The sequence below is a fragment of the Channa argus genome, chromosome 15, assembly GCF_033026475.1.
Source record: "Channa argus isolate prfri chromosome 15, Channa argus male v1.0, whole genome shotgun sequence".
NCBI classification, from domain to species: Eukaryota; Metazoa; Chordata; class Actinopteri; order Anabantiformes; family Channidae; genus Channa; species Channa argus.
In genome coordinates this window covers 4,907,461-5,047,500 of record NC_090211.1, presented here as the reverse complement: position 1 = coordinate 5,047,500, position 140,040 = coordinate 4,907,461, and the positions used below count along the sequence as shown (strand labels likewise).

The 140,040-nt window shown below is 38.6% G+C and overlaps 4 protein-coding genes and 1 non-coding gene across 10 annotated transcripts in view; 2 read left to right on the top strand and 3 right to left on the bottom strand.

Annotated features, from left to right (window-relative positions):
- Nucleotides 1-27,171, top strand: part of grin2ca (glutamate receptor, ionotropic, N-methyl D-aspartate 2Ca) — a 49,137-nt gene extending 21,966 nt beyond the window's left edge. For 3 of the 4 annotated variants that reach the window (XM_067477949.1, XM_067477948.1, XM_067477951.1), the window contains 11 exons: nt 1-521; nt 3,240-3,354; nt 7,728-7,939; nt 14,759-14,927; nt 16,651-16,804; nt 17,897-18,022; nt 19,774-20,003; nt 20,837-20,997; nt 21,161-21,348; nt 22,657-22,889; nt 24,892-27,171. The exon at nt 1-521 is cut by the window's left edge and continues 81 nt beyond it. In XM_067477949.1, coding sequence (XP_067334050.1) covers nt 1-521; nt 3,240-3,354; nt 7,728-7,939; nt 14,759-14,927; nt 16,651-16,804; nt 17,897-18,022; nt 19,774-20,003; nt 20,837-20,997; nt 21,161-21,348; nt 22,657-22,889; nt 24,892-26,502 — 3,720 coding nt within the window. In that variant the 3' untranslated portion in view covers nt 26,503-27,171. The remainder of the gene's footprint in view (nt 522-3,239; nt 3,355-7,727; nt 7,940-14,758; nt 14,928-16,650; nt 16,805-17,896; nt 18,023-19,773; nt 20,004-20,836; nt 20,998-21,160; nt 21,349-22,656; nt 22,890-24,891) is intronic. The other variant, XM_067477950.1, reaches the window with a different exon arrangement.
- A 39,271-nt stretch (nt 27,172-66,442) lies between these two features.
- On the bottom strand, nt 66,443-117,830 carry tmem104 (transmembrane protein 104). Its single transcript, XM_067477260.1, has 10 exons — nt 117,558-117,830; nt 116,876-116,942; nt 115,757-115,878; nt 113,726-113,807; nt 110,649-110,742; nt 110,224-110,307; nt 104,266-104,365; nt 102,534-102,630; nt 82,161-82,254; nt 66,443-70,028 (listed from the first exon to the last, which is right to left on the bottom strand). The coding sequence occupies exons 2-10, from the start codon at nt 116,918-116,920 to the stop codon at nt 69,265-69,267; spliced, it is 1,482 nt and encodes a 493-aa protein (XP_067333361.1). The 5' UTR covers nt 116,921-116,942; nt 117,558-117,830; the 3' UTR covers nt 66,443-69,264.
- Nucleotides 117,831-121,086: 3,256 nt separating this feature from the next.
- tsen54 (TSEN54 tRNA splicing endonuclease subunit) lies at nt 121,087-130,041 on the bottom strand. Of its 3 annotated transcripts, XM_067478070.1 has the most exons (13): nt 129,883-130,036; nt 129,102-129,170; nt 128,513-128,671; nt 128,014-128,077; nt 127,789-127,872; nt 127,540-127,638; nt 127,404-127,456; nt 127,035-127,148; nt 125,440-125,914; nt 125,150-125,285; nt 125,015-125,075; nt 123,431-123,544; nt 121,087-123,209 (listed from the first exon to the last, which is right to left on the bottom strand). In XM_067478070.1, exons 1-13 carry the CDS (start codon nt 129,936-129,938, stop codon nt 123,059-123,061), a joined length of 1,635 nt encoding a protein of 544 aa, XP_067334171.1. In that variant the 5' UTR covers nt 129,939-130,036; the 3' UTR covers nt 121,087-123,058. The 3 variants fall into 3 exon arrangements, with proteins under 3 accessions (XP_067334171.1, XP_067334172.1, XP_067334173.1); XM_067478071.1 differs by lacking the exon at nt 129,102-129,170 and having other exon boundaries at nt 129,883-130,041; XM_067478072.1 differs by lacking the exon at nt 121,087-123,209 and having other exon boundaries at nt 123,455-123,593; nt 129,883-130,039.
- Nucleotides 130,042-134,512: 4,471 nt separating this feature from the next.
- On the top strand, nt 134,513-139,409 carry LOC137100210 (C-reactive protein-like). The gene is made up of 4 exons (XM_067477867.1): nt 134,513-134,591; nt 134,755-134,821; nt 135,330-135,537; nt 138,343-139,409. Exons 1-4 carry the CDS (start codon nt 134,589-134,591, stop codon nt 138,746-138,748), a joined length of 684 nt encoding a protein of 227 aa, XP_067333968.1. The 5' UTR covers nt 134,513-134,588; the 3' UTR covers nt 138,749-139,409.
- Nucleotides 139,410-139,654: 245 nt separating this feature from the next.
- On the bottom strand, nt 139,655-139,726 carry trnat-cgu (transfer RNA threonine (anticodon CGU)). Its single transcript has one exon. It is a non-coding gene; the product is annotated as a tRNA-Thr (tRNA).
- Nucleotides 139,727-140,040: the final 314 nt, after the last annotated feature.

The window sequence follows — 140,040 nt, the reverse complement described above, 5'->3', positions numbered from 1 at the left end:
AACTGGGACAGCTTTGTGGTTATTACCAGCCTTTACCCAGGCTATGAAACCTACGTGGATTACATCAAGTCCTTCACTGACACCAGCTACTTCATATGGGACCTGCAGGATGTGTTGACTTTTGATATGTCTCCTGACAGCATCAACGACATTCGAGCACAAAGGCTCTTACAGCAGATTGATGCACAAGTTCTGTTGGTCTACTGTTCCCATGAGGAGGCCCAGTACCTGTTTGCCATGGCAGCTGATGCTGGACTGGTGGGGCCAGGCTACATCTGGATTATCCCCAGCCTAGCTGTTGGAAATCCGGACATGCCCCCACCTGACAGCTTTCCCGTGGGACTCATCAGCATCATAACAGACCGGTGGAGGATGAGCTTGAGAAAAAGGGTGCGTGATGGTGTGGCCATTGTTGTGAAAGGCGTGCAGAGCTTTCATAAAGAAAGAGGCTTCATACCTGAGGGCCACAGCGATTGTAACAATCCTGTCAAGCCGTCAGCCACTAATGAGACTCTTTTTAGGTAAGCTAAGTGGCTGGGGGGCTCTTGGTTTAAATATTAAATCAACTGTTTTTTTATTTTGCTTTTAGTAATCAAGTTCTTGTTTTTAATGTTGGAGACTGAATGCAGAAGAATCTGGTGTCAAAATATCTCATTAGTGCCTTTTAGGTCTTCATATTTTTCCTATGTTAATTATCTTGATGCTGTTTCAAGTTACTGGGAACGCAAAACCTTCTCCAAGTCTAACAGTTAACAAATTAGTTTTGAATTTAAGATACTTTTATAAATACATAAACACCATTTTCTAAGTTTTACTGGAATCAAATTCATAACATAATTGTTCATATTTACATACGTTTATGCTTCGGTTATTTTCAAGTTCGATTTGAAGTTCACAGCAGAGAGTAGGACAAGAATACCAAACTCCATTTAGTTCAGCAGATTTACATTTTTAAGTAAAAAATAATGACTTAAATTATATTAACAGATATTTAAATAATTGTCATGAGAATTGTGGGGTAAAGTTGTTCCCATGGCATCAAATAGCGGAGCTCCTGGGGGATCCAACAATAAAAAAAGGAAAAAGCCACAGCTTAAAAGAAAATATCAATTCATTTCTTAGTAAGCTTTAAGTACCATATAGTAAAGAAATAGGAAGTTTGGCCAACAGTAACAGAAAGTTATCAAGGAAACAGTAAATTAGAAACAGTAGGTCATGATTTAAATACTTTAAGGTTTTATCATACATTATTTCTCTCTTCTTGTGTTAAAATAGGAAAATTACAGCTGTTCTCTGCACTCACATTTAAAGGTGGTCACAGCGGTTACTAGAAAGGGATGCTCATAAATGACAAGAATGAGTTACAATATAGAAGTTCTTTCCAGGAAAACTCTTGCTTGCTCTTACAATCTGCTTGTTGTTACTATGCCTAAACAAGAACATAGATACTTGGTCACCGAACTCCTAAAACAATACATCTTACAAAGTATTTTATTTCTGATCTTTCACCTTTTAGGTAACTCCAGGTAATTCAAAGCTTTATGATTAAGGAAAGTTCATAATCTGCCTAAAAATAAATGACTGCTGTAACTGTGGTCCTTACCTTCCTATTATGGAAACGTAGGGCTACTTCTGTCCTTGCTTAATTTTTTCCACAACTGAATATCAGTTGTTGAACCAACAACTAATACCGTTTCTTCCTTTATCATCTCAATTTTCACATGCAGTTTATTATTTGCATGACCTTGTTCAGCACTTGCAGAAGACTGTTGTCGAATGGTCAGCAATCAAATTGAATACCTAGTCTCTTTAATCTATGATAGATCATAAAAATACAACAGTAATGGCCCAGGCTCACATCTGTGGGACCTGGCAAAAAGAGGTCAACAGCTGTTTATTTATGCATGACTTTCCATCTGTTTGGTGTTGTGGAGCACATTTAATGGTCACTGTCACTCTTCCAAACTGTGTGCTTTGCACCACTGCCATCTATCTCTTCAACACCGAGGTCTCCCCAAGATATTTTGAAAATTGCAACGCAGTTTTGGGGTTAGAGGGGATAGGGGGGACTTGGCTTTGTCATTTTTAATTCATGCCCAATGGAGCAATCTATGCAAGAGGGCATTGAGTAAATCTTATTTTGTTAGAAAAATGTTTTGATCAGCAAAAAGAAGAGCGAGGGAAAAAACTACTCCACTTTCAGCTTTTGGCTCGTGTAAGACAAGGTCACAGAGTGATCAGGAAAGTCTTGTGTGTAAAAGTGTGCGTGTGTTGCTGTACAGTAGATGTCACCAAGGGGCTCCCAAAAGGACAAGCATCACCTGACACTCTTCTTGAATTATGAAACATCTCTCTCTCCCTTTGATGTCAGAAATAATTTTTCAGACAGTCTTAGAGCCGCGGGGGGAAACTTTTCTTTCTGTAAACCCAAACCATCCATGAAAAAATGGAAATGGTGAACATTATCTAATGCTTTAATACTGTACAAACTTCCTTTTAGACTTTCTAAACCCAGCAGGCATGATTTGAGTAGCAGCAGATTTCATCAGTAATGTGAAGGTCAGTGAGACAGAACAAAGCACTTTTTATTAGCTTTGTACTCTGTCAACTCTTCTGTTTCCACCCAGATCAAACATGAACATCCCGCTCAGTTCTCAGACTTCACTTTATTGGAGAGTTTTTTTTTTTAATTCAAGCAAGCTTTTGATAATGAATCGGCTCACCTGTTAATGGGATTATCCCAGATTATCAGATTAAATAGGCTTTTCACACAGACCAGCCTGAGGGCTATTCTCCTCCCAGCAGGTTTTCATCATCTCTGCTGGAGTGATGTGTGAGGTGAGAGAGCAGCACCGCAGATCTAACATAACGGGATGTGAGTGATGAAACAATGGAATCATAGGAGGCAGATAACGGTTTTCTGCAAAGTACACCAGGTGTCAAGACCCCAAATTGTAAAAACATTTCACAAAAATCACTGTTTTCTGTTAAGGAAATTAGGCCTTTGTGTCATGATCCTGGTCCTAAACTTTACTGGCTTGTCTTCACTTTTTGTCTAGGACTTTTACTTTTGTAGCCACTCTTCCCCACTTTCTGTTCCCATTCTGCATTCTGAAAAGCATCCCATATTTTGAACAACATATTACTTAATAAACAGTATGACTGTGGTTTCATTACAGGAAAGTGGAAATGGCCTTTTATTTACGTTTAGGTCACTTATTATCTTTGCTTCTCTGCAGGCACATGATGAATGTAACCTGGGAAAACAATGACTTCTCCTTCAACAGTAATGGTTACCTGGTGAATCCAGCTATGATAATTATCACTTTGGACAGAGAGAGGCAGTGGGATAAGGTGAGCTTTCTACAATATGGATAAAAGAGATTTCACTTTAAACTTTGTAAAACTGCATTTTGTGTACACATTTCACGTTTGTGTGAATTTTACTGTACCTCATTTAACCTCATTAAATGAAGATAGGCAAGAGTTGTTCTGCAGTTAAACAGTCATTCACTAACATCACACTATGCATGACAATAAGCAAAATGACTTCATACATCACTGGTCTCTCTGTAAAAAGTAGTTAGAGAAGCCAGAGCTCCACTGACACCAGTGAACCACCTAATGAAGGATCAGTGCTTAATCACACACTCTTACTAGATTTCTGTTTCACTTCCTTCTGTCCTCTATGTGTTCAAAATACACAACAATAATACACACACTTATGTCTGGTGAATTTGCTGCAGCGTGTTGCCTCATTGACTTGTTTGGACAATGAAACATTACTGTAATTTGACCAAGGGGTCTCACGGCCACTGGGCTGTGGCCGTGAGACTTGAGGGAGTTCACCTCCTCCACTGGTTGAATAGAAACTAGTTAAACAGCCACAGGCATTTCAAAGCTATTTATGTCATATTGATATTTTCTGGTGTTGTTTCCTATTCATTTCCAATATGTTGTCAAGGATCTGAGCTAATAGGAAGCAGTGATGGTAAAAAAAAAAAAAGCAAACAATTTAGACATAAAAGCAAACAGAAGTTTGTTTCTATGAATCAATACAGTAGTTGGGTCCATATGGTATTCAGCCCATGTTATCTAGAAATTTGAAATGTAGGTCTGTCAGTAAAATACAAATCTGTACTGGCATTTGTGTAAATAAAGAAGACATTGCTGTTAGGAAAACCCTAAAACAGAAAATGACATTATTATAACAATATTGTAGAGAATATGTAGGTGCCTGCCAGCTGATAGCTTATTACACCGACAGAGAGACAAATTAACTGAATACAACATGCTGCTGTTAAGTTGTTTGATGATGCACCCAACATAGCTCCTAAATAACAAGACATGCATGTAACTTTGTAACACAGAACCTTACATTACTCAATTAAATATGATAGGAGCTTAAAAAACACATTGTATGATAACCGGTTCCACACAGATTGATTTCACAAGACGGCTCTAAACAGTAAAGAAAGCGTGATAATCTTTTATCAAAGAGTGGGTTTGCAGTAATACATGACTACAGCACAGCTTTTAATGTGCCAACATATTGTGTCTCACGCGGCAAAGTCAGAAGATGAGGATGATCCTCTCCAGAACACAGCTGATCACTGTCTGTTAGTGTCTGCAACACACACCGTTCTCTCTCACACATTCACAAAACTACACACACGATCCCTTGTTCTCTCCCCAAATACAAGGCCTCCCTCCTCGTCTCCTTTGTTAGTTTTGTGAAACATCATACTTGTTATTTAGCCACTGCAGTTTTGTAGTAACATTTCATCAGCAAACCTGTAAACACCTGCTGCAGCAGTCACAGGTTTAAATAATCTGCTCTTGTCCTCCATCGTCATCATTTATCGCACATTAATTAAATAGACTGAGATGGTTTTGTCCATATTCAAACATTAACTAATAGCTATATGTTAAAATAAAATGAATTTGCTGAAAGCCTTGTCTTTAGCGTTGCATCATAGCTAAATGATTTATTTTTGTGAATCATGTCAGGAGAGGAGATGGGAGTCAGAAGAACTCAAAGTCAATAAGAAAACAACATAACTAAAAGAATATTAACGTTTATATTTTTATCATAACATTAAATCTTAAGGGTTCACGTAAATTCTTATTAGTCTTAAAAACTAAGGACGAGACTAAGACCTTTTATGGCCTTAAATTCTGAAAATCTTTTTCAAGGTTCTGCTGGCTCTCTGTAAAGCTTTTATTTCTCTTTTCTTTTGGTTACTTTTTTTACTCCCGATGAGCTGTGCATACAGATAAAAGCTGTATCTTTCACATTCTGTTGTATTGTTGTGGGATGTTGATGTTGCATTGTTTTCCCATGAAACAATCCCGTCTTAACAGCCTTGTCCTCTGTGCTATCAAAGACTAACGGAAAAATCCTTTCCAATTATTTGAGATGAGCACAGACGCAAAAAAAGGCTGAAATTAAATTTCACACTACCATGAATTGGATACATCACTGTCCTACGATGAGGTTTAATTATAGACAAAAAAGCTCACATAAAAGCTGAAACTGTGCTGATAGAGAAGACTTCTTGGTATGAGTCTTAAACCTAGATCAGAATGGGGGGGGAGGAGGCCCCTCACTCACCCCGACTCCATTTGACTATGCTGAATTTTACATACGTTTTTTTGTAGGTGCAAAAATATATTTTTCTCTCTCCTTCAGAGCACAACAATATTTTCATTTCACAAGATTCTGGCTAAGAAGTGTAAGATGATTCCTTTTCTGTGTTTAATGTCTTGTTGCCTCAGGCATTTTCTCTCTCAAAGTTGAAAATCAATTCCACCTTGTGATTGCCTTTTTTCCAGCGTTCTTATTGTACATGTGCCAGGCCAGCCGGTCTGTTACATTCAGACATCATCTACACTATGTAATACCAGCCTCAGTGTGACACTGTATGGGTAAATGCCTCACTTTTCTTTTCTTTTTTTTTTAACCCTAAATCATGACAATGCTCTTATCACTTGCAGTTTCAGTAATTTCCAACTTTCCAAAAATGATTGTTCAGCTGCTTTGCCGATATCTTCCCCTAAAATCAAGGTTACTTAAAAAGGTGGAGGGAGAGCATGACAAAAGAGAGTGGTGACAGAAAGAAGCAGCCCTTAAGGAGAATGGGGAAATGTTCACGTTACTGTTGTTATATGACAGGGTGATATGCAGAACGGAATTGCGGCCGTTCTCCGGTTCTATATCAGTGATGAGCCCAAGCCTTGAAATTACAATCTCGCTAAGAGTTTGTAAACTGGAAAAAAAATATTACAAAAGTACTTCCTCGATGAATTTCTTGTAATAAATGCCGCTAGACTGGCAGTTAGTGTATAATTTCCTTTTCAAAAGAGGTAATTACAGAATTGTATATTTCCTAACAGAAGTTGCATGAGCTCTACAATAATGTTTTTTCTCCTCCTGTCAATCAGATTTCACTGACAGCATGTTTAATGTGCTGTGTAAAGAATAACAAGGGCTTTTCTTAGATGAATGAACAATGAACATCTTCACACTGGGAAAAGCCACAGCGACTTTCATGTCAGTGTATTGTCCTGAAATTTGATATTCTGGTTGAATTGACTAAAAGCCCATGAGTGGAAAAAGGCAAACAGCAGAACTGATCGATATGACTGGCAGGAGAAAGGAATATAAAATTAGGATATTTTTCCAATTTTGCCAATTTAACATTGTGACAAGCTGTATTGATTGGTATGATCAGACAAGATTGTTTTTCTTCCTGCATAAACAGCAGAGATTATATGTGAGGAAAAACATTGTCAGATTGATGAAGTGAAATAGAAATAGATTACATTATCAGATCAGATAATGAACATCTTAATCACATTTTCACCATTTTCCTGATCTAATCATCACAAAGACCATGTTGCATGATCAAAATGGCCAAAAAAAAAGTAGCAGATTCTCAATATCATGTCTGATAAATGCTCACAAATGTAAAAATCTGTATTTATATATTATTTGGCAGCCAAACCAGAATTCACCATTCAAACCATTCAGATTCAGCATAAAGTTAATAAGAAGTGGTTAATTAACTGGGGTACAACTGCTCCACTGCAACCCTTATGTCTTCATTTAAACAGAGTCAGAGGGGCAAATTTGTGGAATGTGGTCTGAAACAGGTCACAGCTTTTTCAAATAAGTAAGCTCGCAATGTTTCATTTTAGATTGTGATTATGTATTCAGCTTGCTTGAACACTCATTTCCCCACAACATCCAATTAAAATTAGCTAATTGGTTATATAGTAGGGGTGGAATTGCGTTCATTGCATTAGATGTATAATTGCACTCTCGACATCCCCAGTGACCAAAAAATCAATTTCCTATAAAATGTTGACAAGCTAAAAATCTCCTTGCCGCACTGGGTCCAGGGGCATACATCGCAAAGATCTGGGATAATATGTACTGCTTGTGAATTGGGAACAACCGTATTTAGATTGGAGGTCTAGATAGGTTATGCTGTCATATCCTCACTCATTTCAGAGACGTATGGAGTTTCAAAGAGGCTTATTTTTCACCTGTATTGGTTTTTGTGACTTAGGTAAACAGGTTTCTAGCATCATATGCTGTTAATGTGCAATTGAAAAGAAATTGTGTGTTATGCTAAAAAACAGTGTGGCAACCATCTGGAATTTGGTGCAATGATTGTTCAATGACTGGTAATGAATAATCCCTCCTTTCTCAACTCACTTAGGTGGGGACCTATGAGATGGGAATCCTGCAGATGAGATACCCCGTATGGCCACGGTATGGCTCCTACCTGGAGCCGGTGTCAGATTATCGGCATTTGACAGTGGCCACTCTGGAGGAGCGGCCTTTTGTCATTGTGGAGGCAGTGGACCCCATGACTGGTACATGTGTCAGCAACACTGTACCTTGCCGACGACAGTCCAACAAGACTGAGGCGTAAGTGATACTGCCACTTAACTTTATTGAATAGTACAGTTTTGTTCAAAAGTTTGCATCCCCTTATTTTAAAATGGCAAAAAGAGTAAAGAAAAAAAATCTATTTTGTACTAGATGAATGTGTATTATGTTAGGGCTTTTATATAACAGCTCTGGGCTTGTCCCTTCAGGGGTCACCACAGCATGTTGATTTGGCATGAGTTTTTTTTTGTTTTTTACGCAGGATGCCCTTCCTGCCGCAACCCACACATTTTTTCTGGGCTCGGGACCAGCAACAAGGTCGCCCTTGATGGCTGGGCAGGGCCACACCTGGTGGGGTGAGATTCGAACCCGCCTTCTGCATCCCGACCCTATGCTCTACCCACTGACCCACCAGGCCCCCCTGTAGCCACAATTTGCCTCAAAATTACTAAATTAAGGGTATGCAAACTTTGCACATCACTGTGCCTTTCTATCGTGACCACTAAAGGAAGCAAATACACAATCAACACTTAAAGCATGTGCACTGAATCCACATTTTGAATTGTATGTTTTCCCATAAGAAGTATGGGAATATTTAGTGTACATTGTACAGTGATAATATTTTTGGCCATATCCCCCAGCCCTTGTGTAGAACATCTTAGAAGCCCTACACAAGCCCATTTTATCACTGTACAGTCCCACTCTTACATTTTAACATGCTAGGCTTAATGGATTTTGCATCTAACTTGAGTGCCATTAAGTATAAGAGTAGGAGGCCCTTCCCCTGCCATTAGCCCAGACATGGTTTCTTAGCACTCAGTGAGGTTAGATACTCATTAGGCTTCTTGGACAGAGTGCAATATTCCAGGAATCACCCTTTGACTCGATCAGGTAAATATATGGGCAAGGTGGGGTATCAATTAGATGGGGCAATTAGGCCATGTCATCAATTCCGAACACCTAGAGACTGATATTGCTGTTCATTAGTGAGGGATAGAAGTGCTGGCCATTATCTACTACTGACAATGGTGTTAATGAGATGAAGGGAACGTAAGATGAAGATCACGTCCTTTCAGCATTATGGAGCACTGTAGTGCTTTATCTCACATGCTGAACAAGTCATTCAGCCAAAATAAAATAAGTGCATACTTCTCCTTGTCAGGCAATAAACTATTTTTAAAGAGCAGCACAATAATTCAACACGCAAGCAGATAAAAAGAGCTTCAATGTCACAATTGGCACATTGGTCACCTTAAGGAGCAGCACCCACCACCAAGCACTACAATGAAAGGTGCTGATGTAGATGCTTCTTTTAGCTTCTGAGAGTAAAACTGCAGATGAATCACTCAGCACTGTGTGACTAGGGCTGCATCTTGAGTTTATTTTTAATTCAGTTTTTTGTTTTTTTAAGTGATATATTTAGTTTGTCAAATGTCCAAAGACTTCATAACTAAGCATAGAGAAAATTACCTAAAATGGCTTCTTTTGTCCAGCCAATACTGCAAAACGAAAATGAACAATTTACAATTACAGAAAATGGAACAGAGCAGCGAATATTCTCATTTGAACAGTTGTAGCCAGTGTCTGTGTGTAAGTGACCAAAATGAATAATGGAGTATTAAAACAATTGCCTGGCTTGTAGACCATCTACTATTTAGCTCCCTAACTTGTCCTCAATAAGGCCTAACAAATGGGCACCAGGGCACACCGACCATAATAATTATTACGACCTAACAATTCAGAAAATTATTTGTAAGAGCTATATTACAATATTCAACCACAAGGGGGCACAAGCCAAAGTCTTCTTGTGTCAGTCTGAAGTCTGGATAAATGCAGAGGGTTGTATCAGGAAGGGAATCCAAAGTAAAACACATGCCAAATTAAACATGAGAATCATGACTTCCTTGACAGATTGGTCGGGGCCCGGGTTAACAATAACTGCCACCGGTGCCGGTGGAAATTGGGCTATTTTAAGTCGTAGAAAGAGAGGAGGAGGATGTGTTCTTAGACAGAGAGAGAAAAGGAAAGCCAAAAGTGTAGGACTGAGAGTAGGGACTTTGAATGTTGGGACTATGACAGGAAAGTCTAGAGAGTTGGTTGACATGATGCAGAGAAGGCAGGTGGACATACTGTGTGTCCAGGAGACCAGTTGGAAAGGTAGCAAGGCTTGAAGCTTAGGAGCAGGGTTCAAGTTGTTCTACCATGGGTCAGATAGGAAGAGAAACAGAGTAGGAGTTATCCTGAAAGAGGAGTTTGTAAGGAATGTTCTAGAGGTGAAAAGAGTATGAGACAGGGTGATGAGTCTAAAGCTGGATATTCAAGGCGTGATATTCAGTGTTAGTGGTTATGTCCCACAGGTAGGATGTGAGATAGAAGAGAAGGAGAAATTCTGGAGTGAGTTAGATGAAGTGATGCAGAACATCCCCAGAGGTGAGAGAGTGGTGATTGGTGCAGTGATGGGCAGGTTTGGTCTTCAGGACAGGAACACAGAAGGACAGATGGTGGTAGACTTGCAGGATGGATTTCAGAGGATGAAAATGGCTGTAGTGAACACTTTCTTACAGAAGCAGCAGGGACAGAGGTAGAAGCACTGTCGACATTGCAATCTGAAAGAGATCAGTGACTGTAAAGTATTGGTAGGGGAAAGTGTAGCCAGACAACATGGATGGTGGTGTGTAAAATGATTCTAGTAGTGAGATGACTAAGGCAGAGCAGAGGACAAAGTGGTGGAAGGCAAAAAAGGAAGAATGTTTTCAGGGGAGGAGCTGAGACAGGCTCTGGGTGGTCAGCAGTTACTTCCAGATGACTGGACCAGAACAGCTAATGTGATCAGGGAGACTGGTAGCAGGGTACTCTGTGTCTCATCGGGGAAGAGGAAAGTGGACAAGGAGACTTGGTGGTGGAATGAGGCAGTTCAGGAATGTATACAGAGAAAGAGGTTAGCTAAGAAGAAGTGGGACAGTGAGAGGACTGAAGAGAGTGGACAGGAGTACAGGGAGATGCAGCATAAGGTGAAGGTAGAGGTGGCAAAGGTCAAACAAAGACCGTACGAGGACTTGTACGCTAGGTTGGACACCAAGGAGGGAGGGGTGGATTTGTACAGATTGATGAGTCAGAGAGAAAGAGATGAGAAGGATGTTCAGCAGGTCTGTGTGATTAAAGAAAAGGATGGAAATGTATTGATGGAGGTGATGGAAAGAGAAAATGATAGGGAATGGAGAGTAGAAGAGGTGACTGGTGTGGAGCAGGAAGTAGCAAAAGTTAGTAAGAGTGAAGTGAGGAGAACGTTGAAGAGGATGAAGAGTGGAAAGGCAATTGGTCCTGATACCTGTGGAGGTATGGAAGTGTCTAGGAGAGGTGGCAGTAGAGTTTCTGACTAGTTTGTTTAACAAGATCTTGGAGAGTGAGAGGAAGCTGAGGACTGGAGGAGAAGTGTACTGGTGCCCATTTCTAAGAACAAGGGAGATGTGCAGAGCTGTGGCAACTGCAGAGGAATAAAGCTGTTGAGCCATAAAATGAAGTTGTAGGAAAGAGTAGTGGAAGCTGTGCTAAGGGCAGAGGTGAACATTTGTGAGCAGCAATATGGTTTCATGCCTAGAAAGAGTCCAACAGATGCAGTTTTTGCTTTGAGGATGCTAATGGAGAAGTACAGAGAAGGTCATAGGAAGTTGCATTGTGTCTTCATAGATTTAGAGAAAGCGTATGACAGGGTGCCGAGAGAGGAGCTGTGGTATTTTATGAGGACGTCTGGAGTGGCAGAGAAGTATGTTAGAGTGGAGCAAGACATGTATGAGAGCTATAAGACCGTGGTGAGGTGCTGTAGGTGTGACAGAGGAGTTCAAGGTGGAGGTGGGTCTGCATCAAGGATCGGCTCTGAGCCCCTTCTTGTTTGCTCTGGTAATGGACGGGCTGACAGATGAGGTTAGACAGGAATCTCCATGGACTATGATGTTTGCAGATGACATTGTGATTTGTAGTGAGAGCAGGGAGCAGTTGGAGGAAAATCTAGAGAGGTGGAGGTCTGCTCTGGAAAACAGAAGAATGAAGCTTAGCCGCAGTAAGACAGAATACATGTGTGTGAATGAGAGGGACCCAGGTGGAACAGTGAGGTTACAGGGAGCAGAGGTGAAGAAGGTGCAGGACTTTAAGTACTTAGGATCAACGGTTCAGAGCAACGGAGAGTGTGGAAAAGAGGTGAAGAGGCGAGTGCAAGCAGGTTGGAACGGGTGGAGAAAAGTGTCAGGTGTGTTGTGTGACAAAAGAGTATCGTGAGAGTAGCGATAATGAAAGGAAAGGTGTTCAAGACTGTGGTGAGACCAGAGATGTTGTTCGGCTTAGAGACAGTGGCACTGAAGAAAAGACAGGAGGCAGAAGTGGAGGTGGCAGAGTAAGATGTTGAGGTTCTCTTTGGAAGTGACGAGGATGGACAGGATCAGGAATGAGGACATCAGAGGGACAGCTCATGTTAGATGTGTTGGAGATAAAGTCAGAGGCCAGATTGAGGTGGTTTGGACATGTTCAGAGAAGAAATTGTGAATATATTGGTAGAAGGATGTTGAGGTTGGAGCTGCCAGGCAGGAGATCTAGAGGAAAAGCAAAGAGGAGATTTATGGATGTACTGAGGGAGGACATGAAGTTAGTTTGAGTGGGTGAAGAGGATACAGAGGACAGGGTCCCATATTCCATATTCTGTGCTTGTTCTGTATCTGGCCTTGATTACTGTGTTGAGGAGCCCCATGCTATGTCAAAGTGATTTCTTTATATGGACACTTGGAAATACTATGGCAAGTGATGCCTGTTGGGTGGAAGGTGGCCTAGATGACCTACTAAAGTTTTTTTTTCCTTTTTTGTTTAATTTAAGTACTTATTTAACTGCATGTGTACTTTTATACTTAGAAAAAAAGGTACAGGTTATGGCTTGTTTAAGAGTTGGATTTTTAAGAGGTTTTGTTAGTAAATGTTTTTAAATTTTCCTAAGATGTGATATAGACATTCTCAGCTACACAAATGGGCACTGACAATGTATTGCACATTCTGCTGCCTGTTCTCAACCTTAGAGCAGCTTCAAAACATGAATCTAAGAATTTCTGCACTTTGAATAAATTAGCACATAGACACAAACATGTGCGCGCAATGATTCCCAAAGACCCATTTTAATGCAATTGGCAGTCGACTTAGATCCCAGCCCCGACCCTGGCAGCTGGTGAGATGGGGGATGTTGGGACCACTGTGTTTACCTCCAGTCTGTTGTGGCAGCCTTGTTTTCCTCCAAAGTGTTCGTTTGTTTCTGTTTGTTGTGGCTCAGCTCTACCTCCCCTAATGGTTTTACTGCCTCCTGGTCCTGATGTGTAGGTGCAAAGACAATTAGAATGAAGTACTGAGGTTAGGGGTGACGTGTCTTTAGTACTCTTTGAGTCATGTAAATGGCTCACTAGTATCTCGTCACATTACCAAGGGCAGCAGTAAGATAACAGGGACCCCCACGAGTCCGCACCTACTCTATTACTGAAGAGAAAGTGACAGGTCATCAGTATTACGACTAGAGGCACAAGAACAAACGCTTGGCAGAAGGGGTAATGGTATGGCACTCACGCATTGCCAGGAGACCCCAAGAAAACAGACACTTTTCAGCCATCCAAAAAAGCTGTGTTAAAGCAGACATCTAGTGTGGCATATCAACAATGTGAAGTCAACAATGTGAAAGTATATAGTTTCTGACCTTGATTTACAAAGTTTTCATAATATTATTTGCAGGTTTTGCAAATCGTGTGCACTTACAGCACAATGCACTAAAAAACTAAGCTTTTATTTGTTATGTTTTTGAGTTGAATGTATCTGCAGCACTGTGCACAAAATGACATGGTGAACCAGGAGTAGAAAAAAATCCATTCATTATACAGTATTTCTTTACATCAAGAGACTCAGTTGGCCTACCAATGGTACTATGAGGCTGTTTTTTGAACTATCATGGTTGTGATACTATAAATGATATAAATATTATACTGCACTTATACCATTTGTTTACAATTATAATTTGATTTGCCAAATTATTCTGTTGGCACTTTGTGCCAAACGTAGGGGATGTGAGAAATTAATCTTTTTTTATATGTGACACATTGTTTGTTAATGTTTAAAAAGGTATATGCCCTCTATAAAACTAATACTGGTCTCACTTGGACATAATAGCTCATGTATGTGCAATATGTATATGTGCTTAATGACAATTAAAGGTTGATCTTGTAGTTCTTCTCATTTTAGAGAAGTTTGAATCCTCAGTAGCACTTAGTTGGTAATAGCAGGCTAGTAAAGGGGTACTATTCTGGAAACAACAAGGTAATACAAGGTTAATATGTAGGTAATTGCACTTAAATATTCCACAACCTAAACTAAAACCATGGCAACACTTAGAGGTTAATTTTGAAATCACATGAGAGAAAACGCCAACAACATAAATGGCAGGTATGCAGATGCAGGTAGTTCTGGACAGGCTCAACTATTGTTATTGCGAATTGAAGATCCTGCTGAGATTGTTTGATCTCAATATCTCGCATACTGTACATCTAAAGGTTAGTCATCTGAATAGTTCATGTTTGGCTGTTTTTGGCAGCCTCGATTTTACGCTATGGATATTCAAAATAATATATTCACTTTCTGTAAAGCTAACTTTAGCATTAACAGCATGACAAAAGAAATAGTGTGGTCTAAATATACAGACACCTACAAACAAACACAAAAAAAGAAAAAAAAATAGTTACCAAAGACACATAGCAATAAGAAAAACAGTGCACTAATCTCCAACTATAAACAAAAAAAATTCAATTAACCAAAAATGTTTCTTTTCCTCTCCCTGCATTTTAGTATTGTGGGTCACACTGAGCCATACACAAAACTGTGTTGTAAGGGCTTCTGCATAGATATCCTGAAGAAGTTATCCCGCACTATAAAGTTCTCCTACGACCTCTACTTGGTCACTAATGGCAAGCATGGCAAGCTGGTTCGTGGCATATGGAATGGGATGATCGGAGAGGTAAGAGCAATTTGTTTTACAATGTTACCAGTCTGATCTCTATCTGCTGGACCAAAGTGATGTGGACAAGGTTATGCATGAGGTCAAATTACTATTGACTCTCACCATTGCAGTCAACAGCCAGACGTTAGAATTTTCACTGCCAACATAGGAAACTGACATTCACTCTTTCAGGAAAATCAAACTACAGGAAACATTTTTAAACTTTGAAGTTATAGACAGCTCAGGTTATGAAGAGTGTCTTTAAAATTCTTAAAGGGGTTACATGCATTTTGCAATGCACCTTTAAAAAGTTGGTGGGTTTACAAGAGATCTTTTTTTTTTTTTTTTTAAATGTTCAGTCTATGCAGCAGAAGATATTGTACAGTATACTCATTTTTATCCATAGAATGAGCCATGCTCCAAAACACTTGGGCGCTATGTTTCCTATAATGCACTTTAGCAGTCAAAGAGAATTAATGCACTTTAGCAGTCAAAGAGAATCAAAGGATATTGAACATGCACCACTTTCTAACCCATAATATAGTTTAAACCTGAGATCATTCATAAATTATGGTTCACGCCATATGGAAAAAACTGTGTTAACCTTTTCTCGATGTGGTGTGAGGTTTTCTTCCCTCGTCTAAGTGCATTCAATGTGCTTCCCATAATATAAAAAAAAAAAAGACTTATGTCAAATGAATGTGATGCTTAAAACTTAGGTCTGTGATGTATGCACTGCCTGCAAGTCTATAGTTTTACACTTGTAAGGCAATGTACTAATTTAAAAAAAAAATCATGAAGTAATTTGGATTTTCTCATTATGAGTGTGTGCAAATCATAGGTGGAGCGAAATCGGAATAAAAACCTCAGAGAATAGTCTTGTTTGCTTTGTTTATATAAGGAAAAACAACTTGAAGGCAAAATTTAGAAGTGCATCAGCAGATATCATGGTCACTATGGTGAGTAACGCAGGAACTGTTACAAAATAAACACAAAAGTGCCTATTCATCTATTGTCCACAGTTAGATTGCTCTGGCCAGCCTTCCTCTTAAAAAGAGTTAGAGGATACAACATCAGTTGGCCTTTCTTTCCTTTTTAAAAAAAAAACCAAAAAAAAAACAACACAAAGGCTATTGTGCTCAATGAGGCATCAACCTCCATAGGAAAACTAATGGCTTCTATGGGGTAGAGTGTCTGGACTGTAAATCTATCAGCTTTCCATCTGCATGATAAACAGCCATGTGGTACGGCAGAAAAGGCTGGGAAAGCTCTCACATGGAATTGTACAATTAGAATGGTACTGGTGGGACACTGGGAGGTTCAGACATTAGTGGGAACAGAATAACTTCTTCCTCTGCATGGGCACCATTGACCTTACATTGGGAGCAGCTAATTCCACCTAACCTACAGTATTTTGTCAACACACACCTTACACAGTGTATTATGGCATATCCTGCAATAGTTAATAACAGAAGAAATTAATCATAATTTACTAAGCAGTAGCGAAAAAGAAACAGAATACTGGTATAGGCCCTTTAGTTGTGTGTATTTGTGGGCAGGAAGAACCAGACAGTATAGTACCATAAGAGACAGAGACCAAGGCTTTTGACTTCACTTGGATCTATCTCAAAGGTCAGCAGTAGACATGGACGCAGCTACTCGGGTTCGATTTATGATGGTGCCAGGCAAACATCTGTTCCCTGTTCTCTCCGAAAAAAATACTGTATCTCAATTACCACAGGTGTTCTACAAACGGGCAGACATGGCCATCGGCTCACTGACCATAAATGAAGAGCGCTCAGAGATAATTGACTTCTCAGTGCCGTTTGTGGAGACAGGAATCAGTGTGATGGTGGCCAGAAGTAATGGGACCGTTTCCCCATCTGCCTTTTTAGGTAAGACACCCCTCTGTACTCAGTATTGGTATTTTTGTGGGGGGGTATTTCATTTAAATATATATTGTCTCTCTGTCCACTGTGTTGGATTTTGTATGTATGTATGATTTGAATTAATAAATGTCACTATTCATTTTTATTTTAATAACATGTCTAAATTTTTTTTTGTATTTTACCTAAAACAATTAATTAAATAATAAGCTCTTTTGTTTCATTTTACATTAATAGAATTGCTTGTATTTTATTTTAATCTGGCATTAATGATTTTGTCACTGATTACTCATTGTTTCTGACAAACAAATTTGAGAGATGAGATAAATTCATGGCAAGAGAAAAATCATTTGCCTTTGTAGTAATTTACTGAAACATGGATATCAATTAGGGCTTAGTGAATTGTTCAAAAATCTAAATCTATTTTTTTCAGTGTTCTGGAAGATAATTTTTCTGTCTACTCAAGCCAAAACATGATTCACAAACTGATTTATTAAAACTACACACTGTTCCCCAGTAACTAGTGCCATATGTGCAACTTCAACAAAAAAAAATACATCAATACCAAAGCTGTTCTCCTTTATATATTGTAAACATTGTAAAGAATAACATTAGAAGCAGCTGTGCAACATAAAAGAAAGAAAGTAATGCCTTCCCCTGGTAATATTGCAAAAACATGTGACCTACATTCTGGATTGTCCCTGAACGCCTCCTCACAGTGCAGCATAACACAGTGGAGGTTGGTAAAAGGCGACCAACACTATGCAAAGGTAGACACAATGTAACTTTCTAAATGCAAATCCTAAAGCAATTAAAAGAAAGAGGAGGTGCAATTACTGCCATTTCCCTATCACTGAGGTAAAATGACAATCACTACGGTTCTTTATTTTTTTTTTTCTTCACCTGCTGATCCCAACAATACTCCCGCTGGTTGAAATTTCACAACTAATTTTTACAGCATTCAAAAACAAAAACTAATTAAATACATTTTATGTATTGCCCTGCAATACTAGCAACAGATGAGGACTGACTCGAGTGTCCTATAATGCTGTCTTTTTTAACTGTATTTCGCCTGTTTGACTGTGCCCTTTGTCTCCGCAGAACCATACAGTCCAGCAGTCTGGGTGATGATGTTTGTCATGTGTCTGACTGTTGTGGCCATCACAGTGTTTGTCTTTGAATACTGTAGTCCAGTTGGGTATAACCGTAGCCTGGTCAGTGCAAAAGGTGAGTTTTCCATTCCCAATCCTTTCAATCACCTATCATATTAAAGCATGTGCAACCATAAATCTCTTATGCAGTTCTATGATCACAGAGATGCAGAATTTTTCTATTTCAGTTATTTATTGAAAAAAGTCTTTTGACTGTCTCAGTTGTAAAATGGCAGGCAACTTGGCAGGCACTTAACTTCAAAATGAAAATTATGTAAATTCTGTAATGAAGAATGAACATTGGCTGCACATTGTCTTATACTGGATAACAGCAACATTCACGCAGGCATGTTCTCTGAAATGTGTCATTCATCAAAACCAGAGAGCAGGCTGTATAGTGGCTTCTGTAATTTAGACTTTATATTTGTTGCCAAATCTGTTTCGACAAAGTAATCCATTAGGGGTCTGAATATTGGGGTAAATAACAGATTTTTGTTTTTGATTTTTAATACATTTGCAAAAAATTCTAAAGACATGTTTTTACTTTCTCATTATGAGTCACGGTGCGTATATGGGCAAAATCCCTAACCTGATTTCAAACTAAATCTAAAAAAGTTTTACATTGTAATGTAAAAAAACTGACCAAAAAATGAATGTTCGAAAATGCTTTCTGAAGCCACTATAACTGCTGATAAGATTAAAACGTCGCACAATAGCTGGTCATAAAAAACACCATATTTTACACAATTAGCCTTACATATATATGTAGCAGATGTGTTTAAAAACGGGCCAAAATGGGCCACTAACTGGCTCTTTTCTTTAATTCTGTTTATGTCAGGATATGTGGAAATTAACTCCAAAATGGTTTTCATTTTCATAGTTGGAGAAATGATTTATTTTAAGAATCAAATCTTCGTTTTATTGCAGATAAGAAGCAAATACAAATTGCAATGTAAATAAATCAATCAATGTTAACAATTGCACCCCTAAACGTCCACAAAGAGGTATGACATATCTTGAGGGTTTCTTGAGAACATGTGACATCCCACCGTATTTACATGGGGATCACTCCCTTGAAAACTGAGATACTGCAATTTCATCTCAAAGCAACTATATGGTCCTTAAATATCTTATAATAGGTAGAAAGAATGGGAGAGACACTTTCACTTTACAATTAGAAGTACCACAGTTCAGATCTTCTAACTTTGTTTCCTTCGGGTGCTCCAGTTAATTCCACAGTCCAAATGAGCTGGCTGTGAGCATGAGTGATTGCCTCTCTCCCTTTCAGCCCTCTAATAGGTCGGCAACCTGTCCAGTGTTTTGAATTAAAGTTGCATTCCGTCTACCACGACCCTTAAGGGCAAAAGGGTGATAGATAATGAGTGCTTGAATAAAAAAAGATCAAAAATATTAGGTTCATGTTGTTGGCTTAGATAGAAGATAGATTTCAATTCAGACAGTCCAGACTCATCCATCCATCCAGTTTCTGCAACTCCTTATCCTACTCAGGGTTGCCTGGGGCTGGAACCCATCCCTGGATGGGTCGGCAGTATATCTCAGGGCCAACACAGTGAGAGATACACAGACAGACAACCATTCACACTCACATTCACACCTACAGGCAATTTAGACTCACTACTTAACCTAACATGCATGTCTTTGGACTGTGGGGGGAAACCAGAGTGCCCGGAGAAAACCAAAGCAAACGTGAAAGGCAATGACGAAATAATTATTTTGGCTTTGCCATTGTGCTGGGATGTATATCTTCTAACATTGTCTACCATGTATAGACTAATCCCTCTCCACTCTTGACTACATACTCCTAAGACCCTGGAGGTCCCACCTTCACCATTGGGAAATCAGTGTGGCTGCTCTGGGGGATCGTCTTCAACAACTCAGTTCCTGTCGAGAACCCCAAGGGCACCACTAGCAAAATCATGGTCCTAGTCTGGGCTTTCTTTGCTGTCATCTTCCTCGCTTCCTACACAGCTAACCTGGCAGCCTTCATGATTCAGGAGCAATATATCGACACGGTCTCCGGACTGAGTGACAAAAAGGTACAGGGGTCTTTCATTGTCACTGACTGTCCAGCGTTTGTTATCACATGTATTGTATTGTTTGTGGTCTGTTTTAGGTGTGTGACTACTGTGCGCCATGAAAGGTAATTATCCAAAATAGGCTGTGAGTGTGTGCGCTGAAGCACAGATTCATAGTTACAGCTCTTTCATACGATGTAGCAAAACTTTGACATAAAACATGTCTTTATTAGGGGACACAAACTACCCCCAACTGTCCCTTTACTGATCTAATGTGAACATATTTGCATAAGGTTAATGAGAGTGGAATTCTGTCAACTATATTTTCACTTTGTCCCTCTGCTATTCCTTAGACCTAATTAAATGCATATACTACTGCCAAAAGCAAAAGAACAAAATGAGAAGTTCATTTCTTATTGCAGACGAAGAAAGAATAAAAAGGATCCCTCTGGACACAATGTCCTGGACACATATTCTGATTGTCCCGTCTTTAGTTTGAGTCACGTTTAAATTATCAGAGCAGGAGACCAGTAAGATAACTAATATAAAAAGGAACTTAGAAGAAAATCACAAATCACAAAAAGTCAACGTGGTGAATTTCACTGTATACATTTTTATGAGTTTTAGAGTGCTTTATATGACAAAAGCAGTTCTGCAAAAAAAAAAAAAAAAAAAAACCCATTAGGGTGGTCAGACAAACCATTCCATTATACTGTTCTATGCCAAAGGTCTGTACAATGATAACAACTTATATGATATTGTTTCTACTAAGTAATGTGCAATCAATCTGTGTCACAAATTAGCTCCCCATCAGTGTTTTTTGTCTTTATCAGTTCTTATTCTTCCTCTCTCAGTTTCAAAAGCCACAGGAGCAGTATCCTCCATTCCGCTTTGGTACAGTCCCAAATGGCAGCACAGAGCGAAACATAAGGAGTAACTACCCAGAGATGCACTCCCACATGGTCAAATACAACCAGAAGGGAGTGGAGGATGCCCTTAACAGCCTCAAATCAGGGTAGGTATCTGCCAAGGATCATAACAAATAAATAAATTTATACACACACACACACACACACACACACACACACACACACACACACACACACACACACACACACACGGAGCCAAACAGTTATATAATGGCCATTTAAGCGAAAATCCTTTCTATACCTTCCTAGAAAGCTGGATGCCTTTATTTATGATGCTGCTGTGCTGAATTACATGGCTGGCAAAGACGAGGGCTGTAAGCTGGTAACCATTGGCAGTGGGAAAGTATTTGCTACCACTGGCTATGGCATCGCCCTGCAGAAGGATTCACGCTGGAAAAGACCCATCGACCTGGCCCTTCTCCAGTTCCTAGCTGATGGTAATTTCTTCATAAATACACACATAAACACTAGATACTGGATTTTAGAGATCAATGATATAATATTTGTCTTTTACAATATTATGAATGAAACTAAATGAGTTAGAAGATAAAATAAAAACAATGATAAAATAAAAGCTGCAATACAAAAGTAAACAGAATGGCATTGCTATAAATATAGGATATAAAATATTATTGTAATTATATATCCAAATAAAAGACAAGTTTGAGTCATGTATCAAGAATGGCTTTAGGATATAGTCAAAAAGAAAAATACGTTTCCAGTAACTATAGATATATGTCTGTCCATATTAAGTATGGCCATGCAAAAAAAGACACCAATAGTAACTGCATATTGGGCTTTGACAGCTTCCAAGACACAGGTAGCCTACACTCTGTATATTCCCTGAATGCAACAGTGCAGTCTGCAAAGACAGCCTGTTTGTCATCTTCACCTGCTGCAACCACCATTACTTCAGCTTGTTCACTAGCAAAGCCAAGACATTTGCAAACTTCTCATAAGAAACAGACAGCTGACAGTGCTGTTGTAGCTCCAGAAAACTGCTTGTGCTGCCATTTCAATGACAGCCAAAGGTGTAATAATTCAGATTTTTCCAATCGAATATTTTCACATAAAACAAAAATAAGAATTAATCAAATAAATTTTATATATTACCCAGTCCTTAAAATGTGACACTGCTGACCCGAAGTCGAATATGCAAAAGACTGTAAAAGGGATTATGAAGACCATAGCATAATAGGTCAACTTGAGAGGCATTCAACAAAGTACTGCAAAGTACTGAGTAATACTTCTTGGAGAAAATATCAGGAGCACATAATGTGATTTAGTCCAAAGCATTTGATTTGTGCTTTATTTTTGCAAAACAACTGAACAGATAAAACTGACATGTTTGTCAGTGGAAAAGTAAAAGGATTTATATTGCCCATCTACGTTTGAGCAAAATACATTTTCTGATAAGTTATTTCCAAAGTGGTGGTATAAGAACACCCAAAAGGTTGCAAAAGATGCCAAAAATCATTGCTTTTTTTGCTTGGTGACAAGGAGTTACAAGTAGACATTTATTTTAAATTTAATCGTTGGCATAGTTTACATTTTTAAAATCTCAGCAGAGTAATGGAAAATGAGGGATTTTGGATCTGCTAATCACAAACAGAAATCACGTACTCTTTAACAACTGCATCTTGGGAACTGGTTGTTTTGATAAAGTGTTATGTATTTCACTCTCCAAATATAGTAGTATTCTGTAAACGGGGCATACGTCTTTATTCTGTGCTTATCGCTCACAGGTGACACACAAAAACTGCAGACTGTATGGCTCACAGGCATCTGCCGTAACGAAAAGAAAGAGGTGATGAGCAGCAAGCTGGATATTGACAATATGGCAGGAGTCTTCTACATGCTGCTAGTGGCCATGGGTCTGAGCCTGCTGGTTTTTGCTTGGGAACATCTGCTGTACTGGAAACTTCGACATTCAGTCCGCAAATCAGAATGTCTGGATTTCCTCTTAGCCATCAGCAGAGTAAGTAACTCTCACATATACAAACTCCATAAGGGGGTTTATATTACTATAAGACCATTTTAATTCTCTAATTTGGTGAATTTGAATTCTTTTTCGAAAAAAAGTTGCCTCAAAATCTTTGAATGAATGCAATTATAAATATAACCATTTGAACTCAGATCAGTCCAGTCTACGCTGTGTAACAGACTGTACTTAAAATATAACAAAGATTTTGCATTTATACTCAAAAAATGAAGCATTATACAAGTATGAAAAGCTTCACCTTGAATATTAAATATGCAAACAGTGTGCTGTACTTTTTTAAGAACAAACCTAGTGCAGGAAGCTGAATGTACTGTTTTAATTTTTTACTTATTTATTTATTTTTACTGTGGTAGCGTGCCTTCAGCTCCCAATCCCAATCACTAACCCTATCCATACTGTGAGTGCCCTGAAATGTGATTTGAATTTCTGATTCCAGATTGAACTTATAACAATCAGCTGCCTTGTTACTTTTAATCATTTAACAACGTCTGTATAGTTTAGCCTGTGGGCTCCAGCCTGCAAGCTTAACACACCTGGTCAACAAGAAAATAACTACGAGCAATCAAGACAGTAAAAACCTGTCCATTTCTCTGCATGTAGGTGTCGGACTTTAGCTAGATATCTCAAAAGATTGCTGATGTTTTCCCCCTTAGACTACATGCCAAAAACTAGTTGTACTTGCAGCAAAGAGCACTGTCAACTTGGATTATAGTGAAGAGTAACCAAACCTTTGAAAGTTAAGTTTTCTCCGCAATGTATTGCGCAATGTATATGCTCAGAGGGAGATCTTCTCTGGATTGGAAATAGTAAAAATGACCATAGGCAAATATCTTAATCAGAATTGAAGGTGGTGTATATATGTAGTCAATAGCCATACACCCCAAATATACATATATCAATTTTTGCCCAGTGTTAGAGTAAAGCAAGAAATTCCTATATTTTTGTTATTGTCAACAACCCCATAGACTAAAACTAACAATTAACAATACTCACTGCGGCACCTGATTATAGATTATTGGTCTGAGTGTCACTCAGTGCAACAATGATGCTAAAGGTTTTTAATAGTTTTTGAACAATGATGGAGCTTTTTGGCAACGAAGTTAGACAAAACCAGGCACAGGGTTCTCAGACTATAAGTGAGCACATTTAATTCACTCCTGGTTTTAAATTTACATTTCAACATGTGGACTTGAGGAGCTTGCAATCAAACCACAATCCCTGTGATCCACAGGTGAACTTTAGCCTGTTTTGAGATTTGTTTACAAAAATTTAAATGCAAAAGATCACCAGTTTAATACTTAAGTTTTAGTTTAGTTAAGTTTCAAAAGTAACATAACACTTTTGTGACAGAGGTTGCTGAGACTGTAATGCTTGCTTTTCCACAGCTCTGCTCCCCCTTTATTATTCAAAACGTGAAAATATTGACAATATAGTCAAATCCCTACAAAATAACAATTGTTCAGGGGGATTAACGATAAAATCAATAGTAAACTAAAATAGGTTTGAAGCATGTAAAGGAAATTTGATGAAATATTATGATGGTCATGATCCCTCAGAAAATGAATTTAGATTGCTCCACTAAAAACCCTTCACATGTTTGCCGCCATTAGAGGGGAGATAAAATTTTAAATGACAGGATTTTTAAGTAAATTGAAGCTGGAAGAATAGAACAGAAAATGTAACATGATCCTCAACTTACTCTTCTACACTGTAAGTAAACTGTTACCATCAAGCTGTGTGCAAATAAAATAACTAACTTACAGTAGCAACACAAACTCAAAGAAACAATAATAAATCTCTTCCTGCAATGACAGTTTCAATATAATAGTTTTTACCTCATTTACTCAATCAGTTAATAGAATTTGACCAAAATTAATTACAGTGACTAGCGAATTATGACTGAAACCCTTTGGTAATTCAGTAGAATTGGTCTGGTATCTCATAAATATTGTAATTTCATCCTCCCGTTTCTCTGCAGAGCATCTACAGCTGCTTCAATGGAGTAGAGCAAACTGACCACAACGGAAGCATCCAGAGTCCTGACATCACTACTAACTATACACAAGCCAATATGCTAAAGATGCTGAAGACAGCCAAGGACATGGTGTCCTCTGCCAGAGTGGAGAACTCTCTAGACAATGCCACTAAAACAATAGAAAACTGGAGCAGACGTGGGGCTGACAACGTGCGGGCTGGCCTGCCACCTAGAGTGACGACCACAGACATGACTCATGGCCATCTGCCCTATATCTCCAGCATTACAGACAACCATTTACCATACCATCAGAGAGCCCTCACACCCACCTTCCCAGTTCATTATACGGACACCACCACCCAGCCCCTCCTGGACAAGCCCCGTGTGGTGACCCGACCCACACCACTCCGCTACACGCTGCCAGCTCACAGCAATCAGCACTGCTTGGAGAGGACTCTGCCCATCTCCAGCCTCAGCAGCCCTCACATTGCCATAAGGGACCCTGCTCCCTCTGCTACTTCCAACCCCCACCACAGCAGCAGGCTGTATGTGGAGAACCAGGCCCGGCACCCCATGTCACCTTTTGTTCCTTACAGGGAATTCCAGGTGCCCGATATATATGTGGAGCACAAAGGTCCACTGAGGAGGAAGTTCAGCTACCCCCCTGACTTTGTGAGCAGAAAGAGGAGATCCCATAGCTATATCTTCGATGCTGCAGACCCCAGAGTGAGAGGGGACTATGATGAACCTCGATCATGCCTTGCTGAGCTGAGGGCTAATCGCCTCCTGAACAACAATGCTCCAGATGCTGCTGCCATGATCTGCACAGCAGGACATTACCCAGGTGGCAGCAACTCCTGTATGAAGTCCTACCTGGAGTCTGAAATGGATGACATTCCCCTCCTGGGTAAGGACAAACTTAATCGCCGCGCCTCATTCCTCAAAGCCACATGGAGCAATGATAGGATCCATCAGGTAGATGAAACAAAGCCCTCTACATCCACATCTCCATCCACCCGCGTAAATGTCCCTGACGTGTTTCCTCGGGTGATAGTAGCTAACCCAAAGCCCCATAAGCTATACGGCAGTCTAGGGCATAACCTGTCATGCTACCCCTTGGCTGCTGAGCCTGCCTATCTGGACCCAGCTCACATGGGGTCCTACCCATACACACAAAAGCTCAAGTACTCTGACTCCACCCGGCTGCCCTCTTACAGGGAAGCCATTCTTCAAAATGCCGCTGCCTTGCGCCGTTCCTCCTCCACAGTCGTGCACAGACACTACTCCACCTACCTGAATTCATACACAGACTTACCAATGTATGTGGGACGATTGACCCAAGGACCGTCCCATTTCTACAATAGTTCCAAGGACATGTGCCAGCTGTTTCCCTGTTCAAGTCACTGCCCAGATAATGCAGCAATGTTGCCTCGTACGGGTGACAGGCAGGCGTATTATCATAATATGTTTGGGGGCTACGATGGCCCAGGGAAAAGGGAAGACCCAGGCATTGGGAGCAGAGAAAGGAGGCAGGTGCTGGTGGCACGCAGAGTCAACAGTCCCTATGTGCCAAAGCCCTGGGGCAGGGTATCCAGCTTGGAGTCTGAGGTCTGAGTCCCCAACCTTACTGGACCTCCAGCAGGCTCTTAGACTGAGCCCCTCTAAGGAGAGGCATGCCTAGGGGTTCTCCCCTCAGTCTCCGGTTAAAGCAAAAATTTAACTCTACACCAATAGTGTATTGGAGAGTGGTGACTCTCGATTATCAGTGCAATAATATCTTGGGCATCGACATATGAACACTCAAGCAAATTACTGCTGGGACTTTGTAAGCCAAACTTAAAATACAAAAAAAAAGAAACGGTAACGTTACAAAATATTTAATACATAAGAAATTAACCTGTTGTTATTTAAAGGATTTTTAAATGCTGTGTTGCTATGTGAAAGATTTTTGGGAGACAATATACTGTAGCCTCTCAATCTGAATACAACTTGAGATATTTCTTTGTGTTACTTTTTCCCCTTAAAGTAATTTCAGTACTCTCCACCTCAACTGGGAATTAAATTAAGATCATTTTATGATGAAAACACTGACATGCCTTCCATGAATTTTCTAAAAGTCCATGTCTTTAGATGCAATGTCGCTCTAAAGCTTTTTGCTCCATTGGTCATTAATGTAATCTGATTGGGTTGTAAAGAAGAGAAACCCATAAAATGTACCATACACATTGTTACAATACCCTTTAATAAAGAAAACGCTTATCTCAAGGGCATTCTGGAATCATCTATCATCTCTCTTTTTGAAATATATGCTCTCACATCATGCCATGCATTGATGGAACAGTACTTACAAAACAGAGACAGAAAATAATACAATACTATATGTGTACTATGAACTTTAAAATGTCAATGCCTAATATGTCAGTGTATCTGGAGCAGTCTACATGGAAAGATTTTTATATTTACTTTTCATCTGTGAATAGCCTCTGCTTTCTTTTCTGCATAGCATTGAGGGGATTTCACATGGTTACCTTTTCAAAATGTGCTGAAGATCTCACATAAGCAGTATGGCAAGACTCTAAATTTAAATATATGAATGTTCAAACAGAAGGAAACACTTACTTTCTTGAGTAAAGTAGCCCCTGACAGTCAGTTTTGTGAAGAGCCACCATGGTTAGCCAGGCTACAATGGAGAGGGGGGTTCTCTTATCTACTTGACGTAGATTGTATCCCACAGCTAGAGGAATGTAGTCCGGTCTACAGTCCTGTCCGCAGTCCTGTCAGGCAGCAACAGTAAAGAGCTTGTCAAAACTAGTGTTACTCCTCAGAAAGCTGTAATGAAGCAACATAATAGAACTGTTGGCAAGCTTCTTCATCAGATGCTCCATGAACTACTGAAACTGTCTCATGCAGCCAATTATTGTTACACCCTCCAAACAAATGTACTACATGTTATGACAAATAAAAACAGTCAACTTAGTGTTTGCATGGACAACAAAATGTAGTTTAAGTCTGAAGGGGCCTGAAAGGGATCCTATGTTAAACACAACAGAACAATAACATAATATGACTTGTAAAAGTCATAGTAAAGCAAATAATTTCTGATAAATGTTTATTTGTCATAGATGCAAATGTATAATACGTCTATATGTTCTACAGTTTTCTGCTTCCAGTATACTTACTGTTAAATAGCATCTGGCATACAGCTGCTTGACTAAGCAAAGTGAGTAAATAACCATTTCTGCTGGAATCTTTTCTATCTTTTGGTGGCAAACATTGGGCAAAATTAAATATATAGCCTATAAAATGTTGAAAACTGAGCTGAATCACATTGCTCCTGCCCACCCAACCAGTCTAATTTTGGTTTGAGACATACGATATTTTCCGTCTATTTTGATGAAGAGCAGTATCATGTGCACAATATGAGAGGAACCTTCGAGTTGCAACGTAGATCTTTCAACTCCAGAGGTGGATGAAGTATTAAAAAGCTGTACTTCAGTAAAAGTACTAATACACAAACAAAATTGTACTTAAGTAGAGATGCCAGCATGGCACTTTTATTAAAGTAAAACTATGCACAATACTGTCAAGGCTCTATTTACCAGTGTTCATCTTAGCAGAAAATACTCCGCTACTTTATCTTCACTCTTCACTCTTCACTAGTTTAAACAGGGAAACTGCACCTGTCTCACACAGCTGCACGTGGCCAATTAGGGAAAAAAAAGAAAGATATAACACGTGGCTAATTTACATTCAGATCACCATTCATCAGACACAAATGTAGCATATTTAACGCTAATGAGCACAATGTAACTGACTCAACAACCCCAACACACACGCTGCCCAAGCTACAGTAACACATTTAAACTAAAGTTATGCTAACAGACCTGTAACCTCCCTGTGGTTAACTGGCCTTTACCTTAAAATAACCAGTCTCCGTTAGTTTTCCTCCTGTCGTCGTCTCCCATAATCTGACCTCTGTTCTCGCTTCTTGCCACAGACATTAAACGGGAGCTTTTAAAAGTGTTTTCCACCGCAGCCACTACTTGGTTGGACTACTGACTGTATGGACTCTTCAGGAATTAGCCACAGGAAGATTGTCGTTACCCAGAATCCTCGGATGTCATACTTTTACACTTCCTTCCTATTATTCTTATTATTTATCTCTCTCTTCTGATTTTTTTATTTCCCATTTCTACTAAAGGAAGCTATTTTGTATTAGGTAACACAATGTGACTTTTAGTCATAATTTTTAGTTTATAGTGACAGACACCACGACTGTGGCTGCAAGTAGCACAATTAAGGAAACCACTGGCAGGAAGGACCATATATATTACATTATATTTTAATCATTCTGATCCTGCATTTCCAAAGATCCAGGCACTTCATGCCAAAGGCTGTTAGAATGCATATTTTCAAGTGTTTATTAGCTTGCGTTGATAAAGTCACCGAAGTGCAGCAGGGTGACACCACTGCACAAACAGTTCCTTATGTTTTAAACACAGCAGCATAGACAACTCCCCATTTCCACTGCTTTATCTGAACATTTACAGAAAATACACCTGCCCCACCCTCTAGTTGAAATTAGTCATAAAATAAGTTGTGTCAGAGATACAACAATACGATGCACGTGCAGATGCACAGAATGTCCATCTCCAGGTGTGTGTGTGCTATGCCCAGAAACACGCTGATCACCGGGATGGTTTGTAGCACCACAGTTTAATGACACATCAAATACAGACCCTGATGAATTGTCTCACAGTATATTAGTGTATTTAAACCCATTGCTCTCAATCCTGCATCATATGTGAATTATTAATAACATTTTAGTATATTTTTGACTCATTTACCTAAATATTAGAGTTTAAAGTGTTGGTCTTTGGGTTTTAAGAATTTGAATGCTAAGCATCTTTGTACAGAGTGGCCCACCAGTAAGTACAATGCTTGATTTGCTGACAGAGACATGTGAGTTTAATTCGTAAAGGTTGTCTTCATCAATTTCTAACATGCTTCATATGTACATGTGTTTAAATGTTTTTTTTAACTTCTCTGTTTTAATATAGGGAAGTCATATACTTGTGCTCCCCAAAGTTCAACCATGGGAAACATGGTGGAAATCAGTGTTATATATATCAGTAGTATAAGTTATACCTTAATCCTTAAACTTATTCAGTAATGATAAAAATAAAAAGGCTCGTCACTAAACCAGAAAATTAAACCTTGAAATCTCCTGTATCCAACAATTCTTTTCAATTATGTAGTGTTTGTCATTTGAGATCTCATCGGGATTGATTTAAGACGACTCCCATCTTAACACATTTTATAGGGCAAAGTTAAGAAACCCCAAATAGTCAGATTCATTCTCAGAAATAGGAAAATTCAGACTTAGCCTAACTACTATTGAAGGATTGTCATCAATAATCCAAGTGCGAATTTTAGGCCAGTTTTTATTATGGCTCAGACAAACATGGATATAATGGTACAACAATGAGGCACTTATATATTCTGCTCTTCTCTCTGAGACATGCAGGACTGATGGGAGGACTGGTTGCAGTGCAGATGATAAATGACTCTACACATGCAGATTAATATACCACCAGCACTTTGCTGTGTCCAAAATACTGTATATCCACGGTGACGCACATGTTCTCACATGCTGGAGATAGGAGATAACCATAGTGGCATCTAGCTGGGACTCTTGGCGCCACTCTGGAAAATTATACTATTTTCATGAGAGAGCTTTCATGAGAGACATACAGTATACTCTTGCTGCTATTTCCATTATACTGTATATGCAGTGGATACTTCTTTTTGGTGAATATGCAGCACATTATTTTACATATTACTTTTTTAACATAGGAGATGTTGCTGGCCTCTTAAATCAATTGTTACTGCAGGTCTGCTGTCATACACAATTAGGAATGAGTTAGTAGGAATATATGGTTTGGATTTGAAAAATTACAGCTAGTCAGTTAAGTAAATTTTACTCACAGTATCAGAGGACTTTACAAAAACCTTAAACTTAAAGTAAAGTTATTTTAAAAAGAAACAAGGGGAAAAGTAGAAAGATCATATATTTACAGATGTTTATATGTTTGGATCTTCTAAAAGCCATTATAGTGATGTATATTTCATAAAATATAAGGTTGCACAATGCTCTCAACAAATTTTGATAGACAGCATTTTGAAAAAGAGACATTTTTGAGCCAGTGTCCAAAATCACTGCCTATTTACCTGTAGTCCATTGTGTAAGTTTATACGTTGAGTGATAACACAATTTCAGTCTTTTTTTGAAACAGTTGCATTGATTACTTGAAAGGGGAGAACATTTGATGGCTAGTCATGTATATATGGAAATAGTCGACCATTATTAGTTTTCGCTGCTTAGGATGCAACCATAAACTCTCATTTCCCCATATGCCAAATCCAACTACTGTTTCAGCTTTTGTGTCCCCATTCTTTCTCTGTTTCTTTACTTTCACAGTCTAATAAATGTAAATGTGAGAAAAAAATGTTTTTTCAAAAACACACTAGCAGCTTGGTGTAAAGCTTAACCCTGCCAACATGCAAAACCAATTCTAGATTAACAAATTAGATCAAAATTGACTGTGTTGTGTTGTGACTTATTTGCTTAGAAGGTTTAATGTTGGGATGAGCAAGCCGGTAATGACTGTGTTCCTCTTATCACTGCCATGAAATACACAGAGAATACACTTTTTCCAGGATGTCTTATGTTCCCTTCTGGTTGGGAAGTTGTACAAAGAAAACAAGGTGGTCTCATTATTTCTGTTATTTCTGCACATTGCTAACAACTGTGCTTGCAGTTTCTCTGCCGTTACTACAGTAACTGGACACTTTTATGCCAAATGGTATAATGTTATTTCATACGAAACTATACACCCATTATTTTGCAAGTAAGCGCTGACTTTTGATCTAATTTAAAGGTGTTTCTGGCTTAAATGCTGTGTGCAGCCCCATCTCACCAGGGTGCACTCACCAACTGGTGCAGTACACTCACACTAAAGTAGCACTGTTTTCTAAGTTTTAACTATGACTCTTAATTTTACAAGGAACAATTACTGACTTGAGAAGTTAATAAGTGTAAGAACCAACACTCAGCTGGATTTGCTCATTACCGTTACCCTAAAGTAAAAGAAAATTACAAACACATGAACTCGTCTTTGAGTTGACTCATTTCACACAGTTATTAATGACTAATGGAATTCTGTGATCTTTGTGTTGTGTAACATAACAGATTCATTCCCTTTCACTCTTATTTGTAATGTATCAATTCATGTGAAAAAAAGATGAGCCACGCATGAAAAATAATTTCCCAATTTTACCACAGAAATACTGGACATGATTGTGACTATTCTTGACTCCCCTCAGAATATTGAAAATATTTAAAGTTAGATAAAGTTATAAGGATGTCTGAACTGCTAATGTGCATTTGTAGGACTGTAGGAAATAAAGGGGACTACACGGCTTCCGATTCACTTTGGATGCTTTTTTAAAAGATGCCGTCTAACTTGAAATTAAATCATCAGGTCATTTTCACAGCTGTCATTTGGAAACTGGTGGAATTATTGGCGTCTTCGTCATTAGCTGAGATGAACTACAAAGAAAGCTTTGTTGTCTTAATGACTATACAGAGCACCACATTCTAGCTGAACCTGACAGGTAACACAGAACAATGTCAAGTCGGTTTATAAATGACATGCCTAATGGGGATTGGACCAGTGTTTTTCAGTTTGTTCACTGAGGGCTGGTTTTTACACGTGGAAAGAAATACCAGATTTCCCTCTGAGATCAAGCAGTGAGAGAAGATAATTGAGAGTTTCACTCTCGTTGACCATTGTCTACAGAGGCACAGCAACAATGAGTGTGAATCTGTACTATGATTTTAACATGATGTGGATTCTTTTAGAGTGTAAATTCTGAAAATAAAAAAACATTTTATTAATTCACTTTGGGATGTACAGTACTGTGCAATACTCTTAGGCCTCCATCCACTTTGCTGCTTTAGCAACTTTGCAACGCCCACCCAAAGCAGTTTCTTTAGGCAAAAGTTACCTCCCTTTGCACTTAGCACGTCTTGTATCTTTCTGGACCCTGTTAAAGTTTTCTGGTAAACTATACCAGGCTTCCTTCAGCACTTTAATTCAGTTCTTTAGACTTATGTTTTCTTTTATTTCTTTTTCTGTCTTGGTCACCCCCATTCTGCCTCCGTGATCTTAGTTCTGGAACCTGTGGAGCCCACTCCATGTCAGTGTCCATGACCATATTACTCCATATCACTCTTTTTCCACTGATCTCCACTCTAATCTTTGTAAACTTGTGCATAACTGCTATTTTGCCCCGTTCCCCAAAGATTAAATAAATATCTAAATGAAGCTGCTAGATGCTTGCTAGACTTCTGCTAGTCTCTTAAAACAGAAACGCTGAGAATCTTCCCATTATTCCCTAGTACTGGACCAAGAGAGTTCAAGACATTCTACATGCAAGTGAGGTCACACTAAATATTTTAGTCAATCGAAACAAAACAGCCTCTACTGCTTTTTTAGAATGGACTCTTCACTGTCCACAATAAAACATTTAGTCACACTATCACACATTAAGATACTGGTCACATATGAGCTAATAAATTAAAAAGACAGACAGTAATAAAAGACCCAAAGAGTCAACACACATGGAAAATTATGTCATATATAATATCAGCGTCAGGTGAAAAGTATTCTGTGATTCTCTTGGTTATTTTGTAAAATTTTATTTTAGAAAGTTTCTTTACCAAAAGATCAACTCTGCATCACAGCTTCTCTCTTTCTACTTTACCCTTCACGTCTTCTCCCAGACCCGTGTGCATTACCCACAGACAATGTGTTAGTGATGTGCTTAATCAAACCACCTCGATGAGTTTGGGTTGGCAGAGAGCCACACACACACACGCACACACTGACCTGTACAGGCCTTTCTCATTAACTCAGTCTTCATGTGTGGACCCGGGCAGAGCAGCTGAGCAGGTTTCTACAGAGACCGAAGCCTGCTGTTTGTTTGATGAATCCTTGAACTCCCCTTTCACTACAGGGATGACAGCACTGCAGCTGAAAACACGACACCACAGGAGCAAAAATAAGGGAAACAGCACATGAGAAATATTGTAACTTCTGTCAAACTAAATTACAAAGACACATACAGCATTGCAGAAAAGCTGAATGTGCTTTCAATAGATGTCTGCTGATCAGCACCTGTGTACTGTGAGTTTACAAAGCAACATGATGCCACAGACATCCAAAGAGGAAACAGTTGTTGCCGCACTGCAGGTGTAAAATTAAAAACCTGGTGTCCCACATGGAGGTGATGTGTACTAAGTCATGTTAGGTAAAAACTTAAAACTTGCTGAAAATTTTATAATTTCCTCAATCAATTGTGGACTTCCAGAGTGAGGGAAATTATCAACGTGGGAAAAGATATGTATAGCCTGATCCCATAACAGAAAAGTTACAAAAATATATTTTTAACTATCAATTTACTTAATTATTAATTTATATTTATTAACAATTTATTTTTATAATAGGGAGGAGGTGAGTAGGTGAAGTAGATTAGGCTAATGAAAGTATAAAATAATCTGCTAAATAGACTGCTGTAGTAAAGTAACAATGCTGAGTCATCAGTTTTGCCAGTTATAAAGTGAACACTTTGTGAAAGCTAAAAATTCTGATCTATATAAGACAATTTTTCAAAACTTTCTTGCAGAATATTTTTGACAGGTCAGGTGCAGTGTGCCTTGCTTTTCATTACACAGCTTCTCCCAAACCAAAATTACTGTTACAGCAACTAAAATGAATAATGCAAACTTTGTAAAGATGGAAGATTTTTTTTATTGGATTACAATAGATTGCACAGGTGTAACAAATAAAGTGGCCACTCAGTGATATGATACAGTGAAATATCTTTCACAGAATTAGGTGATTTAAAAAAAAAAGAAAGAAAGAAAAATTCCCAACTGCCGCGATGGCCCTGTTAGTGTAGATCTATTCCCTGCCGTGTTTTGTGAGTCAAGGCTGAATCAGTATCTGTCTCTGAAATCTCCTGAGTTTGTTTCCAAAGCCAGTTCTATCCAACAAGTGAGGCTGGATTACTTTTGTGCATATCTCCAAACAGGATTGTTTTTGGAAAATATAAATAAAATTGACTGAAAATTGTAAATTGACAATGTCTGAGGTTAACTTCACTATGTGCTGCTAAGTTAAGAGAGAAGCATGGAACATAGAAATTTGTCCACCCAACTGTCATGACCAGTCATCCTTTGGCTTAAAAAACTAAATCTAACAAATTTTTTCCTCCCAAAAGCATTAAACTCGCCAGAAAAGGTGCTGAATGTTCACTGAGCTCCTGTTGGTAATTACAAGTCAACTAGCAACAGCAAACACAACAACACACATTAACCTTTCTTAGTGTAATGCAACCACAGGTTGAAGATGTGGCAGGATGCTACAACAGCGCCTTTATTTAAACTGAAGTGTTGGGAGGAAATCCTGTGTGATTATGATATTAATGTTGTTCAATATTTGGCTCAAACAACCACAAGCTAAGGTCACTAACTAGTGAGGAAGGTTGGCAAGAGTCTACATTGCTTTCCATGAAATTAACTTTTAGATATATGTACTTTTAAAAGTTTTTTAAAGTAACTTTGTTGTGTGGGAGGGGCTGGTTAGTTGTTCCATACAATAACTCAGGTCCAGGTATTCCCCACCAGCGTCTAACTAAAGATTTCACTCTTGGCTATAGGTAAGTGAGTTCTGAGCAACATTCTGACAAAGCACAGGCAAACTATTTATTTATTTATTTATTTATTGGCAGTAAGCTCTACTGCATAAAATATAAAATTAAAAATATATAAAAATCCTAATGTTTGAACTGGCATTCAATTTAGTTTTCTCATCAACATAAATGCCCTTTCATGCCATTCACAAATGAGCACCCATCCTGACTGAGTGAATGAAATAAAGCCATTTTAATCTGCAGAGAATACACATAAGCCAGAGGGAGGGCTGGGGAGCAGCTCCTGGTGGTTCCAGACTGCCGGCATCCTGCCAGTCACCCCACTCTTCAGGACATCAGCATTATGTTGTATTTGTGGGCAGATGTCCTGGCATCTGGACCCAGAGTTAGTAAGCAACCATCGGTGTGTGCTGGTGCTGAGCAAACACCAGGCTAGTGGGCCTGCCAGTACACTGAGCCAGGAGACTTCAGTTGAGCAGATTGGTGGCCATGACGGAGTCTGATTTCCATCATCCATTATCCAAGGCCTGCAGATAAGTCAGGGTCCCATGGGGGCCTTCCTCTGAACTGCCCTCTCAGGAAAAGATGGCAGGCCACATGTGAGAGGTTGTCATGCCAGGAAAGCAGAATAAAAAATAGAGCTCAGTACTTATGGTGGAATTGTTCTGTTGGGCTGAGATTATGTCATGTTCTCTGACATAATGTAAATGTTTAATGTAAAATTTGTTTTTAAGACACCAGTTTTGACTGAAAGATTAAAAAAAACATCTGTCGCTTGGTTGTGGTTAATTGATTGTTAATTGGCTGTTACATTGTATGTATGTATGAGTATAATAAAACACGCAGACAAGGGAATGTACCTACATCACCAGCCATAAATCAAAACGTCGGGTAAAAAAAGAAAAAAACCCTGTATGTCAGGTGAGAGAAATATGTTAGCATGCCTGTACATTCTTAATGTTTTTTGATGTATAGTTTTAAGTATCTGAGAGTATAGATGTAATGTAGTGTAGCATAGTATTTAATTGCCTTGAATTCTGAACAGCTGTAATTTATTAGTGTTCTTTTATAACCTTCTTTCATCACTTCGATCCAAGACAACACCAGAAACCTTACCTTGGTCTTGTAACTGCGTTTTTTAAGTTAAACCACTCATCTATAGGCTTATTTGCTTGGATTTCATTTTGTTTTTACCCATCTGCATCTATTCACCAGCAGAAACTCATGTCTTTCTATTTTACAACTGGTGCATCATGTACAGGTTATGCTTTTAACAGGAATACATTTAAATAGTATAATATTTACTTTACAATTTTTTCTGGTCTGACCAATGGCATGTGTATCTTTTCCATTTTCATCACACTCCCATATGACCTTACCTCTAACATCCCAGCCCTGTTAAAATTCACCATTTACGTATTTTCTTTCTCAAACCACATTGTGCCATCTGGACAAGCCATTCAAACTGCTGTGTGACCTGCTGTTCACGTGCACATTTCACCACTCCGTCGTGGTGCCAACATGTTTACCATCAGCTCAATCATGCAAATTCAATGACTGTAGCTCCCTCAGATTTTTTTATGTGACAGCTGAAAGGAGCATGTGTGTGTGTGCGTGTGTGTGTGTGTGTGTGTGTGTGTGTGGTGGGGGGGGTTGCAATTTAAAATACATTATTCTAAATGTTTTACCTTTCAAGATAAGTGTGAGCTTTTATGTCTTGTCATGTTTCCCATCTTAGAAAATACAAAAAATCTTCTTGTATGCTTAAATTCTGACAGCCTTTGTTTCTGTTGTGGATTCAACTTTATGACCTTGTGACACACATGAGGATTTATTCTCCATTAAAGTGGAATGTCATCAATTAAGCCACAGCTCGATCCATTAACAGAACACGGACAAACTCAAGACAGTTTGGAAACACAATTGATTATATGACCACTGGTTCCCCTTGCTCCTCCTTTATTTATGTCACTAATGTCATGTCACTTATCCGCTCTGCAGCACACAAGCTTTTATTTCAATTTGAGTGGTGTCATACAAAAGCCTTGGAGCCTACAATCTTGCTGAGGATTACTGTCTATGGATAATGTTTGTCAGTGTTCAAATTTAAGAAGCAGGTAGTTTATTAATAACTAACTTTCAATAATAGGTATTACACCATGGTATTATAATGTCACAGTGCTCGAAAAAGGTTCTGTTAATGTAATTTGTAGAAAATAACACCTAATTAAGCTTTGAAAATATACAAATGGTAAAATGAGGTAAAGCTGTTTTTACATATATTTCTATGACAGCTACAGTAATATTTGCACAAGATGCCACCTTCAGATCTGTCACTGCCTATAAATAAAAGTGTTATCATATACAGCATACAAACTCATGCAGTAACTGTGTCATCGAGGCTGCTTAGCACATGGGCAAGCAGATGGTTTTATGTGAACACTGCTGAACCAATCAACCTGATGCTGCCTTTAAAGGAAATTCAGAAGGAATAGTACCAGACATACTATCAATGCTAAGGTTTTATCAGTGTGTGAACTGGCTGATCAGAAAGCTAGTACTGGCTTCTGGGGATCAGGTGATCTGTGTCATGGCTGATGTCTTTTCGTACTCACCTTCAAAATCATATTTCATGTATCTGTGTCACATGCCTCCTCAAGTGCTTTATCTTCTAGCTTTGCATGTCTTTGGTTATGGCTGGTACGAGGGCAATTGGAGTGCTTTAATGGGAGTTCTCGCTTCCTCCTCCATTTCATTTCCTATGTCAGCAAGAGAGACATGAAAAGAGGACCGCCCAGATCATTTTGACGAGCTATTGACTTTCTGGTAATGAGACAGTGCCGGAGCCAAGGTTAAGTAAAAAAAAAAAAAAAAAAAAAAAAAAAGACAAATAAATTTACGTTTTCACTTCGCACATTCACCTTTTAATTTGTAAGAACACTGTGTTTGTCATGTGGTTGGCTGCATGCTGGAAAGCCCATTAGTAATCAAAGTAAAATCAATGCAAGCTTAATTTTCCTCGAAAGAAACTCCAATATCATCATGTTTGTTTATTTAACCTCTCTTCCTTTTTTAAATGAATGGCTTAAGAGAATGATTTAAATGAATGAATGAGTTTACTTATTCAATTTAACAATGAATGAGTTCAAGAAACTGAATGATCTGAGGCTCTTCCTCTATCTGCAAAATGACAATAAGTCAAGCTTTGAGAGAAACGTTACGTTACCAAAAAGTGTGATGGGAATGATGACATTTAGCTAAGAAGTGAATGATGACTTTCTCTAACATCTTTCACAGCCACAAAGTTGCAAAAATGACCTTGTGGTACATCCAAGTGCCCTTTTTAACTTAGTAAAATAAATTGTCACTTTAACTCCTTAACTTGGCCAAAGTACTATACTGGTCAGTCCTGTGTACAAATTCTAGTCAGACCAAGTTGATCCAAATGTGCCATACAAGGAGCTACAAGTGCCGCTGTTGTTTATCAAAATGCAAAAGTGCAATTCATGCAGTATTGATCCTGTGGTAAACCCAAGTGCCTCCCTGTAGGTGTGTCCCTTCTTAATCCAACCTCTGATGTGTCAAAGAAGATTTTCTGCCCATACAAAGTAATTTAATATAGGGCCAAGGCACCTTATCGTTTCAGATCGGTGGTTTGTGCAACCACCAAGTATCCTTCATGATGTTTCTCATGGGCTTGCAGTTGGCCCAAGCAACTTTCTAGCTAGTTGGAATGTCCATCTGTGGACCCAGAAGCTCAAAATGCTTACGGAAATGTTCTTTTTCCCCCACTTGGATTCTGGGATTTTGGGGATTCAGGTGTTGTGTATCAACAACAAACTACTTATCAGAATTAACGGGACCCAGAAAATAAGGCAGGACAGATAAGGCAGTAATTTATTGTTTTGTTTATATTAAAATGAGGTAGTGAAGCAGGCGCTGTGCCAAGGAGAAGAGGCGTGTACTGCAGAGGGAACCAGAGGGAAAATAAAAAAATAAAAACAGGTGATGGCATGGAGGTGTAGGAGAGAAGGAAAAGGAGAGTAATATGTCTGCACATGGAAAGATAATATTGGGTAGCAAGGTGCTTACGGTGGTATGGAGGAACTAAGACAGACTGCAGAGGATTGGAGGAAGGGCCAGTTCAGGAGAGGAGGCAGGGGAAGAAGAAGAAGACCTGAAGCACTGAGATAATCGGGAACAAAGTAACAACAAAACAGAAAACAACTCAAAATGTCCAAAGGGGGAAAACAGGAAAACAACAGTCTTCAGTCCTGCGCAAAATCCAATGTTAATAAAAATACATAATAGCGTTAATCCACAACTTAACTGCATTCAATACAAAGTCACTTAATACTAGAGATCACCAGGGACACAGGAAGAAGGTTTTGTTAGAAAACTCAGATCCAAAAGCCGGGCAAAAGCAGAGCTTCCGTGAAACGCATTTGAGAAAACCAAGCAGCAGCTCACCAAAGACATTCTGGCAGAGAGGAGTAGGTGAGCGGGGCACGTAAAGGGGGAGGCAACAGGTGAAGTAGGTTATGACTGATTAGACAGAGGAGGGGGTGGGAGGGAGAGAGCAAGAACAGAGTCACAGACACAACAGAACCACAAAATGTAGGAGTGATAAGAAGTAATAAGAGTTGGGAGCATTAAACAACAATATTTTTGGCACTTTGGCACATAGTAGTATGCTACAGACGCAAAATGACCGCAAAGACAAACTCAGCAACCAAACAAGAAAGAAATAAACAAAATAAAAAGGGAAAAACAACTAGAAATCTTACTGATTTCAGTTTTGGAGTCTTCATCCTACATAAAGGATTTGTGGCTCATTATATAACACCAGAAATATTCTCATCATTCTCACTTCATACTGTCAAATTCCTACAGAGAATTCTGGTAAAACAAAAAGCAGATTGTCTCTTGTAAGAACTACTGTTGATCTCACCCTTCTATATGTGGAAGGCTCCATAGCAAGAAGAGCATTTATTCGTACTGCATAGCACCTTTCATTATAATAAAGTGTTTTATGTTAATCTTGTGAACAAAGACCAAATAATCAAGAACAGCAAAACAGGAAAAACAAAGGGTAAGACCCTCACGGAGCCCAGAGATTAGGACAGCAACAGTTTGTGTGGGAGAAAAGTAAGGAGTTGTGGCTTTATGGGCACTCTTCTCTGAAGTGGAAATTTCCCTGGAGGAAATCAGCGAGAAAGCAGAAACCATTTATGTGTTCAGTCCTCCGTATTGCAAAGAAATTATCCTGTACAAACCTCCGCATCTCCAGTAGCTGAGCCACCCTGACCTTCACCACATTCTGCCTATTGTAAAACCTCTCAATTTGGAACCCAGTTTGTGCTGGATATAAAAGTGGAGTGAGTTCAAGCATCAGAGAATAACTTGCAGCGACAGATCTATGAATTCCAATGAAAAACAAATGGACAAAAACAAAAAGAGCAGCATCCATTTTACTACACTGGTGTATCTGTAGATATAATGTTCAGAGGTAGTGTCTTTTAACCCGCATGACTTCAATACAAAACTGTCTTAATATGTCTGAATAAGAAAACTGTCTTCTAGTAATTTGCCATTGTAACAGATAAAACAAATCATGCAGATTAAGGATTTTAGATACAATATTAAACATGAATAATTCCATTTATTTGTGTATTCATGCGTTTGTCATTTTTGTTATTTTGGTTATGTAACTATTAAATTTTATCGTATAATGATTACAATGTATGTGTCGACCTTACAGTGCAAAGTGCCCTAAAATGACTCTGTTGTGACTTGGTGCTATCAAGTATTAGAAGCTTTTTTAGAGTCTAAAATGTCAGTCTGTGCCCGTCTCACAAGTCTGACTCTACAACCGAAGTGAGGTTTGGTTAACACAGAGTCGCTGTGATGATCTGATGGAAAAAGACACTGCAGACACTGTTCCTGTGTAGCTCACAGTGGTCGACAAACAGATAAGGCAAACAGACAGCTCAATGAGCCAAACAATGAGAGTTCAAACGATTCCCCTCAGAAGAACGAGGAGGGAGAGGCTGAGAGACACAGTGAATCAGAGAGAAAAAGGAGAAAGTCTTTTTATCGGGAAAGAGGAAAAAAATGGCTTTTAATCTCTATCTTGTAAGGCTGACACTTTTATAGATCCCTGTGTAAGTGTGTGTGTGTGTGTGTGTGTGCATGTGCTTTTGAAAACAGAAGCTCTGTGTACTGATACTTTGCCCTGTGCTGCACCTTCAGTCCCACAGATCTCTCTTTCTACACACATTTGTTCCCATTTATTTATTTTTCTTTTTTGCAGAGTGTGTTAACATTTTAAAGTCACTAGTGACAAGATGAAAAGTTAATTTACATCATTTTAATCTCTGAGAACTCTGAATTTACAGTATTACAGTAGACTAATTTAGACAGCGAAGACCTAAATGACAACATACAGTAGCTCACACACTTTCTCTTCTGTAAAACAAGGCAGCATTTCATGAATTAGCACAAATAGGCTTTACACAGGTTATTTTTCCTTTTTTTATGTAATCCCACTAATTTCATGCTTCTTACTGGGTCTATCTTGGTTAGCTTTTAGCTGATGGATAATTAGCTGTATTCACCACATATTTTTCAGCGCATCTACTGTAATTTCTTTTACCAGTATCTTACTATATATTTAATAACAGTACAGTGGAATAACTGTGGGTTTACCGTAATTTTACAGTATGTACCAGCGTGTTACTGTTCCTTTACAAAACACAATCAATTTAGCAACTTTTACATTTTTAACTCTTATAAATCATAATACATTGTAAAAAACTTAAAAATAAAAGAAGAAAATACACATTGGGTACAATATTGCTGTAGTTTATTATAAATTCTTAATAATTTATACAGCTGACAAAGCGTGAAATTAACATGATATTAGCATTGAAAAGTTTTAATACAAAACTAAGAGGTACTGCATTACCATATTTGGAAGAAACTGTCTCCAATAAAATGCTTACTGACAGAAAACAGTGTAACAGAAGAGGTTTAACTCGGCTGGAATAAGAACTTTCTATTAGTGACTGCAGCGTTTGGCTGGTATCCTCAGTCACTGATGACGATTGTAAAACAGCAAAAAAGGAGCAACACAAAATGAAACAAAGTAATAGAAAGTACACAGGTGTAAAATAAAATACTTCAGTTTTCCATCTGCTGAGAGACACCGGTGATCCCATGTCCCTGCTCTCTCATGAAAATCTTGGTCCCTTCCACTTGCAGTTTTGCAGCCAGCTCTACGAAAACACACGTAAACACAGGTTAGCTACATCTATAGAAAGTAATCAAACTAATGAGGCTATAAACAAACAAATAGGTTCATTTTGATAACATTTCCAGCAAGAACTGCACATTTTATTTTCATAATCTTTGTTCAGTTGATGTCTAGGATGTTTGGTTTGTTATTATGAGCAATTTGCCATAGAAATGTAGGAAGACTACATTGTGTTCCATTATTTTGTGCTTTGTTTCTACACCAACATGTGTGTTGAACATCTAGTGTGAAACATGTATATTTGTTAAATGATCTTTATTCAATGATTGTATAGCGTGTTTGACTTTTCATAAATGAGATCCGGGAACAATGTGAAACACAGGAATATGTAACATGTAAGGACAGATGGGCTTCTGTGTGTTAATGTTTCAGCACATTAAATCAGTCCTTTTACTCTGATGACTTGACTTCTTATTCCCTCTTTGACTCTTTGATGAAGCCCTGGATTCTTCATTTGCACATCCTTTTCTATTTGCTCTTCATCAGCGCCCAAGATTCAGGGATTTTTTTTTTTTTACTGAATGGCTGCCAGCATCGCACCATCTGTCCCCACCTGTCCCCACCTGTCCCCACCTGTCCAAAGTGGGATGTGTTGCCTGAGAAACTGAAAACCAGTGCCCTAGCTGCACCTGAAAGAGGTCAGAGAATGGAGAGAGATACAAATAGGGCAGCCTATTAACTATATTCTAACCAGGCTTTGGTACAAATAAGTTAGGCAGCCATCCATTTGACTAATCAATCATTAATATGTCATCTTGCGGGTCATTAGATGTGATTTAAAAATTGTCAAAAGTGTTATTAATCTGATGATCTGTCTCTGAGTTATGTGTAGAAATAATAAAAAAAACAATCAATAATAAAAATGATAGACCTTAAAGACAGAACACTCAATGCATATTTGAAACGGCTGTCGTAAACCACAGAACTCCTGCTGAGCATTTGTATTTGCAAGTTCATTTCCCAGGGGGAGTGGAGATTCTGCCGTCTCAGTCCACGTTTGAATATGTATAGAAAAGCCCAGGACGGAATCAGCTGCACATTCAATCTCAATAAAAAGTGGACTTGTACCCATAGTGAGACAGATTGCACATGAGCGCAGCTACATTTCAGAGGAAAGTTGAGAATGGTTTAACTTTACGCAGATCTTCTCTGAGGCCGTTTAGCTTAATCTGAACGGGAGTCGATCAGGAGCATCTGGAGCCGCAGAAAGTAAAAGCTGGTCAGTAAAGTCCTGCAATGTCCCAACTTTAACACCTCGAATTTTACTAGTTACAGGAGAAAAATAAATAAAGAGTTGCCAACATTGCTGCTACATCTTGAGGTAGTGGAAACATCAGACTGTCCATCTGAATCAGAGGACGTAAATCACACTTTCAGTAAAACCCCAGAACTAACTTTTCTAAGCGTCTGTCAACTGTTATAGAAGTCTTACCTGGCAACACACAGGACTTAAGATCCTGAGCTTTGTAAGTCCAACCATCCACCTGCTTTACATTGTACCAAATGCTGTACTGTACCGTACTATAAGGATGTTCCATCCAATCATTATCTGTAACCACATATCCTGTGTAGGGTCACAGGGCGTTGGAGTCTATCCCAGCAGTCACTGAGTGGGGGGTTCAACCTGGACAGGTCACCAGTCTCAGGGCCAACACAGAGACACACAGACAGACAATCATTCACAGCTACAGGCAATTTACAGTCACCAAGTAACCTAACATGCATGTTTGGACTGCACACAGAAAGGCTGCAGACGGCTGGGGATGCAAACCCTCGACCTTCTAGCTGTGAGGTGGCTGTGCTGACCACCACACCGCTGTGCTGCCCTATAAAGATTTGCTAAATTTAGAAAAGGAATTGAATTTAATCCAAGCAGCAAACATCTTGTGCACGTTTCAGAATACCCTGACCTGTATGAGAATCTCCACAGATCAAAAATGTGTTTTTAGCCCACTGTGAGATTATTAGCAACAGCTTTCTGGGAGTCTCTATTTTAATATGTCAGAGCGCTGTATGTGCACTGTTACAGTGTTACATAACTTCTAAACCAGTAACAATTATGACAGTTTACACTCTGGAGTTAGTTTTAGCAAAACTGTAGCATCAAAATGCCAATTCGTTTGATTTATGAAGGACATAAATAAATGTTAATTGTAGGTGTAAATAGAGTCCTTGAAGTTTGACTCTCTCAACAGGAATGTTATTAAAACTAATAATTCTAGTAACTCTAGTAATTTATTAATTCCCTCTGTAGCAAAAAGGTTCATTTTCTAAAAAAAATTATTATGCACTGTCCCAGCTTTAACATCCCTACAGATCGTGTCAAAACACCGTAGCTGGACACTCCTCGTGTTGTCTGTGCGACCTGTTACACTTTGGTGCACGGAGCCTGTTGAATATTTATGTCCGCTGTATAATTTGTGGTGTCTTCTGCTACCTGTGCCTTTTTGCCTTGCTCCATTAAACTAACGATTTACTTTGCAGATGTCACTTGATGGCAGGTGATTAGAAATACTGCTGTTCTTGCCATTAGCATACTTCTCCTCGGTGGCCCAAAGACCACTGTGTGAAGTTCTCAGTCCAGCTTCATTGCTGCCTTCCAGGTAACCTCCACTTGTTACTGTGACCATGCTGCAACAGTTCTCTGGATATCGTGCACCACAACAGCTTCTCTCCTACGTATCTAAACCAAAGCATGGTGGGAAGTGAAGCAGATTTTGGCATGATAGGAACAGGAAGGATAATATAATTGATCATTTGTGCAGCATGTAATGAAAAATGTCATGTGATTGCGTTTGTGTTTCGAGTGATATTTGAAATATTTGGAGCAAAGGTGCTAATGGGGGGAGTGGGAGGATGAGGTGGTAATGAAATAACATAGTAGAATGAGTGGTAAATAAGAAGCTAATGGCCAATAAATATGTGACTCTCACATTGTAAAATGCACTGAACAGGACATCTGAGAGGGGGACAGAATGAAGAAATGGCCATTTTATCAGCTGCAAATGAGTCTGTCTCTGTCATGGACATGACAACAGACTGGGAACTCACCCTTACCTTTTGTCCATCTCTGCACTCGTCTACCTGCTCACACACTGTGTCCTCTGCCAACTCTCACACCTGCACTTTCCCTCCCTGTCTCTCCTTCTATTCCTCACTCTCTCTTCCCATCAAGCTCTGCACGTCCCTCTCTCCCTGTCTCTAACTCTCACTCTCATTTCCTCTCTCACCCTATTTTTCCCAGCCCTGCTTCCTATTTGCCAGCTTTCCGTTTACAGCTTTTTCCGTCACGTTACTCACGCCATCAATCCTGATTGTTTTCACCTGTTCCCCGGCCTCCTCAACCCAGCTCACCCCACGGTTCTCTGCCAGATCCTTGCGGTTTTTCCCCGATGGAACATCCAGCCTTCTGGTTCTCCCAGACTCTTGCCTGTTCACATTTGATCTGAGGTTTGGTTCATTGTGTTTTCCCCTGTTCCTGATCTGCTCTGTTGGTGCAAACATTTTGGTTATTTGTATAAACCCTCTGTTTATGACCTCACTTAGTTTGATGAATTTGTAGCTTTTGATTTTTTGATTCCCTGTTTACACTCGTTCGTGACCCGGTCTGTTTTGGCGCATGCACATTTTGTCTCGTCGCTGCTGAGTTTGTTTGCACTTCTTTCATAGGTTTCACCACCGGTCACCCATGTTTAGCTTCCCTGGTTTTTATATATCTGCTTAATGCTTGTTCTTTTTCTTTTCGTTTGGTTTCATTAGATTTCTGTTTATAACCCCAGCTCTTGTTTGTTCCCCAACTCATGTACACCGTTTCTTAATGTATACACTTGTTTATGATTAGCTTCTTTAGTTACTCTCAGTTCCTCAGTTCTTCAGCTTAGCTTCCATTTAGATTTCCCCCCTTCTCCCAGCCATGCTCATGTTTAGTTGATCGGCCTCTGGTTATTTATTCACTTGGTTTTTGTTTCTATTCATATTAGTTTTGTCCTCCCTCCCTGTGTCTTTTTTTTTTTTTGAATAAACCACTTTAGGTACCAGACTCCATCCTGTCTTGTCTCACTTGTCACATCTTGTCCACCCTTAAACTAAACCTGCTAGTCACTCTCAGCCCCAAAGACTCGTATTATTTTTATTCTTGTTATGCTGCACTTCCCACAAGCCTCTTGCTACATTCACTACGTGCTCATTTAGATTTACACACTCAGTCTGCTTCCTCACGGCTGGAGGACTCACTGCTTGTTTATTTTATGTCTTTCCAACAGATGAAACCGTCACAGAGCCGTTACCAAAGGCCGATAGACTCACTTCTTTTCCTGCTTCAATTTGCAGTCAGGAAGGAAAATTTGGCTTCAAACCATTATCTGCCTATGCAACAATACGCAGTGATAAAAGACAACATAGTGCACTTTGAAATCCTAAGTAAGGAAAGGTCAAGGAAAGCAGAAAATGTGGCTTCAAACATATCTCAGGGTAGCTTAATCATTTTCTCTCACAAATTCACTTTTCACTGAAGCAAACGCTGTAGGCTTTTGCAAGGAACTATCATAAAACATGACACAAGCACAGTCTAAAAACTGCTTCTAAAGACCACTCTCTAATCAACTACACCGATTTAACTCCTCCTTTTTTCCTCCTTCAGGTGTTTTTTGTTTCAAAATCTAGAACTTTGTCATATTTATTTTGTTTCAAAACAAAGCAGATTTGTTTGTTTTATATACAGTATGTCTTTATATTGAATGTAATATTAATTTATTTATATCGTTTTTAATGTTTTAGTTTCACTCTTAGTTAATGATAACCCTGGTCCAGTAATATTAATCAGATCAGCAAGAAAAATTCAAACTTACCACAAAATGAAAATATGAAATTCTCTTGAGCCAGCATTCGGTTTGTCCGTATTGGGTTGGGCCACTTCCTGTGTAGATATTAAAGACTCATTCTAAGCTAAAGAAAATGCAACAGTTCCTATTTTTAGGTGTTGAAAACATCATTATTAATACTATTTTCCATATGTGCTAATAGAGGCCTGTATATCTTCTGCACAGCACCTACTGTAATAACCTTGAAACACACATCACACAGTCCCATACAGTATTTTTTTGTCCCCCTTCTTCAACCTTGTCACTGAACCTCAGCAACAACCTCAACAGACATCTGTATCATGATGTGACCCTACAAGGAGGAAGAGAGTGGGGAGGGGGGGTTGTGGGACCTTAAACTCGACAGCGACTGAGATTTCGACATCATAGATGGTCATCAATCTGAGATCCAATCTAAGAGGCAGTAATAAAAAGAACACACCAACAATGATAACTGCTTCAGCTACTTTCAGAAATATATCAGCCTGTTCACATGGATCCCACGAGTAACATTTACATTTTTTCAAGCCTATTTTGTTCACACTCAAAGCTGTAAAGCCTCAAATCACTTCAGCACAGTCAGCTGGTTCACATTTGGTAGACAAACTCCCAATCTACATCAAGGTCACAGGGTTAACAAACAGATCCTTTATTATAGCCAAAACAATCTCCTTCTCTCTCACAATTAGTGCCAAAGCTCCCAACGGAGCTCCGACAGCACATAGCTGCCATCTGTCTGCTCCGTCCACAGTGAGTCCTTCTCTGCGCTTTCTGCCGCTGTGCTGTCTAAAATACATCAAGCTGGCAGTGATCAAACCGAGCTGCAGCTGAGGGTGACAGGGCCACTACACAGTCCTCAGACACCGGTTTACCTTATCAGAAATGTAAACAGGTTTGACTCCTTTTCAGAATTTCATCAACTATTCTGGACCATTAACAGTCGTACATGCACTTATTGCATTACATAAGAAAGGACATAATGTAAGTATTGAGTAATATCACAGGTTTAATTTTTGCCTGTGCTTCCTTTACAAAAAAATTTGAATGAGCAGACAAACCCTTTGTTGGGGTGATGGTGTCAAAAGTGAAGCCCCATCCTCTGCTTTAAAAGTGTGAACCTTCAGCTCTGACTGGTGACTAAATCAACCTGAACAATTCTGATTCATGCACAGCAATAACTTTATGTATGTTGATGCAGAGTGTGCAGCTCCTTTTGTAGTTGACTAACTGACAGAGGCTTGGGATGTGTAGGTAAAGCAGGTTCACTGGAAAGACCCTCTGATCAGAGAAACACCTCCTCTGATCATTTTATACCCACCAGTCTCCTCAGCTCAGGACTAACAAATGCTTTAAACAGTCGAGTAAGTTTCACAGCTTGTGCTTAACGGTGTCGGTGTATGACAGCTGAAAGGCCGCTGATTAATTGTCAGGTTCAATTTGCTTGACTGGTCCGAGCCCAGTGGCTCGTTGGGAGGCGATGCTGCTTGACGGGCCAGGCTTGTCCTTCGAGGCTGAGCAATGCAAAAGGTGGTGTGGTCAGGGTGAACACACTAAGGCCTGCGTGGGAATGGATGAGGAACACCAGCAAGACAAGCAGTAATGTGCTCATCCATAACATGCTGAGAAAATATCCCATAATTACTGTGCACATTGGCATCCAAGCAAACATTACCATTGATCATTACAGCATAAAGCTACCTGGTTGAACCAACTGATGAAACTAATCATAACCTTAATGGATCCCACTTAGCACCACAGTATCCCAGAGTGAGGCGCACAGCTGTCACACGATGCCGCAAATGCCATGTGTAGATCAGCGTTACAGCCGGCCGAGGAACTACGGCGTTGAAAAAGAGGTTAGTTGTGTTTCATGGGAAATACAAACTTTTTTTTGTTTTGAAATACAAATTTTTTTTTGTATGCCCTTAAAAAGTAAATGGAAACACAGAATGCATTTTTTCCCGTATGACTTTGGTCACTTAGTGGAGCGATGAGCCGTTACAGCTTTAATGACTTTCCTCCACTGGCTATTAGCAGAACATTTTGGTGGATTTACAGCTTGTAGTGTATGTCTGTCAGAGTGTCAGTGAAGTGATGTGGATTATTATTCTCCTCAGAGAACAGAAGGACGGACAGGATCAGAAACAAATGGGTTTCTATATACAGAAGGAAAACAGTCTGGGGAAGAATGTATTGTATGGTGCACCATCATCACAGTAAGCTGAGCAAAAACACTTCTTGGTTAGTTATTGGATTTATGTAGAGAGATCATAATGATAGACAATGTTTAATATTGTAGCTTTCCAGCACTGAAAAATTCCCGTGCAGTCTTATGACCTGAAGGTGCAACTGATGGCGATAAGCCGATCATGTTTTGGAAAGCATCAAATGTCACTAAAGCACATTTACCCTAAACTAAAACCCTGGAGTGCAAGTTAAAAATGGGTGAAGTCGCCCTTTAATTTTTGTTTCGCAGAACTAGATTTTTACTGTAGCAGTACAACATGTGAACTTTCTGTAACACAGCTCATGTATTCAGTGTCTGGTCTATCACAATGTTTATTGTGTTTTCAAAAAATCTAACAAAAGAGGAAACATTTCATTAAAATTTCATGTTGTTGACCTGAACATCTGAACTAATCAGCTGTTTGATCAGGTGAGAGCCAGTGATTTCCCATCATGCCATGTCAGTGGAGTGCAACTGCAGCACCTTTTCACCTACATGTGCGTGACATTAGAGCAAGTTGGGTTCAAGTAAGACAGAAAACGAAGTATCTGCACAGAGCTTTCTCATCATCATCATCACTTTGGTTCTCTATAGGGCTCCCACATCTACAGCACCCACATCGTGAGTTACTCAACTTCACTCAACATGGCCGGAGTAGTCTGATGGCTTCTCTGCTCCCACTCGGCTAAATCTCTCTTGGCACTGTGTCTGGGCTCCTTTGTCCTCTGATGTGCTGCTCAACTTTTACAGTCTGCTGTTCACCTGCTGCCATAGTGTCTACGGCAATTCCGAAGATTCAAGAAGTTAGCACGCAATCAACACAAAAAAGCATAATACATGCAAACAAATAAAAATACATAGACATAAAAAAAGGAACCCTGAAACAACCTGACATTACTTTTAATTTATCATATAGAATTTACTCTCTAATCTTAAAAAATGTTCCCACACTTTTTTGCCAACCCGCCCACCTCCCCACTCCCCACTATCTCCCTGTTTGATTTGCCAGACCAAGATAGCATCAAACACCAGTTAGGATATGAATCTAAACAAGTGGAATTCATAAAACTAAGACTAAACCCAGATCGCGTCAAACACTGCAGCTGATCTGCACAGTTCGCCCACTGCCTCACACATGTGAAGTCACATCAGTCACACTTAAACATGCAGTTCCCAGCTTCCCTCGAGAGAGAAATGGTAGTTGCCTGTAACAGAAACAAAGCCAGATGAGAAGGACAAGTGTAAATCTCAGGAGAATTTTAGAGGCAGGAGCAACGTTTCAGACAGACAAATCTTGTGTCGTGTCTCCATAAATATAGGCTGTAAAAACAGACGTATCCTTTGGTCCTTGGAGAGCAACAGACAAACTGGCTCAGATTACTAAAACAGCAAGGGCAGTACTGTTTATCAAACAGACAAACATGTGGATTATGGCTGTTTGGATGGGATATGAAAGTGATATTTCACTCTCGTTTACCAGTTTTACTTTTTAGCCTGCTATCTACAGCACATCCCCCTGGATGATTGACTTCACACCTTCCAATCAGACAAATTAGGTAATTTGCACGATTTTTAAAAGTTGTGGGACAGGAAAAAGTCTTTTTTTTTTTTTTTTTACATTAACATAAAAATTAAAACCATTTCATTTAAAGTAATACTTTGTTCAGTTTCCATTCTCATTTTTTTAACCTGCAGCTTTACGTTATGCAGCAATGAAAAGCAAAGAATCGGCTCATAAATGTGACTTAGTGTCCCATGCAGTCTTTCATGTGGAGGCTTGAAGTGGCTGACAGAGCAGATAGACCAGTGAGAGACAGCAGTGCAGAGATGAGACACTGCATTGTGTGACCACTCAATTAATAGATTAAAAAAACACAACCGGCTGTTTTTTTAAAAGCTCTCAACGCTTGTCGAGTTGCAGATTAACTAGGCACTCGACTCCGTGTTGAAGCAGCTCACATGGAGCTAATGTGAGAGCAGACACAGGTCTCGGGAGATAATTGGAGCCTGTCCAAAATGAAAAACACAAATATGTAAATGTTTTTACAAGTAGTTATTACTTACAGTTAGAGAATAACAAAAAGCAAAGGCCTGTTCATGACCAGCCATTGCTGGTCCTGGATGTTATCAGTTTACACAGGTCTACATGATGTAAAGCATGAGGCCAACGTGTGAATGTTTACTTGCAGCAATTTGTAAGTATGTTGATCGTGTTTTGCAAAAGCTCCTGTTTCATCAACTGTAACTATTGGCAATTTTCTTAGTGTCATATTCTTAATACACTATGTTTTTTTCCAACTTGTTGTTCAGCCAAACACAGTAAACGCAGGAGACCTTTTTTCTGTTGCTGTGAGGTTGTCTTCTTGTTATTAGTGCACATGTGTGGACCATGTCTCCGTGCTCAGACCCATGGCTGTAGTTTACGTCTCGTGTGTGTATCCATGCTACAGTGTGATCAAAGTCTTTACTCTGCGACACTGTAAGCTGAGGAGTCAAATGTGATTCTTAAAACATGGAGGGATTGTAAGAACGTGGGGGCCCCCGCCCTTTTATTCTTTTTGGTATTTTTATGTTTGTGTGCTGTGTCTGTTTTTTTTTTATTTTTGAGTGTTTTGTATCTGGTTTTGGTGAATTTCTTATGTATTTAGGAAATATGTCTGTTGTTCTTTTTTTTTTGGATCTATATTTGGAAGTTCTGTGTACATTTTTGATCATGTTGCACCTGCATGCTGTGGTCATTTTCTTACTTTTACCTGAACTCTATTAAGCAATAAATAAGAACAGTAACTTCAGAGTCCCTTACCTCTTGGGCCCAAAGGCCTATAAGCCTGGTGTCAACAATGAATTCATGTGGTAAAACAAAGTTAGTTGTTGATTAGTCAGCTACCCTGCTTAACGTGTCTGTAGCAGTTGTAGTTTCAGCAGTTGATGGCCACCAAATGCAATGCCGATTTTCTGCCTATAATCATGGAAACATTGTCTCAAAATTAAACAAAAACTAAAACACTGCCAATTTTAGAATTAGAATTGTCCACTTGCTGTACGACAACAGAAAGTTTGACACATGTGGCAGCTGTATCTACAGTGGCCATTTGATGGACACAAAATGAAGATAATACAAATATTCTGTACATGTGGGGCATGATTAAACACACTTATTGACAAATTATTTGGATGAAAACAAATTAGGGGCCGGCGCTGGCGTTAATGGACCAAAGTCATGTAAGAGATGGTGCTCATGGGATGGGTGAGAGGAAAAAAGAGGCACCTGGAGTGTAATTAGATATGACATCCAAAGCCTGCTATCAATTTGACCCCACACACTAGAGCTTTGGCAGGACTGTCCTAGACCAAGGACGAGGCAGTGAGGTAAGAAAAAAAGAGGAAAAGCTACATTGAAGTGAAAATGATTACAGGCCTGTAGATGAACACTAAGTTAGACTCAGTCAGGGAAATTAAGATAGCACTGAAAGCATTGACTGACTAATCAATGAACAGAAGAACATCTGTTTTTCCCCTTCATTTAGTATGTTTAGGTTTTAGGACTGTTGGTCTGACAGAATAACTTTTATCACTTTGAGATCTGTTCTTTTTTTTGTCTATTTTTTCCGTTCAAGATGAGATTATTGCACCATTTTATGTCGCACCATTAGGTGCAATTCCAGTGTAGGTACCACATCAGCTCTTATGCTTAGAGTAAAAGCCGCATAAAGTGATTGGCTGAATGATGGAAAGTGTGTGACAACTGGCTGAACATACTTAAGAGTTGCCGTGATTTTATTTGAGTGATTGATCGTGTAGAGGATTGAAAGTTCACATTGTGGACCCTCCTTCATGCGTGGCCTTATGTTTAAGGGTGGTAATATTGTCATGTGAGTCAGAATGTATGCGTCATGTCGAACATGTTAACGGTTACCCTCACATGGAAAATAAAACTGCATTAATGTAATTACAATATACGATCTCTGTCTAAAGATGCTTATTTCATGTTTGCATTAAAAAACAAACATGAACAAATTTGCTTGGAATCGTGGTCTTTCTCCTTGTGATAATGAGTGAAATCATTACAGGTAGTGGCAGAGCTCTAATGCAGATGTTGTCACACACTCATGACTTTGAGCACTTTAATCCAGAGTAAGAAATCAGCTCAAAATACTGTGTTTTATTTATCCAGAAAAGATTCTCAGTTCAAGATAACAGCAACACATGAAATGTGTTAAACAGAAGTCACAAAATATATGATGCTGACTTCTAACACAATACAGAAAATAGGATAATAATAATAAGAGATTGGAATGATATTGTCACAAAGTAAGAAGTACAACTATGAGAATAGTTATGCTGTAAATATACTAAAACTAAAAGGGTACATAATACATGTGATGCAAGTTCTGCTGTCATGGCTACTGTATCACTGCTCAGACCAACCTAATCTAATTAAGCCAGTGTTTCGTCTGTTTAATCTAAACAAGCTACCACAGGAAAAAGCCCTACGGTAAATGCCAAGAAAAAATTGTACCCAGGAATTTACTAAGCATCAGATTTAGAAAAGCCAAATGTTAAACATCATATGAATTATGTATAGATTCACTTCAGCCTATTTACACCAAACGACATATATAGCAATGTGTTGAGTGATGTTGCACTAATCATCAGCAATGACAACCGCTTAAAGAGGAAACTGACCTTGAGCTATAGAATGGACTTCCTCCTGTGACTGAAGCCCTCAGAGGAGGTGATTTGTAACAACAAACAACGGTTCGGCTGCACATGTGAGCCTAAGAAGTGGAGGAAGAAGACAGGAGAGACAGATGGCTTCAGATGAAAGGGGGATGACGGGATCTGGGAGGGAGGGGGTGTCATCAATTCATTTGAGCTGCAGCCTGAATCCCAAATGATGGTCGTGTAAAATTTCAAAGATGCAGCAACAGATTGAGCATCAAGCCTGAGAAAATCCAAGCAACAAGAGTTTAATTGGGATCGCAGACATGCAAGTTCAGGGTGGCATCAAAGGCCACTCTCTTCTGTACGTGTGTGTTACTGAGAGTTGCTCTAAACTATGTGGAAACCGTTCAAACTATCGACTGTGCCCAAGATTACAGCGACAATTTGCACTATTTTCCAGACCTTTACAACTGCATATAACAAACACCCCTGAGTTCTTCCCACCTTTAACCTCACTGGGCTTTGTGAGGATTAACGTTAAGGTAATTTACAGAAAAGCAGAATAAGTTTGAACAACAATCTGCTTTCTGTAATAGCACTGCAACTGAAACTGTGAATCAATAGATGCTATGTCAGCAGCGGCGGACAGGACCCACGGCTACTGCGTGGATTTGCTCAGAGGAGACCTTTCACCAGGGAAGGTCTGGAAACGTATGTAGCTGGTACAGTAAGAATATCTCCACATAATGTGGTAAATGTATTTAGTGGTTGTCAGACCATAACTACACTCAGTTTCCTTTGTCATAACTTGCGTAACATACCGTAGTGTTGTATGGTTCACTGACATTCAGCAGTGACTACATTTGCCTCGTGTCCCACCTGAATGTCTTCCCACTTCAGCTGTTTGACCAGCGTCACTCTGCAGGATTTAAGCTGTTGTCAGTTTCACCGTTTTGCATTTCAAAGTTAGCTCCTAATGAAAAGCGTGGAGGTGACTCTACGACCCACATGCCCCACTGTCCAGCCACATCAGTCCTGACTTTGTCACTTAATCCTCAGTGGACGTGCCCATGCCAGGCTGATGCAAGCTCCAGGAAAAGGGGGTAGGTGATGAAAATGAACCATTGATTTTGAGTTTGCAGAGGAAAATACACAGATAAGCCACAACATTAATACCACTTGTTGGTTTTATTATTAAAAAAATTATTTGATTTTTAATATATAGATTATGTTTTAATAAATGACTTAATGCATTTAATGAATAAAATTATGAGCTAACCGTTTGTCAGCACATAAAGTTGTTAACATTAGCTCCACCTTTACCACGAATGACCTTTGAATCTTATTTCTTATTCATTACTGTACTTGTTTTGTCATAATTATAAACACATAATTTGTATGTGAAATCCTAACTATTGCTGTGAAAATGTTTAAGTATAGATACTTTAGAATTGCACTAAAGTACATTACTGTAATTGGGTAAATGTATTTAGTTACATTACAACAAAAAAACTAAACATCGTTAAAAATGTGGTGAAGAGTGAGACAACTTCATGGAGATTTGGATTTGTTCTCATTGTATAAATGAATGTATCATAACTACATTTGTTTCGGTAAAAGAAAAATGTTAGTAGAACAATACAATGTACATCGTCCATCACCTGTACCACAGAGACAGAAAACCATTCCCTCTCACATTCACACCCACAGGCTATTTCAAACCACACACAGAAAGGCCACATCCAGCAGGTGGATTTGAACCAAGAACCCGTGAGGCAGCAGCACTAACCGCTCCACTTCTGTGCTGCACCAATGTAGGTAGTTTAATGTAGTATAATGTAGTACTAGGTTATTTCCAGTTTTGAATATATTATTCATAAACAGTGTTGAGAACAGATAAGATTCAAATAGACAGAACTGAAAACTGAAAATCATTTCTGGCAGTACTGCCGTTCAATTATTTAAAAGCTTTCACATTTCACATTTCAGGATACCGACACAATTGTCTTCACAGCTTTATGGTCAGAATAGCTGATTTGTGTGATTTCACGCAGTCAGAGCTGGTCCTCGATCTGCCGTCCAGACGTAGGCATGACTCCAGGCTCGCAATGAGGGAATAAGACGTGGTGAATGATGATTAGTGGCCACCTTTGGTGCCCTTAGGAGGTCAGTTAAATAATAAATAATTAACATTGGTAACCTCCCAACAGCTTTCCCACGGGGGTGGCACTGATTTCACCCCAGTGAACAGACCAAGACGCGTGGATGAGAATTTTAACAAGTCGATTCATGATACGTCTAATGACAGAAACAGACCCGGACTCACAGCAGCACTTCATGTGCATGCAGATGTGCAGCAGAGGTTTGACAGTGTCATTTTATTGGGTGTTAAACAGAAACGACTTTTACTTTGGTTAAAGTAATTTATAACAAGACTTCATTAGTAACAGCCTCTTCCTGATTAATTCAGGATTTATGGGGAAACAGGAAAAATATTTTTGTGTCCACCATTAAGTATCACTAAAATGTCAACACGTGCAGGAATATATACATTTATATATTTTTGACCTGTTGACAGTGAGTTCTTTAGAGCAGGAGTATACATTTGTCTATAACATACAGTAAAAGGACTAAACCTGTCTCAAATCTGGATTTTAACACCTAGAGTAATGTACTGACTCCTGTAAATATCCTATAGCCCATATCATGAATTTGGAGTTGAGTTGCAAAGAGGAATCATATTGTCCATCACTTTGAATCATCAGGACTGTTGCAGCAGTAGCAGCAGAACTACACTAGGCAGAGATGAGATGAAGGAAAACAGTCAATCTCCATTGAATCCTGACTCCCCAAACTGTGATAAGGAGCCCGGTAAAAAAAAAGAAGAGGGACTGATGTAAAATAATGTGATACAAATAAAATTTCTTCATTTAAATTGTAGATTAAATTGGCTTTTGCTAGCTAGTTGATATATTGGTGGTTTGTTTTGTAGGGCTGGATGTCCTATATTCAATTTAAAAAACTAACAATTGGGTAGTAAACTATTAATTCACCACCTAAACACCAAAAACAGTGTCACTGAGAACTCATTATTGCAACGTAAGAAAACAAACTCAAACAGACCACAAACATGTTTGGTAATGTAGAGGACACTTGACCTTTCTGGACGTTTACAATCAAAACACACACAACCCTTTTCTTTAGACTATTATTCTTTACCTCTGACCTAAATTATTACATTTTGGCTTAATTTGACTGTTAGTGAGTTAATCAATCTTCGTAAGGTGAATATTGTCACAGCAGTAAAAACAGCTGCAACAGCCACATTGTTTGATATTAACTTGCATAATGGTTGGCAATGGAAACCAACATAGATGCATGTTATATTTTTTGTATTTTATCATGCATGTCATGTATGTTACTTTTTAAAATGATAATGAAGACAAAATAGAGAAAGATCAAGTCAAAATTACTATATTGTTGTATTGTGTTTCTTTTGGTGCTACTTACATCTTAAATATATACAATAAATATATATACATGTAAGTCTGTGATTTGTGAGTTTGACAGCATCCGCTGGTGCTGGATGAGGAAGCTTCAGATAGGACTAAGGGAAACATCCTGTCCCACAGGTCACGTTCACAGCCTGGCACCAGCAGCGCACCTCATTTCATTGATGCAGCTGTTTCATATTTTGATTTTTCATAAAGAGAAGATCAACTAAAACAAGAGATAAAACACAACCCACAGTCTCCATAAGCAGCAGTAGGGTTGTGGGATTTTTGGCTGTGACAGACTCGTCAATTCTGTGTCTCACTTAGAACAGGTCCAAGTCCTAAATTTAGTCAAGGACTTTTGACTAATTCACAATTCATGAGTCTTCACAAGAAAAATGCAAGTCATTTGGAACAAAACTCCCCTCCACTGCATTTATGAGATACTGCACATCAGCCCCACCCGGTACGAAAAAGGCAGGAAAATGCCTAAATCTTTCTGACACACTAATAGGTTTTTGAAGGTTGAAAGTGATCCAGATATTTGCCCCGAAGCTGCACATAAGCCAACACCTTGTGCCTTCTACTCTGACCTTTATCCTACCAAAGAATTCCATAAAATGATGTTGTTTACTGTTTTCCCCTGGAGATGTGTTTCTTCCAAGTGGAAAAATATGAAACATTATTTAGACCACAGTGAGCTGAAAGTCTACTATGAAACCAAACTGTACACAGTAGAGTAATAAACATGACAATAAACTGTAACAGTGATGTCCAGAACTGTGGGGTAAATGATTTAGCTGTGAAATTATACTGTTTGCGTAATTTAGCACTTGGGAACAGATAGTAAAAAGGCTTTATGTGTTTCACTGTTCCTGTTTAAATTTACAATGTCCAAACTCATGTGAGAAAGAAAAACTCCATTAAGGCCTGGTGTACAAAGCTCAGTGGTCACATTTATAGTATGTGGTGGACAATGGAATGAAGACAACAAGCACAGAGCTAAGATTAACATCCATTGGTCTGAAACACACTGACCAGCCAAACACTGTAGCTTGCAGGAAACAGTTGTTGAGGACTAATTTCACAGGCAGATTAATCCACATATGGTGTTTTAGTGTTTTGAGGGCAACTAGACAGTGTAAGTGTGATTGAGTCAGAATAAACTACACTGTGTGTCTGTGTTTGTGGTAATGAAAGACCATATCTCCCAGTGTGGCTCATTGATGTGGTTTTATTAGTTCATGAGCATCAGTGGAGCTTATGATATATATCACGCTTTGATACACGCACTACCTGTTAGCAGGATCAATTCACTCTCCGTGAACTTGTGACTGGAAGGTTGACTGTTAAATCCCAGGACCAGCAGGACAAAATCTGGGTGGGACAAGTGGAAAAAGCAGCACTTGTCTCCTCTCTCATCAACAGCACTGTGGTGCCTTTAAGCAAAGGCCCCGAACCCCCGACTGCTCCAGTGGAGCTGCTCAGCAGCCTCAGGTTAGACTGGGGTGGTCCTGGGCAGCTTGCAGGTGTCAATGTGAAACCGTGGGAGTGAGGCCAGAATAAATGCAGTCATGGAAATACAAAAAAGGTAAGGAGAACCTTGAGGAAACAGTATTTCGGTCACAAAGCAGAGTGTGCCGCTGACGATGTGACAGAAAGGGAAAGTACCAGCAGCATGTCCACTGACTGCAGCAGCAGCACCTCGGTGCCTGTGAAGCTCTGCAGTGAGGAGGTGAAGACTGCCGCACCTTGTTCCCACAGACATTCAGCTAGAAGCGTTAAAGCTACATTATGTAACTTCTTTGAATATTTTAAGTAAATATTTGCTCCATAGCTTAGCCTAACGTGGAAAGATGCTGTTGATCCAGCTCAGCCCTCACAGAGAAGATTTAGCCTCTTCCAACAGATAGCTTTATTCCCAACATTTGCAGATTGTAGCTTTATTAAGACATGTTTACTAAATATAACTTCTGTGCAGATCATGTTTCTGATTACCCTGACCCCTCCACCAACATCAACACCAACCATCAGGCTGAAATTTCACATAAACTCACAATACAATTCGATTTATTCCTAAGAAATGAACAGACTTGTTTTTGTTTTAATGACCCTGTGACTATGACATGTTTAAAGGTCAATGATCAATAATCAGTCAATAATCTAAATCTTCCTGCTGACAGAGAAACATCACTGCATTAATGTTTTCAGTTGATTTGCCTTCTCTTCTCTAGCTAAACTCTGAGACAGTGCTGTAGTCAAGTGTGAGTGAATGAAACAAACAAAACTCCATATAAATGCTAATCTTGTTCCATGTCTGCTGGATGTGTAAATAGGCGACGGTTTGCGAACATGTTCACATTATGAGTTTTTTTATAAGGTGTAAATATTTTCATTTCAAGGAAGTTCAAATGAAGTTATTTAAAGACAGAAGCTCCTGAGCTAAACCTAGTATGTGTTTACAAAAAAGAAAAAAGAAAGAAACTTAAAAAAAAGAGTTTGGTCGATATATTTTTCTTTGCTTAATGTCAGAACATTCCCTCTTCTTCTCTCCATTATTGTTTAAGAGGAGCAGTGACTTATTGATTATTTATTGGCAGAGCACCTCGACTAAGTTCACTGGGAGAAGCACAATTGGTTCTGGGCCCAATAACTTGACCTTAGTGTATTTAGTTCCTTAAAAAACAGGTTAAGGCAACGAACAGTAAATCCCACCTTGGAAATAAAGTGTGAAAATCCTCAAATTATCCTTGGAAAACAGTTAACTAGCCTAAGGTACCATAAATCCATCCTTTATCTGTAACCACTTATCCTGTTCAGGGTTGCAGGGATGTTATTAGATGAGAGGCAGGGTACATCCTGGACAGGTCTCAGGGCCAACACAGAAACACACACAGACAGACAACCATTCGTAATAACAACTATGGGAAATTTTCATCAGCGTATTTTTGGACTGTGGGAGGAAACTTGAGTACCCAAAGAAAACTAACCCAAGGACAGTTTACACAGAAAGGCCACAGCTGGCCGGGGTGCGAACCTGCAGCCTTACTAGCTCTAAGGCTGCAGTGGTACCCACTCCACCACCGTGCAGTTTGTTTTTAATGTATAACTGCATGTTTTGTACGATCCTCAACAGCAGAATGAGAAACCAAACCTTAACAGTGCATAGGGACTTTTTTGTACAACTGCTCAGTGCTAAGAACATAGTGCAGAGTCAGCCCTTGCTTAGAATCAGTTTGCAGTATGAATGTGGAAAAAGGCTTTAATATATTACCGCTGCCATCCAGTAACACAATAAATTCAGAAAGTATTCAGGAGATCAGTTGCTGAACTGAAGCTCCATGTTAGGGTTCAGCAGTGTACAAGACTGAGTCACGCAGTTATGAGTGGCAGAGAACCATGAAGCAGTGCTGTACATTGAGTCATGCGCCGAGCCTGTTAACCAGACAGGTGCCACAGTCTCCAGGTGCAGTGAAAGGTTTCTCAATGAAGTGGTGAGCTGACAGCAAACAGCAGCTTGTTGATCTAACAGGTCTAATAGAGAGCTGAGGTGCACAAGATGCCATCCTGAAGCCTGTCAGTAGTGCGGAGATAGAAAACCAAAGAGTTTGTTTTTTCATTTTTACCTGCTGCCAGCTGAGAAGTTAATTTCAACACCTTAGAAAAAGAATTAAGGAGCTGTTAACAGGCCGTGTGTATTTGGACATGTGCTCAACAGGGTTCAGTGGAAGGTGTAAAGACACAATACTGGGAGGATAAAAACATAAAATAATGAAGAGATGAGGCAGCATTTAGAGTATTACATGACGAAGAAAGTGTTGTAATAGTACATTAATGTACATTAATTACAATTAGTAAGAAAGTCAGGGAGTAAAATTAAAGATAAAACCCAGAATCTGCAAACTGACAATTTTCAAAGACGCAGCGGAAAATGCTGAGTGATGAACGACTGCTGTGTTAATGGGGTCAAAGATGGACGTGTATGTCTCCTGCATGTAAACAACACGTTAAGAGTAATGGTTACGAATCATGCACTGACACTTTTCTCAGACACAACGCAGGCAGAATATTCAACTACAGCTTCTGTCAATTTATCAGGGAGGAGGAGAAGAGAATAACGGGACAGAATACATAATCAGGATTTAAGATGTGCTGTAAGGAGATAAAACCACCATGCCCAAGGCCAAATCTTCAAGGTTTCTAAAGATGAAAGGAAATCATACAAAATGCTCATAGGTCATTTTCTAAAATACTCAATGTTAAAAAATACATATGAAATCTCATTTGTGAGATTGGTTCATTACACTCCAAAACGTGTTTGAGGGAAAAAAAAACATCTGGAGAACTTTGTCATCCCTACTAGGAATAGGTTTGCAAAGTTGGTCCTGAGAGTGTTTCAAGTGAGAATATCACGATATCAGCCATTCACTTATGGTTTTATTATATCAGTAGCACCAGGACTTTGCTGATGGGTTTTGAACTGTTGCAGTCAAAATTGCATAATTTTGTACCAACTTTTCAAAAGGAAAAATTGTGATGCATGTTGTGATGTTTTATTTCTGAAAATGCAGAAATAGCTGCTCTTTTTTGTGTAATTCATTACAAATCAACTCAGTAAGAATGTCTTCAAAGTTCCAGAAGGAAAGTAACACCACATAGTGTTAGTAAGCGCTCATCAGTGGCTCAAAGACAGTACAGACAGTAAATTGGACAAAATTGAAATTTTGTGCTGGATTTATAGGGAGTGGGTGAATTTGCGTTACTTCTTTCAATTGCAATATATTGAATTTCTAGAGGGACTAACGTGTGATGTGCTAATGAATGGAAAAAGTCAGGAACCACACTGAAAGGCTCCATTCAGTGACTTCAGTGGTGGCTGCAGAAGTCTGTCTCCCATCACCAAGGACAGACAAAGGCCTCCGTCCTGCTTGATGACCAGGCTGTCAGAGCAGCTCGGACAGGAGTGACTACAACCTGTGAAATACTGACCCTAATATGTCCCCAAGAATCCTACTAAGCCCCGTTTGTGCTAATGAACTTCACAGCGACGAGAAAGGATGGAGAAAAAGGAGAGGTCATTAGAAAAAGGGAAGCATCTGTCTGGAATTAAAAGAAAGCCATCTGTCATCACGAGATGAGACTCCACCTGGCTGGTAATGAGCTCCAAATGTGCTACAAACCTCAGGCAGGGAAATATTAAATGTGAACGATGTTGGAAGCTAACAAAGGCAGTTGGCAGCTGAGGAAGATTGCTACTTTGAATTCCTCATTTCGATCCCACTCTTTCCTTCGGTTACTTAGTGCCAAGATTCACTAAACGAGCCCCTACCATTGCTTTAATGCATTCCTGTTTCCGCTTGTAGTGACTGTTTACCGCCACTACCTGAATTACTCTCATTAGTCAGACAGTGCCAAGGTGAGCACAACCTCTCAGCCATGATGGTCGTACAGCAGACAGCAGAGGAAACATGCAAGCCGCTAATGACCAGCCTGAAATGAGACGCTGGGCTTGATTTCCCTCCGCTCCGTCTGTGACTCGGGCCTGCAGTGGCCTCAGTTTCCTGTCTACTGCTGCTGACATTTAATAAAGCCGGTTGATAGAGCCATAATCTCCTCCACCGCTGGGACTTACCTGTGGGGGTGAGCAGGTCTCACAGTAGCACCTGAAGCAGCCAGAATAAATAAATCTAGTAAAAAAAAAAACACAGCTGAGAGTGTGAAAAGACTGCAGATGGTACAGTGTGATAATGTCTCCTCCCAAGGACAGACTTGGGAGTTCTATGACCATCCTACCGGTCACACTATCTGGAACAAAGCTAAAATTAAACTTTCTGCCTTTTAGTAGGAAAATGAGGTTGTTGCATGAATAAAATGTCCCCACTTATAATACAGATACAAAGGCCCATAGCTTTTGTGACGGGACCCCCCCCCCGGAATTATACAACATGTCGTTTATTTTGGTGAATTACTGGGGGGTCACGTATAATATGACAAGCAAGGATTGAAAACAAGTCAAAATGAATACAACTGTATGTGTCAGAACTGTTTTTTTTTTCTTCTTTCCGCTCCTATTAATCATCTCCAAAGTACATAATACAACAGCTGCACATTCCTATAGATTGGTTCAACAGTATTAATGATGAACTTGGAAGCTGAAATGTCCAAGTTCCCTGTCAAAATCCCAACAGTGTGACAGCTGTAAAAATGTAGTGGTTATTTCTTAATATGAATAAATACATTTATATAAAAATGTACATTTCTTATATCTGTGTCTCATTAAAAAAAGTCATACACAGTCGTATCAAACTTCTGTTTATAGTACACAGTGCAGTGCACTGCTGGTCTACTGGAATGTAATTAAGTTGGGTGTCGCATAATTTCCAACTTAGTCTGAGGTTAATACAACACACCACAACAATCAAATCATGTACATGTAAGATCAGTCCCGGTGGACATTTGACTCATAAGGAATACTTTTATGTTTCACACATAAATGTAAAAGTTAACATGTCAACAACACATGAGTAGCATGAAATAACTCGAAAATGTTTAAGGTTCCTTGCTGCATTCTAAACTAACAGCTTGTTTTTCACATGAATTAAGCCTGAAAACTGTGGATCCCTGTAGAAATGTGAATAGTACAAACATACATAACTTTTGCCTATGTAGTCACATCATATAGTGAAACTATATGGAAATAGAAGAAAAGGAAACATCCAGAACATCCTTCATCGACGTCACTTAAACTCTGCCGATAATCTAACCCTGTATCACTAAAGCATTTCCGTGGTTGAAGCTTTTGATAGATGATCAGCAACTGAATCAGCAATTTATAAAAAACTTTCTCACATTTCACCATGGGAGATCAAATATTTGCAAAGCAGAAGCCTTTACTTGCTTGCTCTTCCAGCCTTGGTAACATGACTGCACAAATCATGCAGCAATTAAACTCGTGAATTAATTAAGCTATGCCAAGCTTGCATTTCCAATTAAAACTCTACCCTGAAACACTCAGACACACCCCACATACATAAAAGGGCAGAAGGTAAATTGAATTACACTGGAGCAACTTGGCTGAGATTGAAATTCAGCGGGGGAGGTTTGGTTTGATAATAAAAAGAGGGATCTGCTATGTCAATGAAAAACTTCATGCTTCAGGGATGATTGAGGTGAAAGGTGTAAAAAAAAAAAAAAAAGATGCCAATTACCTGGAGAGCAGATACAAATACTGCTTGCTGTGAGTCTGTGAAATCCTGGAGAAGTATGGCTGAGTGCAAGAATGTGTTATAACTAAAGTAACAGCCAGCAGCTCTGATTCATACATTCAATTCGCAGAAGTCAATCTTACATTTTTATTGCCTGGAGGGAAGAAGTGGATTTGAATAGGCCAAGTTGAGAAATCACACCATTTAAACACTTTTTATTTTTGCACCCGGTGTCATGTTTTTGTAGTTTTTGCCATCCTGCAAGCTGGTTATGCAAGTACTATTTAGTGGTTTCAGTGGAATCTGGGCATTGCTACATTGCTGATCATAGCAATTTGAATAACTTGATAAGAACTGGAGTAAATCTTGAAAATTACGCCAGTGAACAGGTTTCAGTGGTTTAAAGGTTTTCTAATATTCACTAACATTACAAACCACAGGCCCTACTTTCATGAAAAAGAAAATCTGATACAGCACATTAGTTAAGCTTAGGATAAGCTACTGGCCAAACTCAATATCCATAATACTGTATCTTTTTAGTCATTATTTGTATTGAGGCAGTATATTATGCAACAATAACCACATCTGAATTAAGTATTTAATCTACAAAATACACACTCTACAGCCTCCACTAGCTTTTGGAACCTGAGTGAAGAAATGTGCTCCTATTTAGCCACAGAATAATTAGGGCCAATACTGATGTTACAGTGCAGAGCAAGGCACCTAACTTTACTACTAGTCCAGTCAACTACAGTTTTCACACTACACTGGTAAAAACAGCATAATTGTGATACTGACTGAAAGACAAACATCTGTAACGCTGTAGCAATAGGATGTACTCTGTTCTGTCCCCATGCCTCTGGCCATATAGTGCAATGATGCCTTGCAATGCTATGGCCTGTTATGGGAAAATAAAAAACATTCATAACAAGCCTTTCAGATAACATATTACAAAAATAAAATTACAAAATAAAACAAAATAACCCGAATCGTCATAATATTTAAGGGACTGGGGTTTCAAATGAATGTCCAGATTTTATTTTCTTGTGAATAGTAAAAATCAAACAGAACATCCATTAAAGCAGTAAACATCCATTTTAAATGCTGAATCACAGGCTGGCAAAATGATTGTAAACAAATGCCAGAAGCATGAATAAAACATTGAGTCAAAAAAAAAATCTTTTTGATTGTAAACTGAAGGAAAATCGTTGTTGAAAAAGAAAAGCTGGTGAGTATAGGGGGGTGGGGGGATGCATGAAGATGCGTTGAGGGAAGCTGCTTCTCACAAGATGAATAGAGTCGATAAGGTTAAAACAAAAAATTAAATCACCTGTTTAAAAAGGCACACTTCACAACTCCAAACTTGAGTCATCAGAACCACATTTTCCATTCTCATCATCTAATGGTTCACTCACACATAGGCATACAGTCATATCAATGTCTCAAGATGAAATATAAATATGTCTCTAAGGTTAAAGTGTTTGTGCTTTTAAACAAAATGTTTCATTTTTGGGTAAAAAAAAAATATACATTAGGATTTGGGAGGATGAAAACCAAACAGCACAAAAGTGGGAACATGAGCATAAATGATGTGGGTGAATTGGATGTGTGTTTATTACTGCATACAGTGACTGCAGATTTCTGATTAATTTCCAGCCGACTGAGACAAATGCTGACAAGTACATATGGTATATACAGAGATGCTCAACAGCAGTCTTTGTTTAAATAATAAAGACTATTTATGCCAGAATTGTGAGAATCTGTGACTGTATTTATACCGGTTGAAAAGTCGGATGCAGATTCTCAATGAAGTTTGATGAGGACACAACTTCACTGGTAGATTTTAACCTTCAGCAGTACAGTGGTGCTACCACGCTACACTGCAAAGTGCAGTTCTTTAAAAACACCTGAGTCACAGCACATTACCTTTCAATTTAACCTGCATTAAAGCAGTTGATGAAAAGCTACGCAGCCTCTCTAAGTGCTGCACAACCCACTGGACCCCCTCACACCCTTAGATTAGTCTTGCATTCTTAGTTGCCCACAAAAATAATGACACTACAACAAAGTAGTTACGTTGAAAGTGACATGGCAGAGTTCTAAATGTTGAGTCTATTTTATAGTTTGGTAAGACCAAAACAAAAAATAAAAAGCACATCTGAAAACACATGTATAATGATTTAATATGTTTTGTGTGTATGTGTGTGTGTTTGTGTGTGTGTGTGTGTGTGTGTGTGGGGGGGGTAATTATCACTTTCTTGACAGTTTCAACTTAAAAACTGAGAAATTAGCTTGTAAATTTGTGGTGGAGCTGCTGAATGGGATGGCATTACATGGAACAGGTGTACCTAATGAAGTGGCCAGTGAGTGTTTAAAGAGTGAGCCTGACAGAAATCTTTGGGTTCGACCACCACACTCTCAGGCTTGAGTCATAGACATATGATGTTAATATGTAGAACTTTTGAAAATATTTTGGACCATAGACATTTTCTGGAAGCTTCTATATTCACTTATCCAGTGTTTTGTACGTAAAAAATACTCTATATTTTACTTTTATTGCGACACTTGCTGTAGAAATCCCACGTTTCTGCAATGAGTCACAGTTGCATTTGTGTAATTTCAAGAGCTATGAAAGGACCAGCATGCATGCATTGCAAACCTTTAGACTAGGCAAAGTAAGAAGTGGCAAATGGAATGATTCAGACACAGGATTCAATTAAATTGTTTAACTGAACTAGTATCAGTCAGCGAGAGTGCAACTTTAGGACAGTGGTTAATGTATGAAGACAGAGCTGGTTCAGAAAGACCCTTAGCTTTTGGCCACTGATGACTTCTTTGGCTGCTGGAGCAGAATCCCTATTATGCTGTCAGGTGTTGGGCTAAGTGATGGATATAGTATGAGGCTGACAGAATTGTAAATGGCCGTTGAGCGGTAAAAAATGAGAGACATGCACTGTATGTGAACTACAGACACAAGTGTCTGGTGATAAACAGAGATAGGTCTCTTCCTGAGGGCCTATCTGTCAGTGGATCTGTCATGGACGGAGCTTCATTGTTCATGAGGGGAACGAGGAGATTGGAGGCAGCTGTAGCTGAGGAATGGACACACATCAACCGTGATCGAACCTTTGTCCCTGATGTGTTCGTTTTTCTTCTTCTGTTTCTCTTCCAATTTCATTATTAAGCTGAGTAGATGCCAAGCAGTTTTGCTACAGGACACAAGTTTGGACGTGACAGGCTTTTTCTCTTGTCCCTGCTGCTGCTCCTTCGATGGCTTTAATATATTTTTATGGGCAACAGTGGGCCTTGTGGATCATATAGCACTGAAACAGTTTTTCCAAAGTTTGGGATTTGAATAAGACACACAAATAAAGAACAACGGAGCTGACAATCAACAAATCTCTTAAGGTGTCAGTATGTCTCAAACAAAGTGCGCATCAGTAGCACTGAATATACCTAATGTAATTTATACATGTTTGTGAAACGTATGTACTTATTTAAAGCACACTCAACTATTTAGATATCTTTGAAAACTAGTGAGTACAAAACCTTGTGAAACCCTCAGACTTTCAGGTTTGTTGACAAATAAATCACTTCAATAATTTCCCTTTTGTTATTGTCATGCACCTTTGCAGCTTTTTTGATAAAACATAAAGCACTTGACCTTTGGTCCCTTTCTTTATAAAAAAAAAAAAGATAATTTACTCTTTATTACATTTCATTTAATGCAATGAAAGTCCCATAAAAAGGCACACTGTCCAATCAGCAGCAGGTAAGGCCCCGTGTACAGGAACAAAGAAACCGGCCAAACAAGGCTTCTTAGAAAAAGTTCTCATTTCTTTGTGTCAGTTAGGATGATGTTAGCTGTGACAAACATGAGGCAGAAGGCAGCCCACAGTAAAACGAACCACACCCAGAAGGCGTGGCGGAAAGGAGACTGGTGCTTATTAACTGCATCTCTGCCCATCACGGGCTCCAGGTGGCGCCTGGCGTAATAAACAAGAAAGGCTGGGACAACATACTGGATCCCTGTGCCTGCGTATGCTCCTGTTATGCCCACCAAGGATTCCAAGTTGTGGGTGCAGAAGGCCACCAGGATTGGCGGCACTAGTGTAATCAAGGGAAACACAATACGATCCACCACCCAAGGGTAGGTACCTCCGTCCCGGTGAAACAGTGTCTTCCAGTTGTTGCGAAGTGTGACAGCAATGATGGGGAAGTTGGTGCTGATGGTGAAAACAGGAAACAGACCCAGAAAGTAGCGCAGTACTGGAATGTCCAACACGTTGCAGTTGTCCGTAAAGTTCAGGGTGTACATGTCATGCAGGAGTGAGCTGTCAAAGCAGAAGATGGCGGTGAACGAGAGGAGGACGTAGAAACCCAGGATCATGATATAGTCCGCAAACACCAGGGTGCCAACGCGCTTTTTGTCAGAGATGGGTGTAACCAGGGATGGCAGGGAGTGTTGGCACATGAAGGAGTAAACACACACTCCAAATAGGTTGGGGACCCCAGAGAAGGAGGCAATAGGTGGGTGGCCCTCACCTGTGCCTTTACCAATGCGAATCAGAGCCAAGATGATCATCATGGTGAATGCTGTAAAAAATACAACAGAAGAAATGGATTAAGAACACAAACGTGACCAGAAATGGGAAGAAGTCCTACTTCAATGCTTTGTGTGCAGTCTTTACCAGTATTTAACATAAAGGATATTATTTCACAACACCACAGCCAGCAAATTCTGCCGTGTTCATAACAAGGTTAAATAACATTTTCTCTCACTTTTTCTCAAACTGAGTTTTGGACCATTTGGCCTCCTGCTGGCCCAGGGATGGTGTAGTCAGCAGATTGAGTTATCTACTCACTGGTCGATGAGGAGTGTGACCGGAGCAGCATACTGTAATATACATGCAGGTTTATACTACCTCCTCATCATATTTTGCTGCTTTCCCTGAGTTGCATTATTATGATCTTGTCCAATAGCAAAATCTACCATTCATGAATACTAACCAGACAAAGCTTGGCTGCAGTATAACCATGAGGAGCTGATGCCTTGGGATAGTTCATCTAGGGCTGGGCGATATGTCCTAAAAATGTAATCTCTTTTTTCTGTGTTCTGGACAAATTACATTTTTTAAAATCTTTTTTATTTTCGAGTATAAACTCAAGACAAAGTATGAACAAGCCAAATTTCATTGTCTTATTATATTGACTTGCATGCATCTCTTGATTCTTCTTGATTCAAAACACATTTATTAAACTCCAGCGTTCCCCAGTAATCAGGGCCAAATGTAGAATATTAATAAAAAAACACTAGAAAAGCCGTTCTCTTTTTAATTATGTAAACATTGTAAAGAATAACACTTGCAGCAGCTATGTAACAATGAAAGCAACACCCCCCCATAACACCAGCATATGAGGCTATGAACACTTGCAGACAGAGCTGATCTACACTCTGTCATGTCCCTGATTACAACAGCACAGCAGTACATGCACAGTAATGGTTGCTAACAGAAGGCTAGTTCTTCTATGGAGAAACTGCGACTTTTTTTTAAACTTTTATTTCCTTCTTCACCTGCTGCGCCCATTACTCCAGCTTGTTGATTAGCGAAGCCAACACAAATGCATGTGTCTCCAAGGAAATGGAGAGAGAGCTGACATTACTGATGGTGCTGCTGTTTAGTGACAGCAGAGCAAGTAATAATCTTGATTTTCTGATTTAGATTCATGTTTTGTTTTGAGGGTTTTTTTCCTTTTTTCCACATTGTTCAAAAATTAAATATTCAAATTATCAAATTAATTCCATATATCGCCCAGCCCTAACTGACAGTTTGGGGTCTTGGATCAAACTCTTTTCATTCTACTATGCAAATGACAGCCACCAAACCATCTTTCACAAACATCAATTTCTAGAGAAAGAACAACTGTAACTTCATGCCTGGCTGATGTGTTCTTCTGTGCAAAATCAAGGTTTGTGTCACAGAAGAATAAGCAAAAGCAGGATGCACATGGACAGACACTGAATGTGAGTGGAAATGTTTGTTTCAATGTTTGAGTGTATTTACAGCACTAGTTGAAAATCTGATTCAATAGCTTTTGGCTCGTCTCTTCAGGGGTCGCCACAGCGGAACATGTTCCGCATGTTGATTTGGCACGTGTTTTATGCTGGATGCCCTTCCTGCCGCAAGCATCCCATTTGTTTTTTTGTTGTTTTTTTTTTTACCCGGGTTCGGGATCGGCACCAAGGTTGTCTGTGCTGGCTGGGTGGGGCCACACCTGGTGGGTTGGGATCCGCAGTTTTCTGCATCCCGACCCAATGCTTTACCACTGAGCCACCAGGCCCCCAGTTGAAAATCTGATTAATTTCTAAAATGACAGAAGTTAATAATTGCAAATTTCAATCCAGGTTAAAATCATGTTCTCTATTGGCTTTATTTGGACTCCCCTTTATTTGCATTCTTATCTTGTTAATTTAAGAAGTTTAAGCTTTGTTTTTTTTTTTGTTGTCGTTTAGTTTTTGATGTTATTAGCACAACACCATAGCTAACACAGGATTCTGAAAAAAAGTCTTTCAAATGGAGAAGTTTACTCTCCCACTGTGGAACTGCCTCCTACACACATCAGGTGTAAAATCTAAACAGCAACCATTTCATGGCCTGACAAATCACTGGAGTCAAGTGAGGCTGGAGAAGGACCCCGTGTGTCTCCTGCTGTTTACACTGCATCTCCAATTTAATTTTTGGAGGTGTCTCTCTGGCAACTAGCATGAGCATGTCTAAAGGTGTGACATGCAGTCATTTTGGGTGCTGACTGTCATATGGCCCAGTAAGCTGTCTCACCTGTGTCTCACACACACACACACACACACACACACACACACAAAATCAGCCTGTGACACCAGGAGTTAGTCATAGCCCTGCAGCGGCTAACGGCCAGCTCTTCAACTTTCATCATCAAGCTGTCCTTTTAACACAGGGTGACATTTAGGAAGTGCCAGCCAAAGCATAATTGGCCACACATATGCAGAAAATGATTCTGTTTAACGCTTTTACACGCACTGCAATACTGACTGTAATACATTAATGAAAGAATGAGTCCCCTGCTGCCTTTGGTGGAAATATTTAGGAGGGTAAATACTGTATATTGCAGATTAGTGTTGCTTGCTTCCACCACAGGTTGAAGTGTTTCACCAGAGTGGAGGGGAAAGTGTACTGTACAAGGTGGGAACTTAATTAATCAACTACTGTGTGCTCTTGCAGTGGCACTTTAATTCATGTCAGTAGGATAAAACTCATTACAGTTATCAGGGACAGACTAGGGAAGGTACAGAGGGAAGGAGAAACCCTGATCAACAACAAAGGCATTTAGAACACAGGTGTAAAAAATGACCAAGAATGGAAGTTTATGTAGAGGATTAAAAGACAGCAGTAGTACTAATTGCGTATTGTTTGTATTCTTTTCATAGAGAATAATTAAGAAAAAGAACGGGGCAATGCCTCTTCTCTGTGTTTCTCTGCATTTTTTGTAAACCCCGTACCTAATCTTTTGAAACCTCATCCCACAAAATAATGAAGTATGCCTGCTCAGAGACTTTGAGAATGTGGCCGTTTTAAAACTCAGTGAGAGCAGCTTCACTCACCACCCTTATGAATAATTATTTTCCGACCGTAAGACAACTTGAATGTGGAGGCAGATGTTTACAAAAATTTGAAAATACTGGGATCATTTTGACGTGTATAAACAAATGTTAACATAAAGACAAATCCTTTTTAATGGCAAATAGATCTGATGAAGGGCTCTAGGCAGCAAGAAAAAGGGCAACTACAACTGAGGGATATTTACCATGTGCTGATTTTGTGCTGAACAGCTACATTAACAAACTTTGTTTCACACTTTCCACACATCTACATGTGAGCATGTACATCAGTGGCCAAGGTCTGTAAACTTGCACAAGTGTTCAATGTTTAATGTATCTCTGGCCTCCATCCAATGTAATCTCACTCTGGGGAAAATTGCAATCCTCAACCTCCTTCAACCTCAACCCTCCCTATACATAGAGGTCAGATGATTGGGCAACAGACCAGCTTTAAAAAAAAAGGACACTATCCATTATTGATTTATTTAATTATCTAACAATTATTATCTTAATCGATCTATTAATTGTTACAGTCTATAAAATGTCTCAGCTCTTAAAGCTCCAGATCAGGTTTTTAATTTTCTTTTCTGCTCAATAGTCTTTCAATCCATTGCTATGAGAGGAAAGTTCCACAAGTTATCAATGTATGATGTCAGATAAGACATTTGAGGTCCTACAGTTAGTTAAAGTAAAATATAAAAAATTATATTCTGGATTGCATTATATTCAGAGGGGGTTCTAATGTTTTAGACCACTCATTTATTTTGAATAGGATGGCAAAACATTAAAACTACCTCTTAATATAATTCACTACAGTACAACGTCAACGATTGCAATAATAAACACACAGAATTATCACCTTTCTGACATCTTCAACTAAAAAGAAGGAATTATATCCTCATAAAAGAGAATAGAATTTATGGCAGACTTGCTGTACTGGATTGCATTATTTGTGTACTTAATCAAGTGGCCAGTGAACGTATAGGACTGCAAATGTTTTCATCTCTGCGGATAAATGTCTACGAAATTAACTTTAGTATGTAAAAGCAGCTGTCTGATCTTTAAAAAAAAAGTCTGTCAACAACTTACTGCTTGAGGAATGACACTAGTTGTGTTATACTGGGCTTGAACTTCACTGTTTGACAAAAAGCTTCATAAAGCTGAAGAGGGATATAAAACAATTTCAAAGCATTTCAGTATACCAGTACTAGTTGTGATAATAATAATAATGCAGAAATGTGGTCACCCCAAGACTATTCCCAGAAGTGGAAGAATATGAAAAGTAACTGAAATAGGCAATCGTGTTCAAGAGTTACATAAGAAATCCAAAACACTAAACTGGAATAAAATTCCTCATCCCCTCAGTTAGGTGTAGTCTACAAAGGTCTGCATCATGTGGAAGAAAACTATGAAGAAAGCCACTGCTTACTTCAAGACATAAGGTGGTATGCTTGGAGTATGCTAAGGAGCAGCTGAACAATCAACAAAAAAAAAAAAAAAAAAAAAATTTGACACATTTCCAACAGTCAAACCATGTTGATGGCTCGCTGGTGTTTTGGGGGGTGTATGTCTGCATCAGGGGCTGCTCAGACATACACCCAAAGGTACCCAAAGAGATTGGAGGAGGTTGTAAAGGAAAAGGGAAGACATAAAAAGTATAAGCGGGGTACACACTTTGGTTTTAAACACTTCTTGACCATTCTTTTACTTCTGAAGATGAAGGAGCATTTGTACTAGATGAACGGTGCATTAAATATTATGCTAATGGGAAAAAATGTTTGACCTTTTTTGCCATTTCAAAATAAGGGGATGCAAAGTTCTGTACTTGACTCTAAAGCAGTCTCCTGTAATCATATAAGATGGAGGCTGTAAGACACCACTCCCTTTCCTCAGCACTCCCAAGTCCAAATAGACACCTTTCCTGTATGAAAGAGCCACCACTACAACCTCTCTGTCTGGTCCCTTTGCCCCTTCTGTCCTTTTCCTCCTGTAAACTCTCATCTGCTCTCCACCTTTCTGTCTGTAAGAGCGAGGTTATGTGAGACATAGCAAACAGACACCTCACTACTGAACACAAGGGAGAAAAAAGGTGCAGGAGTCTTTTCTCCTTCTTGCCATCAGCCTTCACAGGAAGGAAACAAGCTTAGGGCTTTTAATTAAGAGTGCCTCAGGGTGGCTGGGAAATACTAAATTATCGAAGTCAGTTTTTTGCAAGGCCAGCCAAGATTAAGATGCTGCAAGAGAACCTGTAAAAAAGGACGGCGTGTACTAGGTGTACTATTTAACTGTAAGCTCCCAGTTAAACATAAAATGGGGTTAATAACCAAGTAAAATTCCAAATCACTCCAAATCTAAAGCTTTTTTTTTTTTTTTTCTTTGCCCACAATTCAAAAATTTTTTATGGTAACTTCAGGCAGGGGACTCATTTGTCTTACTTAAATTACAGGAACTAAGTCATTATTTCCAAAGAAATTGAAAGTCAATCGGATGGTAGAAAGGAGCTAGAACAAAGCCACTAAAATGAAGCTTTTCTTAATGTGCTCATTTGTCAACGATTCCCGGCTGCATCATGCAACTTAAAGTGAGCAAATCAACTATGTCTGTGACAATTATATTGCTCTCATTACACCTATGGCTATGAATCTCAATGCTGAAGCATTATGCGGCCATGGAATAGGGCCTTAATAGTTCTGATCACCTTTGCTGGATTAGAGGACCAAGGAGTCCAAAGCTTTATTTGCATAGTAAACTGAATAAGGTTGCCTTAAGAGAGTGGTGTAAATCACATTCACATGCAGACCATACAGACCATTTTGAAACCAGTAAGCACATGCTAATGTTGAAACGGATTTTAGGTCAACTTTTCTGCTTAGAGCCATTATTGCACCTGAATTATTTTATAGTCGTCTTTCTTTTAAAGTACTGCCCAAAAAAAGGGTGAGCAATACAGACTTTAAAGCTACGCTACAATATTTAACAGAATTTTTGTAACAGCAATAACAATGAGGATATTTTAAATAGTAATTTCCAACAAAGTGGGCCAGAAGACAGCAAAGTACAATATGGTCCCTTTTTATCAAATATTGTTTTAGTAGGTTTTAGTAGGCCCATAACGCAGACTCAGACAGGAGCACTGGCAGCAGAGTGTAGATGTTCTCATCTAAACATTTCTAAGGGAACAAATTTGATTCAGCTTTCTATTCTTTGCTGATCTGGATCTTTGATACTATTTGCCAATCACAAGTTTAATTTCCATCTGTTGCAGAATCATTCCCAAATGATAGATGAGGGTCTTCTTTTGGATTCAACTTTTCCAACATGCCAGCTCAACCACCATGTTGTGCGTTTGGAGGCCCATGTGAGGTGCCCACATTATGGACTACAGTATATGCAAACAAATCCATATATGAGTACACTGACACCATCACAATAGGATCATTCTTATCACTAGAAATTGTCATGATTCATTATAGAATATATGATATGGTACAGACTTATAAAAATTCTACTCATGAGTTCCTGCTGAATCCGTAATAAAATCCTCCACATTTCTGTGTCACCCTAACAGTGCAGCCCTACAATAAAGTGGCTAATCCTCCTACAGTATCTGTCCAAAGATCCTCTGCAGAACTCATTCATTTAGATGGGATGAGCTGTTTACCTCTGTAAAATATCTGTCAGGATGTGGTGATTACATGCACTTTCAATTTGATATGCTGGCACTGCCAATACTCTCCACAGCACTTGGCATACGACAACAGGAACAGAGTAAATTGAGCAGGTGTCAAACAGCCACATATCACACCCACATATCTAATACCTGTCCATCTCGCAGCCTATGATTTATTCACGTGGATGGGGATGGCAATAACCTTGTGAGGAATGCTTCAGCTTACCAAACCTCCAGAGGAGCCTCTTACACACGTATTCTGTGGGAGCAAACACGGCTGTTGCTGGTAAGCCAGGGCTGGCTGATACTCTCAGTGCTGCAAGGAGTCACTAAGTGCCAATTGAGAAGGACTCTTCAGGGGCTATCGCTTAAGAGACAGGTTCCCTGGGCTCAATTAATGAGTAGAAAATGGTAGAAGGTGAGAGGTGATCAATCTCATGTGCGACAAAGCAGGAGAAACCTGCAAGCTGGGGGTGGGGTCTTGCTCCTTGGAGAGAATGAGTCGGACATTTAAACCTGAGCAACTCCTTGATGACAGTAGGAAGGCCAAGGACTATGTCACTGTGCTTGTCTGGTTGAAAGACTGGAGCGTTTTAAACAGCAAGAACACACATACTGTACCCTAATGAGGCGTAAAGTTCTGGACCCGTTGCTCAACTGTTTTAATCATCTTGTTTGCCAATATAAAAATCTTCCCTTCCCTTCGCTCCCATTGTTAATTAAGAGAGACACTCCTCGAGAACTCTTGGATAATCTCTACAGTAATTAGTAGTGCTGGCTCTCTGCCCAGTCCACATCAAGGTTTCAGGATTTCTTATTTAGCTCTATCACTTGAAACCTTTTAAGTGAACTGTTTCCATTAGTGCACTCACTGATTGAAAATGTTGACAAAATCACCTAGTTACAAGGATTTTCTGAGTTTTCTATTATTTGACCTCATTCTAAGTATTGTGTCAAACAATGCATTTTAAAAAAAAATATGTCTAGACATATGTAGGTTTGGAAATTCATCATATATGTACAGGACTGGATGCAGGATTGTAAACAAGAAATATGAGCTAAGTGATACAAATATGAGCTAAGTGATACAAACCAACTCATTAAAAACTGGTTCTTTTAAAAGAAATATCTAAAGAAACAGATGTAATTCCTCCTTTCCATTTTTTTTCCTGAGGTGAATAAGGCAGTAAGGTTACCAACTATAATTAAATGCTTTTGTTACTGGGCATGGATCCAATTGATCATATTTTCAAGCAAAGCCAGCAGACATTCCCCTAATTACACAGGAAGTCTTTTCAGAAGGAAATCCGACCTCTCATTTCGGAAACAAACGTCAATACTAAGCAGGAACGAAGGACAGGATGACAATACAACAACAACAAAAAAAGACATCAACAACAGAATTCAGAACACAGAAAATGGCCGTGATCAAGTGCACATGGATGTTTAGTCACACTCAAAATAAGTCTGATGCTTTAGTCCTTGGCTGACAACAGGAATAATCTTTTCCAATCTTGTTCTTTTTACCCTTAAATGTAATTTTTCAGAACCTCTGAACTGTGGTTCTGCTGTATGGTTCATTAAGACTTGCTCATATTTTACCATTCCCTAGTGAGCTGCATGTTCTGGACAAAGGCCGCTGACCTTCAAAAACAATGTCTCCCTCCATCACCCGTTGAAAATGGCACTGGGCAGCTGCGTATATCCCTGTGGGTACTTTCTAAGCATCTTATACAAAGTTGTAGTAAATATGAACACTGTAAAGATGGTGAGAGCCATGGGACAATGAAGCAATGAGTCTTCTTTGATGTTATTCCTGGTGCACGCTACTGCATTTCACATAACTTAATTTAATCACAGCTAGAACATTATAGCTTATGAAGCTAAATAATATAGCCAGGGTGAGCCAACAGACACCACAAAGCCTGTAAAAGATGCTGTCTTAAAGGAGCAACAGGTTAGCAAATAGGACAGATACCAACCCCTCAAATATAAGTCAACAAGTGTGATTTATCTGAAAGCAAGCAAACTTTTTTCACCATCAGATTTTGGCAAGACAATTAAAAACAAAGGAAACTGTCTAATTAGGCTTTAGCTTTTTAGCAAACTTACCATCGAAATCTAAATGCAAACACAATATTCAAACCGGTAAAATTAACTTTACCATAAATTGCAAGTAGGTAAAATTAAAAGTTTTTCATAAGTATGAAGATCATCAACATAAGTTATAAATAATCAATTTTTACTCAATAAGTAAAGTAGCTACGTGTCAAGCAAATCACAGCACGTGCTCAACATTTTTGTATAACTATTTTGTGTAACTATTAGTACAAAATGCACAAAGTGGAGTGCAGGCATCCACTAGGTCAGGAGGTTTAATGTACACTGTTTAATAAGTGATAGAATTTACCTGCAAACAAAGTTAACTATCGAGGAAATTAGATAAAGCCAAGTATAAAGGAAATTAAATTACATCAGGGCATATAAAAGCTTTAATATGCTTTAAAAGCACACCTACTGTACATGCTCAGTCCTTTAGGCTGGTATTGGTACTGAATTCATAGTTTTTGTATCATGACAACACAAATGTTAAACTGCTAAGTATCAAATTCTTTTCCACTGCAGTAAATACAAATTTTTATAATTTCAGTAAGATAAATACTGCACTGTCACTGTCCAGGAAATACAAACAAAACCAGCCATAGTTGAACTTAACACCAGATAAAACTCTAGTGGCTTACGTAGCGAAACAAATGCAATGGTTACTCTTGAAAAGCAGAGGATGGTCAAACATGATTAACCCACTTTTGCTGATTGAGGAGGCCGTTTACTAATTTCTAGAAGCACTGATAAATTACAATATGATTTGCTCTGAACGGCAACACACTCATTGTCTCTGTATATACTTATTTATAATGCTGTGACAAACCAAAAAGTGTACAGATACACGTAGCCCAAACACAGCCTTTAGCGCTACTCTCCATTTTAATTTAGGAAGGGGAAAAAAAAGCAGTGGAAATTACTGCTGTCAGGGTGCTTGAAACAATTGTCACAATGAGCCACAGTAATGGGTATTTTACTGAAAATCCCAGCATGTTACAGGCAGCACAGCAGCAGGCAGTCACATCATCGCTTATGTTTGATGTAAAAAAACAGGACTCACAAGACATGAGCTGACTACATTTGAGCAAAAGTGACTGTGACAAGGCCAAAGCCAAGGGCAGAAGGCAGGGCCCCAACACACCAGACACCTGCTAACCCCGACATCCAGCACACCACGTCCCCCACACAGGGCAGCACAGGTGACAGCAGGTGTATCCAGAAAGCGGTGAATAATGGCCAGGAGTTAAAAACAATTCAAAGACACAAAAATAAGTAACTCCTTTCGGCTTGTCCCCCAAGCTCAGGGTCGCCACAGCGTATCATTAGTCTGTGTGTTGATTTGGCACTATTTTTATTCCTGATGCAACCCTCCCCAATTTTCTACCACCCTTGGGACTGGTACTTGGCACTGGCAGCTGGGGATGGGGATGGGCTGTTGGGGGTCGCCCAGGAACACTTCGACATGTGGTCAGGAAGGGCGGCACGCGAACCTCTGACCCCATGGTCAGTGGGTGGCCACTCTACCAACTTAGCCACTGCCTACCCTTACTTTCCTCTTTTAGAGTGATCAGCTTAAATTTACTAACAGCCTCACAAAAACATTATTTTTAAAACAAAGAAGCTTTAACAGCCATCTCCTGGAGAGATTCTCTTTGAGCCAATTAGTTGTAAAATGAATCAGATATTGACATTAAAGTCAAACTGTAAGATGCAAGTTGCTTCAATAAAACAGGAAATGTGCTTTAATCTCTGCACAGTTAGTATAACAACATAAAATAAGCTGTACATGTGTTTTCGTGGATTTGAAACATCATTAGTCAAAGGCTAAGTACTGTTCAAAGTTTGCATCAAACCAAGCCAGATTTAATATGCAAAAAGTGTTCTTGCTCAGTCCATTCTATTGAGGATGCTTTGGGAGCTGACTGGTTTTGACTTGCACTAGCAGGATCTCCCAGTATGTCTTGTGCATACATCAGAGGTTATGGTGGAGAGTTTAAATTAAGCTCAAAGCTAGTAAAAATGTCACCCTAGCACTGCTATTACACCAATTTATTAAGGATTTAAAAATTTCATGCAAGAAAGTAACCCTTTAAATTATATAATATGTGGTCCAGTTATCCAAATCAAGTCTGTTCATAAATGATTGATTGGATGTTTTCGGCACTTTGAGAAGCATTCTGCCAGACAAGAGAATGGTTACTTCAGCAGCTTCCTGCCCAGCTTCTGAGAGGATCTGACTGGATAACATCATCCCGGGGGAAAACTGTGTGGTAGTTTTACTGCAGTTTTTGTATGCATGTTATTCTTCACTTTTGAAGGCATCTTAGAGTTTAAATATATTGCTGCCAGATTCAAATCAATATATGAATACATACATGCATGTATAGGGCTTATGTAAATGAATATTAATAAAAGTATTGTGGATTAATTTATTTTGTACTTTTTTATATATCGTCCAACACGCAGCCAAAATATTTATGCTTTAACATAATCACAATCGGTTGGTTTTGGCTTTCCTAAAAGTTCGTTTTTGTTACCTGTGACCTGTGCACAGTAGAGTAGCATGTTATTAATTGATTAAATTAGCGGCAATTACTATATCACCAGCTAATAATTGAAATCTATGGTTGATTTTGGCAAAATTGTCTTACAGTTTTCCGCAGATGTTTTTTGCACAGAGCCTTCTCTGAAGCCCTCTAAATCATTAGCCTGTGTGCTGTACAGAGCTCTGCAAGCACGACATAACCAATCAATTAGAGAGAGAGCCAGGGGAGAGTGAAGACAGACCAGTAGGAGTAAAATTTGCAGCTGAAACCCTTGTGTTATTTAGAAAGACAGTGTGCACATGTTGCTGTGTTTGTGTGTTGTTTATGTGAGCTAACACACAATCGTGTGGGGGTGGTGGCATCACCATGACTCTGTGGTGGTGTGATTTTAACAGCGGGCCCAGGGCGGTCTGTCGCCCCGTGAGTGACGGTCCAATCAAGCTTAGGACAAACTGTCAAGCTTGTCAGGCTGAGGAATGAGGGGAGATGGGAATCAAAGACATAGAGCAGGACCAAACCATGATAGACGGACCTGAGCACAGCAGCCACACATATGAAGACGGGGGGAGCAAGGGCTCAATGAAATCGCAGGAGACACAGAGAAAATGAAAATGTGTCTGTAGAGAGAGAGGAGACGAAATGAGAAGGCTTGAAGAAAGCATGCAGAATTAAGGAACAAGGAGAAAAGGTTGAGAAAGAAAAAAGTAGTCAATATAATCAGTAATCTGAAACATTTGTCGGTGGGAAAATCTTCAGGATATATTTATTCTTACCAATCCAGCGCATGAGTGAAGTAAGAATTTGAAGATATTTGGTCTTCTGGGCACTGAAGAATGTAAAAGGTCCCAACAGAAGAGTGAACACGCTCTGTAGAAAGAGACAGAAAAAAGTGAATAGTGAATATTTTAAGTCCTTTATAAGACAATTTTAATGCTTCCTGTGGAACTGTAATTCTGTCCTGTTGTGTAAAATCCCATGAGTCCTCTCAAAGCTACAGTAGTTGAGTACATGAACAGGTGGACTAATCCATGGTCTAACTAAAATTTCAAATCCTTTCAAGCTAAAGCTCTGATTGCCTATGAGATACTTTCTTTGTCAAGAGCTTCAATCAGTGATGGTGGCTCAGTTACTGTAGCTTCAATTCAATCGGACTCCCTCTCTTCTCCTCCTCCATGGTGGCAAACATTCTTTTCATCCATTTCTTTCCTCTATCCCCTTTCACTGTCTCACATTCTCAGGTATGGCTGCGCAGTTTAAGTGGTATACGATCTCAGAGGCAGCCACTTGTGTGCTTTTTCATCTGAAGAGCAGCCTGCAGGGTTTCAAATAGGGCCTTCAACCTCTTATCAAACACATATGAGCAGGCACACAGTTACACAAAAACGCTTTGTGAGGACACAGAATAAGTGTTCAGTTCCATGATTGAAAGAGGTGTTTGTGAACCCTTTACAATTTTCTTTATTTTGGCATAAGCCTGATCTAAAATGTGTTCAGATTTTTATGCAAGTGACCCCAGTAGATAACCCCCCTCCTTAGAACAAGACACAAATCAGCACTTGGGTTGTGTGAAAATATGTTTTATTCCCACTTGTCTCAAAAGGCATCCAACATCTCACTACAGATGGTTCCCTCCCGTATGTTTGAACTATTGAATTAGTGAACAAAGGTGGTTCAGACAGCAAGAGTAAGCCGTTATTCCAGCTAAACAAATGGACAGCTGGGTTATCTGTGTGTGTGACAGAAGGAAAAGGAGAGAAAAAAAAAATGCTTTAGTTCTGCTGAATAATGATGATGCCTATGTGTCTACTGTATATATTAAAGTATTACCAGCTGTCTTGTTGGCAAAGTGAAGCCTAAGCTCAAGCCAAGACAAAGCATAAATCCACAACAGACATTGAAGGTAATGAATGAATCATTAGGAAGAGAAATGTGTCTGAAGAAGAAAAGTGAAATTATGGCAGCTGGTTGACAGAGAGCAGTATTTTACCCCTGAACAGTTGTGCACGGTCAGTCCTTCCTCAATACCTTTGCTTTCAGTGTAAAGATAACTTTTACTTATTACAAAATGACAATCTGGGCCTGGATATAAATGCATTAACGTTTGAAGCATATTTGTTCTTATTGTAAATGGCTTATGGAGTTCCTGACATTTTACTGAAACATGTGACTGGAACAACCAATGACTAGCGTAGCATTTTGAGAGTTTTTTAGACAAATTAGCTTTTCTCTGTACGTGTACCTTAACTGAAGCTGTACATTTGATGGTTTCTTGGTGCAACGAAGATGTCTGTGAAGCATTTAGACTACATACATGAAAATTTAGCAAATTATTCTTATTTAAATTTGGCAAATCATTCAGTGAGCTATAGACTGTGTTGGGGAGTAATGTATTTCTAGTAATATAGTAACATTATATTTTCAGGTGATGTAAGGGATTACAAATTAGATGTCAGTAAAAATATTACAATTAAAAAAGCAATATGGCCTTTAAATGATATTAATATATATTTAATATAATATTTTTACGTTATATCGCAATACACAATAAAGTATATACACTATGTCGATATTTTGCAATCCCCTGTATTTCAAAAATGCTCAATCGGAACTGTAATGGACTGTTGAGTCTACAAATATTGCCACTGCAAACACACCGTCAATAGCATAAAACAAATTATGTGATAGTTTTTAGTTTATAGCTGGTAAAAATATAGATGATGTAGATGATTTTTAAAATATGTTGCTCTGTTCACCTTCTTTAGGTCACATTCTCCATGTAGCACGATGACTTACTCTGAAATATAAAATAACTCTGTTTTTGAAATTCAGCATTTACATTTACATTTATTAGAATAGTATGAAAGGCACATTTGTTTGAATTATTGTGAAACCCAAGTGGAAGGAGGATTGATAGTGGTGCTTTGTTAAAAGCATAGGTGCTGATGTGGGGATGTAAACTTCCAAAAAATATAAACTCCCACAATTTGTCGTGCGGATTGAAAGCAACTGTATGCGGAGGGACAGAAGAGAAAGACCAAAGCAAGTCTCAGGCCTGCAGCCTAAAAAAATTGGAAATTTGTGCTCAATATTCACAATATAGTACTGTTGGGGCGGCTGTAGCTCAGTTGGTAAGGCCATGGACCACAGGGTCAGTGTTCGATCCTCAGTCAAAGTGTCAAAGTATCTCTGGGCAAGACACTGAACCCCCAACAGCCCATTCCCATCCCCAGCTGTGCAGCGCCGGTCCAAGCCCGATAGAAATTGGGGAGGGTTGCGTCAGGAAGGACATCCAGTGTAAAAACTGTACCAAATCAACATGTGGGCAATGATCCGCTGTGGTGACCCTGAACTCACTGGATAAGACAGAAGGACAAAAAAATTTCACAATATATAGTACTGTTCTAACACAGAGAACAAGCAACAAAGCAACAAGACCAACATTCAAGACACCACCCACATCTACTTTGTTGTGTACACCAATATGTTATGATCAAAATTCAAATTCCAGCCAGATGCAGCAGTGATTCAAGTAATATACCTGCAAGTAAATAGCTTACAGGCTGTTCATCTGTTGGTATACGGCTGATGAATTTCTTAATGTTAACACTCCTGCAGCTACAGTCCTCATGATGAATTTAGATTTTATGACTTGGTGCCGTTTTTCTGGTATTTTGCTGCTGTAGATTACTGCAGTAGCTGTGTTTTTTTTGTGTTTTTCCACGCTAACAGGAAATGTCCCTCTTACTCTTAAAGTACTGCTGCTGAAGTCAACGCACACAAGTAAATCCAAAAAGAAAACAGCTCCATCCTATTTTCATGCGACAGTCAAAATGCAAAGACATCGATGATTGCTGCTTAATGACGGTTACTGTCTTTACTGCAATTTTGTACAGTTTCTCCAGTTAATGTTAATCAAATACCCCTACTGACCACCATTTATAAAGCATACCTTCATTTTATGCTGGTTTTTGAAACCATGTTAATTTTTAGAAAATGCCTAGCTTGAAAATAATAGACTATATGATGTAAAGCCATCAAAATATCCCATTAACTAGACTATAAGGGCATAAACAACCTTAGGCTTTAGATCACAAAGCCATTAGACCACTATGGCTCTACAGGACAGGGGAGGCACAGAAAAATAACAGCATGGGAATGGAAAAGTAGAAGTGTGTGTGGGCGAGCATAAAGGCATCAGATGCCACGTGCTGGGGGATGACTCAGACCCAGAGAGAAGTGACATGTCCCTACCAAAGCAGAGAAAGAGACACTGTTAGGAACGTAGTAGGCACAGGTAGCAGGAGATCACACTTCACCACTGTACACTACCTTCATCGCATGTAGTGCTCCTATACGAAATGGATCAAGGGTCAACCAATCTAAATTAGACTACAGAAAGCTTAAGTAAGTCTCAGACATCACATGGTTACTCCATAATGTATGATATCATTCTTGTGCAGGTAGTAATCATGTTAGTCCAATCTGTGAGCTGGTGCTGCCGGAGTACAGAGGCTTTGCAGCTTTTTTTCTTTGAGGAGAAAGATTTACATTAAAGAAAAAGAAAGTTGAAGATCAAATCATCACTAAAGTGTATATTGTGCAACTGTGCAACAAAACACATGTAATAGTCATAGTTGTTTTAAAATTCAAGGTGGGATGATTAATTGAACTGATGCATTAAGTAGCATTTAATGAAACATTCGACCCTAAAAGTTGCTGGTAGCCTCTTAGCAGCTGTAGCTGTGTAGCTAACTAATGTTATCTAGTACAAAAAGAAATGAGTCTCCACAAAATTTTTATAGATGAGCATAACCTCTATAACTTAAACGCTAATCAGATGTTTCTTAACCTAGTTTATTTGCTCAACACAAGTAAGTAAATAAAATAAAATAAAACCCTTTGTTCTAAATTACCCCATTCTGCGTCACCCTCCTGCTATGCTGCTGCAACATGTGTAAAAAGGTTGTTTCACACTCCCAACAAAAAGTGGCAGTGAAAAAGTAACAATGATAAAAATGATTGAGCATATTTTGAAATAAACTGTATGCATAGAGCAATATGAAAGACATTTTCGCATGATATACATCTACATAACGCAAAGCCCTGGAAACTGGCATATTAATTTAGGTTATGGAGGATATTAATTTGCTGTTAATGCTGTTTGCTTATAAACCTAACTGAGCACTTCCTCCATGTCTAAATGATGTCTTGATAACTGGAGCATAAACATTTTTTTAAATATTACTTTCGATAGAGATACTTATATACTGTAAATAGTGCACTTAGGAGTTAAAATTGTTGTTTTTCTATTCTGAACATTCAGTAAATAAAATTCAACATTATACAGATTAAAAGAAGCAAATCCTAAAACATAATCTCTCCCTTTTTTTAGAACAGGCTTTTTACGTAATTAGAACAACAAGTAACTACAATATACTTATGTTGTTACATAACTGAGCAAGATGGAACATAATACATTTTTCACAACAGACAATATGTGAAATGACTTAAGGCATTTAAAGAGATTTTCAAGTATCCAATGAAACCTCAGAGAAAAATACATGCAAACCTACTGAAAAGCCAAACTGTTACGCTGTCAATGCAAAGATATCTTAATAATCAAACACTGTTCACAATTCGTGTAATTATATGCTTGATTTTTAAACAGAATTAACAATAATTAATAACAGTTTAGTAACAATTCGTTTTAATCTCTGATGGAAAACGCAGTTGTGTCAACTTGGAAAATAAAACCAGGGGCAGAAGACATAAGTAGAATTTCCTAACATGGACATAGTCAACGACACTTGGTTTCAATGCATTTATTCATTTAATACTTTACTTAGGCTGTTCTAGCAATTTCATCTTATTCTCGCTTGCAAGGGCAACATACAGATTTTTGTCTGCATTTTTGCTTTGTTGCCAAAGAAACTGCTTACGTTTCATGCTCCGTTTAATAAATGTCTCAATAAACAAAAACAAATTCTGTCAAGAGAAAAGTGGCACAAATCAATTCTGGATAGATGCTTCCTCTGCATTCCCTCCTCTTCAGCTAGCGGATACATTTTGCTCCTCTAGAGCAGCACCCTCATCAACTATGAGCAATTCACTTTTGACAACAAAGACCTTCTTAAAAATCGCCCATTTCTCCTTCTCAGTATGAGACATCAATTTCAGCAACAGCTACCATGCTGGCTGCAATCACACACTTCAGTGAAATGCAATAAACAGTAAGTCTAAGATGAGAAACTGCAAAGGTCACCAAGGCTATGACCAATACAAAGACTGACATCTGTCCTATTTTTTTTTAAAGAGTACAGCTACGGAAAAAAACAAGATTCTTAAACGTGCTTTGACCACAAGTAACTCATTAATTTGAGGAACATGTTGGAGGCTTATCATACTTAATATTAGCAGAATAACTGACCACTACTGACTGGGGTGCTTGGTCCAACATGAATTTAATATTTAGCCATAATTTTAACTCCAATTTAATGACCTCCAAGACATTCTGCTAAACATGAAAACATACAAAATAAACAGTGGATGGTCAAATTAAGAGATTAAAAAAAAAACAAAAAAATTTAGCAATGTTACCTGGTGAAAACTTTAGGACAGATGTTCCAAAACATGAATTCAAATGTTCTAAAACTATCAAACAATTACCAGACAGTGATTAGCTGAGAATTTATTAAACAGTGTTAAAATAAACAACTGTATTGTTCAGGTAAATTGTTCAGGTAAAGATGCAGAAACCTATGAGATGGTCCTTTGGTACCTTATTTAGAAAAGAATTACTCCCCCCTCCCAACGGAAACACTGAATAATGGTTGATTTATTTAAGAGTTTTCATCGATATGCAATCACTTATTAACCACTTTGACATGGAAGAGAAAAATGAACTCGATCAGGATCTAATGTAAGTAAATATTAATTTTTATTCAGTTATAAATATATAACTGAATAAAAATGACAAAAGTTTTTTATGCCAACTGTACATCTGAAGACTGTGTACCCTAAATGAGGACTCCTGTTGCTGTGCTAAAAACCTCTACAGATGATACAATTGCCGTCTTTTGGGATTCAGTGTGCTTCATCTTGCTTCAAACACTGTTTCAGGTCTGTGTCGTGACACCATGGTTATTTTGGATCCCAACAACACATTTGTTACGAATCCTCTCTGCTATACCAAGGTCTCATTACAGACCATGACCTAAATTGTGGCAGCACTCGGAGGACATCATCATTTTATCATTATGTCAGAGCTGGAGGGCTAAACAACTTGCTTCCTCCTGACCTCTAAACCTATTTCTCTGTTTTCTGCTTGTCTACATAGCAGCAAAAAACAACTCGCATAAATAGTTATATGAACTCCTAAGAAAAGCAGTCATGAAACATTCAAAGCCCCCACTGAGTGTGGAGGACACATCAAGTGGATGTTGAACTTTGCAGCTTCCAAGTGTGAATATGGATCAAAAGGTTTCAGAAAGACAGCATCACTCACAGCAAAACCACCCTGATTTTTAAATGTAGGTTATGAAAACATTTCAAAGGGGGAATGAAATAGGGGCATCCTGGTAGCCTGGGGGTTTAGGACACTACCACATTATGTTGAGGACACTACTATCTAATTATAACATCTGGTTCAGATTCATTCACATAATCTTTCTCCCCAACGTGCCCTAGGGCCTTAGGATACCGACCATCTAACCACACTTAAAGTCTGGTTAAGGATCTGTGTTGCACACCATCACCAACCTTCTGTTTTCTGTCAGCTTTCTATTGTCCTCTATAAAATAGATCAGAAAAGTACCACCACCACTTTGCAAGAACTTTTCCAGGACTCTTAGTGATGCTGCAAAGTTGTAATTTGGGAGTAAGAGATTATTGGGGCTTAGATATGGTGAATGATCTCAATAATGGTATAAACTTGCCACCAACTGGCAACCTAGCCTGTAGCTGTCAGTCACTTTATAAGTCAATAATAACCGGTGTTTTGGATTTGTGTGGATGAGAGGGCAGAGAGTATGGAGGGGTCTTTAATTGCTTGGTTGATTCACAAGTCAATACACTCTCATTAATCACCACTTCTGAGCGCTTCTCTTAGGCCATGTGTTGCTTGGACTGTACATCCATCACAGCTGGGCTGTAGACACAAGTCAACCTCTGACCATCCATCCATTTAAGTAATTAATCACCATATTTTTCTGTTGTTGTCTGTTGAGATAGCTAAATAGTTTGATGGCACAGATGTCCTGATGCTCTTGGATGTTACTGTGTCTAAATTTATATCCAAGGGAGCCATATAAGTGCTTTCTTCATGACTGGAAAACTGTCCGGCACTGGACAATTGTGAAAATCAATGTCCAGTCTGAGAAATTATTTTAGCAGGTGTTTGTCTGATGCAAAGCCAATTAACAATAAAAGGCCCAGCAGGCGTACAGATCATGCTAGGGACACAGTCTAGCAATGGAAATCAAAAGCGCCCTGGTGATTCTATGTGATGGTCCAGCCTGTAAAATGATAATCCCCCCACAATCAAACAGAGGAAAAAAGGATTATGAATCACAATACCCGCAGTCCCAAGATCCCTGGCCATTTGGGTCTGATGTTAATCTTTATTCCAAACAGATTTCTAACAGGAAACATTAGTACTGCTGCCCATTATTCATTCGTTGTGAATTACTGATTTTGGCTACTGCCATCGCCACAGCTTAGAAAAGTAAATGAATATTAAACCCTCAAGTTTTAGGTTTGTTTGTCGAGAAAAACAAAAGAAATCAAATGTGATTAAAGTCTAAAGTTTATGTTAATATATGAGGGTTTCTCCCCGAATATTCTAAATGTACTTGATGCAGACACTGTCAGATGGAGACCATGTGTCAAGCTTGTGTTTATTAAACTTTGCTTTGAGTTTTTCCTCAAATATCACTGGCTTTTTGTGACTGATTTAATCATTCATCTATTTGCCAGACATTGCTGCCCTGATTTATGAAAGAGAGCCAAACACATCTCATCTCAGTATGGTGGAAAAATGGCAATCATGAAATAAGTGTTCTTTGATCTGTAGAACCTTAATTCATTTTCCCTCAAGCTTATCACTATATTTCACAGATGCGGTCTATCATTAGGGCAGGTTGTCTTTATTTCAGATGAGGCAGCACACCATCATTGTAACACACAGGCATTTTAATACCCCTAAAGAGGGGTTGGACATTGGAAAAAAAAAAAAAAAAAAAAAAAAACACGGGTGGGGAATTACACTAGAATTTATGCTAAGCAGATGTCAACATAACTGATAACTAGAGAATAAATAATCTAAACACTATTAGGCAAATGTTCAATTGCACAAAGGAAGCTTTATGTTGAAACAGAGCACAAAGGGAGTATGGAGGAGCCTACAGGAAGACGCTGGAAACTACCATTCAAAACACCAATAAAACATATTTACTCATGAATTCTACCATGTATTGGAGGGGGCTTGAGAAATATGTGAGACCATCTGTAAAAAAAAGAAAAAGAAAGCTGAAGCGGAACTGGTCCCTACAACATGACAATGACCCAGAACATAGCAGTAAATCCTGGCAAAGGGGCAAGAGTCATCTCTGGCCTCCCCTCTGCCCCCACCCATGGTACAATGCAGGAAAACTGGTATTTGTAATATTTATCATCTAACCTACTGTAATTTGCAAATATTTAAACAAACTCACTTTGTTTACTGTATAAAATCATTCATCTTTTTCCTTATTAAACTTCATATTTTCCTGTTTAGAAACTCAAAAACATATATAAAGGTCATTGCCAGGCATATTTAATGAGAAGTGGTATTTCACAACAGAAACGTGTACTTGACAACAGCAACTAAAACAGAGATATGGTCCTCAACCAGCAGAACAGCGGCAAATAATATTAGACCTGTACAACTGCACACATCATTTAACTTTAATTAAGAGCTGGATTGCATAAAACACAAAACATAAAACAGTCAAGCAATCTAATATCCTTTCAAAATACATCATTTTTTTTGCCTTCCTTAGGACTGATTGAAATTAATCAGCAGAAAGAAATGAAACAAGTATTTACATTTATACAGTGCAAGGCCCAAAAACGTGTGTTTTTAACATAGCCAAGAATCAATGTTGTAAGAGACCGGTTATTTAGATTCCTGAACAATGTTTCATCGGTTGATGCTTACATAAACAACACGTCTACTACTTCACAAACAGAACACGATAGAATATTTGAAATTATGGGACAATTATGGTGTGACATATAGGAACCATGGCATGTTAATAACCATGCCATGGTTCCACCATGGGACATACTGTATGGTGGAATAGAAATGGCATAAAATAGGCCATAAAAGCCCAGAACATATGTACAAACCCTTATCGTGGCAATAAGTCAACGGATGCACTAAACACAGGCAGCAGGGAGAAAGAAAAGGGATGTTTGTATTGTGCACAGAGGCAGATAATACAGAGAAGGGCAGAGCTAGTGCCTGGTGGGTAACACTGGGCAGTTTAAACCATAATGCCATAAAACCATAACTGTATGTTTGTCAGGATGAAAGAGTGTCTACATATAGCATCATTATGTCACTGTCAAACACTCATCAGCATGCCATTAACAAAATCCAGAATGGATGCTTTAGATTCCCTTTAACAGGAAAACAAATCTATGGGTCACCAAATTATCACGTTTACACTTAGTGACAACTTCTTTTACTAGTTTACAAGGATAAGAGAGTACTGTACTGTACTTTTGCGAAAAGCGTAGAGTTGAAATAAGTTGAAATAACAACCTTTTGATACTTACAAATCATTAATCATTCATAAAGCAAAAGTGCCCATAATTCTTTGATTCCAGCTCCTTGAATGTGATGATATCTGTTTTATACCATCATACTTATAAAGTTTAATCATAATGTTTTCAAAGATTTTTAATTTGCAACTTGACAACGATTGAGATGCATGGTTTATAAGTCATTAAGTCTATTTACTTAGAACAAGTTAAATTGTAGGTGCAGCTGGTGAAAGAATATGTATTTCACATACGAATTTGTATGAATAAAGCTGTACATATACACAGATTGACAGACCCTTAGAAACTAAATTCAAATTAGAGAAGATTCAGAGGAAAGATAACTACTCTAGTGGGGCCAACGCCTAAATTTATTGGCCTTTTACTGGAGTTTGTAAATGCTTGTCATATCTGTATATTAAATATTTTTGCTGCAAATATGACTTGGATAGTGACCGGCCTCATACAGACAAGGCACATCCATAGACAAAGATGGAGGTAAAAAAGGATAAATAGTCATCAAGATGTGGTTTCAGCATAAAAGGAAGCATTTTGTTTCTGTCTAGAGAAGCTTATCAACACAGCCTCTATGCAGATGACACTGCCAGGTTTTGACAGATCATCACAATGAGTGGCAAGTGTTGTTTAAATGCACTTGTTTTCAGAATTATAACTTCAACCCTCATCAGATTGTGTGCTCCTAAAGGTGATGAGCACAAAGCACTTGAACATATTGTATGAATAAAAAAACAAACCATATATTAAAATAGTATTATCAAATGACAGATTTAGGTTCAATGCTAATTTCTTAGTGTGTGTGCATTTCTGGGTTTTATGAGACAGGGATAAAAATGAACCACAACTGAGCGCTTATCTGTTGCCAACAGAAACCTCTCTATCCTTCTCTGTGACGGTCTCTAAATGCCTGGGAGTCTGCACCCACCCCTCTGGGTCTTTAACTTACACAAGACAAACTCACCAAAAGATGCCCTGCTCCAGCACACATGCAGTGTGTGTGTGTGTGTGTGTGTGTGTGTGTGTGTGTAATACATAGATATCTATATCTATCTACAGATGTGTGTGTGTGTGTGTACATTGTTGGTGGAAACTTGAAAATATGGAATGAAAGTCTGAATATTTTAAACAAGAGTCTGAATATATAGAATGAAACATAATAATATTATGCAATATTAAAGATTAAACATTAAAAACACAAGATGGCACCAGTGTGTTGATGACGTCAGTTTTGTTCCATATATTCAGACATTCTACGTTTTCAGACTCATTCCATATTCTCGAGTTTCCTTCCATATTCTCGAGTTTCCTTCCACATTCTCGAGTTTCTTTCCCCATATTCTCGAGTGTCATTCAATATTCTCAAGTTTCATTCCATATTCTTGAGTTTCATTCCATATATTCAGACTTTCATTCAATTTTCTAAATATCGGCATTCGATTTTCTCACAAATTATTTCCTGAACCGCATGCCATAATATAACTATAAATAGATATAGATATCTATCTAGATATCCATTCATCCATCCATCTAATCTATCCTTGGCCTGCAAAGCACAATAATCTGGTACTTGAACTAGTTTGTTCACTCCTAGGTTTGACATTACTTTGTATAAATAACTCAAAAGCCAAGCACAAAATACAGTTATTTCATTAATAACTGAAATAAGTGTAAGACATAAGCTCTTTTTGCGTCAATGCCCCCTTCCAACTTATGCAACAGCAAGCTTTCATCTAATATCCAGTTGGTTGAAGTGAAACAGATTCTATCGCAGTTCAATTCTGACTAAAGTCATCATGCTAACACTGAATGCAGAGGCAGGCGTCTGGATAATATCGTCCACCAAAAGTCAGGAAAGATTAACTATGTGACATTCTTCAGAACACAGAGCCAACCTAATAAGAAAAAATATAGTCTCAGGGCACCTTTATTTAACTGCAGTACTACTAAATCACAGTCTCATCACCATTAGACGACTGCAATATGCAGAATTAATAGGTTGGCTGGATTGTTTGTGTCAGAACTCATGTGTAAAAGTTAATCACAATACTGGTCATCTGTAGTGTGATTTAGCAGGTGATTAGGATGTTCCACCTCTATAATTTTAATAACAACAAAAATGTTTTACTGCAAGACAGCTCTCACCTTTTCAGCAAGGTCACATTTAGCTTGAAGTTTGTTTTACAAACTCTGAGGATGAAAATAAAGTAGTTAGAAGGAAATAAAGTAGTTAAACACTGCAACTCTTGTCCTATGAACATGAAACAGGGCTGAATTTTAAGTTTAGTTCAGACCCTGCTTACTCTTTAACTCCACACAGCTGACCAGTCACTGCATGAAGCATGTGTGAATGCCAGTTTAACCTTTTGATTAATGCTGCAGTTAAACCTTTGAACAAACACAGCAACCTGCTGCAGCTGTGTTTATAAGGATGTGTTTACAGGTAGCGTTTTGAATGCGAAATGCATTTGCAGCATGCATTTCCTGTCTATGTTGAACAAGCAGCCATTTCCAGTACATGCATTTAATTACAACATATAATATGCAGTTCTGCTCATCAAAATAGAAACCATTACAAACCTATCAAGGTAAAAATAACGAGTAACAGCAGACAGTGAAAATTTATGATGGGTTTGGGACATATCTGGAGGGGAAATGAGAAACGATAATTTGCCTGTGGTTTGACAGGACAATGACTATTTCACTCCACCCATGGTCCCAAGTTTAGTGAAAGAAAGGCACAGAAGGAGAAGGAGATAGCTGCATTATACTACATGACACATTCCTTTCAAATTAAATTCATAGAGCCCATGAAAGAATAAAAGGATAAATCAATAAAGAAAACGCTCTATGAATGTGCAATAGCTTTGGGCCTTAATTGAAAAAGACAATGATAGGATATTTAACTCTCTTCTTTAGGGAAGGGCACAATGGGTGAGTGGAGAGCACTTAAGTAGTTGCTCCCCAAGGACCATCATGACCTCATGAACTTATTGATTTAGAAGGATATCGAGGCGAGATGCTGCTACTATGTACTAGCTGCAATCTACCACCCCGCAAACATGCGGCTGTAATGACCTCAAAGTTACCCTGCGTTTTAGAGTTGGCGGCTGGTAAACTCTGCATTTTCAATGTGGCAATAAACTGCTGTACATTTTGAAATCATGTTTATTTGCCTTGAGCAAGGGAGAGCATTACATGACTGTGAAATGTCCTTGTACCACATAACCAGCTTTACACTCCTCCTATTCTCTATGTAGATTTGTCTCCTCTCTGTGCCCTACATCATCCTAACAGACAGAAAACATCACAGGGGAAGGACCTTATTTAAACAGACAACATACTGCTTTATACCAAGTGCCTAAACATTACTGTAAAAAAAATTAAAGAAAGCTGCAGTCACTATAAGTAGATACTGTAATACAAGGTTGAACGTGTTAGTGAAAGAAATAATTGTGTTTGTGTACATCTTACTGCTAAAATGGAATTTTAACATTTTTGCAACATGCCAAAAACAAATATTAACAACATAACCTTAATAACATTAATAGCAAATGTTATCCGGTTGCAGTTACTTTTCATTCAAAAATGAATTTGCCATTAAAGACTTATTGTCTATAAACATAATTTTTAAAATACAGGGTTGCATCATGTTTGTTAAGCTGTTGTTAAGGTTGGAGAATAACTGTAGCAATGCTTAAATGAAACCAGCATTAACTGTCAATAGAAAATGATGAGCAAATTGTGGTCTCTTATGTCAAAGTGTAACGTTTTAAAAACATATTGCCTTACCAATGGCAGGTTTTGGGTCTCCAGTTCCTCCTTTGATTCTTACCAAAAAAAGTCTTTATTACTTCTACTGCTAGAGGATTTTGTCACTTGAATGTAAACATTACTTTTGAGAGGACAGTCTCATCAGAGCGACACGCATACAACCAATGCTAATACAAACTGAAAGGTAAAGGAAAACATCTGATAAAAACTTTATTAGGGGAAAAGACGGAACACTTGAAAGCACCGTGAAACATGTTTATTAAAGCCTTAATGCTTCAGTTTATATTATATTTCGTCTTGTATAAATCTGAAAATGGGATAAGAAACTAGCTAAAAATGTAAATTATTTATAAATACTCCTCAAGGTCTATTAGTTAATTATTTAGCGACCTCTGTGGCTCCTTGACAATGGACTCCTCATCACCAATCATTTCAGCTCTGGCAACATTGTGCAACATTGTGCCTCCCTGTCCTGATCTACTGCTCTAAAACAGCTTCCTGCTGTTGTGTAGAGTGGACTCCCCCCGTGTGGATCGCCGCTCAAACACTTCTTCCTGCTGCGATAATCTCAATTAAACCATCTGCACTGCCATCTCCCCACAGTTCCGGCCCCGACTGGGAGAGTCACTGCCATTCAGCTACAATATATACTGTACCTCCTTACTGTACACATCACATTTGAGCCCTCAGCCATGTGTAGTAGATCCCGAGGATGTCAAACAAAGCTTATCCTGCTCTTAAGTACCCACCCTCAGCTCAGCCCCATTCAGACACAAGTACCTACAGTAAATAGTATGAGTATAGCAAAATATTTATATGACGGCCGTTTTTCCAGGAGTACAAAACAAAACGACAAGAGTGAAATAACCAAGCAATGATTCAGTCTATATATTCCCATAATGCCAGTGTGAAATTAATGTTTTAATGCTTGAAATTTCAATCTACGCTACCTACCAATCTACTTATTCTTTCTAAACCTCTCTCTCTCTCTCTCTCTGAAAGGACTAAGATTGAAGGTGAATGCTGTTAAAAGACTGCAGTTAAAAAAAAAAAGACCTCAACAGGGAACAGACATCAAGGTCAAGGAAATTCTTCTTGGAATAAATCTTTATTTGCAAGTTAATTTATTCAACAACCTAGTCTTGGTTAATTTCTGAACTTATACCAGACAGGCAACAACTTTGCCTGTATTTCATGCTGCGTGTAGACAAGGTGTAAACGGAAACATCTGACATCTGATGACAAGAAGTGAACATGCAGCGTAAGCATAATTTGCCTTTTAGCTCATACACTGCATTGATTTTCTATCACTTCCCACATACTGGGAGAACAATAAATCAGCCATTTAAGTTGTACCAGCTGTCCAGCAGAGTAGAGCACACCAACCACTGCTTGGGTAGCCACTGTGGCAAAATCCCTGCAGTGAAATTCAAAAAGAAAACTTGGCAGGGGACAATCAAGGACAGAAGTTTAATTGAGGTCTGGAGAATCACTGTTGGAGCTGAACAAAAACCCAGAAAGACCTCACAGTAGCACAGCGGCTTAATCTTTTCAATCAAAGCTGTGTAAAGGAGCAGGATCAAAACTGAGTGTTCTGTTATGCAATGGCCTCCATCTCCCTTTCACACCACCAATGCTGACAAATTGTGTAGATATTAGCCATCCAGTCAAGCATTGAACATGAAAATCAATCAGCAACGAATCAAAGTCAATGGATCTTCTTTGAAAGCCATCAGAACCTTAGATGAAGAAAACGGCTCCCGTAACATGTCCGGGACCGAAGGGGGAGATGTGTGAAGTCAATACTGATTAAGTCCAAGATCTGACCTGATGAAATATTAACCAAGCTGCTTCAAGGCTTATTAACACAGTAATTAATCTATCATGTGTAAAGTCAGCACTTTGTAAAAATGTTGGTGCCTGCTATAATGACAGTCCATATCAATATTACTCTATTCTGTCTTGTGGACATTGAAAGGCATGTGAAATTGGATGTGATAATACTGGACAGTTACCATGAAGATTATCGGCAGATGGTCAGTATTTGTGACGGACACATGATGAAAAGATCGAGCCTGAGGTGTGGAGCTAAATAGAAACGACGGTTTCTTAGAACACAATAAAATCAATCACAGCCTTTAGGTGTTTAAGTGACAAAAAATAAAGCAACACTGAAGCCACAAAACTGGGAGCAACAGTTTAAAAAAAAACACTTGCCTACCACATTCACTCTGAAGTTAAGAATAACAGCTTGTAAACAGTGTCAAAACTCAAAAACGACCTACAGCAGATTTTAAGCTGGATGTTTTTTCTTACTTATCCTCATTGCTATAGCGCTGCTGGAAAGGGTCTAGTCATCTGGACAGGGACAGATGTTCTCAAACCCAAAAATAACCCACAATCTGTTGTTCACTGGAACAAAGCAACCCGAACACTGCATGACAACCGTGTGGGGGGGAAATCCTGCCACAAGTGTAGAAAGTGATTCACACATAAAAGACCACCACATCCAAACAGAAGGCATGTCACTGAATATGGTCACTGGACATGAAGCGATCAGTCCATCTGTTTTTACAAGTGAAACTAATTATTGCTCAAATGTTGACCATTAATAATTGATTAGTCAGTGGTCCAAAAATAAATTATTTATTTATGAAATTAAAAAGGTCAAATATTTCACTTGCTTATAGAATTCTTTGTTCTATAGCATTGCAACATCTCTGAATAAAATACACATTTATTGTTTATATCGGTAAAAGACTGGTATGTCTGGATGGAGGCGAGTGAAAGCATCTCAAGTGAGTTGATAACATTTTACCCAACGACTCCAACCATCATTAAAATAACCATCTCTGTCCAATTTGCTTCATCTCTTTTCCACTTTCAGCACCAATCACCTAACCTGGGAATAAAGTTCTTTAGAGCAACACCATAAATCAGGCGGCTCTTTAATGTCATCATTTTCTAACCCCCAAAACGTTATGGTCGCTGTGTCCATTGTTGCCCCAGTAACTCATGAAAAACGACTAAGCTCTTTTGGCTCTTTTGCATGGGTCAAACTTAACACTGCATCTGCTAGTGTACATTAACTAATGATTCTAACCACTATTTGTGCCAACAGGTGGTTAATCTAAAATAATAGATTATAAAAATGTGTATAAAAAAGTTCATAGTATTTTTATGTGAATCTAAATCTTAAAAGCCAGTAACCTAAACTGTAAAATAAAGGGTACAAGTAAAATATTTCCTCTAAATTGTAGAGGAATTATGAGCTAATAAATATGAATAAATCACCTGTCAGAACATAAAGTGTTTAAAATCAGCTCCACCTTTACCTACAGTGGTCGTGGGCAAAACATTTACAGTGACGAATAAAAAATAACAGTCAAAGATCAAAACAAAACTGTGATTTCTGACTGTACATATTTGCCTAATCTACTATAAACAGCACTGTTTAACCTGAGCAAAAGATCGAAGTTGAACTTGAGTTTGTGCAATTATACCACCTCTGCACATAGTGTATCACATTTTACTACATATGGGGCTGTGTGGCTGCAGAATGCTCAGAGTTGAAATGCTGACCCTTGTTCATGATATGAAAACAACCGGTGTTAATGTTGTGACTGATCAGTGTATAGTGATAGTAGAAGTCCTAATTTGGTGTTCAAGTTTGGGAGACAAACACTGATGCTGTGTCAATGTTAGTGAATATTTTAAAAAACTGATTAATCACAGGCTGATTCATTCAGGATAGGTGGATTAGGAGGAATTAAAATAGCTCACGACATCAATTTGATCAAACGAGACAAGTATCATTTGGGAGATATTGTTCTTTACAAAAGTGTTGGAAAAAAGTGTCTAAAGACATTGATCAGAGACTAAGGTTTCAAATTAAAATTCTAAACCACACACCCCCCTTTCCAGATGTGTAAAGTATAATGATAAAGTGCATGTTTCAGCAACCAATTTTGAGGTTGGCTTCCCTCAATGACTCCTGTTAGCTTTTGTACAACTGGAAGACCTGAATGAAAATGGTCTGTTACAGAAATGAACAACACTGTAGAAGAAGGACACTCTGTCCTTGCAGCACAGCTCACACTGTAGCCTTAAAGGAGCCCAGGTGGGTCCTGGGTGGGGCAGGTTTTGATAGCTCTGTCCACAGGCTAGAGCACAGTTGATAAGCAGCACTAGATTATTTATACTCATCATTTGGAATCTAAGCAGTAACTTCAGGTAAGAGCCTCTGACCTTGTGACGGCACACTCAGAGGCAAAAAAAAGACATTCCTGCAACTGTACAGTTTAAAAACACAAAGATTAAAAGACAAAAAATCTTGGTTTGTATAGTTTCGTCAGATGCATCTCTGTGTCTAAATCTCAGCACATAATGTTCATGAAGAAAGTCTTAATTCCTTTTTGTTTGACAGCTACACAACATCATCACTATTAAAAATAAGATACAAACAAAGACGACTGCAATGCAAGATTTGGCAGCATTAGTAGACTGTTATTGGAAGTACTGACACTTAGAGTTAACAAATATTACCAAGCATCACACATTTGAAACACTACATGTATTAAACACTTTAATTCCATATTTAACTGAGCTCGGTAAATAAAAAATGAATGTTGTTAAGTCCTAATATTGACCTAATGGATAGTGCAGGGCGCTTAGCAAGTGAGGGGAAAAAAAGAGCGATTACAAGTGAAGTGATGTGGTAAATAGAAGAAAAATGTAATTACACTGACTGAATAGTTTGTAAGTACTGTGTCTGGTCACAACCACCAGCCTTAGATTTTCTAAAAACAAAATCCTGTCTGTCATTTTCATCCATACATGCAGTGTAGGTACATGAACGTGTACTTACACCTTGTTTCACCTTCAGTGGTCTTAATTAGTGTCACAATGAAAGGTTTCAGGCCTGATATTGCAGTGCTACTTGTAAGATTAATATCCTGAGTATCAGTATTACTGGAGAAAAAGGTCAGATCAGTACATTCCTATTTGTTAATTTTGACAATTTAAAAATTTCCTTCACTGTTACATATCTAATTCCTTAAACGATCATGATTAAACTGGAAAATTAGTCTGCAAACTGCAAGTACAAACAAACCGACTGAAAATTACAAATCAGCATGATTTCAATTTGCTTACATAGAGTAAGAGGCTTATCCCAAAGGAGATAAAGGAGGGAAAAATTCATTTATTGGCAAATTATTTGGGGTCAGCTCAATCTATTAAAGTATAACCAAGGACAGGGAGGAGAGGGTGCAGAATGGAGGCAAAGAAATTATACTGGAGATCAGCACATATATCACTGTCGCAGTGCAAAGTTAAAGCTCGAGTCAAAATTCACACAGTTTGGCTCGATTAAGACTTCAAGGACAGACGGAAACACACACACACGCGCGCGCCTTGCAGCGGTAGGCTGTCAGGCGACGTTCGAGAAAAAAAGGGACTTGGAAGATAGAAAAAGTTATCAGTGCTGAATCTGACAGAAAGCTGGTGAGGCTTGGAACATTACACTTTGTTCACACAGGAGATGCAAACTATGTGTCCTGTCTGACTGAACTGAAACTATATGCACTATACCGGAGATTGCGCAATATAAAATACCATTTTACAAAGGGAACTCTTTGTTAAAAGTCAAACTTTTCTCACGTCATTCAACAATTAGCTTTGTTTTTAAATTGGAAAAAAAACAGTAGTAACCAAGTTCACCTGTTTATCTCTTTACCTTCTCAGCTGGGATCTTAAGATTTACAGTAAAAAATAAAATGGAGAGTATTAATTAGATTTGGAGAAGGAATCATCTGTTTGTTAATACCTCATATCTTCCTCCATGTCGGCAATACAGAAACTGAAAGATCAGACCCTACCTTCTCAGCACTCCTTTATCAAGTGAACATCACTGGTGCCTTCTGTAAAACTTTGCATAGTTCATTTAACAGACTTAACTGTTTTAGTCTTGATAAAAACTTGGAGAACAAGGATTTACTCTCCTTAGAAAATGCAAATGAGTAAAACATTGCATTATTATGTCATCAGGCCTACACATGGGAAACTGGCTGAGCAATAATAATGCCTACCAGCATGAACAATAAGCCCAATCCAAAATGCATCATTTCTGATCATTTGATCATGAGTTAAAAAAGCTCCATGTCTGTTAACTGTTCAAAATGTCAGCAAATTGCTCTGATGATAGATTTTTGTTTTTGTTTTTTTTATCTTGGTCAATTTGCTCCTCCAGATGACATTATCTGACAACAACTCAGTTGTTCAGCTAAAGAAGCAGAGGGAAGTAATCACCAAACTAGAACCATAGAAGCAAGTTGAAAATTGGCAAAATCGCCCTTTAATTAGCTAGATCTGACAAGATTTGTAGCAAAAGTTGGGACATTTAAATCTTGCCTAAAAAAAACTGAGCTCTTGACTAGATTCCAGAACTGGAAAGGATGAGACACATACCAGGTAGAGTCTCTTGCAAGCTATTAGACAAGAAAACGGGATGTAAACATAAGTGCATGCTGTCAGGATAAGGAATCAACACTTACCAGAAACACCCGGTACGCATTTTTCCTTGTGACAGGACCCCAGCATGTGTCTGTATCATTGTACTTCAAACTCCCAGCGCTGCAGGAGTGGTTTCCACTGTAAAGGAACACACACACACTTTCAACACATGCACAATGCAAATCACCAAAGTAACTCTCTTAAATCTACCTATAATGTGTGAACTCACATTACAACATATAAGTGAAAGTTATAAAAATACACAATCAGATTACTCAACGGAAGGAAAGCCTAATGCTGTTTGCAGCAAAAGATGAAAAAAATTAAAGAGTATCACTTAAAAGCAACCATAAGCCCTATCATTGCCCTATCATTGTTGCATGACGGAGTGAGCTTTGTAAAATCATCTGGTTCTGCCCATGTTACTAAGAAGTGTTTGAGGCAACGCAAACTGCTTCTGAAGTTGCAGTTACAGCTCACATTTATTTTTGCTGGAAGGGTAGCAAGGTTTAGACCACAGTTGGAGAGAATTTAATATGTAAAGACAGCATCAGTGTGCTATGCTTCAGGACAGGATGACAGGACCACTCTCATTCAGATGTTCTGAATGAATTTATTCATTAAAGCAGAAAATGTTTTAAAACACTCGAGTTTCAAAACAATCACTGTCTATTTTTTGAGAAAAGGTCAGATTTCATATAGTTTTGTGTCAAAATAACTGTAAGGTTAGAATCTGGAACATCAAGGATTGAGTTAAACTGTTTTTCTATCTGCCTCCATTAAACCTGTGTTTTTACAATCCTAAACACCACTTTGGTCTTAAAGCTCTATAAATTTGAAAACACCAAACTCTCATTTCACAGGTTTGTAATTAAGTATATTTGCCTATATTTACTGTACAATTTTCAATTTTGACATACTTTACTGAAGTATTTCCATTTTATGTTACTACTTTTACTGCACTATAATTAAAAAGGAAAAGTTTTGTGTTTTATTCCACTATATTTATTTGGCAGCTGTAGTCTGTAGTTATATTTTGAAGATTTCTAGAGTAATTGGTAAAGCATCTAGACATGAATTGGTTAAAAGTAGCGCCACTAACAAATACCCTCCATATTTAGTGAGTACTCGGTTTGTATATTTCTACTACATCATTTTAATGTGAGAAAGGAAAACTGGTGCTTTGGGAAACTGTATCAAACTGTATTAAAAGCAAGACTTTCGGCTGCTTAGCTTAGCCAATTAAATGACACACATTGTCAATAATGCATAATGATATTTGTATTTGGACGTCCATGGTGGAGAAACTAGCCTACCAGACTGCAGTCACTATGTAGGCTGTGATCATATTTGTGTTTAGTGACCTAGAGGGGGGTCAGGGGTGGGTGGTTACAGTATTTCTATAGTCAAGAGTCTAAAGGGCAGAGTCTGTAAGTATATGAAATATTTTATTTTTACCCAGTCTGGCCAACAGACTTCCAATAAACTTCACTCTGGGAGCAAGCCAATGCGACTAAGATGCCAGGAGCACCAGTTAGAGGTCAGTAAAGCTTTATTGTGTTAATCTTGATTTCAGAAGGTGACAATGGAACTAAAGTGTGGGGGCACTGGAACAAATGAGACAAAGACAGATGTGCTATGTCTTGCCAAAACGGAAAGCAGCAAATGTTCTAAACAGTCTTCAAGGAGACCATCTAAAAAAATCCTTTTATTTAAAAGTCGTATGTCACAATAAAACTGAAAATCAATGTGATAAAGCAAACACATTCTTACCAGGCAACTTCCATTAGTGATATAGGCACAGCTGCTGCATAAATCGCCAGGTCTCCATACAGATAGACAATGATGCAGATGTAGAACATATTCACACCAACTGAAAGAGATAAAATGAAATTATATAAATGACTCAGGAATGTGTGCGAAGTTTACCTACGTGAATAAAATCAGCAGATTCATAATGTACCATGAAGTTAAGAGGTGCAAAGCAAACATATTTCTCATCTTTATCACCCACCCAAATACTTTGTCATGAAATATGGCTGATTGACCACGTTTGTCAAACTTGACCATCATGGCTCCAGCGCTATTAAAATGCACTCATCCACACCTTCCTATAATTGCATGCCTCGGTACTATATTCAAGGACAGCAGCCTGAACAGCAAAGGCACATCTTATTGTTCCAAGCAAAACATTAATAGCATTAATCAGAAAGCTAATCATTCCACGGAGGCAAATTTTCCTCATCTGTCTTTACTCTCGACAGCAACACGCTTTTAGCCACACGCCCTCCTTTTTTTCATCCCCACACCCAACTGACAGGCCCGACCTAGCTGCCTGTGCCAAGGCAAGATCGAGAGCTTTCAACAGCAGACAGAGCGTCACACCACACATCTATCATGCTACTGAATGGTCAGAAGGGGGTTAAGCCGTCCAGCTGGACCCATCACCTAATTCATTACTGCCAAGGAAATTAGAGCACAGAGTCCATTAAAAGGAAATTTTAAAAAATGACCGATTTACATCTCCACAGGCTACACGATTTAAATTACACGCTGAAGGTGCCTACCCAAAGGGTTAAATTAAGCAGGAACAGAAGTCCAAAACATAAGGAACTGACAGCCCAGTAAACAACAATTCATCAGATCTTAAAAAAAGCTGACTCACAACACAACACACAGTCATGTATTACAGAGTTCTGCATCCAAATTTATAATCTACTGATTCTCATTTAATCAAATTATTAGATCTATAAACTGTCACAAAATGACAAAAAAACATGTTTAATTTTCAACCTTCATTTTATGCCAGTCTCCATTATTACATTTTTCACATTATGACCAAAGGTTTCTCTGCATTGATTCTTAAATTGAAAACACCAACCCTAAACTTCACTCAAAAATAAAAGTAGCACAAAAGTGATATAATTTGTTGATATAGTCATTACTTTTACTTTAAAAAGTGGGAATATGAATTTTATTTTCTTCAAAAGTACAGTACTCCAAGCAAATCAATAAAAGGCACAATCACTGAAGATGGTAATCAAAGATGACTGCACTGATTTAAGAGTTTTACTTACATTATACTATTCTTTGAATACAACCAGCATTTTCTAAATGTCTCATTAGTGTCATTAAAGGTCAAAGCACAAGGACCTTTCAGAAAGCTGTTTCATTTTTCTGACTATAATAATAATATATATAATAATAATTCTGTAAAAAAGTCACAATTTCACCTATTACTACTTTACTTTCAGTCAGACATGTAATATTTTTATATCAATAACAAAAATGTATAAAAACTGTATAGACAACTGTACAGTCACAAAAATGATCATAAAGATTAATCAAATCACTTTGAACGAAAAGGAATTAAATTGTTCTCGGTCTTTAGTCTCACATTGTCAAGAAAAGAAATGAGTCCTTCTATACGCTCTGGCATGTCTTCTGTGGCACAACATGGATAAGCCACATTAGTGTCTCAGTGGAGGACAGCAGAAACAGGACGTAGTGTACTCTGCTGCTGCTGTCAGTAAGCGATAGCAAAGCGAGCACTCTGCATGACCACAGGGATGCTGGCCTTCATGGCACTGTTACTAATATTTCCCAATTACGCAGAGCCCCAGGCAAAAAGGCTACAAAATGGGTCTTCACATAAGAGCCTGGTCTTCCATGTAGCCGGCAAATGCATCCTTATCCATCATCACACTGCTTCTGACTGACAGCAGACCTGACAACCTCTCTGTGAGCAGCTATTGAGGAAAAAGCACCAGGGCACACACTTAGTTAGCAGCATAATATGGAAAGGCAGTTTTATTACCTTGTAAAGAACAAACTGTACTGATATACTGGTGGAGTCAGAGCTTTAATACCATACATTACATAATAGGAATAGGACAATATATCATTTTAAGAATTGTTTTACAAAAGTCTACTTTGACCTGTCCTCTAAAATGGTACTATCAAATCGTCCATGCTGTTTAGATACAAAAGAAGTCATTGGAAAGTGCCACTGTGAATTCAAAAAGATCTGCATTAAATAAGCATAACGTTAACTTCACTTCATTAACCTTCTCTCTAATATTCTGCTTCTTGTGGGAATATCAAAGTTAGATGAACTGAGATTACACACATTCACAAATCAAATCTAATTTGAGGCAGTCCCTAAGGAAACAACACTATTAAGAGTTCGCCTCCAAAACAGGTAAATAGGGCATTACAAAGAAGAGAAGAGGAAGAAAGGTGCACATACAATGCCTTTGAGATTAAATGCAGACTAAGTATCTTTGTCAGAGCACAATACTAATAAATAGATAGTTGGGTGTGACTGATTTCTTCTATTCTTGACTACTGTGTGTAGAGGCCCACACCAATGAAGATATTGGAATGATTAAATTACTATTAAAAAATACAATAGATATTTTAATTAGCCTCATAATTGTACTTCAACATTCCACCAACTGTTCAGAAATTACACGTTTTGTCTTTCATTCTAATTTAGTTACCATTAATAACACATGCTAGGAAGTCTCTAATGTTGTTGGACTGCATATGACGTGCAATGGGAAACTTGTGTTGTGTTACAGACGGCAAAACCTCCTAAAAGTAGAGATACAATACAGCAGTGACAGCAAATCACAGAAAAATTTGTTTTCCACGTATTAATCTCAAAAGAACTATTTTTTTCCCATAGAATTTAAAGTCGAAACAAGTTTCCATCCAATTTATTGTATAAAATGTGAGCTACAGTTCTCCTACTAGTTCTTTCTGCTTTACAGTTGCATAAAATGCATATTGGCTCTATCAGAAAGTAGCACTGAACTTTGACAGGTAGATTTTTTGTTACAACAGGTCTTGCTTGGTTTCATTTTGAGAAACAAATTAAGCTTTCATGGACCAAACTTTCTCCCTCTAATACTGATCTGTTAGGCTGATCACAGTTAAGTCACTATAACATACTTTCTGAAATTAAAGTGCATCTGTTACAAAACTGATGCAGGAAACTATTGTAGCAGTGGTTTATGTAAAATGATTAAGTTGCAAGCCGAAGCAAACATGTCCATCTATCTTCCAATTGGCTCAGGCAGTGTGTATTTTTATCTTGCTAGTGTTCACAATGAACAAGTATGACATTTAAGTAAAAGTCACTGAAGTATTAAAAATGGATGTGCCCATGTTTGGTTCTCATTAGGGAAAGAAGTGCGGGTTGCAGCAGCGTAAATTATAATTCACCACCACAGTTCTCTGTATGTCAAGAGAGAATGGTCCATGTTGAAGAAACAATCCTTCTGTATGCACAGCCACCATGTTAACCACCACATCACATCACATCACAGAGGTAAGAAAAGCTGAGACAAGATATTGACTTTAGCCAAAGTCGTCTTCTAATCAACTTCCGAATCATCAACGTGAAGGTTATAGCAACACCTATCCACAGTGGTGCAGATAAACCATCCCCACCCCCCCCATCAACATTCTTGTCAGCTGCTGCAGGTCAGGCTGATTCGATGCTCATGGCCTTATTCCAAGCCAGCCTTGATGCTGCACTGCCACGTCAATTTCACCCCAGGAGGAAGTCAAATGCCCTCTAAGAGTGCCTCTTCAACAGCAAGAGAGATGCCTTTTAATTGCTTGCAAAGGTGCAGGAAAGAGAGACAGTGTGTGATCATGCCTACAGTTTATTATCTGTGAAGAGTGGGGAGGAGGTTTAAAGCTGGTTTGATGTCCTATTACCTCTACAGACTTGTTTGCTTTCTTTGTTGTTATTTAGTTCTTTGAACGGAAAGGAATAAAATACCCTTGTCAGTCCTTGCCTTTAGTTTATTTTGTTCTGCTGTGCTTTCCAGGAAAGAGCTACTGGTTATCAAATGTCAACATCTGTCTCCTCACATCCATAATCCCTTGCAATTTAGGACCGTTTCCTGGAGTTGTTTCGATTAAGTTACTGCTTCCAACAAACTGCACCGCAATTGCCATGGAAGGAGGAAAGAAGCTGACATTTTGTTACAGTTTTCAAGGCAACAAAAAAAGCTCAGAATGGTTTATACAATCTCATAGTACATTAAAAAGTGGAGGCAACAGTACAAATATTCTGTAGCTAAGACTTCAACTAAACTGTGTTTATTATCATATCTATTATCTTTCATATCTGCTGTTCACTTCCTTTATTAGCCCACTAATTGTCTCTCTCAAATGAGTCCAGGTTAACACAAAACTGCATGCATTATGTGACAAACGCTACGAAAAAAGCAAGTTCGTTTAAATAACAGAAGACTAGGAAAACTGTGAAAATGATTACAATTTCAGGCCCTTCTGACACATGTGCTGCTGCTCAGATGGCTTTTACATAAATTACAATTAGCCCAAGCATGCAGAGGTCGTGCAGGGTCAGGTGACCAGCTGAAGAGATGTACAGTGTACCACTGTAGTAGCACAAATTAAGACAGTTAATTAACTCAAGGTGAATATTCAATTTAAGTACCAACAGTGTCTGTGCCACTGAGTTTCAGAAACTCTAAAATAGCCTTGTTTTTTTGGGGGGGGTGGGGGCGGGTTGATCACAACTTTGGGAAGAACTTTGCTTCTTTTGTTAATTATTCTAAAATTGGCGGGGTATTGAAAAATGCATTTTGGCATCAGGATGAAATTACTCACATGTCACATTTCCGTATCTGTACAGTTAAAAGCACAGAAAGTAAGTGGGTTGGTGCTGTCAGAATAGACAAAAGAGCTACGTACATTTCCCCTTTCCAAATTCAGCATGTGCTGGGGTTTGTGCCTATCTAATTCTTTTCTGATTAGACTCACTGGGCAGCTTTCCCATAGTGTGGAGAAAGAGAGGAGAGAAAACTCATTTCCTTTAATCGATGCCTCCACCTGCATGCAGTTTGTTTCATGGTGGGGATAAGATCATCAGCAAATTTTTTATTTTATTTCTTTTGCACTTCACCTTTAACAGAGGAGTCACAAGAGGCTAGATGGATGGGAGCACACTGCAGCTTTAACAGCATGACCTGCATGATGGCATGCATGCATGAGTGAGTTTGCACGTGTGGGTGTGAGCTGAGTGGACGTGTTAGGCTGTGCGTGCCAACTACTCCATCTAGTGATAAACCCATGTAGCACAGAATATATCCGCTGCAGATGATGCTGTCAGAGCTTTGACCTTTTGTTGTTCCTTTATTCCTGTTACAACAGGGATGCTGCACACTGTTCCTCAACATAATGCAAGTGGACAAGAGGAGAGAGGAGATGAGAAGAAAGGGCTCTGTGGGGATACAGCCACTGCGATGTGGTGGGAAAAAAAAAAAGTGGACTACACAGCCGCAAGGTTTCCTCTGTCTCTGGTTCAAGGTGATTCTCTATTCAATTTGCTATCACAAGTTAGCAGAGGGTTCATTAGTTTCAAAATCATTCAGCCAGAAGCCTCATCGCCTTTGCTACAAGTACAGGTTATACCCTTTCCCCACACACATGCACACTAAGGATATTAACAGTCTTAATGGGGTCTCAAATAGGTAATTACAACCAAAGGCAATTTATCCATAAATAATTGCATCCAATTAGAATGCCAGCAACCTTCCTTTGTGAATGTGAAGGGATGGACATTAAAGATCATCCCATACAACTTTTACTGATCCTCTGTAAGTGTTACATGTAGCTACAGTAATGATGGCAGCACCTGCAGTTAACTGAATAATGATCAGGGAGAGCTTGAGGCCAGATGAATATTACCTTTGTTGAAGAACATGGAGGCCATCTGACCCATCTCAACTCGCTCCGCAATGTCAAAATGATCAACATGACCTCCAGAGCGCTCTGTGAAACAAAAACATGCTACAGTAAAACAAAAAGAGCAGTGTAATGACTCAAATAAATGGGTTCAAACCGGGTTCATACTTTAAGTCTACTGTTAATATTTAATGGTTTCGTGTGCTGAAAATAATCATGATCAAAGTGATTACAGTTTGTATCCAATGTTATTTCAATACTGAAGATATTTCAAAAGTAAATAAACATCTGTCTATTCAAACTGACACTTGTTTAACCCCATTTACTTTGGAAGGCTCTTTGTTTTACCAACATATGTGTGTCTGGAAAAAGCTCCACATTGTGTTAGTAATTGCACATTATTGATTATTATCACTTATCATACTCACGAACAGACAAGATGGGCTTCGTCTCTGGCTCAGAACGACTCCGGCCCACAACATCATCATCAGAATACTCAGAAGTGGAGTCACTGTCATCAATCTGTGAAGATAAGGAGTGTGGGGAGCTTTCTTTGAGTTTTGTCTAATTTATTTACAAAAACAAAAGTCATTGTTATAAACACAGTGTTTTTTTTTGCTCTGTATGTTATACAAAGGAAGGGCAACATCTGCAAATTACAAGCAACAGCTAGGAATCACTTTGGAGAACAGAAGAACTTCACAACTCACACAAATCATGTGCCCACACATGGCATTTAAAAATGCCCTGAATTCTGTGCACGTTAATATCTACTAACTGTCAATAAAAGTCAGTTTACGAGGGACACTTTGGCAGGAAGGGAGAGGGAGGAAGAGGAGAAGACGAGTGACGGGAGCTGATGTCTCAGTCACAGCAATATTAATCAAAAGCATGCAAGAATTATGCTGGCTTTTTCATGACAGCCGTTTCCTCTAACCTTTTAGAAACCAGAGATAACTAAAAATTCATCAGTAGGTTCCTGGAAAAGACGCCTTAATGTGATAGATCCAAAACCGATATTTTAAAGATTTATAAAAATAACTAACCTTATTTTAAAAAAAAAAAAAGGTTTCCAGAAAATGTCGTAGAAATTTTTTAAGATTATACAAATCTATGAAATACACAAAGATGTTAAGGTACAGGTTTATTTCAATGAGACCTCTTTAAAAATGACTAGGAAACAAGCCTTTTGTAATAATGCTTTACTGATGGGGTGGCTGTGGCAATCGCCCACCATTCCCAGGGTCCCAGGGGTGTTGGCTGGATTCCCAGCTCCTCCTGTCACATGCCAAAGTGTCCTTGAGCAAGACATTGAACCTTAACTCAGCTGCTCCCAGTGATAGCAGGCCAGCTGTATAGAAACTCCCCCTGTGTGTGAATGTGTGTGTGATTGTGGATTTAAAAAAAAAAAGCAGTGTAAAGTGCTTTGGATACAGATAAGGTAGAAAAGTGCTATTAAGTGAAAACCACTTACTGAGAATCTCTGCAAAATACAGCTGAAGTGTCATGAAAAGCTGATAATGATATTCTGTTCAATTTCATCTATAGTAACTCCACTTACAATTCTAGGGCACTACCACTATTAATCACTATTCACTAATTAGTTAGTAGTAGATGAAACAACTAAATGGAGAACTAAATGTCACTGGTATTTTACATTTTACAATTACAATCAACATGCAACCTAAAAACTGATGAATGTAATGTAATTTTGCACTTCATATATTTATGAAAACAGTTTTTCCCCTAATATTAATTGGCTTACAATTATTTCTACAGCAGGTAGTACAGATAGAAAGATTAGACTCGTTATCTGTGGGTTTCATCTGATCAACTTACATGGGACTGTGATATGTCTGCTAACAGATGACGATGCATCACTGTAAAAATATTTTAATTACTGTTAACAGACTAATGGAGAGAAATATACAGTATAATATACAGTAAAAAGCAGTTCTTCCCAGTTTTCTTGTTTTGTCATTATGCGGGAGGAGACGGCTGCAAAGAGGAACAATGAATCAAGGCCCAGGGCTGGGGCTCAGTTAGAGTCAGGCTATTGCCCTCTGGCTCATAACTCCTCAGCAAAATATCCACAGGCATTAGGCAAGATGACTTCTGTTCCGGGGGAGAAACCAAAAGCAAAGGGCGAGCCATTTAGAGAGCACAAAGCCTTTTTTAGTCAAAGCAAAAATGATTGAAGTCTGGGTTGTTTCCTTGATACAGCGCTAAACTAAAGGCTTCATCCGAATTGAGTTTCGTATGGGCGGGTGGCAAGAGGCACATTTCCCTTGTAGCTTGAGCAATAAAACACCAGCCTTCTAAATAAAAAAAAAAAAAAATACAGCTTCCTATTAAAAGAGTATTTTTTGTTTCATGCTTTAATATGAAACATTACATAATCTGGTAATTTTCACTGGGCAGAATAGAGCCATTGATTGTATAAAACAGAAGCTCAAATGTAAAAAAAAAAAAAAAAAGCTCTAATAATAAAGGTATGTTAAAATTCCTCACCCTTGTTGCTGTAGAAATGCTTTGAGATTGCATTTACCAATAAAATGCTTAAGATGTAAATCAATAAAATCTGGCAGTTTCCTTTATGTGTGACACATACCTCCAGAGCCACTGCTTCCACAAACTTTGTGCCTTAGCCTCAACAACAGCTGTGGCCAGAGGCATTATATTTTCAGTTTGTCTGTCCTTGTCATTCCCTAAAAGTAACATCCACTTGGATTCAAGATGGAACTGATTAGATTTGAGTAGTCAAAGGTCAAGGTGACGATCAAGGTTCACGTCTCTTTCCATTCTCATCAATGTAATCTCTCAGGAAGGCCTGAAGGGAATTTCATTACATCTGGCATAAATGACTCATGGATGAACTGATTAGAATTCCTCCATGAGGTATACATTCACGAGGTGCCAATTCTAGTTAGCTACGCTCACAGTTACCCTAGAGTTTACATGTATAACTTGACAAGTATAACTACACATGCTATAGATTTACAACATGTAGATGACAAGAACTGCAATTTGTTATTGTAGAATCTTTCACACTGAGCAAACTCACCAATAGACAAAAGTACGAGACGCTCAGTTATTAGTTAGTTTTCAAAGTTGGTGTCATTTAAAAAAACGACAAACCCTGCTTCTGAAAAATCAAGTCAGATCGAACATGCTTCAAACAAACAAACAAACAAAAACTTAGGTCTTGCAGGGTGACAGAATATTACTATCATACTGCCTGGCTGAAATCACTCAAGATTTCGGTTTATTTTTGCAAAGGTTTATCTCTGAACTTCATTCTGTTATCAGCCATCTAAACATGCTTCATCTCTGCAGGGTGTAAACAGTGCTCGACTTAAATGTCTTATTAGACAAACTCCCCCAGACAGGGAGGGACATTTACTTCTTGCAGCAAATAGAGAACCATCCATCCAGCCAACATCCTATTAAATATATTTACATATAGAGGAAACTCTGCTCCTTCCTTCAGAGTTTATCATCTCACCTCCTCCTGTTCTCTCCTCTTCCAGCGCAGTTGAGCATTGGCCGCTGCCATAGCCTCGATCACAAAGGTAGTGGTCATGTAGCTGATGAGGGATTCAAGGATAAGAAGACAAAGAGCTTAACAAGCTACCATCAATACAACTGATGTTCAAATGGAGTATGTCTGTTGTCATTTACGTTTTGACTTGTGAAATACACATATTCTTTATTTTAACACCACAATATGTTGGGTTTCCATGAATCGAGATTATTTAAAGCAAAAATCTAGCTGGATCACCTTTGTGCATTTGTATAATTACAATGGGTGGGTCTTTTAAGATTTACCTTAGTTTTAAGTGCTGTCTAATACACTGTTGCGGTTTTCTTTCTTTTTACCTAGCGTCATAGCACAGTCCTAACTGGACAGCTGCAGACTTTCTATTTCAGGTTTGCATGTTGCCCCTGTGTTTGCACAGGTTTTGTCCTGTTGCCTCCCACAGTCCAAGGACATGCTGTTAGGTTAACTGGCAACTCTAAAATGCCTGCTGCTGTGAATATGAGCCTGAATGGTTTTCTGTCACTATGTGTGGCCCTGAGATTACACAATGACAGCTGGAATCACCTGGAGCATTTAAATGGCAAGTTACAAGAAAGTTGTAACTGCACACTCAGATGACTAATATGCAAATTTCATAGCAAATATACTGTATAGGAGATATCTTAGCCAGAGGTACAGCTAATACATCTTTAAGCCATGTTGTGACTCTTATGAACAGACCTTTTCCAGTTGGAGTCGACAACACTTTACCTACTTTTCATCTGCCTGATGTTTTCTTTGCTGAAAAGATTGCCTACCATCCTGGCAGTTTGTTCAAACATTCTACATATGACAAATGTTTACCAGCTACTGATGGTGTAAGAGTGTTTTCACATATCATCCTTAGGACCAACAACAGGACCAAAAACAGGACCTGCATAAAATGAACTTCAGCGTTCATTTGTAGTCTATTTGAAATAGGACTCCACTTCTAATGGGCCCTCTCTCCACCTTCTGTTTACACTATAGTTACTGTGGAGTTCACAGAGCTTTAGTGCTTTTAGATTCTCGGTACCTTTCACTTAGAACCAGAAATACAGTGGCAAAAGGCAACGGCAACAAATTACATTTGTGTAAATACATGTGCAAATTGCAGATAACACTAGCACAGGTTTATATGATAAATTTGACGGCTGTGCATTTTTTGATGAAATAGTTACTTAATAATTACTAATTTCTCTATTTAAGATGACCGATTGTATTATTCAGACTTTATATTCAGACTTTACAAATTGTACTGCACCTTCTACAGTATTTAGAACAAATAAGATCCAAAGATTTAACTGACATTTTGATTACACTCAGAAAGATAAAATCTTTTAAACATTAATTTAGCTGCGCATCTTTTGTCATTTATATGTTTAGAATGACTTACTGCTTGTATGATCTAGCCTTCATAATTGTGACTAAAAACATGAAATTAGTCTCTTGAGTTATCTCTGCTTTTGCCAAGTGAACTGTAAACATTTTCCATTAGCTGGGTGAAAAATAATCCATTGCTTATGTTATTGATTACTGGCGGATTTCTATATTTATATTTTGTTTCCTAACTCTATTTGATATACTGTTGAACTCTTGAACAAGGACAAGGTGTGTGCATAAATAATAATTCTAGTTTTACCACATCAACATAACTTTTTACAAACTTGAATGACCTTGCGTGTGCTAGGACTTTAAAAATAAAAGTCTTTTGAAAAATTATGCTCATCCTAGCAGGAAACAAACATCACATTTAAGGAGAGAAGCTGTGCTGATTTAAATATTGAAACAGAATATAAAATCTTTAAAAGGACAACAGATGTTGGTAGAAAACGTCAGCCATCAGCTCCACATCTGTGTTTTCTCTGTTGCTGTATGACAGCAGAAGATGTGATACGTATTAAAAATGGAAAGGAGGTGTACTGGGCTACAGGTGTTATCGCACATAAATTGAGGCTGGGGCAGACAAATACTCACCTCATAAAGCCTAAAAAGGAGATTAGTGCTAAACTGACCACCCAACCAGCTGCAGCAAAGGCTTTGGGCATCGTCAGCGCTCCTGTTCCCACAATCAGGTTGAACATGTACACAAGCCCCACCTATAAAAGACATAAGAAGGATAGAATGTAAAGACAAGCAAAAGTTCCTGCAGAGATTTAACTAAACCTTGTATTAGTTTTGCATCTTTGCATCACCTCACTACAAGTTTTTCTGCTGCACTCACCCACTTTCTCTACAAGGATCAATCAAGGGTCGTCTAAAATTAAAGACTTGCTTTATGTTGTTTTTAAGAGTAAAGTCACACGCGCAACAGTATTGGGTGTTCTTCAGTACCCTGGTTGATAAAGATGAGATTACCAAGTAAATTAATCAACCATTGTCAAGGGAGACAACTGGACAAATTGGGCAACACTTGCACCTAACCCCAATCTGTTAGCAGAGGGTTTTAATGATTGCAAGCTTTAGCTTCCTGGAAAAAAACATTTAACAGACAGAAGTTGATCAGTGCGGCAAAGTCATGCCGATGTAAGCAAGGTCTGAAACTCAAATGAGCTGTCAATACTGAGGCCAGACCACAAATGGGACTTATGTTAAATAGTAGCATGTGTAAGCATTTAAGCTTCCTCTTTACTTTTCACTGCAAGCACCACTACTATTTACACAGACAAACCTATAATAACCTAAAGCCTGTTTCATGAGAATGCTTTTGCTTTGTCTTTAGTTCACATAATGCCTTTTGCAATATAACCTGTTACACATTTATGGTTATTTGACTCAAGATTGATTGGCATGTGGTTCAATACAATATCTGTCAGCTGATGAGATTACTACAACTTCTCAGATCCTAAAGGGAAGAACTGTTTAAATTGTTACTGTCTCCAGTTGGCTGCGCTTTGCTTTTAGGAATGAATCCACTGCAGCTCCAGCCTCCTATCTACCAAATACATTCGTGACAACCTACATGTTTTACAGAGCTCTTTCTTTCTGTTGTTTTAAGTGGATGAACATGTGCCTGAACCAAATTGATTTGATTAAAGATTAATGGTTAAGAGATTAAGATTTAACCACAGAATTCTGCATGATGATAATACTCACAAATGGGGAGTAGGGTTCCCCGGTCTCTGTAATTCCACCTGCCATGGTAGATGACTCTGATCCTCACCTGAAGGGAAAACAACACGGTAGATAGAAAACACAGCTACTAGTGCAATGCTATTACTGTAAGCAGATTGTAAAAAATTTATAATGTGTGAATGTAATTTCAACAATATACAAACAAAAAAAAAAAGAAGTTCAGAGGTTACTATCCTGTCCCCCTAAAAAACCTCAGAGAATAATATGCCATCTAGTATTTGTCTTCACGTTGTGAAAAAAAAGATCAAACAAGTTAAACATTTGATGTTAGACTTGTTAAAATTGGACAAAAACATTGTTCACTAAGGAGCAAGTCAGGTCATATAAATGAGACTTTTAGCAACACTGTGTAAACAACAGCGATTGCTTTAATATAATTTATTTCAGTGTTTTGGACAAAGACAAACCTCAGACATTTGACTGCTACTCGCAAACTTTTCCTTTTATTTTTAAGTTACTGGTGGTGACAGTCAGCTGAAATTTCCTTGTTTCCACCTTAACGTCATTTGGCAGCTAGCTCAGTGGAGCTAGCACAAATAATAATGTTGACGTTTTATGTTTAACACTGAAAGTAACGCTATGGTTATGTCGTAACTAGCTACACTGGCGTTATTAGTTAAAACATAAATAAAACACATCTTACCTCACTTGTTTCCAGTGTATTTTGCTAATTTCGCTGCTAGGCTAGCAGGATGCTCCAAGCTGTGAGCTGGACCAAATCCACACTAGCTAGCTGAATAAACGAAGAGAATCGCCACCGAGCTAACATGAGCTGTTCTGCTGTCAAACAGATGCGAGGAAGTCAGCGTAAGATGAAACCTGTCATGTGCTAGAAAGGTTCAAACACTTAGCTAACTGAACCCATAAAGTAACTAACCAGCTGACCTGCTCAAACATGAACATACATCAGAGTAAAGACAACGTAAGCTCACACTTCCGATACTGGCTTTCAACGTAAAACTCCCCGAAAAACAAGCATCAGGTCTCAACCTGAAACCACCGTTGGATTGGCAGTGGCTACAATAAGGCTTTTATTGTGAAGGCAACCTGGGAGCGTGATTATATTCAGCTTGATCTTGCGTTGGTTTGTTTTGGTCGGTGGGTTGTGTGCATTAATCACATTATCATTGCATGTTGTGGTTATTGCTACCGTTCAGTGCACTGGCGATCATCATCATGAGCAACAGTTTGTTCCGCGTGGTTTCAACCCGCCCCTCCGTGCTGTTTATGTTACTAAAACGACCATCCCGACCATTTTGGCACGTCATATGACACGTAGACATGTCATATGACATACACACCTGTGGGTGCTGGTTTTCAATACCTTTACAGAGCAGGATCTCATTTGGACCAGTTTGGTTTTGTTAGTGGTGGAAAGCAAATAAATACATTGAAATATTGATTTTACTTTCATTTTACTGCACCACAATAGTTGACAACTTATTTGTCAAACGTTATTTACAGATTTAAGGTAATACATTTTTATCCTATTTTGTTTTAAGTTTTTTAAATTCAGTTAGTTCATGTTTCATTTGTTGACACCATAACAAAACTAAAAGTACAGTGAATGCATGTATCAAATGGAAAGAAACATGATTCCAAATAAATGTTAAAGTTTATTTTGAAATCACAGAAGCATGTCAGTATGTACCAGAATTTTACTGTCATTGTTATAACAATAAACATGTGGTTAAAGTTTGAAACATTCATTGTTAGTGTTTTTACAATTGCTAAAGCATAATTTTGAAAACCACTGTAGAATTTACAATTTTAGAGGAAACTATATGGATATATGCTACCTGTGTAGACCAGTGTTGATGAAAATATTAAAATATATTTTTAAAAATATTAATAAAAGAAAGTATAAATTAGTGCCATTATAAAAACCTGCATATCTTGTATTTCCCTATAGCTGCATCTGGCCATATCACTTTTTCCACATCTCAAGCTCGACATTGAGGGAAGAATCTCCTTAAGTGGTGAATCCATCTTTGCACAGACTTTGAATCAATTATGCTTCATGGCTTTAGCACCTTATATCATAACGTGATATGATGATAAGTTCATCAGATCATAAACCTTCCACCATCATGTCAACAGTGGGATTAAAAATGGGAGTGGGATTGAAAGGAGAGTGTGGTGGAACATAGTGGAATGAAAAAAGTGATGCAGAGGAAACCAGAGCAGACTGGTGTGAGGATATGTTGTACAAGATGAATGTATTTGCTCTGCATCCATCATGTCTTCTGATGTGACAATGTTGTAGAGACCATCTAGAATTTATATACTCTTCCGCATCTTCCTATGCACTTAAATCTCTTTAAAAATAAATAAATAAATTTAAAAAAATCCTTTCTCGCACTTGCATCTCGTGAACTGTGAACACTTTTCTGATAGGACTTTGCTTTGATGTTTTCTCCTTGATTTAGATTTTTACTTGCCTTGTACCTCACTTGTAAGTCGCTTTGGATAAAAGCGTCAGCTAAATGACAAAATGTAAATGTAAATGTAAATATATATTCAAGTATGTGTTGTAAAGACCTAAAGCTTCTGCACATTATGTTAGCATTGTGATGGAGGTGCCCATTCTACCTATTTATATTGCTAGAACCAAACTTGTAAGTTTACAATTAAGCACCTTAGTGTAGTGTCAGCAGACCTGATGGAACTGGATCATTGTTGTGGTTTATGAAAGGTAGTGCTTTGAAATGGCCAAGAAGTGACAGTATATTAGATTTCTATGCTTAATGGTTAAGTGTTTTTAGTGTTTTTTGAATTGTGTCGTGCTGAGAAGGTTATTATAGTACATGTGGACGGAAGTTTTGCTCCTTGAGAGTCAAGCTTCTCAGACTGTGTTTTATTCTTAATTTTAGTCTGTAAGAAATCATACATTTGATCATTTCATTTAAGTTCTGAGTAGTTTGAATTCTCTGCGTTTACGGAAACATTTTTAGGCTTTGGGTGTTTACCCAACTTATATTTGTGCAAAAATAATATTTATGAAATCAAATTAAAGTATATGAAAATGAATTGTTTTGGTACTCTAACTCAGATATGTTTTTGCCAATAGTTTTGCAAACTGGTAATGACACCCAGCCCTCAGAAGAAATCAATAATCAATTTACAGAGCATTTACAAAGCTTTGAGCCTGTTTACCACAATAACCATCAAATTCCATTAGGAAGCCCACCAGCATAGCCTCCAGGATTCCTATCCCCACCAGGGTAAGAGCTCAGCACAACAGGTGGATAGAATTACAGTGAATAGAAATAACTGGACAGTATTACGGTGTCAACAGCAGTAAAGAGGATGATGAACACTCAACCACTGCTAAGTCTCTGTTCTGAGGCCTGTAGAGTCGCTTTCATATCCTCAGCAACCTGTATTCTGTAAAGGGTAAAATGTATGATGGGGATGTTTGAAGTTCAGCTTTTCTATTTTGCTGTCATTGATGAAAGACGACCCTAAAACCATCCCAAAACCAGAACTAGTAAATAGAACAGGGGAACAATAAAGTTGATCACATAGAGCTTTGACCTATTTTTTTTTTTTTTTTTGAATTGTGACCGGGAACCACAAATATTTCTTAATGCGTATGTAAGTTTGTTGAATAATTTACACGTTTTTGCCATTCTATGCTCAGAGGGAAGTGAGGTTTGTGCCACTGCTGGCAGCTCTAATTTTTAATGTAATACAATAAAAAAAGACAGATGAGCCTGCAGCTTGGCCGGTGTAATTTACCTTTAAATCAAAGGATGAAAATGTGATGCAACAACATTATGTGTCAAAGGGGAAAAGGAAGAGATTTAGCTGACAGATGGAGGTCAGCAGCTGATGCCTGCTTGCAGACACTAAACCACTGGGATACAAGCTGAAAAGGACATCACTAAAAGAGAACACTTTGTCCCTCCCCTCCTTCAGTAGATTAATAAAATAGCATAAATTACAGATATGTCCTGTATGAGGACACATACCCTGTCTAAAATGCCACACATCATCATCAGGCCTATGTTAATTAGAACACTAAAATATATGGAGTCTGACTGCTGGAAATACCTGCTGAGAAAAAGATGAGACAACAAGGGATCAGAACCTTGCACCGTGCAAAATGTTTTATTTTCTAACTCACCAATTAAAGCAAAAAAAATACTAGAATCCTTCAAACTGGGGTGGCTGTTTGCCTTAGGTTCGATCTGAGCCCTTTTCAAACTGCAAAAACAACATTAAATAAACAGTACAACAATAAAACAGTTAGGTCCAAAATTTGCATTGTCTCGTCCGTACTCTCTGACTTGGGCATTTCTGGATCAGCTCCAGCCTGGTTCCGGTCTAACTATCAGAACGAACCTTCAGAGTATCCAGGCAAGTTTCTAATTCTCACAGCCTTTCTCTGCAGCAGGGCTCGGTTCTTATTCGTCTTCTTTCCACTGTCTCATCACGCATTTCTGCCTGTCTCTCTGACATCTCTGCTTGGATGAGAGAAAGACAACTTTAGCTAAACCTCTCCCAAGACTGAAGTTCTTCTCTTCCCAGCGTTAAACACAACATCAGCATCAACACTTGATCTGCAGTGATTGTCCCAACTAAATCAGCCAGCACTGCACTGGGTCCCAGCACTGCACAGAAGACTCTTCAGCTCAGTAATCCCACAGTGGTGGAATAAGCTCCCAAACTCTGCACAATAGGCATTTTTGCATGTTTTCTCCTTGACTTAGATTTTGCTTGCCTTGTACCTCACTTGTAAGTTGCGTTGGATAAATGCAAATGCATCAATGGATCGGATTAACTGCACTGTCAAACTGGACAAAAGGCTTCTATTTGTTTGTAAAAGACTTAAAGTAACTTGCAGCTGAAACAAAAACTCAACATGAGTGTGTGACGTGATGTGGAAAACGTTTTCATTGAGCACTGTCCTTATTGCCTACCCCTGCAAATAAAACTGGGAACATGATTAGAAACTATTTCAGGTTTTAATTAAAAATTATTTAAAATTTTAAATGCATATAAAACAACGTAAACAACTATCTCAGTTGAAATTTGCAATGCTGAAATCCTACCTGTGTCTAGATGTTTGCAGCAATCAGGTATAATAAAAAAAAAAAAAAAAAAAAAAAAAAACATTTTCTGGTTGTGAATGTGTTTGAGAACTAACAAATTCCTAACTTTCTTGTCAAATGGTCATTGCACACATTGTAACATTTTTAATTCCATGACTACTGTGAAAACTGGGAAGATGCCATCACTTTATAATATAAAAAACACATTTTACCCCATGAAAGAAAGGAAAATCAACAGTTTCTGCTCTCCACCTAAATTCTACAGTGTTGAATTTGTACCCAGAAATGTCCCTTAAACACTCATGAAAATGTAAATTGTACTGGTTCTTAATTTCAGTTTTACTAAATCAGTAGGAGTTCATTTAAATCCCAGCGTTCTGCTGCCAGCTCTGTGCTCTTTGAATAAGATGTTCTTAGTGTTAAAATTCAACAGTGGCCTGGGGGGAAATATTTCAGTGTTGTAACTGAAATAACAAGTGGATTATCAAATAAAAAAATACAGTGGTATAATTTTTACAATAAGAAATATCTTAACATGGTGCTTACCAGTGGCAGCCTGTTGCAGCACTAGGTGATAATGTTAGCATGTGTTCTTGTTTATGTGAATATTTTTTGTTGCAGAGTTGATGTTAATAACCTTTTATTTCCAACTAGCATCAATCAAGTATCTTTTTTTCATGCATTTGTGTTTTTTGTAATTGCTTGCTAGCAATATGATGTCTGTTTATCTGTTGTAAAGCAGTTTGGTCAACTCCTGGTTGTTTTTAAAGTGCTATATAAAGATTGAATAGAATTGAATAAAGTACTCGATCTTCTTTTCTGTTCTATTAAGTCTGGTGAGCTTAATAGTTTGCTGGTTCTCAAGATAAAGAAAAAGAAAAGCAAACTTTTCTTCTTTGTCAGCACTTGGTCAAAATTGTAACCAAAACAACGGAATAACTCCACCATTTTAAAGGTCTAGTTATTTTTTGTGTCACTTCTCCTTTGCAGATGTGAGGAGAATGAAGTCTTTAACTTTGGCACAGTGGCTGCATTTTACAGATGCAGATTTAAAGTCCTGTAATCATGATTATACAGGAGCTAGCTCTCAGGAGTACACGTCAATCGGCAGCTGGAAGTCTTTGAAGGTGTAGAAGGAGATGTCCCCATGGTCCACCACAGCAAGTACCACTGGGACGTCTCCACTCTGGAAGGTTAGTAGCTTGATAGCACGCAGGTCAGGGACAGGACTGTCGAAACTAAGACACAACGGGAAGGATACCAAATGATGAGGGAGACACTGGCTAACAACCTACAATGTTTAACAAATACTAAATTACAGAAAACAGAAAATCAAATAGTAAATATTTTTAAAATAAGATTAATGAGCTAATTGCAGCCTTATCACAGTCATCTCCTTACACTGAGTCAGTTTCTGTTGTTTTCTCTAAGCCCGTCTTAAGTAAACTGTTTTGCGTACCTGCATACACACAATCGGGAGTAAGGTTTCCCTGGGTTGCTCTTCTTGAAGTCGGCCACCGTATCAGGTTGGTAAACATTGAAACAAATCCTCCACTCATCGGATCCTTTTAATCTGAGCAGATATTTCACAAGGTCAGTAATAGCTGGCTGATGCTCACACTCTGCATACAAGAGCACAACAAGGGAGCGACAAAGCCCCCAATTCAGTCTTTATTCACATATAAATTGAAGCTCATGAAGCAAAGAGAGGTGATAATACATAAGTAAACAGAAAATCTATTTTTTAAAATTGATTTTCCTACACATGTGACTCAGAGTTGATGTCATTTAATCTCAGTGATCATAAAGTAGCTGTTTGGGGTCAAATCTTTTATGCCAATGTGAACTACATGGTTTTTTTTTGTTGTTGTGTTATTTTACAAAAACAGCTCCATGAATGAACCTATGCAGGCAGAAATTTGTCACTGCTTCAACAAGAATGATTAAATATTACATGTTTTCCTGGAATCATTTTGGCTGAGCAGAGCAGCTCCACAATATTTTATTTAGACAGAACACAACATCGCCTGCTGTGACCATCTGTCACTATACCACAACAGATAAGAAGGCTTTGATTAGAGTAACCTGGCTACTTCTCAACAATGTTGGTGGTTCACACTCAGTGAACCTTTATTCAATAAGGGGTTTTAAACACACGCTTTCTGCACACAGACAACAGATTGTGTTTTCCGCATTGCCACTGAGCTTGTCTAAATGCACAGAAGAAACCAGGATGCTAGAAGGAATCAAGATTACATTCTCTAGTCACCTGTAAAAGCACATAAGTCATTCGATTTCTCTCGTACCTTAATGCATTACGGATTATAAAGGCTTACTTAAACAGGGAGTTTACCAAATTCAAAATAAGACTTATAAATAAGGTAACTAGATAAGGCAACTAATGTGCCCTGGACCCAGAAGCTGATAAGTTCATTGAACAAATATTTTCTTTTGTGCTAAAATAGAATATTCAGGATCTTTGTAAACAAAATGTAAAACCAATTAATATCTTGTGCTTTTTGTGAGCAAATGGATTTAATGCTCCCTTTAAGACATGCAGATGCTCTCTTCATTTAATTGCCTTTTTATTTGCATGTGTGTTGAAGGGTCTGGACTGACTATTATGAGTTTTTACCTAAGTAGGCATCTGTATTTTACTTACTTGTTTATCCAGACATCTACAGTTAGATTCTGTTTTACTCTGACTTAGCTCTATTGGCTATCATTTCCTCAAACTGCTCTTTTTTTTCCAAGGATAAAGAAAATCTTACATATTCATATTAAGTGCATAGAAGTACTACTTTAAGTACTAAAAAATGGTATTAATTAACAGAAAGTATCTGGTAAAATTGAATAGATACTGAACTTTGAATGCATTTAGATGCGTGTGTGGAATTTGTTAATGTAAGAATGGGGGGACACAAAAACAGCCATTCATAATATTATTAATGATGCCCTGCTTTTGTCTATTCTTGAACTTGCAATAGGTAAAGATAATCATTTTCACTTAAGTTTAACAACAGCAAATAGAATCAAGTGATACCTGGACGCGCCCTCAAGCAAATTTGTAGATTTGATCACACGGATCTTATCCAGCAGCTCCCCTGGAATAACAAAACAAATATCACTTTACAAATCTCATGTATCTAGAATTACTTTAAAAACAATGTAACCTCACCAGTGGGAATTGGCTGTGTTGGGTCATGTAAAGGAGTGACTTCTCTGTTCCACAAGTGTGCTGGCCTGCCAGTACGCCGCCCCTGCCTCCTCGACATGAGCTCCTGGTACTCTGCCCAGTTTTTGCACTGCCAAACCTGAAAAGAACTCAGGAATGTGATCCCTTGCACTTTTAAGCTTTTGTATTACTTTAAAATTATTAGAATAATGTACAAAATAAGACTTACAGGATAATTTGTTTGGAACATTTGTCATTTGCATTTTTAAGGTTATGTTACATATCTTACAAACCTCTTTGTCTTTCCTGAAATCCCATCGATGCCTATGCTTGTTTCTATCCCTTTTCTGCTCCTTTGCGGACATCTTCACCTCTCGCAGGTTTATTCTCTGCCTCCAGGGGGCAACATCACAGGCCCCCACAGCCATAGCCCCAGGCAGCAGAGAGGGGTCTGGAGAGCCCAGGCAGCTACGAAGGTGCTCCCTGGAGCCAAGGTCAGGGAAAATGATGGAGCTGAAGTCCCAGCGAGAGGACCCAGAGGTGGGACTGTGATCTGACCTGTGCCCTGAGCCACTAACATCATCTATCATCCACCAGTTCCTGCCGCTACCTCCATCTGCTGAGCTTGTGGTAGCAGTCTGGACCTCAGACCTCACTGAGGAGGTTGCCAGTTGTGACTCAGTTAGTGTTTTGGCCTCCTCACCTTCGTGGCTGCATTTATCCTCCTCCATTCTCTCAGCAGGAGATTCTTTTCGTCCATCAGTATGACTACAAGCAGAAAAAAATGTAACTACAAATTACATCAACACTCCTTCACATTTTGAACTGATGACTGGCAGGAAACTAAATTTTAAGACACTGAGTGACAGAGTGTGTGGGTGGTCTGTGCTCACTGGTAGACTATTTTCTACACTCAAGCCCTTGTATGTATGGATTAGTCAATTAATCAATAAGCTGATTAACAGAAATGTTGCCACACAATTGAGATAAGGCATTTTAAACAATATAATTGGTTAACAAAAACAATCAAAACAAAATATTTATGAAAACAATGCAGATTATTGCATGCATTTAATTTTTACATCAGCATTTACTGTACATTGTTTAAAAACAGTAGTGTACAGTAATGTACATTCAAAGAATCAGTATTCAGCTTTTTTCTTGTTTTGCAAAATGTATTGTTTTCATTATACCAGAAATTTCTACTTGACTCATTTGAAATCACATCAAAATCTGTGTTGTATTGCCTTTCTGACTTGCTCAGCAAAGAGGAGTGTAGAGCAATATTAAATGCAAAGCAGTCATTTGTTTTTATGAGTTGTGAGTGAGCCATTTAGAGTACTTTAGTTCTGCCAACGTGAAAGTATTGGGCTAAACTTTAATTTCAATTTCTAATCACCCAAATAATCTATCATTATTTTTCAATAAAATCAGTTAATCTATAGATTATTTTCCTACGCATTATTATTTAGTGGGTCACCTGCGGGACAAAGACATAACCACATGAGGTATTTCAGAATTGCACCAGTCTATCCCGAAACAAACTATAAACACTTGACAAACTACACCTTGTTAGAAAGCAGAAAACCTCATGATTCCAATGAACAATTTCAGACTGAAGGACCACAGCAAAATCAGTTTCTCAGAAAGTAACAAAAGTTCATAGTCAGCGAGACGGTAAATATTAGACCGAGTTATTCAATCCTCAAGTGCTTTACACCATTTTCTCCGTATGAATCCAAAGAGTAAAATGATTCCAAGCCTTTAGTCTAAATACCAAGTTATCCAAGAGAATAACTGTCATTTTATGTAATCGATTACATCAATGCGCCTAATAAATACAATATAAAGTAGATGAGGAGCAGCTTTATACAGAGCCACCATTTACCTGGATGATGGGGTGGGGGTGGGGCTGGAGCTGCGTTTTCTCTTCAGTTGTCTTCCTGCTCGGTCACGAGACTGAGGCAGGTTCAGCTGTCTTGCATAGGGTGATGGCTCCAAACTGTAAGACACCAAAAGCACCGACAATTAGTTTATGTCAAAACCTGGACCCCAACAAAGGATTAGCCCCAAAATCAGCTTTTGGACAGGATCAGATTTTCCAAAGTATGAAGTGCACGTGTAACGGCTTTGGTTAAAAGTGCAAATGAATAACACTGTCATCCCTGAATCGCTGGGTCTATCAATACTAAAAGTTAATTCCCATTACCTTAAATTTAAATGCAACTTTCTCAATAGAGCTTTGAGGTTCAGTTACCTGGGATCAAATCTCAGCACCACATATCCAAGCCTCTTCAAATGTCCAAACACCTTTGGAAAGATAACTTGTTGTTAGACAAGCACAAGACCTAAATACTTATATTCCAAACTATGTGTTAGACTAATAGGTGTACCTGATATTGCTGCAGGGTTATTGTTTTTGAGGACAGAAATCTCTCATACCCATCCTGAATAGATAGTGGCAGGTCCTTATAAAATACCTGCAGGTTTCCCTGTTCACACATAACTCACAAATTATTATTTCACATATTTCAAGTCTTGTAAAAATAAATAAAGATACCAGTGAATAAATAAAAAAAGAAGAGTGTTTAGTTTTAGACAGTTAACCACACCCAGAAAAACTGGTTATATTTGCCACTCACACACTCCATCAAGTAGAGAGCTTCTTCAGGGAGGAGATACTGCTTGCCATTGGCAGAAAAGCCCATTGTCTGCCAAAACTTTCCCTGTGTGAATAATAGTTATGAAATGTTGTAATACAGTACAATAATTTACTTGACAGTTTGTAGCAATAAGACAGAAGATGCAGTGCAGAGTTTGTCAAAGGTTGAGTGTATTTTGTGCATTTGTTATGCTACAATACTCACAGCTGGAGATTTGAGCTCCACAACCTGCTCACTTGGAACCCACATGGCCTTCACTAAGTTTCCTCTGCATTAAATTAAAAAAAAGTTAGTGGTTTGCTTTACAATGACCCTTTAAAAAGAAAAGCGTATCCATTTCTTTAGCTAATAGATGTAATAGATGGTTGTTCTGCAGTAACTAGTCACTCTGCATTTCAGCTGTTCAGATGAAAGCTACAAGCTGCTGCTGGCAACAGGGTTGATGAAAGTGCTGAGACAGATCCTAAATGGGTTGTGAAACCAAAGCTATGAGCTAAGGGAGGCAACACAGGTCTAAACTCTGATCTCATCACTACAAGCAGTCCCTTTCCCATGTCATGGAGTCATTGGACTTATTGTTAATATTACACTTTCGATTAGTGAAGCTGTAACGTTTTCCTCCACTCTAGCAACAGTTCACAAAGAATACTGATGTTACACCTTTTCAGTCGATTGACTCCAGATAAATACTATGCCTACTCACAGCCGTTCCACTCTCTCCTCTGATATGAGGCTCCAGTGCTCATTCAGACTTTGCTCGAGCCGCTGTTTTTGCTCATCTGAGTCATTGGGGAAGAAATCCTTCTGCCCCCTTATTGGAATTTTGTGACTCCTGGACCGGGCTGCAAACAGTTCAGATGGCCTGCAATTGAAAGAAAGAAAGCAACATGAAAACAATGAAGAAAAGAAAAACGAGACACCAAGACATCGATTATTCCTCTATATTACTATAACAATATGTTGGGCAGATTTGAGACCAATACACTATTTATTGTGACAATATTTTAAAACGTACAAGCATCAATAAAATGAAACCAATTAATATTAAATACTGTTACCTAGTCACTGTTACAGTAAAGCTGGTTGAGTAAATCTCCAGACCCGAATCAAATTCAACATGCATTTCACTTGCCGCAGGCAAATTGCACCAAAATATGCTGAAGACAGCAGTATATTGACCAACAGTTTTATGTAGATCCTCCACAGAAATTAAAAAGAATTGAAAATGAGGTGCCCAATCTGTTAGTGGCACACAATAACTGACCCGGTCACTGAAGTTGCAATAAGCATACCTGCTCAACACCTGCCCAACATCTGCCCAAGATCCTCTTACAGGTCTCATGGCAAAACAGTTAAAGGGTCTGGGGGGAAAAAGTACCTGTCACAACAAGCACAATTTCTGTTGCATGCTCAAACTGGGCAATTCGCATTATATTTTTTCTCAAGTACATCTGCAAATAATGTCTTATATTACTGTTTATTTCCAGTGTGATCATGAGTCATAAGGTGATGATTCAGTGTCATGGGACCATGAGATCTGACATGAAAACAACACCCAACACATTCAACTCCATGATTCCCTATTTTATGGACTCAAATACAGTGTAATGCGTTAAGATCAGCCTTTGGACACTAACTTACACGTCCAAATCACCCAAAAGTGCATTGACTCCTATTTATTATTTGCACTTTTTTTACCTCTCAAACCTACAACTGCTTTGACCAAAACACACAGCGGAGGGCGACAGAGAGAAGCGTTGTAGACCCATTAGAAAGTCTCAGTAGCTTCCAACACCACAAAACCTCTGGGTGTTACTGCTAAAAATGTGTGTGTGCGTGTGTGTGGTTAAATAGTCTATGTAGTGTTTTTAACTATATAACTCGAACGTTAAGTACGCAATAACTTAGCTAAACTCACGTTACATGAACCTGTCCCACCACCATGTGCACAAGGCAAATATCTCCAAACCAGAGGAAAAGGTTGTGAAGAAAAGACAAGGAGCGAGAGTGAAAAGGGAAGTAGTGTCTGTCTCGGGAATTTTACACGATTAGCCCACTAAAGCGTCGTCATACCTTAAAATCTCGCTGTAGAATTCCCCTGTAGCGTCTGGCTTGTTTTGGTCCGCCATTATCACCGGCGTGCAACCCGCAGCAAATTCTCCTCCGGGTCCTGTTGTCCGTCGCTGTGTGTGTTTGAAGCTCCTGTCTGCTGCTGTCGTGGCCGCATCCGTTTGAAAAAGAGCTTCCTGAAACCGCAGCGGGACTAACTGGTTCAATTAAAAACTATAACAAGTATATTAAGTGAAATATATCCCAGCATGTCGTGCACATTAAACAGCAGAGTCAATATCACCAGAGAGTGCGTTTCTACCCTCTTTCAACATATTTTGATTTTAATTTACCATTCACTTTATGTCATATCATAAATAGTAGACACTCAAGTGTACATATATTTAGTAGTAAAAATAGTTAGTCTGGTTGTTGAAGAGAATTTGGTATTTTTAGACTTACATATTTTGAAAATATTGTATTTTACTCACTTCTAGTATATTTTATGCCGACAGGGTGGACATGTTAAGCTTTGGCAAAACAAGCAAGTAAACTCATATGAATAAAATTTGTCAATTGGAAAGTCAGCAGCTTATTCACCTCAGCAGTTGAAATTCCTGCCACTGGAGAGATAAAAAAAAATCTGTTGTCCTGATGTCACTATTGGCTTTTTCTCAAAGGGGCAGATTCCGCAATACGACAGGGTGGACAACCATTCAAGGGACATGGACAAACTCTTCTTTTTTATTAAATAAAAATATTGTTTTTATTACAAAATGAAAAATACACTAAATTTGAGTAATATCTTATTTAACAAAATATTAATAGGATTTTTATTTTCAAATTTAATGAGCACATACATCCTTTTATACAAAACAAAAAAATATCTTAAAAATGTATCTAAAGAGCCAAGTAATGCTTCTGTTATGAATTAAAAAAAACTTACCGTAATACAACACACCCTTTCATAGTCATTTGTATGTTAAGTTATCATGGCAAATGAGTTATTTATGTTCAGGACACCAAAAGGCTCCCTACAGTAATATTGACCCAGTAATTATTAGCTTTTGCAAAATACTGAATTAATGGATTTACCTCCTGTGATTTCACTTTAGGAAATTTGAAATCTTTTAAAGGCCAGGACATTAGTACTACACAAGGAATCACAATACACATTTTTTGATGGTCAACATGTAACCTCTTGATTTCTGTGACGCTGGGATCATGTTGAAAGTTGGTGTCCATTTATTTCTGAAAAACACAACCACATCCATGTAAATAAAATGCATATCACCTCCAAGAGAACCTATGTGCACACATCCTACCTGTGGGACATAACCACTAACAACATCAACCTGTCTGATACTCTTTTCACCTCTAGAACATTCCTCACAAACTCCTCTTTCAGGATAACCTACTTCTTACTCCATTTCTCTTCCTATCTGACCCATGGTAGAACAACTTGAACCCTGCACCTAAGCTTCAAGCCTTGCTACCTTTCCATCTGGTCTCCTGGACACACAGTATGTCCACCTTCCTTCTCTGCATCATGTCAACCAACTCTCTAGCTTTCCCTGTCATAGTACCAACATCCAAAGTCCTTACTGTCAGTCCTACATTATTAGCTTTTCTCTTCTCGCTCTGCCTACGAACACACCTTCCTCCTTTCCTTCTTCGACCAACAGTAGTCCGATTTCCACCGGTACCCTGTAGGTCAACAGCACCGGTGGTGGTCGTTGTAAATCCGGGCACCGACTGATCAGGTATCGGAGTCCTTTTCGGTGTGAAAGTCATGATTCGCATTTTTTATTTGGCATGTGTTTTACGTCGGATGCCCTTCCTGACACAACCCTCTGCATTCACCCAGACTTGGGACTGGCACAAGAAGACACTGGCTTGTGTCCCCTTGCGGTTGCATTTAATAGTATTGTCTAATAGTATTGTTCCTATATCAAACAATTTATTTTGCTACTACTATATACGGCCTTCAAACTTCCAGTACACACACTACCACTACGACTATTACTAGGCTACTATGACTGCTAGTAACATTAAAAATACTCTTTTACAACAAGCACTTACAGTAGAATTCTACTGTACAACCAACAGCCTTTTGCTAACAATACTACAAGGACTACAAACACGCCTACTTTTATGAATACATTTTAACTCTGTTTTGAAACATGCTATAAAACTTAATGTTGTATCTGTGTGTTTAGCCTTTCTTTCTATTTAGCGGGAGGTGGTGTCTTGTTCCAAGTCCCTCAGCTCAGTGGGCTGGAGACCCATCTGTGTTTCATCTGGGATTCCAGTTCGGGTGCATCTGCCCTCTTCATGGATGGGAGGAGAAGCTTGACCAAAACCTACAAGAAGGCTCACACAATCCAGCCCAATCGCAATGTTGTCCTTGGACAAGATCCAGACAGTTATCTGGGTGAGTTTTGTAGGATCGATCACTGATATGTGGGACTACGTGCTCTCAGACAGCGCCATTCGAGACATGGTCTACAAGAAGACAGGGCCAGGATGAAATGTCATTGATTGAAACACACCAAATCTTCGTGTTAATGGCAGGGTGGAAGTTAGTGATCGTGAGCTTTAGATATAATGCTTATGAATGACAGGTCAGGATAATGTAATCAGTGTACAGAGTGTCTGCACTGACTGCCTGTAGCCACATTCCACCTGTATAACATAGAAGGTATATGTAAACAATGTTAATCTTTTCAGTACAGTAAAAAATATTCTGACATTTAGCATATATGGTATATTACATGGCTATTTCAACAGTAGATAATGTCTCAGTGCAAATGTAACATAAGAAATGTATACTGGGGTTGTTATTTCCATATGTCAGTAACACCAAATCATGCTTATTTGATAATTTAAATTAATGATATGAATTTTATATTGGGTACTGATTTTTTACTTTATCTTGATGACAATTTTGTTTGAGAGGATTATGCACTACTAAAACACAGAATTACTATTTATGTTGAAACCCTGTCTAAGTAATGATTTAAGACTAGTTACGGTATTTCAGATTTGTTCACATACAAGGCAAATCTGGGGTCTGATAGCAAAAACAATGTAAACAAAGCGTAAGAGGAACAGTGATTAGGAGGTCCAACGGTTAACTTTTACCCAAAGAGATACTAAAAACTGAACACAGGCATGTTAGATAACATCTTGCTTGGAAATTTCATGGCATTTAATACTTGTAGTTTTTCTAAAAAGTTGAAAAAAAATACAGTTAAACAAAAGCCCTTAAATTAACCTGCGCTCACCTTCAGGAGATCACAGTGTTATGTTGTATAACATAGTTCACTATGTTTTAGGTTATTTTATAAGATTAACTCCTTCAGATGAATCATGTTTTCAAAGGGGTTTGAATTTTTACAGATTTGTAATTGATAAAAACAAATATTACTTTTTAATTTACGGTTGTATATATTGTCAGTGGAAATGAGTTTAAAGATGCTTCTGAAAAAGAAGCCAGGTATTATACACAGGCACGGACGGGGTTCGAACCCGCAATCTTAGATTTACGAGTGTACTGTACACTTACATTCTCTGTAATTGAGAGTTACAGAGCAAAAGTAGAGCTAATGTACATCATGTTAATATGAGCATTGCTGCTGCCTAATAGTAAAAAGCATATATGCTACTGTGGCGCAGGAAGGTAGAGCGGTTGTCCACCAATCTCACAGTTGTTGGCACAGCTATGTTGAGCTGGTCCCTCAGAAGCAGTGTAAAGCGCCTTGAGTGCCGATAGGTAGAAAAGCGCTATATAAGTGCAGACTGTTTACTGTGTTTTTATGATAGCATTTCACTTCAGGTAGGAGGATCTCCCACTTTGAGCCTGTAACACAACCAGTGCTAATAGAATTATTTTATCACAGTTACATTAAACACCTGTGCAATTCAGCTTTTGTCTAAGGTCTAGATTGAAGCAGCTGTAAAATGATGTTGAGATTTCTTCAGATTAATAATTAATTAATTGATTGTTTAATTAATTAGAGAGTTTGACTTGAAGATGTCTGCCTCTCATCTAAGTGGAGACGTCAGAGATACAGACAGGAATGTTTGATGAGTCAGTGAAGTCACACAGCGGAAAGGACAGGTAGAGCTGCGTGTCGTCGTCATAGTAATGATAGGAAAAGCCATGTGAGTGGGCACTAGAAACCAGAGATATAGTATAGATGTAAAAAAAGAAAAAGATGCCAGGCCAGAGCTGTACCAGAGATGCCCAAGTCAGAGAGTGCAGGCAGGAGGATCTGGTAGTTCAAAGAGTCAATGCTGCAGATAGATCAAGTAGGATTAAGACAGAAAGCTGAGCAGCAGCTTTTGCAGCCTGCAGGGCTTGCACAACCGTAAGGAGTGTCATTTCTGTGGATTGACTACTCTTGAAGCCCGACTGTTTGACATCAAGGATCCCAGAGAAACATATTTCTTGGTTTGGATGGACTGTTAATATTTGTTAGTGGGTCGAGTTCAATGGAAGTTTGATCTATAAAAATTCACACTGCACATTGTCCCCTCTGACATGTGCTACATCGACTTTATCTTTCCCGTTAGTTTAGTTTGTTTATTTATTTCTGATCAATAAAATAGTCCAATCTTCCAGTTTAAAGGTCACAATGAATGTTATTTTATAATAGGGTGGAGTTTGTGAGCCACAATATAAAAACTCTTTCTACAGACTGCTTATACCATTCCCTCCACAGCGTATGGTATGTATTTATTCTCCATTTCCATTTTATATATTTTATACTCATATATAAAATATATTCATATTTTATATTCATATAAAACTAAAGAAATTCTAGACCGAAACAGCTTAATGCATATAATAAGTGGAATGAGTTCATGAGTAAATTCTCTCACTCTTTCTAGGTTTGCTCAGACAAAATGAGGCTTTCACTTTTTGTTTTTCTCATTACCACCTCCACAGTGTTGCCAGGTAATTGTATACATTTGCTTTGTGCCTTTTATGTATATCTGTGCAATATTGTTTACTGTTAATTTAAAGGTTAATATTCTGCAGATTTAAAAATGAAAGTATTACCTAGCTAACTGATGAATTCATGAACAGAAAAAAATTCAGCAACCATGTTTTAAAACTGATTATTCATTAAAAGTCATCTTTCAGGAAAATGCAGTAACATTTCTCTTATCCTAGATTTTCAAACAGGTGTATCTTTAGGTTGTCACTGACACCGACTACATATGTTTGGACTAAACAAATCATTTTGTAATTGATAACGTCTGATACTTTGCAGCTGATTATTAACTGTAAAAATGTAGGCAAACTGATAATGACAAAAGTTTACTTGGAAACCTAAATCTGTCTTTAGGTGCATTTAATGCTTATAAGGCAATCTGTAATTTCACTTGAATTTCACACTGCTTTATGTGTTACTTTACATGCTGCAGGAATTTCTTGACAAACTTTGTTTCTTATCACTCAGGGGCAGTTACCATTAGGAACTTGGTGTTTCCCGCAGAATCTGACAACAGTTTTGTTGAGCTGGTCCCTCAGAAACCTTTGAACCTGGCGGCCTTCACTCTGTGTATGCGTGTGGCAACAGAGCTACAGGGGAGTCGAGAGGTCATCCTATTTGCATACCGGACCAGACACAACGATGAGCTGAATGTGTGGCGTGAAAGCGATGGCCGGTACACTACACTTCAATATTTTGGATTCAAAGATTTTAGATGACACCATATTTTGTACCAAATGTTTGTAAAATCTCACAATTTTTGTGAGTAAGAGTATTACTTTTACTGCTACTGCTATTAGTAGTACTTCTAAAAAATACTACTACTGCTACAAGCACTACATACATTACCACTACTAAAAATGTAACTACATCTACAACTCATATTTACAATACATTTCTGCTATTACTACTACTAATATTACTACAAGCATCACAACTTCTAAGACTTCTATAATAAAAAAGGTACTTGTACTACTAACACAACTACTACAATCAATAGGTCTCAATAGCCAATAGGTAGAAAAGCGCTATATAAGTGCAGACCATTTACTGTCCGTCTGATGTCCTCATTCCTGATCCTGTCCATCCTCGTCCCTCCCAAAGAGAACCTCAACATATTAAGCTCTGCTACTTCCAGCTCTGCCTCTTGTCTTTTCTTCAGTGCCACTGTCTCTAAGCCGAACAACATCTCTGGTCTCACCACCATCTTGAACATCTTTCCTTTCATTCTCGCTGATACTCTTTTGTCACACAACACACCTGACACTTTTCTCCACCCGTTCCAACCTGCTTGCACTCGCCTCTTCACCTCTTTTCCACACTCTCCGTTGCTCTGAACCGTTGACCGTAAGTACCTAAAGTCCTGCAGCTTCTTCACCTCTGCTCCCTGTAACCTCACTGTTCCACCTTGGTCCCTCTCATTGACACAAATGTATTCTGTCTTACTGCGGCTAAGCTTCATTCCTCTGTTTTCCAGAACAGACCTCCACCTCTCTAGATTTTCCTCCACCTGCTCCCTGCTCTCACCACAAATCACTATGTCATCTGCAACCATCATAGTCCATGGAGATTCCTGTCTAACCTCATCTGTCAGCCTGTCCATCACCAGAGCAAACAAGAAGGGGCTCAGAGTTGATCCTTGATGCAGACCCACCTCCACCTTGAACTCCTCTGTCACACCTACAGCACCTCACCACAGTCTTACAGCTCTCATACGTGTCCTGCACAGCTCTAACATACTTCTCTGCCACTCCAGACTTCGTCATACAATACCACAGCTCCTCTCTCTGCACCCTGTCATACGCTTTCTCTAAATTTATGAAGACACAATGCAACTCCCTATGACCTTCTCTGTACTTCTCCATCAGCATCCTCAAAGCAAATACTGCATCTGTTGTTCTCTTTCTAGGCGTGAAACCATATTGCTGCTCACAAATGTTCACCTCTGCCCTTAGCCGAGCTTCCACTACTCTTTCCCACAACTTCATTGTCTGGCTCATCAGCTTTATTTCTCTGTAGCTGCCACAGCTCTGCACATCTCCCTTGTTCTTAGAAATGGGCACCAGTACACTTTTCCTCCAGTCCTCGGGCATCCTCTCACTCTCCAAGATCTTGTAAAATAAACTAGTCCGAAACTCTACTGCCACCTCTCCTAGACACTTCCATACCTCCACAGGTATGTCATCAGGACCAACTGCCTTTCCACTCTTCATCCTCTTCAACGTCCTCCTCACTTCACTCGTACTAATCTTTGCTACTTCCTGCTTCACACCAGTCACCTCTTCTACTCCTTGTTCCCTTTCATTTTCCTCATTCATCAACTCTTCAAAGTTTTCCTTCCATCTTCCCATCACACTCCTGGCACCTGTCAATACATTTCCATCCTTATCTTTAATCACACTAACCTGCTGCACATCCTTCCCATCTCTGTCTCTTTGTCTGGCCAACCTGAACAAATCCACCTCTCCCTCCTTGGTGTCCAACCTAGCGTACAAGTCCTCATTTGCTTTGTGTTTGACCTTTGCCACCTCTACCTACACCTTACGCTGCATCTCCCTGTACTCCTGTCCACTCTCTTCAGTCCTCTCAGTGTCCCACTTCTTCTTAGCTAACTTCTTTCTCTGTATACATTGCTGAACTTCCTCATTCCACCACCAAGTCTCCTTGTCCCCTTCCTCCAGATGACACACAGAGTACCCTCCTACCTGTCTCCCTGATCAAATTAGCTATAGTGGTCCAGACATCTGGAAGCACCTCCAGACCACCCAGAGCCTGTCTCAGTTCCTTCTACCTACCTTCCTTCTCTGCATCATGTCAATAAACTCTCTAGCCTTCCCTGTCATAGTCCCAACATTCAAAGTCCCTACTGTCAGTCCTACATTCTTAGCTTTCCTCTTCTCACTCTGCTTACGAACACACCTTCCTCCTCTCCTTCTTCGATCAATAGTATTCCAATTTCCACCGGTACCCTGTAGGTCTACAGCACTGGTGGTGGTCGTTGTAAATCCGGGCACCGACCGATCAGGTATCGGAGTCCTTTTCGGTGTGAAAGTCATGATTCGCATTTTTTATTTGGCATGTGTTTTACGTCGGATGCCCTTCCTGACACAACCCTCTGCATTTACCCAGACTTGGGACTGGCACAAGAAGACACTGGCTTGTGTCCCCTTGCGGTTGCATTTAATAGTATTGTCTAATAGTATTGTTCCTATATCAAACAATTTATTTTGCTACTACTATATACGGCCTTCAAACTTCCAGTACACACACTACCACTACGACTATTACTAGGCTACTATGACTGCTAGTAACATTAAAATGACTCTTTTACAACAAGCACTTACAGTAGAATACTACTGTACAACCAACAGCCTTTTGCTAACAATACTACAAGGACTACAAACACGCCTACTTTTATGAAGACATTTTAACTCTGTTTTGAAACATGCTATAAAACTTAATGTTTTATCTGTGTGTTTAGCCTTTCTTTCTATTTAGCGGGAGGTGGTGTCTTGTTCCAAGTCCCACAGCTCAGTGGGCTGGAGACCCATCTGTGTTTCATCTGGGATTCCAGTTCGGGTGCATCTGCCCTCTTCATGGATGGGAGGAGAAGCTTGACCAAAACCTACAAGAAAGCTCACACAATCCAGCCCAATGGCAATGTTATCCTTGGACAAGATCCAGACAGTTATCTGGGTGAATTTGATATCAATCAGAGTTTTGTAGGATCGATCACTGATGTTAATATGTGGGACTACGTGCTCTCAGACAGCGCCATTCGAGACATGGTCTACAAGAAGACAGGGCCAGGAGGAAATGTCATTGATTGGAACACAACAAATCTTCAGGTTACCGGCGTGGTAGAAGTTAGTGATCGTGAGCTTTAGATATAATGCTTATGAATGACAGGTCAGGATAATGTAATCAGTGTACAGAGTGTCTACACTGACTGCCTGTAGCCACATTCCACCTGTATAACATATAAGGTATATGTAAACAATGTTAATCTTTTCAGTACAGTAAAAAATATTCTGACATTTAGCATATATGGTATATTACATGGCTATTTCAACAGTAGATAATGTCTCAGTGCAAATGTAACATAAGAAATGTATACTGGGGTTGTTATTTCCATATGTCAGTAACACCAAATCATGCTTATTTGATAATTTAAATTAATGATATGAATTTTATATTGGGTACTGATTTTTTACTTTATCTTGATGACAATTTTGTTTGAGAGGATTATGCACTATTAAAACACAGAATTACTATTTATGTTAAAACCCTGTCTAAATAATGATTTAAGACTATTTACGGTATTTCAGATTTGTTCACATAAAAGGCAAATCTGGGGTCTGATAGCAAAAACAATGTAAACAAAGCGTAAGAGGAACAGTGATTAGGAGGTCCAACGGTTAACTTTTACCCAAAGAGATACTAAAAATTGAACTCAGCCATGTTAGATAACATCTTGCTTGGAAATTTAATGGCATTTAATACTTGTAGTTTTTCTAAAAAGTGGAAATAAAATACAGTTAAACACAAGCCCTTAAACTCACCTTCAGGAGATTATTCTATCACAGTGTTATGTTGTATAACATAGTTCAGTATGTTTTAGGTTATTTTATAAGATTAACTCCTTCAGATGAATCATGTTTTCAAAGGGGTTTGAATATTTACAGATTTGTAATTGATAAAAACAAATATTACTTTTTAATTTACGGTTGTATTTATTGTCAGTGGAAATGAGTTTAAAGATGCTTCTGAAAAAGAAGCCAGGTATTATACACAGGCACGGACGGGGTTCGAACCCGCGATCTTCGGTTTACGAGACCGACGCCTTACCACTTGGCCACCGCGCCTGGTAATGCGAACCGTTCACAATATACTCATTTGAGCTACGCACTAGTGTGGTAGGAATTGAACAATTATTAAGTACTTCCAGCAGCTACAAGTCCTTGGCAAGTAAATATTCAAATCAGAAAATCAGAAAATATTACGTTAGCTGGCTTAGCAGCAAGACGAGTAACGTTATTTGTGCGTTTGCATAAATTCAAACGTTTTAGTAATTATTTAAGGCACTTTGAAAATTTAATAAACAGTATCACATAAAAGCGCAGGATTAAAGACAGTCTTGAAAAGGTCGCTTATATTAGCAATGTGTTTTCTATTGAAC

Bases quoted from the DNA above. Each gene is read 5' to 3' on its own strand.
- tmem104 (XM_067477260.1), bottom strand. From the start codon at position 116,920: ATGGCAGGTGGAATTACAGAGACCGGGGAACCCTACTCCCCATTT. The intron at 115,879-116,875 runs GTGAGTATTATC...TGTCTTTTATAG, and splicing joins GGGAACCCTACTCCCCATTT to GTGGGGCTTGTGTACATGTT. The intron at 102,631-104,265 runs GTAAGAATGTGT...GTTCCTTTACAG, and splicing joins TCACTAATGGAAGTTGCCTG to TGGAAACCACTCCTGCAGCG.
- tsen54 (XM_067478070.1), bottom strand. From the start codon at position 129,938: ATGGCGGACCAAAACAAGCCAGACGCTACAGGGGAATTCTACAGCGAG. The intron at 127,873-128,013 runs GTGAGTATTGTA...TTATTCACACAG, and splicing joins TGGAGCTCAAATCTCCAGCT to GGAAAGTTTTGGCAGACAAT. The intron at 127,457-127,539 runs GTACACCTATTA...ATCTTTCCAAAG, and splicing joins TAACCCTGCAGCAATATCAG to GTGTTTGGACATTTGAAGAG.
- LOC137100210 (XM_067477867.1), top strand. The intron at 134,822-135,329 runs GTAATTGTATAC...CTTATCACTCAG, and splicing joins CACCTCCACAGTGTTGCCAG to GGGCAGTTACCATTAGGAAC. The intron at 135,538-138,342 runs GTACACTACACT...CTGTGTGTTTAG, and splicing joins TGGCGTGAAAGCGATGGCCG to CCTTTCTTTCTATTTAGCGG.